At 39.0% G+C, this 138,488-nt stretch overlaps 2 protein-coding genes across 8 annotated transcripts in view; one reads left to right on the forward strand and one right to left on the reverse strand.

Moving 5' to 3' along the window:
• Positions 1 to 366, forward strand: part of LOC128699877 (coiled-coil domain-containing protein 134) — a 10,626-nt gene extending 10,260 nt beyond the window's left edge. For both annotated transcript variants that reach the window (XM_053792689.2, XM_053792692.2), the window contains exon 5: positions 1 to 366. This exon is cut by the window's left edge and continues 651 nt beyond it. The gene's annotated coding sequence lies outside the window, so the exon portion shown is untranslated.
• A 16,453-nt stretch (positions 367 to 16,819) lies between these two features.
• On the reverse strand, positions 16,820 to 103,627 carry LOC128699777 (uncharacterized). Of its 6 annotated transcripts, XM_070102290.1 has the most exons (9): positions 103,474 to 103,627; positions 80,983 to 81,124; positions 74,461 to 76,580; positions 61,580 to 61,776; positions 58,283 to 58,398; positions 43,854 to 43,981; positions 30,091 to 30,320; positions 26,880 to 29,910; positions 16,820 to 17,992 (listed from the first exon to the last, which is right to left on the reverse strand). In XM_070102290.1, the coding sequence occupies exons 2-9, from the start codon at positions 81,113 to 81,115 to the stop codon at positions 17,981 to 17,983; spliced, it is 5,967 nt and encodes a 1,988-aa protein (XP_069958391.1). In that variant the 5' UTR covers positions 81,116 to 81,124; positions 103,474 to 103,627; the 3' UTR covers positions 16,820 to 17,980. The 6 variants fall into 6 exon arrangements, with proteins under 6 accessions (XP_069958391.1, XP_069958385.1, XP_069958387.1 ...); XM_070102284.1 differs by having other exon boundaries at positions 16,820 to 29,910; XM_070102286.1 differs by lacking the exon at positions 103,474 to 103,627 and adding an exon at positions 95,232 to 95,313 and having other exon boundaries at positions 16,820 to 29,910.
• Positions 103,628 to 138,488: the final 34,861 nt, after the last annotated feature.

Raw genomic sequence — 138,488 nt, forward strand, 5'->3', positions numbered from 1 at the left:
CAACCTTTCCTGGGGATAACCCCTAGCCTCCCTTCCCTGCACCCTAGATTTATACTGTATACCTTCCTAGTCATCCTATTCTGCTCTATCCTCTTTAATTCCCAATCCCCGTCAGCAATGCTTCCTTAGCCCCCTGAATAAAGATTTTGGTATCCCCACACCTTCTAATCTCCAAGCTCTGAATTCTTTGCACAATTTTCACACCATACTGCATGCCCTGTATTATTTATACTCACAACTAAGAGTACTTTACTCTATTGCTAAGATTTTTTAAATATGAATATTAAATGTAAACTAAAAGCAATAATTTCTAATTCTCTACTGTATTACATAAAAATATTTTTTTATTAAAAATTATTATCTATAGTTCTTGTTTTCTTGAATAACCAAGGAATGTTATGATACAATAGGACTAGGACTAATCACTATGCCAGACAGGAAATGCAGTAATCTTGGTGTATACTTGTCCTCCTTGATCCTGGTAGGCTGCTCTTGATCTGAGGAATTGGACTTATCCTCCCCATTCTTGGGTCAAACCTGATTGCCTCCCATTTCTAGGCCCTGTGTGACCCCTACAGATTTAGCACTTTCCCTAAATATAATAATAATAATAATAATAATGATGAAGATATGTGTAAAGTTGTCCACCCCTCTAAACCTTGATCAGTATGATGGGCATGTTGAATTAGATGTAAGTCAAGAAGCAACATCAGCATACAAAATCATTGACAATTAGTCAGCTTGATGATGATGATTTACAGCTTGGTTCTTTGCCATATCCTCCCTCTTCTTTAGGAGGTATATGTAATGTTCCTTAAGAAATACCAGAAGCAAATGGCCTGGTGGCAAAAGCTCTCGCTTCACATGGTGAGGGATCCGGGTTTGATTCCCGGCAAAGGGGTGGAAACATTGGACGTGTTTCCTTACACCGTCTGTCTTTGTTCACCCATCGATAAAATGGGTACCTGGGTGTTAGTGGACTGGTGTGGGTCGCATCCTGGGGCAAAACCGACCTAATTTGCCCGAAATGCTCTGCATAACAAGGGGATTTCTATATAGTACTATGTCATTGATGTCAGCTATGGTCTATGTACTGTGTACAGCCATACATGTACTTGTACTGTAGTAAAATAAAGATATTATTATTATTATTATTATTATTATTATTATAACTACATTATCTGGGGTATGCAAATGCAAAACACCAATTCAAATTTTTTAAATAAAATTCAACAAACTAGTTTTAATTAAAATGTGTTAAATTGGTAAGTAAAAATCTAAACTAACAGAAGTAAACTGAATACTTACAGTCTGACAGTTAGTCTGACTGAAATGCTCAGGCATGCTAGTGACTTTCTTTGTGCTTAACAGTTTTTATAATGTAAACTCACATTGTATACTCAGAAAGAAATAAAGTTTTATTTGTATCTCATATTTAGTATCTCCATGGGGAAGTGGAACAGAATTCTTCCTCCGTAAGCCATGCGTGTTGTAAGAGGCGACTAAAATGCCGGGAGCAAGGGGCTAGTAACCCCTTCTCCTGTATAAATTACTAAATTTAAGAGAAACTTTCGTTTTTCTTTTTGGGCCACCCTGCCTTGGTGGGATACGGCCGGTGTGTTGAAAGAAAGAAATTTAGTATCATTTCGTGCAACTAACTTTATTATTATTATTTTTATTAGAATTTTTATTGTAACTTTTTAATTACCAAATACGTATTGTATTACCTAAGAATGCTTATTTTCTTGCCCAAAATGCTCTGCATATTAAGGGTTTTCAGCATGCACACCTAAAGGTAATTCACCTTTGTATAAACATTGCATCATGCAGAAATAAAGTATCTGTCTTTATGATGTCCTGGCTGACAGTAACTGTATGTCTGGAGGTGCTGGCCAGGTAGGCAGGAACTGTAAGGCTGGAGGTGCTGTCCTGGTAGACAGTAACTGTGAGGCTGGAGGTGCTGTCCTGGTAGACAGTAACTGTGAGGCTGGAGGTGCTATCCTGGTAGACAGTAACTGTGAGGCTGGAGGTGCTGTCCTGGTAGACAGTAACTGTGAGGCTGGAGGTGCTATCCTGGTAGACAGTAACTGTGAGGCTGGAGGTGCTGTCCTGGTAGACAGTAACTGTATGCATGGTGAAACTCATATTAGTGGCCTCGAGGGAGACAGGAGCTGTAGTGGGGAAACAAGTGTAGTCAAGGACAAGATAAAACCAATATTACAAACTAGTAATACCACAGGAGATAGCAAACAAGGAGACTCCACTAGTAATAGTGAGGATATATTACCAGAAACAACTGGTGAGAGCTCCATTGTTAGTACTAGTGAGGATAGGAATGAGACAGGAAAACATGCACCAACAGGAAATTCAGTCACAAAAATTCAAGACAAACGGAAACCAAGCCTGTGCACATATAATGCACTTGGTATCTGCAGGCATGGGAAATCTAGAAAAACAGATGGGACGTGCAACTTTGACCACCCTAGAAAATGCCGTGCCCATATGACAACAGGAAAATGCAAACTCCCTTCCTGTAAGCTTTTTCACCCTGAAATGTGTCCCTCTTCAGTACAGGAAAGGCAGTGCTATAACTTATATTGCCAGGCACACATCTAAAGGGGAAAAAAAAGATACAAAACATCCAGACCATGGGAAAACCTGGGTAGCCACAGCCACTCAAAAGGGAGAGGTTTTTTAGTGCCAGGAAGGAAAAAAAAACTGGCAGGAAATGGCAGAAATCGTACACCAAATCCAGTCATTTATGGAGTGGAATCACAGTTGATGGCCTCCACTAAAAACCAACAGATACAGATATTAATGCTGGAAAAAAAGTCCCCCCCTAGTACCACCAATACCACCAATCAGATGACATTCTTCTTTGCAAATATACAGGGTCTAAAGCCAGCAACGAACAACAAAATACTTTTCATCCGTGGACTGCTTGCAGAGGCAAATGCAATGTTTGTGGCCTTCACTGAGACCCACATAAAGGATAACTTGGACAATGAAATATGGATCCCAGGTTACAACCTATACAGATGCGACAGGGTGAACAGGCAAAAGTGGGGGGGTTGGCCTGTATATCGCAGAGTCACTTATTTGCACAGAACTGCTAAATGCCTCAAATGATGTAGTTGAAGTTTTAGCGGTGAAGATCGAGAACCAAAATCTAGTCATTGTGATAGTCTACAAGCCTCCGGATACAATGTCCCAACAATTCCAGGAATAACTGTTGAGAATTGACCACTGTCTGGAAAACCTTCCAGCTCCTGTCCCCAACATCTTGCTCCTGGGGGATTTCAACTTAAGGCACCTAAAATGAAGGAATATAACAAATAATGTTGTTGCAGTGATAACACCAGGAGGCAGCTCAGATGAGAACTCACACACACATGAGCTTTTAAATCTCTGCACAAAATTCAACTTAAACCAGCAAATAATAGAGCCTACTAGATTGGAGAATACACTAGACCTCATCTTCACTAACAATGATGATCTGATACGAAATGTCGCCATATCAAAAACAATATACTCGGATCACAACATAATCGAGGTTCAGACATGTATGCGCGGAGCCCCAGACCGACAAAATGGGATCAGTCACAAGGGAGCCTTCACCAAATTCAACTTCAATAACAAAAACATGAAGTGGGACCAGGTAAACCAAGTACTAAATGATATAAGCTGGGAAGGTAGACTAAGCAACACAGACCCCAACTTATGCCTAGAACAAATTAACTTTGTGGCACTCGATGTATGCTCAAGGCTTATTCCTTTAAGAAAAAGGAGGAGTAGATGTAAAATAGAAAGAGACAGGCGCTCCCTTTACAGGCTACGGAAAAGAATAACAGAGCGGCTAAAAGAGGCCAATATATCTGCAATGCGTAGGGAGATACTGGTCAGAGAAATAGCAAACATCGAACTTAAGCTAAAGGAATCTTATAGGAGTCAGGAATCGCGGGAAGAACTAAAAGCCATAAATGAAATCAAAAGAAACCCAAAGTATTTCTTTTCTTTTGCCAAATCAAAGTCGAGAACAACATCCAGTATTGGGCCCTTACTTAAACAAGATGGGTCTTACACAGATGACAGCAAGGAAATGAGTGAGCTACTCAAGTCCCAATATGACTCAGTTTTTAGCAAGCCGCTAACCAGACTGAGAGTAGAATATCTAAATGAATTTTTTATGAGAGAGCCACAGAATTTGGTAAACACAGGCCTATATGATGTTATCCTGATGCCAAATGACTTCGAACAGGCGATAAATGACATGCCCATGCACTCTGCCCCAGGGCCAGACTCATGGATCTCTGTGTTCATCAAGAACTGCAAGAAGCCCCTATCACGAGCTTTTACCATCCTATGGAGAGGGAGCATGGACACTGGGGTCATCCCACAGTTACTAAAAACAACAGACATAGCCCCACTCCACAAAGGGGGCAGTAAAGCAATAGCAAAGAACTACAGACTGATAGCGTTAACATCCCATTTCATAAAAATCTTTGAAAGGGTCCTAAGAAGCAAGATCGCCACCCACCTAGATGCCCATCATTTACACAACCCAGGGCAACAAGGGTTTAGAGCAGGTCGCTCCTGTCTGTCCCAACTACTGGACCACTATGACAAGGTCCCAGATGCACTAGAAGACAAAAAGAATGCAGATGTAATATACACAGACTTTGCAAAAGCCTTCAACAAGTGTGACCATGGCGTAATAGCACACAAAATGCATGCTAAAGGAATAACAGGAAAAGTTGGTAGGTGAATCTATAACTTCCTCACAAATAGAACACAAAGAGTAGTAGTAAACAGAGTCAAATCTGAGGCGGCTACGGTGAAAAGCTCTGTTCCGCAAGGCACAGCACTCGCTCCCATCTTGTTCCTCATCCTCATATCTGACATAGACAAGGATGTAAGCCACAGCACTGTGTCTTCCTTTGCAGATGACACCTGCATGACTGTGTCTTCCATTGCAGACACTGCAAGGCTCCAGGCGGACATCAACCAAATCTTTCAATGGGCTGATGAAAACAATATGAAGTTCAACGATGAGAAATTTCAATTACTACTCAGATATCGTAAACATGTGGAAATTAAAACTTCATCAGAGTATAAAACAAATTCTGGCCACAAAATAGAGCGAAAAACTAACGTCAAAGACCTGGGAGTGATCATGTCGGAGGATCTCACCTTCAAGGACCATAACTTTGTATCAATCGCATCTGCTAGAAAAATGACAGGATGGATAATGAGAACCTTCAAAACTAGGGAGGCCAAGCCCATGATGACACTCTTCAGGTCATTTGTTCTATCTAGGCTGGAATATTGCTGCACACTAACAGCACCTTTCAAGGCAGGTGAAATTGCTGACCTAGAAAATGTACAGAGAACCTTCATGGCAGGCATAACGGAGACTAAACACCTCAATTGCTGGGAGCTCTTAAAGTTCCTGAACCTATACTCCCTGGAACGCAGGCGGGAGAGATACATGATTATATACACCTGGAAAATCCTAGAGGGACTAGTACCAAACTTGCACACGAAAATCACTCTCTCCGAAAACAAAAGACTCGGCAATCGATGCAACATCCCCCCAATGAAAAGCAGGGGTGTCACTAGCACATTAAGAGACAATACAATAAGTGTCAGGGCCCAGAGACTGTTCAACTGCCTCCCAGCATACATAAGGGGGATTACCAATAGATCCCTGGCTGTCTTCAAGCAGGCACTGGATAGGCACCTAAAGTCAGTACCTGACTAGCCGGGCTGTTGCTTGTACATTGGATTGCGTGCAGCCAGCAGTAACAGCCTGGTTGATCAGGTCCTGTTCCACCATGAGGCCTGGTCACAGACCGGGCCGCGGGGGCGTTGACCCCCGGAACTCTCTCCAGGTACTTTGCTAGGATTATCTGTCCATATACACTGAGTCAATCTTTTTGAATTCTACTGTGATATACATACATGTAAAATACTACCTCATCATATTCTGTAATAATACAGATACGGTGGAACATCAGTTTTCGAATTCAATTTGTTCTGGATGTCGATTCGACAACCAAAGTTATTTTTCCCATAAAGAATAATGTAAATAGAATTAATCCATTCCAGACCCAAATGGCAATATATAATACATATTAATAATATACTAACTACTACATAAAACAGTGTAAAAAATTATACAGTATACAGGGAAACTGTAAAAATGAATACTAAATGAAAATTTAACTGAAATACTGTACAGTAAATGAAAATTTTTCTGCCCCTTACCTGTCAGAGGAGAGCTAATGTTGCTTCTCTTCTTTGTTTCTTTTTCACCATTAACACCCTGTTCTGACTCACTGGTTCGTTGTCTCACTAAAAACCTGTCCAGTGAGGTTTGTTTCAGGCTCTATTTTAACACTTGTCTAAACTGAGACATTACACTGTCATTGTACATGTTAGAGAGACAGATGGCCATTGCTTTGTCTGGATGGTATTTTTCAGCAAACTCCTGCACTTCATGCCATTTGGCACACATTTCCTTGACAAGTGCAGTGGACACATCATCCCTTCCCTCCTCTTCCTCTGATGACAGCTCCTCCACTGCAGTCTGTTGCTGCTCCATCTGAAGGTCTAGAAGTTCTTCTGTGGTGAGTTTGGTTCTAAGTTCCTCCACCAACTCCTCCACATCATCTTCAGTTGCCTCTAGGCCCAAGGTCTTCCCTAGGGACACAATATCCTCTACCAGCTCAGGCTCATCTTCAAAACCTTCAAAATCCCTGGTTGGCACAAAATCCTGTTGTCCCATTCCCTACAGGCAAAAACTTGTCTGTTAACAACGAAGAGAACGTACAAAAGCCAGGACTTTTTTTTCTCAAACACCTCATTCGAAAACTGATTTATTCAGCAAGTACATGCAATAGAGAACCGAGATTTGACTATAACTAGTTTCACTCTTATTGTAATTTTCATTAGAATTTTATTTTGAATTAACGGAATAATCTTAATATAGCATATGCTAAGTGTTCTTATTCCCATGTAAATTATTAAAATAAATCATTATTGTCTTGCATACATGTATGTAAAAAACTGTAGTCCTTCTAGATGTAAGTTAGGATTAAGCTTGCCTGAAATGCTCTGCATAACTAAGGGGCTTTCCATGTGAGAGATGTAATGTCATCCAATTTTGTACAAACGATGCATCATGTGGAAATAAATTGACTGAGCTACATTAACAGTATGTGTACGACTATGTAATATGCACCTGCAGTAGGTGAAAATTTATATGGACCACTGGAATGATTGCTGGGCACTGACACTGATACACAGCAACAGCTAGCAAAAATGTAAGTATCAACAGGAGATATATATATTGCATCTCTTACCAGGTGAGAGGATGAAGAACTAGCTAACACACTGGGAAGGACTGACTAGGGGTGCACTGTGGGGAGAGTGGGTAGCACTCACCACCCCACACCAGTTACCAAATATTTTATAATGACAAGTAAGACATGTGCAAGTTAAGTATCTTTATCCCAAAATGTTTCACCTACACAGTGGACTTCTTCAGTCAAATACAGAGGCAACAGAAGCAGTAGAGATGTAAGTGTCTATACGTACTTGATTGAAGAAGCCTACTCTATAGGAGAAATGTTTCGGAATAAAGATGCCTAACTGTTGCACGTCTTACTTATCAACTTGTTGGTATTGTATACCATTATCACATTCACAAATAATTTATACTGAATTACTTCACAAAAACTATACATGTAGAAAAATGCTACAATTTATATAATGACATACATATATGCAATAGTTACACTATATTTGTGAAGTGCTGTATGACCTTTTCAGGTTTAGTGCTTAATATGATTATACTATTGTCACTGTACTTCATTTACATTATATATTACCTAAATAAAAATTATTTTAACAGAGATTGTTCAGAAAGCAGTAATTGATACAGCAATTACTGCCACTCAAATTTTACTCTAAATTCAGTAACAATTTAAGTCTATTGTGTGAAAAAAGGGTGTTTGCAAGTCATAAATAGTTATCTTGGGTAGGTTACAGTAAAACCTCCATTTAATGGATTTTGAAAATAACAGACAAAATTTGCTAGGTACAGAATTGTTCATTAGTCTCTTCACATAGTTGTTGGTAAGCAGCAACTCAGTTTATTACCCAAGCATTCAGAGGAAGAAACTCATCATTCTCTTTCCACTTAACTTGGATTAACTGTGCTTCGTTTATCTTTATGTACTATGATGTACTGTACAGTGTATAGTACATTATGATTAGCCATAGCCACTAAGGCAAGTGCTGGTATTAAGAGAATGTGTGTGAATCTGACTTGTAATAAGAAACTTGAGCTGATAAGGAACTTAGAATCTGGTACATTATGGCCTGTGTGAGGATTGTGATGTACACACCATCACCATGTCTGATATCTATGAGAGGTGACTGATTTTCTTAAAGTACACTAATGTCTCAAACAAAAGATGTGCAGACCTTTTATCAACACTAGCACTTTTTGATTAATCGTCATAAGGGAGCAGCATCTAGGTACGTGCTACACAGTTGAAGATGGAAACTTTTTCCTGACTTGTTGCTGCTACTTTGTCTCCTTGAACCATCAACAAACAGGTCACTGTGTGATCACAGCAAAACAATCTCATCTATCCACTACAAAAGGTAAATAGAATTACTGTACTTTGTTTATTTATTTTCAATGTTTATAACAGTACTATATCCACGGGGAAGTGCTAAACCCATAGGAGTCATACAGCACCTGGGGAATGGGAGGTAATTAAGTTTGACCCAAGAAAAAGAAGGGTAGCTCCAATTCCTTAGATGAAGTGTTCATCAGCATCAAGGTATCCTTCCTCCTCCTTTCCTTGAAAGATTTGAAGTCAGTGTGAGCTGCAAGTGTCATCTGCAAATTCTGTATATGATTGCTGTTGAACCATCTTGTGAGAAAGGATACAAGCCTGCAGAATTAAGGTGGGTATGTTCAATATATTTATAGATGGGGTTGTAAGAGAAGTGAATGCTAAGGTCTTGGCAAGAGGTGTGGAGTTAAAAGGTAAAGAATCAAACACAAAGTGGGAGTTGTCACAGTTGCTCTTTGCTGATGACACTGTGCTTTTGGGAGATTCTGAAGAGAAGTTGCAGAGGTTGGTGGTTGAATTTGGTAGGGTATGTAAAATAAGAAAATTAAAAGTGAATATAGGAAAGAGTAAGGTTATGAGGATAACAAAAAGATTAGGTGATAAAAGATTGGATATCAGATTGGAGGGAGAGAGTATGGAGGAGGTGAATGTATTCAGATATTTTGGAGTGGACGTGTCAGCAGATGGGTCTATGAAGAATGAGGTGAATCATAGAATTGATGAGGGGGAAAGGGTGAGTGGTGCACTTAGGAGTCTGTGGAGACAAAGAGCTTTGTCCGTGGAAGCAAAGAGGGAATGTATGAGAGTATAGTTGTACCAACACTCTTGTATGGGTGTGAAGCATGGGTGATGAATGTTGCAACAAGGAGAAGGCTGGAGGCAGTGGAGATGTCATGTCTGAGGGCAATGTGTGGTGCGAACATAATGCAGAGAATTCGTGCTTTGGAAATAAGGAGGTGTGGGATTACCAAAACTATTATCCAGAGGGCTGAGGAGGGGTTGTTGAGGTGGTTCAGACATGTAGAGAGAATGGAACAAAACAGAAGACTTAAAGAGTGTATGAATCTGTAGTGGAGGGAAGGCGGGGTAGGGGTCGGCCTAGGAAGGGTTGGAGGGAAGGGTAAAGGCGGTATTGTGTGCGAGGGGCTTGGACTTCCAGCAAGCGTGCGTGAGCATATTTGATAGGAGTGAATGGAGACAAGTGGTTTTTAATACTTGACGTGCTGTTGGAGTGTGAGAAAAGTAACATTTATGAAGGGATTCAGGGAAACCGGCAGGCCGGACTTGAGTCCTGGAGATGGGAAGTACAGTGTCTACATTGTGAAGGACGGGTGTTAATGTTGCAGTTTTATAACTGTAGTGTAAAGCACCTCTCTGGCAAGACAGTGATGGAGTGAATGATGATGACCTGTACTTAACTCAGTGGTGACCTGTACTTAACTCAGTGGTGACCTGTACTTAACTCAGTGGTGATCTGTACTTAACTCTGTGAAGACATGTCTTGTGTGCTCCTTGTGGACTGAACCAAGATGCCCTCCATCAAGCAACTTTACAAGCAGCTTAAGGAGGAATTGAGAATAGCGAAGATAGAGATACGGCGACTGACAGGAAAACAATAGAATTTGTAGTAGTCCTCCTGTTGTGAGTCCTCAGGTCAAGAAGGGAACCTGGACAGTGACTGGACAGCATGGAACAAAGTTGATGATCAAGAAGACGAATGGAAAGGTAGAAACCATGAAGAAGAAAGAGACTGCTGTGGAAACTTGTGAAAACATCTAATACATTTTCCGTGCTACCTGACAAATGTGAGTCGACTACTTGCGTTACGACGAACGACACCAAGGTAAAAACTTTGTTGTTGTTGGAGATAGCCAGGTTAGGTACATGGATAGGGGCTTCTGCTTGAAGGATAGGAGTAGGAGACAGAGGGTTTGCTTTCCTGGGGCTGGGATGGAGGATACTGTTAGCCGGCTTGACAACATCATGAACGGTAATGGGGTCAATCCTATTATCTGCCTCAGTGCTGGAGGCAATGATGTAGGCAAGCGTAGAAGTGAGGATTTAGTTAGAAGGTACAGGACAGTAATAGACATAATTAGGAAGAAGGGGGGGCACCCTGTTATATGTGGCATTTTGCCAAGAAGGGGTGTTGGAAATGAATGGTTGTCCAGAGCAATTCGTATTAATTGTTGGCTAAACAAACACTGTAAGGATAATGCAGTATCATTCATCAACAACTGGGACCACTTCTTTGGCCGAAATGTCATGCATGCCAGGGATGGGGCTCAGTTAAGGGTGTTGTTAGGACTTTAAACTAGGATTTGTTAGAGGTATGGGTGTAGAAATGGAAAATAGTGTCGAAACATGGATTTAGGCTATGAAGTAGTGAAGATAGTAATAGGTATAGTGGAAGACCAGAAAGGAGCAGGAAGGGTAAAAAGAAAGGAGGGTCCTTAAATATATATTACACAAATAGTCGTAGTGCTAGGAATAAAATGGACGAGTTGAGATTAGTTGCTAGTGCAGGTAACATTGATGTATTTGTCTTAACTTTGAGACGTAGTTCAATATGAAAAATCGGGACATGCCTGCTGAATGTCACATAAAGGATTTTAAATTGTTCCAAGTAGACAGGGAAGGGAGGGTGGGGTAGCACTCTATGTCCGAGATCGCTTGAACTGTTGCATAAAAACGGGTATAAAATCTGAAATAACACATACAGTCTCTTTGGATAGAATTTTCAGAGCAGCATGAAAAATTGATTTTAGGTGTGATATACCATCACCCAAACTTAGATAGGGACCAAGGGAGACTACAATGGGAGGAAATTGTTAAGGCCACAAGGCACGATAACGTAGTAATTCTAGGGGACTTCAACTTTAGTCAGATTGATTAGAATTTCTTGACTGGGAATTTAGAATCAAACGATTTCTTTGAAGTAGTTCAGGATTGTTTTTTGAAGCGGTTTGTGACAGAACCTACAAGGGGAAATAGCATGCTTGATTTAGTTCTGGCAAACAATGAAACCCACGTTAATAATTTAGAAATTACAGAGGAACTTGGCGCAAGTGATCATAAATCAATTACCTTTAGCATTGAATGGAAGTATGATAGTAGGGATAGCTCACTAACAGTCCCAGATTTTTGCTTAGCAGAATACAATGGGCTTACAGAACACTTGTCATCTGTGGACTGGGGTAATGAAGAGAGCTATCAATATAAGAGTTTTCTGAACGCTATACATGCTGCCCAAAGAACATTTATCCCGTATAAAGAAATTAGATCGAATAGAAATGACCCAAAATGGATGAATAATAGGGTCAAATATCTTTTAGGGCAGAAGAAAGGCATTTATAGGCATATCAAAAGAGGTGAGGGACTTCTTATGAATCAGTATATGTATTGACATTAAGAGGGACGTTAAAAAGGGGATAAGAAAAGCTAAACTTTTTTTTTTTTCAACAAGTCAGCCATCTCCCACCGAGGCAGGGTGACCCAAAAAAGAAAGAAAATCCCCAAAAAGAAAACACTCATCATTCAACACTTTCACCTCACTCACACATAATCACTGTTTTTGCAGAGGTACTCAGAATACAACAGTTTAGAAGCATATACGTATAAAGGTACACAACATATCCCTCCAAACTGTCAATATCCCAAACCCCTCCTTTAAAGTGCAGGCATTGTACTTCCCATTTCCAGGACTCAAGTCCAGCTATATAAAAATAACCGGTTTCCCTGAATCCCTTCACTAAATATTACCCTGCTCACACTCCAACAGCTCGTCAGTTCCCAAATACCATTCGTCTCCATTCACTCGTATCTAACATGCTCATGCACACTTGCTGGAAGTCCAAGCCCCTCGCTTACAAAACTTCCTTTGCCCCCTCCCTCCAACCTTTTTGAGGACAACCTCTACCCCGCCTTCCTTCCCCTACAGATTTATACGTTCTCCATGTTATTCTACTTTGATCCATTCTCTCTAAATGACCAAACCACCTCAACAACCCCTCTTCAGCCCTCTGACTAATACTTTTATCAACTCCACACCTAATTTCCACGCTCCGAATTTTCTGCATAATATTCACACCACACATTGCCCTTAGACAGGACATCTCCACTGCCTCCAACCGCCTCCTCGCTGCAGCATTTACAACCCAAGCTTCACAACCATATAAGAGTGTTGGTACTACTATACTTTCATACATTCCCTTCTTTGCCTCCATAGATAATGTTTTTTGTCTTCAAATGTAACTCAATGCACCACTCACCTTTTTTCCTTCATCAATTCCATGATTAACCTCATCCTTCATAAATCCATCCGCTGACACGTCAACTCCCAAATATCTAAAACATTCACTTCTTCCATACTCCTCCTCCCCACTTTGATATCCAATTTTTCTTTATCTAAATCATTTGATACCCTCATCACCTTACTCTTTTCTGTGTTCACTTTCAACTTTCTACCTTTACACACACTCCCAAACTCGTCCACTAACCTTTGCAGTTTTTCTTTAGAATCTCCCATAAGCACAGTATCATCAGCAAAAAGTAACTGTGTCAATTCCCATTTTGTATTTGATTCCCCATAATTTAATCCCACCCCTCTCCTTAACACCCTAGCATTTACTTCTTTTACAACCCCATCTATAAATACATATGTTAAACAACCATGGTGACATTACACATCCCTAAGACCTACTTCTACCGGGAAATAGTCTCCCTCTCTTCTACACACCCTAACCTGAGCCTCACTGTCCTCATAAAAATCTAAACGGAACTATGAAATTAAAGTTGCTAGGGATTCAAAATCTAACCCTAAAAGTTTTTTCCAGGTGCATAGAATAAAAGTTAAGAGATAAGATAGGTCCCCTTAAAAATAACTATGGAGTTCTTACTGACAAAGAGAATGAAATGTGCTCTATTTTTAATAATTATTTTCTCTCAGTTTTTACTCAGGAAGACACTAATAATATCTCAGTAATTAGGTTTTTTAGTGGGCCTGAAGTAGATAAATTATGTAATATCACAGTCACTAGTGAAATGGTTATCAAAGAGATTGCCCATTGGAAGCAAAATAAATCACCTGGTGCTGATGAGTTTTTTTCAAGGGTTCTTAAGGAATGCAAAATGGGGCTCAGTGAACCTTTAACTAATATTTTTAATTCATCTCTTCAAACAGGTGTAGTGCCTGATATGTGGAAGATGGCTAATGTAATTCCTATTTTTAAAGCAGGGGACAAGTCGTTACCGTCAAATTACCGCCCAATAAGCCCAACCTCAATTGTAGGCAAATTACTAGTCAACTATAGCTGATAATATAAGAAGCCATCTCAAAAGGCATAATTTGATTAATGATACTAAACATGGATTCACCAGGGGCTGTTACTGCCTAACTAATTTATTAACCTTCTTCAGCAAAGCTTTTGAGGCCATTGCTCAGGATAAAGAATTCGATATTGTTTATTTAGATTTTAGTAAGGCCTTTGATAGAGTACCACATCAGAGACTGTTGAAGAAAGTGGCTGCTCATGGCATTGGGGGAAAAGTGTTGTCATGGATCGAGTCATGGCTCACTAATAGGAAGCAGAGAGTATGCATAAATGGGGTTAAATCTGAGTGGGGATCTGTAACAAGTGGCATTCCGCAGGGATCAGTTTTAGGCCCACTGTTGTTTATAATATATATAAATGACCATGACGAGGGAATTACTAGTGGCATAAGCAAATTTGCTGATGACACAAAGATAGGTAGGATAATCGATTCAGACGTTGATGTCTTGGAACTTCAGGAGGATTTAGACAAACTCAGTTCGTGGTCAGGAAAGTGGCAGATGCAGTTCAGTGTAGATAAATGTAAAGTTCTAAAGCTCGGAAATGTTCATAACCCTAGCACATACCAGCTTAATGATGTTGAACTTAGCCATATAGAATGTGAAAAGGATTTGCAGGTTATGGTAAACAGCAACCTTAAACCAAGACAGCGGTGCCTAAGCGTGCATAATAAGGCAACTAGATTGCTGTGATTTATATCAAGAAGTGTAAGCAACAGAAGTCCAGAGGTCATACTGCAGCTTTATACATCATTAGTAAGGCCTCATCTAGATTATGCAGCTCAGTTCTGGTCTCCATTTTACAGAATGGATATAAATTCATTAGAAAACATTCAGCGACGAATAACAAAATTAATTCATTGCATTAGAAATCTTCCGTATGAAGAGAGATTGAAGTCTCTTAAATTGTAAGATGAAGAATGAGGGGAGACATGATCGAAGTGTACAAGTGGAAGATGGGTATTAATAAAGGGGATATTAATAAGGTCTTGAGGATCTCTCTCCAAGAGAGAACCCGAAATAATGGATTCAAATTAGACAAGTTTAGATTTAGAAAGGACATAGGAAAGTATTGGTTTGGAAATAGGGTAGTTGATGAGTGGAACAGTCTACCTAGTAGGGTTATTGAGGCTAAGACCTTGAGTAGTTTCAAATTTAGGTTGGATAAATACATAAGTGAGAGGGGTTGGATTTGAGTGGGACTTGCACTCGAGTTAATAGAATTATCAAAGCTTGTTCCTTGGGTAAAATTGAAAATTGAGTTGGGCAAATATTGTTAAGTGGGATGGACTGTGAAGGACCTACCTAGTATGGGCTAACAGGCCTGCTGCAGTGCTCCTCCTTTCTTATGTTCTTAAGTTTTTCTTTTTCAGGCCACCATGCCTTGGTGGGAATCTGCCGATGTGTTAATAAAATAAAATAAAATAATGGCAGCAAGTTGTAAAAGGGTGTTAACTTCAATCTGCAGCTCTCATAGCTTGTTGGAATGGGAAGTCATGCACGCAGACAACTTGTATCTCATAGTATTATGTCGAGAACAAGATTTTTTGAGCCAATTGATATGGGGATTATTTGACTAATTTTGTTATAATCTAATATACCAATACTTTCAGTTACACTGGGGAGGAGTTTAAAATTATTTATCCACATCTCAGGTCTAAAGGCTTTATAAAGAGGGGCTGCAATCCAAGTGGAAGAACTTCTTGGATTATAATCAAAAGGAAGTGCTAAACGTACTAGGGTCAGAACTTCTTGGAATAACACAAGAGTTGACGAGACATATCAGAAACATTATGAAAGGTACAGTACTGTAGCTTGAATACGTAGCATTAGTAAACTGCATTGCATTATTACAATCAGGAGAGAGAAAGGAGTACTAAACCTGTAGGGGATGAAGAGCCCCTCTCACTGGCATTAAGGAAACTCATGAGGGTAAAATAAGGTAATAGTAACATTGACAGTAGCTTTACTGCTGGCCATTTTTTTTACAACAGTGCAGTAGCATTTTTGCAGTGGTAGTGGTAAATAACTGTTGATTAGTCATTTTTTGTATTATTACATTCATGGTAGGCTGTCAACCCTGAAGACTCATTCAGCATTGCATGCCATGGAAAGGAAGGGAAGTGAGTTGGTATTTGAAGGAAGGCCATTGGCAGAATGGATGGAGACCACATTGGTGTAGTAAGACAGTTGAGAAATAAACAAATTCTGCAGCTAAGGTGGGATAAAATTTTCCATAAAAGATCTATAATTGCATTATAGTTTACAAACATTACATAATACAGTACAGCACTACGATAAAGCTGCAGCAGTTTCATTGTCTCTAATGTTTGGATTTTTAGTAACAAGAAGTGGCCAGATGAGGATGAAGTGGGTGAAGGCATATTTAAAAAGTAAACTTCGTAAATGATATAGTATATGTGCTTGTATTCCCAACAGATATGAAGACAAAGCCACAAGTTGCAGAACAAGCTGGTACTGAGACATTGCACTGTATAGAGTTTTATCATGTCATGACTAGATAAATTTCTACTCCATCTCAATAAATGCTTGTTCTGCAACATGCATCTGTCTGTATAAACTGGGTGAGACCTATGAGACAACCTGTACACTAAGACAAAAATACACTGCAATGCATAAAATTACTAGTTTCTACCATTGTTTTTTTGGATTACTGTATATTGTCACAGTTATATACCCTGTACTGTATAACTATGTACATACTATACCATAATAGAAAATCTGGAGTTGAAGAACTAAACAGCACCTAGCTAGTAAGACCCAAGTGAAAATATTTTTTTATAAACATGAAACAAGGTAGGTACATACGCATATCAACGTTTTTCCTTTACCCCTTTATTGCCTCATTGGTTAAGGTTATCATTTGTACATTTTTATCAAAACAATCGTCAACGATATTCTGACATGCTATTAGCTGATAGTTTTGGATAAACATAAGATATATTTAAGTTTACCTGAAAGCATTTCACTTCTCCAAAAACACTATAATACAAATCGTACTTTTACAGTAATGTACTTCAATAGAAAATATACATATCTCACTTTATTACATAATGGAAGTCTGGTCATGATGCCTGTGGAGTAGGGAGACTGACCAAGATTCAAGTCATCTCTTATTATATTTGTGGGAAAGCGCTAAATCTTTATCATAGAGCACCACATACTTCATAAAACCACCAAGTGTGTACGTACTTTCAAAAAATCTGCTCTACAAAATGAAAAGCTTCCATTTAATGTGTTTTGCATTCCAAGAGCAAAATTTTGTACTTATAACTTGTTTATTGTAATTTGTAAAATCCTGCCTTTTCAGACCAGTCAAAGGTGCACAATAATTATTTATGTGAATGTTAGGATCAGTCTGCATGGATTCATCTGCAGTCCTTAAGAAAATTATTATATTCATGAGGTAGCACTAAACCTGTAGGGGTCTTAAAGTGCCTAAGGGATGGGTGGTAATCAGGTTTGATCCAAAGGAAGGGGAGAGTAACTATATTTGGAGCAAGAGCCCTTCACCAGTATCAAGGTACCCTTGTTAGTTATTAAGAAGAATATTACAGCAACATTACTTAGGTTTTTAGCTACTCATTATTATGTATTTTTTTAATAACTGGATTTCCAATAATTATCTACAGTAAAGTATGATTTTGTAATTACTACTAATTATATTAGAAAACAAATTCCAAAACCATACATGCCATATGACATAATGACCTAAGTACAGAATAGTGTATTTTATAAGCTGTTTATATGTTAGTCCTAAATTATGTGAAAAGGTAGATGCAATTAACGTTGAAAATATGTACGTAGAATTTTTCTTGGCAGTACTACAAAACAAAAAATTTAGTCAAGATTTATTTTAAAAAATTAACAAAATTAATAAATCAAATTACAGCATTTGCAATATTCTTCTGAGGGCAAGAACGGTCTAAGTTAGGAAGCAGTCTGGATTTTCTTGTACTACAAGGTGAAGGATGGCTTATTTGAGCTCCTGGAAAGAAAGGTCAAATACTCAAATAAATTTATAAGGGCAATGTAGAATAATAAATAGCATACTATCCTTAAAGCATTTGTATATGTACTAGCTAAAAATACACTAAGATAGTAATACAACAAGATTAAAAAACAAGTGGTATCTTAATATGCAATTTAGCCAATATGAGAGGGAATTAAAGTCAAGCACTTTTGTTAGCTCTCAGATGTATTGTCAAGAAACATCATTTCTTGAGAATGACTGACAGATCACAAAAGTGTCTGAAATTTAGTGCCCTTTCATAGTTAAATTTCATGAAGATGGTAATTCTAAAAAATAAATACCTTATAACACAATATTATAGGTAACTCTGCTGTAATATGACTGTTTTGCATAGGAAAAAGCTGCATGCAACTGGACAAATTATGAATAGTAAAATAGTTGTAGCAGCAAAATAAGTACAATAAAAAGCAATGACTATGGTAATGCACAACCGATATCATTAAAAATGCACTAAACCTGTATGGGTCATATAGTGCTGTAAATAGGGGTGTGCTGGGGGAGGGAAGGCCCAAAGTCAAGTTGGTGCAACATGTTTGTTTCCATCAAAAAAGTCAGAGAGTTTGCATTAAAGGTGGGACTTTCAACAGAGGTTGGAATACTGTAAATGTTGGAAGTGTACTGTATATGTCATCTGAGAAAGAACAGTCTATTAAGATACAGTCAACTGATAGTGCAACCTGGTATTTCTTACAGAGAGGTGCCAGGCATTTTTCCACGTGGTATCCTTGTGTAAGTCGTGTGTCCAAAAACCTAACTGTGGTTTGATTATTATTATAATCAAAAAGAAGCGCTAAGCCACAAGGGCTATACTGTGGTTTGAGTGAAAACAATTTGTTTGTGCTCTAACTCAGACCAATATTGTTTCAATATTGTTAAATAGTAGTGGAAAGCAATCAGAGAAAGGAGCACTCCTGATGGAGATTGTCACTTTGTGAATAGCTGACCAAGCGACTGTGTGTGTTCTTTGCCCTGAACGTTGGCATGTCTAAACTCAACAAAAAAATGACTACTGTGCTTGCTAGAAAAGTGATATGACTATTGCTGTATACAAAGGATGAAATAACAATGAATGACAAGGCAAACATGATTGCAATATGTATGATACTGATGAGTAGTGAATATAGCTCTGTGAAAATGATGGCCGATTCTAATAAATATTCTTAGATTATTCTTTATCTGGAATAACAGCTGAATACCCTACTCCATCTTGGGATTTAAAATCTCCTGTGTATATGTCTATAGCATGAGAATATGATAAAAGTGTTTCAAAAAAGTGCAGGTGTGTAGTAGAATGAGAACCTTGGGCAGAGAAAGGCAAAGGAGCACCTTGAGTAGTCAGAACCTCCCAAGGGAGGCAGAAGAAGAGTAATACAATAAAGGGAAAGTAAATTAAGACATGCTATTAGAATATGGAGGGTAAAGGGACATAAATGGGGCAAAGATTAAATGAATTAATCTTTCTAACACCTGTAAATGTTTTATATGTGGAAGGATTGTGAAAGTCATGAAGGCAGGCTAAATAGCAGAAACACGACATGTGATGGTTCTGCAAGAGGACATGTGCCTCTATGTGGGGGCTCCTGATTGCAGAAGATAAGAAAGCCCTGAATGTTTTTGGGAAGCCCTGAAAGCCCTAAACAAACATAAACCATGATGAATGTGATCAAGTTTAGAAAATAGCAGCAAAGGAAGCTTAGGAATACAGTTGGTGTCTGTAGTCCAGCCTAGATAAGATTAGGGCTGAATGCAGGCAAGAAAAGGTTATCTATCAGCTCCCCAGGAAAAATGAGCTAAAGTTTTAAGCAGGTTCAACAGACATGACAGGCAGTTTTTAGAAAGGTAGTAAGAGACTAACATGATTTTTGACAAAGAGGTCAAGAAATCTGTCATCTCATTCAGGGATAAGAGAAACATGTAGCTACAGAATGGAATGAGGGATAACAAAGTGTCAGGTGAAAATTATCCAGTTTGTCTTAGCAACAGAAAACTTAATTTAAAACCATTGGTGACATAGATAGCAATGCAGTCAATAGTGTCCTGGAGAGGTGGCTGTGAGTTGACATTCTGTGCTTGCAAAGGCAATAGTAAAACCTCTACACAGAGGAATGATCAGATACTTGAATATAGGCAAGTTCATTAACAAGAAGAAATAAGATAGTGATAAGAAAACAGCCTTGCAGTACACTTTCAACTTGCACAAAGCTAGGGGGAAAATGCAGTTACATATTTTCTCATAACACTGAAATGCCTCTGATAAGAAATCTTTAAGGAAAAGTGGTAGATTGCCTCTGAGGCAATATATTACAAGTAGTGTCATAAACTTCTAGATTGAAAAAGACCAATAACTGACTAGTTATCAGCAAATGCAGGTTAAGGGGTCAATGACAGAATGGCCCTTTCTAAAACCAAATTGATGAGGAAAGCACATTTTGGGGTTTAAGTACCAAGCATTTCAGCAACTTACAAATAGTGCTGGTAAGTTAATATTATTATTATAATCAAATTATTATTATTGTTATAATCAAAAAGAAGTGCTAAACCAATTATAATCAAAGAAAGTGCTAAATCAAAAAGGGTCATACACCACTGCAGGGTAGAAAATATTGCTGGGGCTATAAACAGCTAGGTGGAGTGGGAATCAGAGGTGAGGAGAAAAGGGGTAGAAGGGATGCTAAGAACTATGTGTCAAAGTTCATAAAGTAAATTATTATTATAATCAAGGGGGAAGCGCTAAACCCGGAGGATTATACAGCTCATAAAGTAAAGCAGTTGCTGACAAAAAGTCAAAAAGTAATTGTAAGTCAAAAGTAGGGCCATCTGCAAGAAGATAGGCAAGGTAGAAGTGGTAGGGTGGTGGCGGCAGCAGAGGTAAATCCTGCGAGCTCGCTGGTAAACCGGGCAATCTACAAGAAAGTGAAGAACCAAAAGAGAGACCCAACAAACCTCACAGGAAGAGGGTGTCGTTCCATTAGATACCCATGGGAAAGGCGAGTATGGCCAATGCAGAGACGGGAGAGCACAGTCTCCTGCTGGTATGAGAGACTGGTCTCCATGGGGAAGTGGAACAGAATTATTCTTCCTTAAGCCATGTGTGTTATAAGAGGTGACTAAAATGCTAGGAGCAAGGGGCTAGTAACCCCTTCTCCTGTATACATTACTGAAGTTAAGAGAAACTTTTTTTTTTCTTTTTGGGCTACCCTGCCTAGGTGACTGGTCTATAATAAGAAATATTTATTTATGGGGATCATTAAACTGTAGAGTCATACAGCGCCAAAGGGACTGGAATTATTATTATTATAATCAAAAAGAAGCACTAAGCCACAAGGGCTATACAGCGCAAAGGAACTGGAAGACATTCAGATTCATTCCATGGGGAAAGCAGAATGAGAACTGTTTTGGACTGAGGTATCTGGCTTTCAAAAAGGTAGCACTACCTCAGTTTTCCACTAGATATATAAAACCCCTTCAGACCAAATAAAATTGTAAAGGTGTAAAGTCACGAAAGCCAGCTGCTGTTGGCTGGCAACTTTACGAGGGTCCTTGGTTTAGTGCTTCTTTTTTATTATAATAATTTATGAGGGTCCACAATGTTTTCACCAGCAAGTGTATGAACAGAGACCGGGTCTTAAGAGTATTTGCCTGCTAACTTTCATAATTTTTCCAGACTGCACACATAGTGGACACATACTCATCAGCAAGTTCATTTAGCTACCCAAATTATTATTATCATCATCAAAAAGAAGCGCTAAGCCACAAGGGCTATACAGCATTAGCTACCCAAAGAACACAGTGTATGTGCTTTCACCTGTTTGTAAGTTAGGAACTTGTCTATAATTTGGATGTAATGGTAGTGGCTACATGTAGCACATTTCAAATGAACTGTGTGAGCACAGTCAGGAGACCACCAAAGGGTATTTTTTTCTAATCTTTACCCAAAGTCTGGAATTGCAAGTGTTGCTGCAGAGAGCAGAGGTAAGATTTGGAACAACTTAGCTGTAAAGAATCAATCAGGAGGAAAACCAAGAAAACAGGTATGGTGTGTATAAAGTGCTCAAACTACAACTGGAATTGATGGAGGTTTGGTGTAAAAATAGGAAGTAATGAGAAAAGGGAAATGATAGGTTGTAGACATCATTTACTACAGGCCAATCAAATCTGAGTGCTATGGATTAATATTATAATCAAAAGAAAGTGCTAAACCTACCAGGGTCAAACCGCACTGCAGGGTAGGAATTGATGCAGGATCTAAAGATAAATAAGGGTGGAGATGACAATAAAGGTAAAAGTTAGGAGGGGCTGTGAGGAGTGCTAAAGGAAGGATTATCAAAGTTTGTGTAATCAGTTGCTGTCAAAAAGTCAAAGAGGGAGTGTGTGTCAAAGGTGGGTCTGTCAGCAAGGAGGGAAAATAAAGTAAGGGCGTTAGAGCGGTGATGATGTAGGAAGAAAATTTTGCATGCTTGTTGACAGACAGGACAGTCCAATAGAATATGGAAAATTGAAACAGGAACTAGAGAGTTCTCACAAAGTGGAATAGGATCCTCTCCATAAGATACCCACGAGTTAGACAAGTGTGTCTTATGCAAAGACAAGATAGCGTTGTCTCCCAACCTCGGTATCGATGACTAGGAGGAGGCCAGAAACCCAAACTTGGTTTGATAGAATGTAATTTGTTAGAGTCATATCAGCCCAACGTTGTTGCCAATGGTTGCGAAGGTGGGTAGAGATTACAGCAAAACAGTCAGAGAATGGAATACCTCTATATGAAATTGGTAGGTAATGTACTGAAGATCATGCAGCAGTCTGCCTGCTCGGTGCCCTGAACATCAACATGACCAGGGACCCAACAGAAACCTATTTCTTTATTTTTGCTAGTAATGTGGCATAACCGAAGTTGTATACAAAGAAATAGGTGATGGGGTGAATCAAATTTTTAATAGCTTGCAAAGCACTAAAGGAGTCTGAGATGATTACAAATTTTGAAGTAGGCATAGATGCAATACGGATAATTGCAATGAGAATGGTATACAGTGGACCCCCGGTTAACGATATTTTTTCACTCCAGAAATATGTTCAGGTGCCAGTACTGACCGAATTTGTTCCCATAAGGAATATTGTGAAGTAGATTAGTCCATTTCAGACCCCCAAACATACACGTACAAACGCACTTACATAATTGGTCGCATTCGGAGGTGATCGTTATGCGGGGGTCCACTGTATAATTCAACTGTAAAAATGAGTGCTATGGAACAAGAGCAGATAGAGATATCTAGGTAGGAGAGAGAGAATGGATGCAGGAATCTGGATGTTTAAGAACACCAGTGTTTAAGGTATGCATATGTAGAGGGTTGAGAAAAGAGTGCTAGAGTAAATGATGAGTTAAAAATCACCCAATAAAAGGAGTGGTGTAAATAAGAATTTAGAGATTTCACATTCAAGACACTAAGAGGCACATACCACTTGTCTGAACAAACATGGGCTGCAGTAGCAGAATATGAATGGAAATTTGAGAATATCAGTGCACATGAAAAGTGTACTATCACATCATGTCTCATTAGGAAAAGGGGTGATCGCAAAAGTACATAGTAAGAGACAGGAATTCCAACTGCTATGTGGTTTTTGTAGTTAGGTAGCGTAATGCATGAAGTGAATAGGCAAACAGAGCAGAGAGGTAAGAAACATTGACAGCTGTCAAGATAGGAAGAGATTGTGAGAGGTTAGTTGACTCCTGAAATGGGAGAGGTCTGTGTAGGGTAACAAAAGGAATAGTGGCAGTATGTTGGGGTGAATCCTCCCGAGGGAAGAACCTTGATGCTGGCGAGAGGTTCTGTATAACCCTACATGTTGAGCACTTCCCCATGAATAAAATAAAATTAAATGTAAGGGTGAATATATTTCTGCAAATGTCACAGATGTGTCAATCGACAAGGTAAAGTGCAAGGAAAAGGCAAGTACATACAGTACTAAGATAGAATAACAGGTTGATATAGGGTTTTGGAAACTTTTTTTTTTTTTTTTAAATTTTTTGAGGTTGTTGTAAAAATTTGTAAGGAACAGCAAAAAAAAAAAAAAAAAAAAAAAAAAAAGACCAGGTAGAGATATACGGAAGATGGCAAAGGGTTAAAAAAAAAGATGTGTTGAGCAGATCTGGAGTATAATACCAGTGGTAATTTCCTTTAGAGACAATACTGGATCACCTCCATATTTTGTGTTGCTTTTTTCAGAAGAAAGTGGGGCACTAACAGGAGTGTGCAGCCTATGTTTTACTGCAGTAAAGAAAAGTAAGAGATTGGTCATAAAATGGATTATGATCAGCTTCTCCACAGACTAGATATTCTGCCAGTCACCTGCAATATTTTGCCTGGGTAACTTAAGTGTTGGGGGTGTTGGCTGGAGCTCCCTTACTTCTAAGCACTGTCTCACAACGAAGACCTAAGATGTGAGGTCCTGTTATCGAAGGTTGGTTTGGCTACAATTGCTCTGATAGTCTAATCTGTTGGCTGGACGGACGTTTCAACTTTGTAGCCCAAGTTGCTTGTAAATGTCTAGACTGCATTGGGTAAATTATTCTTGTATTATAGTGTGGGACAAGGACAGTTCTACAGCTGATATTAAGGATGACAATACACACCTCACTCCATAGGATATGGAAGGATAAGTTTTGGTCAATGGAGGTCATGAGTTCCTTGCTAATATGATGGCTGAAAGATAATCCTTTGGGTTTATTGGCTGGAGGAAGAAAATTTTGTATAGTTTTTCTAAATACCGTACTTCCTGTAGGGAAAGAGGTTTCCAGTGGACATGTTGCTTAGAATGTGAGCAAGAAGGTATGTGAGATACACTATCAGCAGTAATGTCTATTATACACTGAGGTCTTTCAAGCTATGAGTCCATCTGTCCTCATGTGAATAATCCAACAATCATCACTGCATTGTAGAATCTGTGTTCATGGACATGGTGAGGGGTCAGAAGTACCAGAGTGTAGGCAGAATGTTGGCATCAGGTTCAGACAACAAATGGTTGCCCAAAAGCAATTCTGGGTTCTTATGAAGGGTCCTAAGGCTGTGCTGGGGTTAATAAAGGGTGTTGCAGTCACTTGGGATATAGAAGATGTAGCCATTATCTCGTTGATCCTGTGGTAAAAACTGAAGGGGTAGGGGTAAGCTCTGAGAATGAAAACCACATATCCACCTTGAACCTTGGTCACCTCTACTGTGACAGTTAGTGCTGTTGTTTCCTGGAAACCACCTCTTACCCTCCCTGGTGCACAACAAAGGCAGTAGGTGAGCCAGAATGCCAATTCATGCACCTTCAGTCACTAACCCTGGATCCACAGACCTCCAGTAGTACTTCTGCCATCAGAAGCCCTGCCAGATGGCAGGGCTTCTCATCAGAAGGTCACCTGACACCCTGAGATAGTCCAATTTCTATCAGGTGGAGTGACCACCTCAGTGCTACCAAGAGAAGTCACAAAAGACCAGGGCTGATTGTAATTCCTTTTTTTTTTTTCCCTCTATCTAGGAGCTGGACTTCACAAAAGGAAAAAATCTCATCACTAATAATGCCAAAAAGGAGACAGAGGGGTTGTTAGTAATTAGATTCAATCCAAGGAAGGAAAGAATCCATTTTTTTGGACCAAGAGTTCCTTCACTATGGCCAGGGAGGATTTTCCTTGAAGGGTTGCATCTGATTACCAATATGTTTGTAAAACAGCCAGACGTGACTAGACACAAGAGACATAAAACCTAAAAACAGAACTTGCAACTAAGCGAGACAAAATAAGTGATAAAGCGTCAAAAGTATTGCTACCATTGCCTGCACTTCGTAATGAAAATAAAGTGCAAATGAGAATAAGACAAACATAAAATAAATGTATTATGTACAGTATTATTAAAATTGTATGATCTTTAATTTTCCAATGAATATTGCACCTATTTGTATATTCTTTTGACCTATAAAATATAATTTTTAAACAGCCAACAAATTATACTACAGTATCTTCAGATAAACATTCTATGTGGCAGAGGAAAAATAAAAATATCGTATACAGTATATAGAAAACACAGTACTTCAGAAATTTAAACTATGGTTTCAAATTAAAATTTTGTGTAACTTTATACTGTTTTGAGTTTCTCTGCTAAATATAAATTTGCCTAATTATGCCATAGCCTTGACAAACAAAATATTCATATTTTATTTAGTAAAAGACACACCGTAATATGTGAACACAGAGACTACAACTTTATAATTACTTGGACAGTTTTTATATAGAAACCATATGTATGGTGTCAAGTACCACTGGAAATTCCAGGTTTAATTATATCCTGCTGTAAACAGTAAGACATAATTCTTATGCATTATTTCATCATATTTATTATTAAAAAGTCAAAATAGCTTTAAAATAAAAATGACAATGTTGTGGTAAGTTAAATGGCTGGAAATTACTCATAAGAAATTTTGTACCTCATACAACTACAGTATACAGCCACAAAACATTAAATGAAATAACAATTAGAATTTTTAATCAAAACCACTTTCACTAGAATCAATCACATTTAACTGCAACATTGAGCACTGACTGATCCTTCAAACCTATAGAGTATTTGTATTATTAACCTGATTCTGAAACAGGACGTCTATCCTATTGATCAGGTTTGCCCAGACCGAGAGGTCTGGCTTTACGCCCTAGTTTGAGAAACGCCATACCGTGAGTTCTTAAGTGACTATACAGTTCGACTGGATTTACAAACTCCTCCTTGCAAACTACACATTGATTGTCAAATATATCATCATCTTCCTCCAAGCTTTTACCTAATAATGCTCTCTCTATTTTCCTTTTGCTTACCTCTTTTGCCCTTCTTTGTCTTGGTGTAACCTTCACCAGCTTTTTCTTTATCACTTTTTCTACTTTTTTCTTTGTTATGGCCTTTGCTTCTTTCTTTCTAATTATACCTTCAACTTTTATCTTTGTTCTTACTTCCAACTGCTTTTTAACTGCTTCTTTTTCAATTTTCTTTTTTGTCGTTATTCTCACCGTCTTTCTTTTGGTATTAATATCGTTCACATATTTTATAGTTGGTGGCTCTTTTTCTATTTGAATAACTTTCTCTTCTTTCATCTCATTAGTAGTTATTTCATTTTCTTTTTCTTTTATATTTTTTGGTTCTTTAACTAAAGTTTTTGTTCTTTGTAAATCACTAACAATGTTGTCATTGTCTTCATTTTCATCAGCACTAGATACATGAAGTTTCACTTTGTGAGCGAAAAACATGTGACGAGTAAGAGACGGCTCTACAACAAATGAAGCACCACATTCATGACAAACAAATCCATCAGATTCACCATCTTCCCCAAGTTCTTTATGCTTTAAGATGTGATTGTCGAACTTCTCTTTTGAATTGGTGCCAAAATTACAAATATTACACCTATGAGCTTTCTTTTTTTTCCTTTTTTTCACTTCTTTCTTCACATCACTCTCAGGGTCAATTTGTAAATCATCACTTAAGATCTTTCTTCTCTTTGACCTGGACTGCTCATCTAGAATGGAATCGGGAAACCTTTTAATCAACACTTTTGTTTTGTCTTTTAATCTTACATCCGATCTCTTTGCTGACACCTTTTTAAGAACCAGAGAAGAAACAGGCTTGTTGGGCGAACTTTTAACTGGTGATTCTTGTGAAGATACGTTGTTTGACTGCTTATTTAGTGATTCGTTTGTGGAAGAAGACTTGCCTGGTGAGCCTTTTGTTTTCTCCTTCTGAGCTTTGAAAAGCATGTTCTCTGAATCCGATTTACTTGCTGAGGAAATCCCTGGATTCTCTTTGCTACCAAGGGGTTTAGTGGGTATAAACTGTGACGTTGGCATAGTCCCTTGGCCACGTGTTCTGATCATGACCTTCTCATCCACTTGCTCTCGATCAAGTCCATGAACTGTCCGAAAGTGGTTCATGAGTGTTTCTTTCTTTACATGATCATAAGCTCTACAAATCCAACAGATGTACCGTCGTTTAGCATACTGGCATATCTTATGAACTATGTCTGTGTGACGCTGAAGCTGGTAAGTAAAGTTGAAATGCATATCACACTCAGCACAGTGTAAATTTCCAAAGCCATGTTCTTCTTTGAGGTGACTAAGTGCTGAGTCTGCATCTTGCATTACAAAGCTGCACATAGGGCAAGAATTTGGGTATGCCAAAGCAGCTGCATGTTCCTCTAAGTGATGCAAGAGGGCCATACTAGAAGGTAAAGTACGCCCATCACACAAACTGCACACCAACAACCCTTCCTCCAAGTGACAAACCAGATGGCGGCCAAACATTTCGGGCGTAAGAGCTTTAGTACACACTTGGCACTGCCGGCATCCAGCAGATGGAGTAGGCGTTGCTGTTCCAAGTGTACAACGTCCCAAATGAACACTTAAACCTCTTTCGCCGTGGAAACGACGACCACAACGGTCACACTCAAATTCTGAAGTGTCAAATGGAACATGAAGTGGATCATGCTCTTCATTTAGATGTGCTAAAGCTGTTGCCACGTCTGGTAATGAGGTACAACAAAATGCACAAATAGCTGGGTAAAAAAACTGCTCGTGCACATGTAGCTCAAAGTGCTGCTCCAAGTCACTAGAATTGTTGAACTGAGTGCCATTACAATATATACACAAGACAGCACCATCTTGTATATGACCAAGACAATGGCGTGCAAAGTCTTCACCAACAGCAGCCATACCACAAACCTGACAATGCCGCTCTGCAGACTCTCCTTCACATGTTCGTTTATGCCGTCTAAAGTCTTTATTGTCTGCATATTTATATCCACAACGGTAACAAACTTTTGGTCGTAACTTATCCAATTGATCCATGTCTTTCTTGGCTGGACTTTCTTTCCCTGAAGTATCCTTAGGATCGACTTCCTTTGGAGAACTTTTGTTTAAAACTTTATTTTTAATTTGTTTCTCAATTTTTCCAGTTTTTACGCTGTCTTGAAGAGTTAAGTCCGGAAACAGAGTTTTGTCAATGACACTACTAACAGTAGGAACATCCCTTATTCGTGCCTCATGCAATTCTTCAGCACTTAAAGCTACTGGCAATGTTACAAATGCATTCCTAGGCTCCTGTCCATTAAAATATTGATGTTGATAGCCTAAGACTTCATGATGTAAAGTGCAAGTTTTTGTGCGGTAGTGGTTGTCTCGACGATGCTCACGATCATGATGTGCTCTTAGCTCATCTTTAGAGCGAAAAGCATTTGTACAAAATTTAGATTTATAAACATAGTGAACTCGAGTTATTATGGTAGGATGAGCATCAGCTAAGTGAGCTCTGATCTTTGCATTTGTATCACGCTCTTCTTGTGCATGTAGTTGAACTGCAAGTGAGCAAAGAGGACACGTTAAAAGACAGCGGAATGTAGCCAAAACTTGTTGCCCTGGTGACGTGCATTTGTGAAACACTAAGCTCTCGAACGTGTTGCGACACACAACACATTCATAGGACTTAGCACAATGTTCGGCAATCCAGTGTGTCAAGAAATCATCTTGTGACTTAAAGAAACACACCTGACATTCTGTACATACAATGCCTGAGCGGCGAAACTGGTGCCCGCATGTATTAAGATGGTGTACAAATTCTCTTGGTCCATCACATCTGCTACCACACTCTGGGCACACAGACATATTGGAAGTATTAGCTGGTGGGTGTGTAAGGATATGAGCTTTAGCTGCACACACACTTGGCAAAACCAGCTGGCATTTCTTACACTCAACACGTTGGTCCGAGTATGGTTGATCTGTTCGCATATGGGCCATCAGTTCACGCACACTATGAAACATTCTCTCACAGAGATAACACCTTACAGTTCGTTTTCTTGTTGAAAGCCTGTAACAAATAAAATAAAGCATCAGACTGGTAATCCATGATCATATAATTTTAGACATCAGTACTGCATGGTATATACATTTCAATATACATATTACACTGTATACATAATTATACAAAGCATAATATGTTTATCCTCCAGAGATGAGCAAGAAACTTTTAAAACATTAAAACCATTACCTCTTCATGCCAGAAGGTATCTTATCTTGTAATTTCAGATGACTTCTTATATCTTCATCTCCAAAATCTGCAAACCCTTCACTTTCATCCTCCCCAAAATGATCCTCCAGGGAACCATTAAGATATTCGTCAGTGAGTTTGGTTGTTGATCTACCAATAAGTTTCAAAACAGGTAATTTGTTCACTGATCCACGACCTTTCAAACCTCTTCTAACTTTCTTGTTAGCCACCTGTAATTTGTTTTGCTCATCAGGTTCTTTAAGAATATCATTAATACATTTACAGCATATATATATTTATTTATTTATGAGCAAGGAGACTTTAGAGTGGGTAGGGGATGTGTAGATCAAGTGTTTACATTGAAACATATATGTGAACAGTATTTAGATAAAGGTAGGGAAGTTTTTATTGCATTTATGGATTTAGAAAAAGCATATGATAGAGTGGATAGGGGAGCAATGTGGCAGATGTTGCAAGTATATGGAATAGGTGGTAAGTTACTAAATGCTGTAAAGAGTTTTTATGAGGATAGTGAGGCTCAGGTTAGGGTGTGTAGAAGAGAGGGAGACAACTTCCCGGTAAAAGTAGGTCTTAGACAGGGATGTGTAATGTTTCCATGGTTGTTTAATATATTTATAGATGGGGTTGTAAAAGAAGTAAATGCTAGGGTGTTGGGGAGAGAGGTAGGATTAAATTATGGAGAATCAAATACAAAATGGGAATTGACACATTTACTTTTTGCTGATGATACTGTGCTTATGGGTGATTCTAGAGAAAAGTTGCAAAGTTAAGTGAACGAGTTTCAGAGGGTGTGTAAAGGTAAGAAGTTGAAAGAGAACATAGATAAGAGTAAGGTGATGAGGGTATCAAGTGATTTAGATAAAGAAAAATTGGATATCACATTGGAGAGAAGGAGTATGGAAGAAGTGAACGTTTTCAGATATTTGGGAGTTGATGTGTCAGCAGATGGATTTGTGAAGGATGAGGTTAACCATAGAATTGATGAGGGAAAAACATGTTATCAATAGAGGCAAAGAAGGGAATGTACAAAAGTATAGTGGTACCAACATTCTTATATGGGTGTGAAGCTTGGGTTGTAAATGCTGCAGCAAGGAGGTGGTTGGAGGCAGTGGAGATGTCCTAAGGGCAATGTGTAGTGTAAATATTATGCAGAGAAATTAGGAGAAGGTGTGGAGTTAATAAAAGTATTAGTCAGAGGGCTGAAGAGAGGTCGTTGAGGTGGTTTGGTCAATTAGAGAGAATGGATCAAAGTAGAATGACATGGAGAGCATATAAATCTGTAGGGAAAGGAAGGTGGGATAGGGGTCGTCCTCGAAAAGGTTGGAGGGACGGGGTAAAGGAGGTTTTGTGGGTGAGGGGCTTGGACTTCCAGCAAGCGTTAGATAGGAGTGAATGGAGAAGAATGGTTTTTGGGACCTGACGAGCTGTTGAAGTGTAAGCAGGGTAATATTTAGTGAAGGGATTCAGGGAAACCGGTAATTTTTATATAGCCGGACTTGAGTTCTGGAAATGGGAAGTACAATGCCTGCACTTTAAAGGAGGGGTTTGGAATATTGGCAGTTTGGAGGGATGTATAATAGGATGGTACATATATAATTGGGGCCCTGATATTATACATGTATTCTATATGGGGTTTCTTATATTATTTCAGGTCACTTTTTATATTGTATCTTTATATATGCTTCTATACTGCTGTATCTGGGCACTTCTGCAAAAACAGTGATTATGTATGAGTGAGGTGAAAGTGTTGAATGATGATGAAAGTATTTTTGTTTTGGGGATTTTCTTTCTTTTTGGCTCACCCTGCCCTTTCAGTGGCCATCATGTAGATCTATGTTACTGATACCAAGGTTCCTCATGTAGATCTACATTTTTGAGCACAGCTCCTCAAACTGCAAGCAGTAAATAAAAAAGATTCTGCCCCAAGTGGTACATGATGCAAAATGCAAAACTCTGAAATTATGTTTGGTTTAAAATAGTGACTTGGAGGTGTTTTCTAGGATAGCTTTATGGTTTTATTGGCTGTTTCTTGGTATTATTTAACAGAATGAGAGATATATGATTGAAATAGAGATAATTTTGGTTGGTTTGAAATCAAGCTAAACGTAGCAGAAACATTTTATTTTTATTGATTATCCTGAGGGCAGGGAAGGTCTCCCTTACAGCCCATGGTCTGTTTTCTTCTTCTTTCAAGAAACCAGCTGTATCCCACCGAAGCAGGGTGACCCAAAAGAAAAAACAAAAGTTTCTCCTTTTAAATTCAGTAATATATACAGGAGTTACTAGCCCCTTGCTCCTGGCATTTTAGTCGCCTCTTACAACATGCATGGCTTATGGAGGAAGAATTCTGTACTACTTCCCCATGGAGATGGTCTGTTTATGGGTTTTTAATAGTTCTGATTCAATTACTGGATGCCATAAAGCATGACCAATCATTCCTGGTTACATTATCCAAGAAATAGGGTAACTCTTCATTTTTCATTTTATGGGATGATGAACTCAAAATGAAGGGCAAATGTAATATGGGAGAGGAATGGGGATGTGAGTAATGAACAGAGGAAATGTTGTTTAAGTGCCTAGAATGTCTACAGTGTTTATTTTGGACATTTTTTTTTAACTGGAATATTTTTAATGTTGTATAAAATAGACCAAATTACCAAATTCTGTGAATTTTATAGGGTAGTTCTGATAGTTGAATGGTCAGTTTTTGTGCTCAGTTGATAGAACAGAAGATATATTAGTGAAATAGCTAAGAATTTGGTTAAATGGAGCACTGGAACTAGCTTACAATAGGACTCAAAGTGGGCAAAATAGCCAATGCATAAATTGCGCCCAGACCACAAACTTTGTGTCTGCACAATTCCATATGTTTTCCACCCAATTTTGTACTTTTGGTGTCATTAACTTCAGAAAAAATTCTCTAACATTTCAGAAATAAAATTAACTTTTTTTTTTAAATGCAGAAACAGACCAACATTAATTATGGAAGTCCAGACAGTGAAAGGGTCAAATGAATGTTTCTAAATCTCACTTTCCACTGTTCTGAATAACTTACATTAATGAGCAACCAAACAGGTTTGCAAATATTTACTTATGAAATGGCATATAAAGTGATTAGATACCCTATGTAAACCCCTCAGGGAAGGTGCCTTGATGCTAATGGTGGTGGTTGGAGGGCTCTTGATCAGAGGAATTGTACTTTTTCTGTATCAAACCTGATTACCTTCCAGTTCCCAAGGTGCTTCTGACCTCTATGGGTTAAAAGCTTCAAATGAATGCAGTAATAATATACCAGTGATAGTGTGAATGATGGTGAAAGTGTTTCTTTTGTGGGTCCCCTTTCCTCAGTGGGAGATAGCCAGCATGATAAAAAAAAACAAAAAATGTAAATGTTTAAAGCTTTGTTCTCTTGAGAACCTCCCAGTACATTTTTTCTTATACTGTTGTATTTCTCCAAAATTCTATTTTTTTTTTTTACACAGATCAGTTTCACAGGCTAAAAGTTATTATCCTACCTCAGCTCACTTCAAAGCCCAGCCCTACCTAAAGCTACCTAGTTTTACCTACCTTCATCCTTAATGTATCCTTCATAATAATTCTGATTAAATTACTGAATACCTTCAGCATAGTATAAACTAAATATTCTCATTCTCATGTACTATATGTCTTTCACTGTGTAATTAGTTTTAAGGCTGCCCAAAAATGCCTTGCATAACAAAGGCCTTTCTATAGTTTATACATGTCATACTGTACAGTAAGGCACTTTATAGAAATAAACTTGTTTATATACTACCACCCCTTGGGACGTGACCCACAACAGCCAACTAACATCCGGCTACCTACGTACTGCAAAGTGAACAGCAGCAGCAGATATAAGAAAACACGCCCAACGTTTCTACCCCTGCCAGGGATTCAACAACGGACTCTCAGTATGTTTCATTTACCAATGAAACAATGCATAAAACCCATTTACAATATAAATCTCATATTCATATTTTGGAAAAAATACAAAATAAATTTATTTCTACATTTAATGTACATAAATTGTGGAAATATTTTTTCCATCTGATAATTAGCAACATGATTCATAATGTGACTTTTCCCAGTGGGTGTAGGCATGGAATTTTGTTAGTATGTGAGGGCTGACCCTACAACATAATAAACTTGTAGTCCATTGTAAAAAAAAACTTTATACAGTGGAACCCCAGTTTTCAACCAGTTTGATTATCTTACAATTTAGTTTTTGACCACTTTTTTCAGTGAAATTTTCCCCGTTTTCATACAACCACTCGGAAATCATCTGTATCAGACACATCTGCCTGCCCGCGGGAAGCAGCGCTCATATGTTCCTGACTCAGTCTGCCTTTGTTACTCGTTCACTAAGAGTGTTCCTCTAGTCTCAACGCCATAGTAATAATACTAATACAGTGGGCCCTCCCTTTTCGTCGATCTCCATTATCACCGATTTTCGTTTTCGTCACCTTTTTTCATCGATATTTTGGTTTCGTTTTCATCGATTTCCTCCATTTTCGTCGCTGGTACGGAACCTGTCCAGTGTCCACCATGCAGACAAAGCCGCCGCCCACACGCATTCTCAAGCAGTGTTGCGTTGTTTCTCGGTGAGTGAACATATCCTGCCAGGTCATACGAAACATTTCATAATAATCCATTGTTTTTGGCACTTGTTATTGTGTGTGACTGCTAAATAAGCCACCATGGCTCCAAAAAAAGCTCCTAGTGCCAGTCCTTTGGTAAAGAAAGTGAGGAACACCATAGAAATGAAAAAAGAAATCACTCAAAAATATGAAAGTGGCATACGCATTGCTGAACTTGGCAGGACGTATGGGAAGGCGCCATCAATGATCAGCTCCACTGTGGCAAAGAGAAAAAAATCATGGAAGCTGATGTTTCGAAAGGAGTGAATGCAATAACCAAACAGAGATCCCAAACAAATGAAGAAGTGAAGAAATTGTTGTTGGTGTGGATCAGAGAGAAAGAGTTAGCAGAAGATAGTGTTGTGCAGTCAATAATTTGTGAAAAAGCAAGGCAGTTGCATGGTGATCTCGTAAAGAAACTGCCTGAAATGAGTTGGTGAATTTAAGGCCAGCAAAGGCTGGTTTGAAAAATTCAAAAAGCTAAGTGATATATACAGTGTTGTAAGGCATGGTGAGGGTTCTAGTTCTGACAAACAAGCGGCTGAAAAATTTGTGCGAGAATTCAAAGGTTATGTAGAGGTTGAAAAATTCCAACCCCAACAAGTGTTCAATTGTGACAAAACAGGCCTGTTTTGGAAGAAAATGCCAAAGAGGTCCTACATCACACAGGAGGAAAAGGCACACCCAGGGCACAAGCCTATGAAAGACAGGCTAACTCTCTTGTTGTGTGGTAATGCTAGTGGGGATTTCAAAGTGAAGCGTTTACTGGTGTATCACTCTGAAAATCCTAGTGTTCAAGAAAAAGTGTTGTCAAAAGTAAACTGTGTGTGATGTGGAAGGCTAACAGTAGGGCATGGGTCACTAGGGAAATTTTCCTGGAATGGTTCAATGAAGTGTTTGGCCCGACTGTGAAGAAATGCCTCCGGAATAATAAATTGCTACTCCCGTGCCTCCTGTTTATGGACAAAGCTCCTCCTCATCCTCCAGACTTGGAAGACCAATTGTCTATGGAATTCAGTTTTGTAACAGTGAAGTTCTTGCCTCCTAACACCACTCCTCTCATCCAGCCCATGAACCAGCAGATCATTGCAAACTTCAAAAAACTGTACACCAAAGCAATGTTTCAAAGGTGCTTTGACATAACCTCAAACTCTGAATTGGCCCTAAGAGAGTTCTGGTAGAATCACTTTAATATCTTCCACTGCATAAGCCTTATATATATAGATAAGGTTTGGCAGGGAGTGACTTCCAGGATGATGAATTCTGCTTGGGGAAAACTGTGGCCAGATTGTGTCCAAAAGAAGGATTTAGAAGGGTGTGAGGCTGACCCTGTCAACCCTACACCAGTTGTGCAATCAATTGTGGCATTGGGGAATTCCATGGGGTTGGATGTGAGTGACCAGAATGTGGAAGAGTTGGTGGAGGACCACAATGAAGAGCTAACCACCGATGAGCTGCAGCAACAGACCATACCTCAGGAAATTGCTTCAGAGGAGGAGGAAGAGAGATGGAAGAAGGTGCCTTCTTCAAAGATTAAGGAGATTTGTGCAATGTGAACTAAAGTGCATTCATTTGTGGAGGAACATCACCCTGAGAAAGCTGTTGCAATCCGTGCTGCAACTTTTAAAATGACAATGCCATGTCCCATTTTAGGCAAATCTTAGAGAGATGCCAGAAACAGACCTATCTGGACAAATATTTTGTGCGAGAGGGGTCCAGTGACTCTCAAGCTGGTCCTAGTGGCATTAAAAAACAAAGGAGGGAAGTGACCCCGGATAACGACTTGGTACCTAGAGTCCTTATGGAGGGGGATTTCCTTTCCAAAGAATAACCTCTTCCCTCTCCCCTCCTCCCTGTCTTCCATCCATCAACAATAACCATCAATAAAGGAAAGTGTCATGTTGAATGTTCATTCTTTTGTGCATGTAAATCTATCTTTTGTAGGTAGAAGGTTGGTAGACAGCAACCACCCAGGGGGGTACTACCATCCTGCCAAATGAGTGTGAAACGAAAGCCTATAATTGTTTTACGTGATGGTAGGATTGCTGGTGTCCTTTTTTCTGTCTCATAAACATGCAAGATTTCAGGTACGTCTTGCTACTTTTACTTACACTTAGGTCACACTATACATACATGTTTTTTTTTTTTTTCAAAAAGTCGGCCGTCTCCCACCGAGGCAGGGTGACCCAAAAAAGAAAGAAAATCCCCAAAAAGAAAATGCTTTCATCATCATTCAACACTTTCACCACACACACATTATCACTGTTTTTGCAGAGGTGCTCAGAATACAACAGTTTAGAAGCATACATATATAAAGATACACAACATATCCCTCCAAACTGCCAATATCCCAAACCCCTCCTTTAACCCTTTCAGGGTCCGTCCCGTAGATCTACGGCTTTACGTTCAGGGTCCAAACCGTAGATCTACGCTATGAGCTCAGCTCACTCTGATAAACTGTGAGTGGTACATTTGGGCCTAGATATGAGAGAATACATCTATGTGGTATGTGTGCACCACATAAAACAGATCCTGCAGCACACTGTGTATAATGAGAGAAAAAAAATGAAATCATGATTTTTCGATTAAAACAGCAACTTTGCAGTGTTTTTTCGTATGTTTTTTATAGTTGTATTTGCGATTTCTTGGTCTCATTTGATAGAATGGAAGACATATTACAGAAATAGAGATGATTTTGATTGGTTTTAGCACTGGAAATGGCTTGAAACTGAGCTCAAAGTAGCAGAAATGTTAAATTTTTGCCGATATTCAAGAGTAAACAAACGACCTCACACGTCTAATACACTTCAGCTGGTGGGTCTAATATACATTCACAAATATGGTGATGATATTTATACAATTATTACAGTATTGCATAACAGTAAATCTTCTATTTTTTGGTGTGAATAAAAATTCATTATGTGAATAAAAAATCAAAATGGAATTTATTTGTAAAGCCTCAAAACATAACTAATGAACAGAGGAAATGTTAGTTTAGTGCCAGGAATGCCTACATTGTTCATTCTGGACCCTATTTTGAAATTGAAATATTTTGAACTTTGTGTTAAATTGGCCAAATTAACAATTTCCGATCACTTTATTTTGTAGTTGAAACAGTTGACTTGGCGATTTCTTGTGCTCAATCGATAGAATAGAAGTAATACTAGTGAAATAGCTAAGAATTTGGTTGATTGGAATAATGTAATTGGCCTAAAATGGGAGTCAAAGTCGGCAAAATCGCCGATTCGTAAATATCGCTGACACATCAAAATTCGCGAGAGCATAATTTCGTCAATTTTTTACCAAATTTCGTACTTTTTGTTTTATTACCTTCACAAAAAGATTCTCTACGATTTCATAAGAAAAAATAACAAATTTTTTTTTTGGAAAATTCTTGGACACTGGTGCGTGACTCGAGATTTGGGCCTTGGACCCTGAAAGGGTTAAAGTGCAGGCATTGTACTTCCCATTTCCAGGACTCAAGTCTGACTATATGAAAATAACCGGTTTCCCTGAATCCCTTCACTAAATATTACCCTGCTCACACTCCAACAGATCGTCAGGTCCCAAGTACCATTCGTCTCCATTCACTCCTATCTAACACGCTCATGCACGCTTGCTGGAAGTCCAAGCCCCTTGCCCACAAAACCTCCTTTACCCCCTCTCTCCAACCCTTTTGAGGACGACCCCTACCCCTCCTTCCTTCCCCTATAGATTTATATACTTTCCATGTCATTCTACTTTGATCCATTCTCTCTAAATGACCAAACCACCTCAACAACCCCTCTTCTGCCCTCTGACTAATGCTTTTATTAACTCCACACCTTCTCCTAATTTCCACACTCCAAATTTTCTGCATAATATTTACACCACACATAGCCCTTAGACAGGACATCTCCACTGCCTCCAACCGTCTCCTCGCTGCTGCATTTACCACCCAAGCTTCACACCCATATAAGAGTGTTGGTACTACTATACTTTCATACATTCCCTTCTTTGCCTCCATAGATAACGTTTTTTGACTCCACATATACCTCAACGCACCACTCACCTTTTTTCCCTCATCAATTCTATGATTAACCTCATCCTTCATAAATCCATCCGCCGACACGTCAACTCCCAAGTATCTGAAAACATTCACTTCTTCCATACTCCTCCTCCCCAATTTGATATCCAATTTTTCTTTATCTAAATCATTTGATACCCTCATCACCTTACTCTTTTCTATGTTCACTTTCAACTTTCTACCTTTACACACATTCCCAAACTCATCCACTAACCTTTGCAATTTTTCTTTAGAATCTCCCATAAGCACAGTATCATCAGCAAAAAGTAACTGTGTCAATTCCCATTTTGAATTTGATTCCCCAAAATTTAATCCCACCCCTCTCCCGAACACCCTAGCATTTACTTCCTTTACAACCCCATCTATAAAAATATTAAACAACCATGGTGACATTACACATCCCTGTCTAAGACCTACTTTTACCGGGAAGTAGTCTCCCTCTCTTCTACACACCCTAACCTGAACCTCACTATCCTCATAAAAACTCTTTACAGCATTTAATAACTTACCACCTATTCCATATACTTGCAACATCTGCCACATTGCTCCTCTATCCACTCTATCATATGCCTTTTCTAAATCCATAAATGCAATAAAAACTTCCCAACCTTTATCTAAATACTGTTCACATATATGCTTCAATGTAAACACTTGATCTACACATCCCCTACCCACTCTGAAACCTCCTTGCTCATCCGCAATCCTACATTCTGTCTTACCTCTAATTCTTTCAATTATAACCCTACCGTACACTTTTCCTGGTATACTCAGTAAACTTATTCCTCTATAATTTTTACAGTCTCTTTTGTCCCCATTCCCTTTATATAAAGGGACTATACATGCTCTCTGCCAATCCCTAGGTACCTTCCCCTCTTTCATACATTTATTAAACAAAAGTACCAACCACTCCAACACTATATCCCTCCCTGCTTTTAACATTTCTGTCATGATCTCATCAGTTCCAGCTGCTTTACCCCCTTTCATTCTACGTAATGCCTCACGTACCTCCCCCACACTTACATTCTGCTCTTCTTCACTCCTAAAAGATGGTATACCTCCCTGACCAGTGCATGAAATTACTGCCTCTCTTTCTTCCTTAACATTTAAAAGTTCCTCAAAATATTCTCGCCATCTACCTAATACCTCCATCTCCCCATCTACTAACTCCCCTACTCTGTTTTTAACTGACAAATCCTTACTTTCCCTAGGCTTTCTTAACTTGTTTAACTCACTCCAAATTTTTTTCTTATTTTCATTAAAATTTCTTGACAGTGCCTCTCCCACTCTATCATCTGCTCTCCTTTTGCACTCTCTCACCACTCTCTTTACCTTTCTTTTACTCTCCATATACTCTGCTCTTCTTATAACACTTCTGCTTTGTAAAAACCTCTCATAAGCTACCTTTTTCTCTTTTATCACACCCTTTACTTCATCATTCCACCAATCACTCCTCTTTCCTCCTGCCCCCACCCTCCTATAACCACAAACTTCTGCCCCACATTCTAATACTGCATTTTTAAAACTATTCCAACCCTCTTCAATGCCCCCCCCACTACTCATCTCTGCACTAGCCCACCTTTCTGCCAATAGTCGCTTATATCTCACATATATACACTCCCCTCTGGGTTTTCTTCTATTTTCTTTCTAGTTCTTATTCTTGTTTATTTCCTCTTATCTCCATGGGGCAGTGGAACAGAATTCTTCCTCCGTAAGCCATGCGTGTTCTAAGAGGCTACTAAAATGTAGGGAGCAAGGGGCTAGTAACCTCTTCTCCTGTATATATTACTAAATGTAAAAGGATAAACTTTTGTTTTCCCTTTAGGGCCACCCTGCCTTGGTGGGATACGGCCGGTTTGTTGAAAGAAAGAAGAAATCTATCTTTAAGGTAAAAAAAAATTTTTTGTTAATACTTCTGGGTGTCTAGAACGGATTAATTGATTTACATTATTTTTTATGGGGAAAACGGTTTCCGTTTTTGCCGATCGCCCTGGAACAGATTAAACGTGAAAACCGAGGGTCCATTGTACGTAATAATGTTCACTCTTGGGCACATTAAATGTTTTATTTTACGTTAGTATAGACATTTTCATTAATCCATCTAGGATATTTTCTTCAAAATTATATAAGAAACGTATTACATAGGAGGGGTGGTAGTTGGGTGGAGGGAAAACATTATGTTTTCTCTGGTCCAACACCAAAGAAAACGTGTATGAATCTGCGTTGGCCCAGTCACCCCCCTTAACCCTTTCAGGGTCCAAGGCCCAAATCTGGAGTCACGCACCAGTGTCCAAGAATTTTCAAAAAAAAAATTTGTTATTTTTTCTTATGAAATCGTAGAGAATCTTTTTGTGAAGGTAATAAAACAAAAAGTACGAAATTTGGTGGAAAATTGACGAAATTATGCTCTCCAAATTCTTAGCTATTTCACTAGTATTACTTCTATTTTATCGATTGAGCACAAGAAATCGCCAAGTCAACTGTTTCAACTACAAAATAAAGTGATCGGAAATTGTTAATTTGGCCAATTTAACACAAAGTTCAAAATATTCCAATTTCAAAATAGGGTCCAGAATGAACAATGTAGGCATTCCTGGCACTAAACTAACATTTCCTCTGTTCATTAGTTATGTTTTGAGGCTTTACAAATAAATTCCATTTTGATTTTTTATTCACATAATGAATTTTTATTCACACCAAAAAATAGAAGATTTACTGTTATGCAATACTGTAATAATTGTATAAATATCATCACCATATTTGTGAATGTATATTAGACCCACCAGCTGACGTGTATTAGACGTGTGAGGTCGTTTGTTTACTCTTGAATATCGGCAAAAATTTAACATTTCTGCTACTTTGAGCTCAGTTTCAAGCCATTTCCAGTGCTAAAACCAATCAAAATCATCTCTATTTCTGTAATATGTCTTCCATTCTATCAAATGAGACCAAGAAATCGCAAATACAACTATAAAAAACATACGAAAAAACACTGCAAAGTTGCTGTTTTAATCGAAAAATCATGATTTCATTTTTTTCTCTCATTATACACAGTGTGCTGCAGGATCTGTTTTATGTGGTGCACACATACCACATAGATGTATTCTCTCATATCTAGGCCCAAATGTACCACTCACAGTTTATCAGAGTGAGCTGAGCTCATGGCGTAGATCTACGGTTTGGACCCTGAACGTAAAGCCGTAGATCTACGGGACGGACCCTGAAAGGGTTAATACATAATGCTTTTGTTTACAATTCTTGACATGAATTATTCATTACTTCACCCTTTGTTTATGATGGTATCTAAAGGTAGTTGTCAGAAACGATTAAACTCAGTGAACATGGTATGTCGATGGTAATAATATAGCTCTGGGCCTCATTAAATATCGTGTAGCTATGTAGGTAGGTGTAGATATGTAGCCCAGGTGGGCTACATCTACCGGCTACCAACACCTGACTTCCTACAAATTAGTACTACTCACCTCTTGCCCTACATTAAGACTACAAATATTTTAAGGTAAGTAATGAATGTACAGTGGACCCCCGCATAGCGAACTTAATCCGTGCAAGAGGGCTGGTCGTTATGCGAAATGTTCGCTATGCGAATTAATTTTCCCCATAAGAAATAATGGAAATAAAATTAATCCATGCAAGACACCCAAAAGTATGAAAAAAAATTTTTTTTACCACAAAAAAATGTTAATTTTAGTACACACAAACTGAAAAAGGCATGCACAATTACATGACACTTACTTTTATTGAAGATCTGGTGATGATTGATGGGATGGGAGGAGGGGAGAGAGAGTGTTAGTGTTTAGAAGGGGAATCCCCTTCCATTAACACTTGAGGAGGCAAGTCCTTTTCCGGGGTTACTTCCCTTCTTCTTTTAATGCCACTAGGACCAGCTTCAGAGTCACTGGACTTCTTTCTGTCCATAGAGCTCTGTACCTCCCGTTCCTTTACGATTTGTCTAAAATGGGCCATAACATTGTCATTGAAATAGTCACCAGCACGCCTTGCAACAGCTGTGTCAGGGTGATTTTCATCCATAAAGGTTTGCAGTTCAACCCACTGTGCACACATTTCCTTAATTTTTGAAGTAGGCACAATGGATTCCACAACTGGCATAGGCTTCTCAGGGTTAGCCCCAAACCCTTCAAAATCTTTCTTAATTTCCATACTAATTCTCACCCTTTTTACCACAGGGTTGGCACTAGAAGCTTTCTTGGGGCCCATGGTCACTTATTTTCAACAAACAGAACCGAAAACACTGTAATAATACGAAATATTCCGAGTGTATGCTTGAATGTTACCGCGGAGGCTAGCTGGTAAACAATGGGACAGGCGGCACATGTGAGGCTGGCTGAGGCCGCACATTGGACGCGTCTCGGACGAAGTTCGCTGAGCGGGTTTTTGTCTACTATGCGGGGCAAAATTTTAGCGATCAAAGCGTTCGCTATGCGGAATGTTCGCTATGCAAGGCGTTCGCTATGCGGGGGTCCACTGTACTGTGTATGTATTTTACTTTTTATTGTGTTTTTTAATGTCTAGTTCTATTACTAACTTAATTTAAGTTAGTGTAAACTTGAAAACCCTATGCCTGTTGTGGAATCTATTGTGGCTTTGGGGAAGTTCATGGGGTTGGATGTGAGTGGCCAGGATGTGGCAAAGTTGGTGGATGACTACACAGAAGAGCTAACTACTGAAGAGCTGCAACACTAAAGTTATTTTCTATAAAATTTATTTTTTGTTAATATTTTTGGGTGTCTGGAACAGATTAATTGTATTTACATTATTTCTTTTGGGAAATATTACTTCAGTTTTCGTACAAATTGGTTTTCGGCTGACCTTCTGGAACGGATTAAAGACAAAAACCAGGGTTCCACTGTAAATGTCTTGCATGTCTGTCACTCACAAATGAAATTACTGCATCAATTAAAATCGTAAAGCCAACAATATACAGTACAATTTAATGCAGGTGCCTTTTTTTAACTATTGCATCTATTATTACACTTCAAACCTACCCTTAGGGATTTTGGAACAGGTACGAGGATGGGCTGAAGGAGTCGCGTAAGCTGAAGTGGAAGAGATCGCACCTCCACAGTTTCTTCATCAACTTCCTCCCCTTGCATCAAGTGGTTACGTAGATGATCTATCAAGATATAACATATAAGTTTGAATGCATTCAGAATTCTACTTTGTCATTCATAAATGTTAACATTTTTTTAACACATAAGTTCTCTCTCACCAAGGTATAGGGTGACCCAAGAACAGAACAAAAATTGCAAACACTCATTCAATAGCTGCCTTGACAGAATTGTGCAAACATCACAATTCAAATAACCCTCTGAACTGGAGCATCCCCACCCTTCTTTCAGAATGCAAATGTTGTATTTCCCTCCTCTAGGACTCATATGAATTCCTTCATAAATGTTACCTTGCTCTCACATTAACAGCACATCAAGTCATAAAAACCATTTATCTCTATTCGCTCAAACAAACTCACACATGCCTGTTGGATGCTCAAAACCCTAGCACTCAAAACCTTCTTTACCCCCTTCCCTCCCTCCAACCCTTCTTGGATTGACCCTTACCCTTCCTTTCCTCACCCTCTTGATCATCCTGTCCCCTTAAAGGTGGCCTGTGGCCTGGTAGGCAACACTCGCTTCACACGCCGAGTGTCCAAAGTTCAATCCCCGGCAAGGGTGGAAACATTGGGTGCATTTCCTTACACCTGTTGTCCCATTCACCCAGCAAGGAAGTAGGTACCTGGGTATTAGGTGACAGGTGCAGGTCGCATCCTGGGGGACAAGCTTGAGGATCCCAATGGAAATAAGACGGAAGTCCCTCGATGATGCACTGCCTTTCTTGGGTTATCCTGGGTGGCTAACCCTCAAGGGGTTAAAAATCTGAACAAAACTTTATCTCTAACTCCATTCTCTCTAAATGCCTACACAACTTCAACACCACCACCTCAGCCTTCTAAATCATACCTTTGGTAACCCCACTCTGACTTTATTAACATGTTCCAACTTCTCTGAATAATATTCACACCGCACATTGCTCTCAAACATGACATCTCCACTACCTCTAGCCTCCTCTTTCCTGCAACATTTAAAGCCCATGCTTCACACCCATATAAAAGTGTTGACACTATGATATACAATGAAACCTCGGTACTTGAACAGCTCCCTACTCGAACAATTCGATGCTCGAACACTTTGTTCAGTAAAAAAAAAAATTGCTTGGAAGTTGACCGCTTGCTCAGCACTTAACCAAACAAACACGACCTGCCAGAACATGTGTCAGTCTCCCCACAGCTGTCGCTCAGTGCAAAACTCCGCTGAAATTTGCTGTAAACTATTTCGTGTCTCTTTGGATTTTATTTTTTCTATTATTTGTGTAAATAAGTCACCATGGGGCCTAAGACAATTACTGATAACAGCCAATCAAAAACAAAATAGGTTAGAGTCACAACAGAGATGAAAAAAAACTCATAGCAAAATATAATAGTGCCTGCGTGTCTGATCTTGCAACCTGTGTAAAACATTCATTTCAATCCATTCATTATTAACCCTTTCAGGGTCGAGAGGCCCTCTCTTAAACTCGTTCTCAGGGTTGAAAATTTTTCGGAAAAAAAAAAAAATTATTCTTTCTTGTGAAATGATAGAAAATCTTTTCCTGATCATATTGACACCAAAAGTATGAAATTTGATGGAAAACTTATGGAATTATGCTCTCGCGAAGTTAGCGGTCTTGACGATGTTTACGCATTGGCGATTTCGCCCATTCCTGTGTACTAATCAACAATAATCATATTTATTTCACTAGAACTCCATTTTTTCTATCGAATGAGTACAAGAAACCACCCATTTACCAATTTCAACTATCCAATAAAGTGGTTAGAAATTGGCAATTTTGCCAATTTCACACAAATTTCAGAAGATGCCAATTTCCAAATAGGATCCAGAATAAACAAGAAAGACATTCCTGGCACTAAAATAACATTTCCTCTGTTCGTTAGTCACGTCCCCAGGGCCCCTCTTACATTTCTTTTCCTTTCCACTTTGAATTTTTATTCTCACATAAAATAGGAGATTTACTGTTATGCAGACAACTGCATTAGTGTAGAAATGGTATAAATAATATCAGCACACTTGTGAAAGAATATTAGACTCAACAGTTGATGTGTACTGGACGCTTGGCATGATTTGTATACTTTTGAACTTTGGTAAAAATCGGACATTTCTGCTAATTTGAGCTCAATTTCAAGGTACTTTTCTTTGTGAAACCCATCAAAATCATCTCAATTTCTGTAATATGTCTTCCATTCTATAAAATGAGACCAGGAAAACTAGAATACAACCATAAATACCATACAAAAATACAGTGCAAAGTCGCTGTTTTAATCCAAAAATACGGTCAAAGTTTTTTTTTCTCATTACGCACTGTGTGCTGCAGGATTTTTTATACTGCGCACACTGACCACATAGACCCATTCTTTCATATGTAGGCCTACCAGCTTTCTCTCGCTAGATTTGAAGGCGCTAGAATTTAGGCGTTCTAATATGTCAATAACCCTGGTGTGTAAGCTGTACTAATACATCGGAAACCCTGAAAGGGTTAACAGTGCCACATCAAGAAATAGGTCAATATCTTACTTCTGAGATAATCCAGGAAAACGCACGCATAGCATAGGACCCAGGAAAAAATACAGTGGTACCTCAGGATACGAATTTATTTCGTTCCAGAAGGCTGTTCGAGTGCCGATACCGAACGAATTTGTTCCCATAAGGAATAATGTAAATTAGATTAATCCGTTTCAGACCCCCAAAAATAAAAGTGCAAAAGCACTTACATAAATACACTTGCATAATTGTTCGCAATTTGAGCTGTTCGTATCCTGAGGTACCACTGTATCAGGGAAAAATCGCACTATTTTTGAGCCTTTTGCTAAGATAAACGTGATCTAAGCGTATTTGCCCTGATGTAAACAATGCTTCCACCTCTCCAAACAATGACTATTAATTCTGGCATCTTTGTTGTGTTTCTAGGTTATTTATCATGTTTCTTATATCAAGTTGGAATAAATGTGATAGAGAGATAACCTTTATTACTTATGTTAGTGTATTTACAAAACGTATTCGCACCAAAACTAGTATCCAGCTATCAAGACAACTTATCAGATACTGAATGCTCCTTCTGCTGGCCTCTCCCTCTCTCTCCTACAGCTCCTCTCACTTTGGGCCCCTCTTATATTACACTTGCTTTCCATTTTGAATTTTTATTCACACAACAAATAGAAGATTTACTGTTATGCAGACTACTGCATTATTGTAAAAATGGTAAAGATATAATAACACAGCATTTGTAAAAGCATAATTACAGATAATACCACAGACCACTACCCTACTTTCCTCATAACAACTCTTGGTAAAATACCCCAAGACACTACTAAAGTCACCTTCAGACTTCACAATGAGGCAGCCATTAATAACTTCACAACAGCAGTAACAAACATTGACTGGCACACTGAGCTAGAAATCTATACAGATATTGACGAATGTTTTAATAATTTTCTAAAAAAGACCCAATACCTTTATAACAAGCACTGCCCTAAAAAAACTAAACAGATGTCAGCTAAGAGACTGAACAGTCCCTGGCTAACACCCAGTATTCTCAAATCCATAAATACAAAACACCGATATGAAAAACAGTACAGAATGGGTCACATAACCAGAGACCAAACAAAACGTTACTCGTCAATCCTAACCAGCCTGATAAGAAGGGCAAAAAAATTGTATTATGAGAACAGATTATCCAACTTACGAGGTGATATAAAAAAGACCTGGAAGACCCTATCAGAAATTCTGGGAACAAAAAAGATATCACGACATAGCGAAATAAAATTAGCAAAATCAGATGAACCCCAACTCCCACCAACAGAAACAGCAAACAGACTCAATGATTTCTTCTCCACTATAGGTCAAAACCTTGCCAATAATATCCCAAGCTCAGATACCCCACCAAATGACTACCTCACTGGCAACTACCCGAACACACTGTTCCTAGCTCCGACTAACCCATACGAAGTCTCCCTTATTATCAACGCACTGAAAAACAAGGCAGGAGATTTAAATACCTTACCACCCTTTATATACAAAAAAGCGTCACAAGTACTATCACCAATCATTGCAACACTCTTTAACAAATCCATTGAATCCTCCACCTTCCCTACAGTTCTCAAAATAGCAAGGGTCACCCCGATCCATAAAGGAGGAGACCAAACAGAGTTGAATAACTATAGGCCAATATCCAATTTACACCCTCTCTCAAAAATCTTCAAAAAATTAATTCATAAACGAATCCACTCCTACCTCATCTCCCATAACATTCTCAACCCCTGCCAATTTGGATTCAGGCCTAATAAAAATACTAATGATGCTATTATACACATGCTAGAACATATATACACTGCAACAGAGAAAAAAGAAGTCCCACTGGGGATCTTCATTGACTTACGTAAAGCTTTTGATACAGTTGACCACGACTTGCTCCACGTAAAATTGTCACACTATGGTATTAGAGGGCACTCCCTCAACTACCTCAAGTCTTACCTCAGCAACAGAAGCCAATATGTGTACGCAAATGGGGCAAGCTCTTCCGCACAACCAATTACAGTTGGTGTCCCACAGGGAAGTGTCCTTGGCCCTCTTCTCTTTCTCCTATACATAAATGACCTACCAAATGCTTCGCAATTACTCAAACCCACACTTTTTGCAGATGACACCACATACGTCTTCTCTCACCCGAGCCCAGTCACGCTAGCCAATACTGTAAACACCGAATTACAGAAAATATCTACCTGGATGAGGACTAACAAACTTACACTAAACATTGACAAAACCTACTTCATTCAGTTTGGTAGCAGAGCTACAGATGTACCTCTTAACATAACGATAAACGGATCACCTATCACAAAGCTAACAGAGGGAAAATTCTTAGGAATCCACCTCGATAATAGACTCAAATTTCATACACATATACAACAAATTTCTAAGAAAATTTCCAAGACTGTAGGCATACTATCGAAGATACGGTACTATGTTCCACAGTCCTTTATCACTCTCTTATTTACCCCTATCTCACCTATGGAATTTGTGCATGGGGCTCAACAACAACTAACCATCTCAGACCACTAATTACCCAACAAAAGGCTGCAGTTAGAATGATAACAAATTCTCACTACAGGCAGCACACTCCACCAATATTCAAAACACTCAACCTACTCACCATACAAAACATCCATACTTATTATTGCACTTATTTCATACATAGAACACTTAACTCTGATATTAACCCTCCCCTCAAACATCTCCTTGCCAACCTCAACAGAACACATGACCATAACACAAGGCACAGATCACTCTTTGATGTTCCTCGTGTCCATCTCACACTATGCAAAAACTCAATGCACATAAAAGGCCCTAAAATCTGGAATTCATTACCTGTAAATATAAAAGAAACACTACCTGTTTATAAATTCAAGTCTCTTCTCAAAGTTCACTTACTCACTCAAAACCAAATAAATACTGAATAACTGAACCATATAAATTGTATATCCTAAATGTTACTCACAATTATATCACACAAATGTTAAACCTAACTTTGTTATTTTTTTTAAATACACTACCTAACAGAATACTCCATTCTACTGAATGTACAGCAATGCATGCAACCATAGGACCTGTCTTTGTAATACTCATTTGTATTTTATAATTATCTGTTTACAATAATGTCTTATCACTGATTTCATCATTGCTTAGTTAATCTTAAGTTAATTTTAAGCCAGCCCGTAATGCTATGCATATATGTGGCTTTGGCATGCTGCTCTTACCTGTATTTTTTGTACCTCTGTTTGTATGCTAAAATTTCTAAATAAATAAATAAAATAAATACTAGACTCACCAGTTGATGTGTATTGGAGGCATGACATAATTTGTTTACTCTTGAACATCAGCAAAAATTGAACATTTCCACTATTTTGAGCTCAATTTCAAGATACTTTTAGTCAGTACACCATTAAAATTCATATCTATTTCTGTAATATATCTTTCATTCTATCAAATGAGGCCAAGAAAATGAGAATACAACCATAAATAGCATACAAAAATAAACCGTGAGCCACAGGTGTGCATAGAGTGTCAGCCGCCCTTTAACCCTTTGGGGGTTTCGGCCGTTCTAGTATGGCTTAGGACCCAGGGTTTTTGATGTACTAGTACGCCTAAATTCTAGCGCCCTCAAATCTAGTGAGAGACAGCTGGTGGGCCTACATATGAAAGAATGGGTCTATGTGGTCAGTGTGCGAAGTATAAAAAAAATCCTGCAGCACACAGTGCATAATGAGAAAAGAAAAACTTTGAAAGTGTTTTTGGAAAAACAGCGACTTTGCACTGTATTTTCGTATGGTGTTTATTGGTGTATTCTAGTTTCCTTAGTCTCATTTTATAGAGTGGAAGACATATTACAGAAATTGAGATGATTTTGACTGGTTTTACAATGAAAAGTACCTTGAAATTGAGCTCAAATTAGCAGAAATGTTCAATTTTTACCAAAGTTCAAAAGTAAACAAATCATGCCAAGCGTCCAATACACGTCAACTGGTGAGTCTGATATTCTTCCACAAGTGCGCTGATATTATTTATACCATTTCTACACTAATGCAGTAGTCTGCATAATAGTAAATCTTCTATTTTTTGTAAGAATAAAAATTGAAAGTGGAAAGACAAAAAAATATAAGAGGGGCCTGAGGATGTGACTATAGAACAGAGAACTTGTTATTTTAGTGCCAGGAATGTCTTTCTTGTTTATTCTGGACCCTATTCAGAAATTGGCATCTTTTGAAATTTGTGTGAAATTGGCAAAATTGCTAAATTCTGACCACTTTATTGGATAGTTGAAATTGGTAAATGGGTGGTTTCTTGTACTCATTCAATACAAAAAATAGAGTTCTAGCGAAAAAGTTTTGATTTTTGTCGACTAGTACATTGGAATTGGCCAAAAATAGAGCTCAAAGTGGGCAAAATCACCGATGCGTAAACATCGTCAAGACCGCTAACTTCGCGAGGGCATAATTCAGTAAGTTTTCCATCAAATTTCATACTTTTGGTGTCATTATGATCGGGAAAAGATTCTCTATCTTTTCATAAGAAAAAATAATTTTTTTTTTTGAAATTTGGCCGACCCTGAGAACAAGTCTCGGAGAGGGCCTGTCGACCCTCAAAGGGTTAAAAGTGAAGCCTTTGTTTGTTTATAGCTCGGATAGACAAGCATTGTGTTTAGTTTTTTTCTATTTTAGATTTATGCATGCAAGGCTTGTAAACTTTTTGTTACAATGCTTTGGTAAGCGTACTTATTTTTGGGGGTCTGAAATGGATTAATCTAATTTACATTATTCCTTAAGGGAAAAATTCGTTCAGTGCTCGAACAGATTGGCACTCGAACAGCCTTCTGGAACAAATTAAGTTCAAGTACCGAGGTTCCAATGTATTCCCATTTTTAGCCTCTCTAAATAGGCTTTTTTCTTTCCAAAGACACCTCAACACACCACCTACCAAATGTTTACCCCTCATCTATTCTATGCCTCGCCTTGTCTTTCATACACCTATCTGCTGAGTTCCTACATATAAATACAGGAGGACCCCACTTATTCAGCAGGTTTGGGGACAGCTATTGCTGTAAAGAAAAAATTGCTGTAAAGTGAAACACAGAACTTTTTACCCTTTCAAATTACAGTGGTCCCTCAATAATCGTCCGGCCTGAAAGTCGTCCATTTTGGAAATAGTCCTGTTTTTTCGTCAAAATATTGGCTCGCAAATGGTCCGGTAACTCGCTAATAGTCCTAATAGTCCTTCGTCCCGGACGCGTACTCACGCTCTGAGCCGCCTCGGCCTTTCCTTCCCAGCCAGTGTGCCATTGTTTACCAGTGAGTGACGGTCCCCTCACATGCTCCTACGAAATATTTCATGATATTCCATTGATTTTAGTGCTTGCAAGTGCTAAATAAGCTACCATGGCTCCAAATAAAGCTTCTAGTGCCAGCCCTTTGGTAAAGAATGTGAGAAACACATAATTTATGAAAAAGTTTGTAGAAAAATACAAAGATGGTGGTGGTAGAGTGGAAGCAGTTGTGATAGTGGTTGATGAACATAAGAAAGGAGGATCACTGCAGCAGGCCTGTTGGCCCATGCTCGGCAGGTCCTTTACAATTCATCCCACTAACGAAACATTTTCCCAACCCAGTCCTCAATGCTACCCAAGAAATAAGCTCTGATGACTCTATCTGCTCATTTGCAAGTCCCAAATGAGTGGATAGAGTTATCAGAGCTTATTTCTTGGGTAGCATTGAGGACTGAGTTGGGAAAATGTTTCGTTAGTGGGATGAATTGTAAAGGACTGCCGAGCATGGGCCAACAGGCCTGCTGCAGTGATCCTCCTTTATGTTCATCAACCACTATCACAACTGCTTCCACTCTACCACCACCATCTTTGTATTTTTCTACAAACTTTTTCATAAATTATGTGTTTCTCACATTCTTTACCAAAGGGCTGGCACTAGAGGCTTTCTTTGGTGGTAGTGATGGTGGTAGAAGGTAGTAGTGATGGTGGTAGAAGGTAGTAGTGATGGTGGTAGAAGGTAGTAGTGATGGTGGTAGAAGGTAGTGATGGTGGTAGAAGGTAGTAGTGATGGTGGTAGAAGGTAGTAGTGATGGTGGTAGAAGGTAGTAATGGTGGTAGAAGGTAGTAGTGATGGTGGTAGAAGGTAGTAGTGATGGTGGTAGACAGTAGTAGTGATGGTGGTAGAAGGTAGCAGTGATGGTGGTAACAGTTGTAATAGTGGTAGAAGGTCGTAGTGACGGTGGTAGTGGGTTCCTTCTTTAGTGATTCAGTGATTCTACCAACTCCTCCAATGTTGTTGGAGTTATATAGGGCTACAAAAACCACCGCCGACTCAGCTGCTGCTTCACCACCATTATGGATGGCTTACACTCAGTGGCCCTTATATACCCAACAACAACACAATACAACACCTCTCGTGACATACGTAATGACTTACTTTATTCATTCTAGAGTATATTCCATGTTTCTATGTTATTAATATTGTTTATTATGTCATATTAGTTGAATTGTGATAGATAAATAAGCCATAGAGTTGATATTAGTGTCATATTCTCCAACAATAAACTTGCCATCCCTCCCTCACACAAACAAATAGCCAATAAGAACATAACAATGTTGTTAGGCAAGACACATATGCAACAGTTAGGTATCTTTATTTCGAAACGTTTCGCCTACACTGTAGGCTTCTTCAGTCGAGTACAGAAAAGTTGATAGAAGCAGAAGAGACTTGAAGACGATGTAATCAGTCCAGGGTGATGGACTGATTACATCGTCTTCAAGTCTCTTCTGCTTCTATCAACTTTTCTGTACTCGACTGAAGAAGCCTACAGTGTAGGCGAAACGTTTCGAAATAAAGATACCTAACTGTTGCATATGTGTTACCTTGTCGGTACCTAACAGTAGACACTGCTTCTTCAGACCTGAAATCAACTTCGACAACCTACAGAAAGTAGGCAGGAACAGTAGAGATGTGAAGACGATGTAATCAGTCCATCACCCTTGAAGTCGTAGAATTTGAGGTTGTCAGTCCCTCAGCCTGGAGAAGTTCAGTTCCATAGTCAGGAACTATCTCTACGACTTCAAGGGTGATGGACTGATTACATCGTCTTCACATCTCTACTGTTCCTGCCTACTTTCTGTATTCGACTGAAGAAGCCTACTGTGCAGGTGAAACGTTTCAGAATAAAGTTGTCTAACTGGTGCATATGTGTCTTACCTAACAACCTGTCGGTATTGTATACCATTTTGATGTTCACCATAACAATGGAAGAACACTGCAGGTCTACTGGCCCATACAAGGCAGGTCCTTATCAAAATGACCTCCACCCAAAGCTACCCAAGAATTTACTCCCGTACCCAATGACACAAATCAAACTCAGCTCCTCCAACTTGTATGTTTGTCCAATCTCTTCTTAAAGCTACCCAAGGTCCTAGCCTCGATCACCCTACTGGTAAGTGTGATGCTAAATAAGAACTTAAGAAAGTAGGAACACTGCAACAGGCCTGCTGGCCCATACTAGGTTGGTCCTTCACAAATCCAACCCACTAACAGAACAAATGCTACCCAAGCAATAAGCTCAGGTGCAAGTCCGACTCAAATAAGAACATAAGAACATAAGAAAGGAGGAACACTGCAGCAGGCCTGTTGGCCCATACTAGGCAGGTCCTTTACAATTCATCCCACTAACAAACATTTGACCTACCCAATTTTCAATGCTACCCAAGAAATAAGCTCTGATGTGCAAGTCCCACTCAAATCCAACCCATCCCACTCATGTATTTATCCAACCTAAATTTGAAACTACCCAAAGTCCTAGCCTCAATAACCCAACTAGGTAGACTGTTCCACTCATCTACTACCCTATTTCCAAACCAATACTTTCCTATGTCCTTTCTAAATCTAAACTTATCTAATTTAAATCCATTACTGCGGGTTCTCTCTTGGAGAGATATCCTCAAGACCTTGTTAATATCCCCTTTATTAATACCTATCTTCCACTTATACACTTCGATCAGGTCTCCCCTCATTCTTCGTCTAACAAGTGAATGTAACTTAAGAGTCTTCAATCTTTCTTCATAAGGAAGATTTCTAATGCTATGTATTAATTTAGTCATCCTACGCTGAATGTTTTCTAACGAATTTATGTCCATTCTGTAATATGGAGACCAGAATTGAGCTGCATAATCTAGGTGAGGCCTTACTAATGATGTATAAAGCTGCAGTATGACCTCTGGACTTCTGTTGCTTACACTTCTTGATATAAATCCCAGTAATCTATTTGCCTTATTACGTACGCTTAGGCATTGCTGTCTTGGTTTAAGGTTGCTGCTTACCATAACCCCCAAGTCCTTTTCGCAATCTGTATGGTTAAGTTCTACATTATTTAACTTATAAGTGCTAGGGTTATGGACACTCCCGAGCTTCAGAACCTTGCATTTATCTACATTGAACTGCATCTGCCACTTTTCTGACCAAGAGTAGAGTTTGTCTAAATCCTCCTGAAGTTCCCTAACATCTACGTTTGAATCAATTATCCTACCTATCTTCGTGTCATCGGCGAATTTGCTCAAATCACTAGTAATTCCTTCATCAAGATCATTGATATATATTATAAACAACAACGGGCCCAAGACTGATCCCTGTGGAACGCCACTTGTTACTGATCCCCACTCGGATTTAACCCCATTTATGGACACTCTTTGCTTCCTGTCTGTGAGCCATGATTCGATCCACGAGAGCACCCTTCCCCCAATGCCATGAGCTGCTACTTTCTTCAACAGCCTTTGGTGCAGAACTCTATCAAATGCCTTACTAAAATCTAAGTAAATAATATCAAATTCTTTATCGTGGTCAACAGCCTCAAAAGCTTTACTGAAGAAAGTTAATAAATTAGTTAGACAAGACCGGCCTCTTGTGAATCCATGCTGAGTATCATTAATCAAGCTATGCTTATCGAGATGGCTTCTTATAATCTCAGCTATAATTGACTCTAGTAATTTGCCTACAATTGAGGTCAGGCTTATTGGGCGGTAATTTGACGGTAACGACTTGTCCCCTGTTTTAAAAATAGGAATTACATTAGCCATCTTCCACATATCAGACACTGCACCTGTTTGAAGAGATAAATTAAAAATATTAGTTAATGGTTCACAGACTTCCATTTTGCATTCCTTTAGAACCCTTGAAAAAACCTCATCAGGACCCGGTGACTTATTTTGCTTCAGTCTGTCTATCTGCTTCACAACCATTTCACTAGTGACTGTGATGTTACATAATTTATCTTCTGATCCACTATAAAAATTAATTACCGGAATATTATTAGTGTCTTCCTGTGTAAAAACCGAGAGAAAATAATTATTTAAAATCGAGCACATTTCATTCTCTTTGTCAGTGAGATGCCCAACCCCTCTCACTCGTGTATTTATCCAACCTAAATTTGAAACTACCCAAGCCATAGCTTTTAGAACATTGGAAAGGAGGAACACTGCAATAAGCCTGTTAGCCCATATTAGGCCGGTCCTTCACAAATCCAACCCACTAACAGAACAAATGCTACCCAAGCAATAAGCTCAGGTGCAAGTCCGACTCAAATCCAACCCCTCTCACTCGTGTATTTATCCAACCTAAATTTGAAACTACCCAATGTTTTAGCTTCGATCACCCTACTAGGCAGACCGTTCCACTCATCAACTACCCCTGTTACCAATGTTCATTTATACATTTAATTAGTGCCCTAGAGTCCTTATGGAGGGGGATTCCCCTTCCAAATAACCTCTCTTCCCTCTTTCCTCCTCCCTGTCTTCCATTCATCAACAACAGCCTTCAATAAAGGTAACTGTCATGTTGAATGTTCATTCTTTTGTGCATGTAAATCTATCTTTTAGGTAAAAAAAAAAAAATTTGTTGATACTTCTGGGTGTCTGGAACGAATTAATTGGATTTACATTATTTCTTATGGGGAAAATTGATTCGAAAATCGTCCATTTCGATAATAGTCCCACTTCCAGGAACGGATTATGGATGATTATTGAGGGACCACTGTAATATAAAAGCCTGATAATATGGTTACATTATCATAATTTAAGTATGCAATAGAGCTAGGCCTAAAAAATGCATATATAGTACATAAATTACTTACATAAAAAAAATTTCCTTAGCTAATAGTGAGTGGTTAATATTTTTATTGTAGGAAGTCTGAATTAATGAATAATGGGTATAACTTAAAACCATTGCATTAGCAAAACGCTGTAAAGCGGGGCCTACCTGTATTCATTTCCTCTATACGCCCTCCCTCCAGTCTGACATCCAGTCATTCATTTCCTGCAATTTTTTTTTTCTCTCCTTATCTTGTTCTTTTCAATGTTTACTTTTGATTTCCCTTTTTAACATACCTCTTCCAAATTCCTTCACCAGCCTTTGCAACTTATTTTCAGAATCTCCCACTAAAATTATGTCAGCAGCAAAGAGCAATTGTTATATCACCCACTATGTATCAGATTCATAATCTTTTAATTTACACCATCCCCAACACCCTAGAATTCACTTCTTTTACAATCCCATCTCTCCTAAATTCCCTACTGTTAGCCTCACTATCTACATAAAAACACTGTACTACTTTAACCCTTTCAGGGTCGCAACCCCTGCTCTCAAACTTGCTCTCAGGGTCACAAAATTTACAAAAAAAAAAAAACTTATGAAATGGTAGAGAATCTTTTTCTGAAGGTAATAAAACAAAACAAAAAATAAAAAATCTGATGGAAAACTGACAAAATTATACTTTCGTGAATTTTGCTATAACAGTGATATTTATGCATCAGAAATTTTGTCCACTTTGAGTCCTATTTTAGGCCAAATTCTTAGCTATTTCACTAGTATTTCCTCCAATTTATCAACTGAGCACAAGAAACCGCCCAATCATCTATTTCAACTACCAAATAAAATAATCAGAAATTGGTAATTTGGCCAATTTCACACAAATTTAAAATATTCCAATTTCATAACAGGGTCCAGAATAAACAATTGCAGGCATTCCTAGCACTAAAATAACATTTCCACTGTTTACTAGTTACACTCCCAGGTTTTACACATGAATTCCATTTTTATTTTTTATTCACACAAAGAATTTTTATTCACACAAAAAAATTGAAGATTTACCATTATGCAATATTGTAATAATTGTACAATATCAGGGCATTCATGAATGCATGCTAGATTAACCAGATGGACATGTATTGAACAAGTGACATGATTTGTTTACTCTTGAATATGAGCAAAAACAGAACATTTCTGCTAGATTGAGCTCAATTTCCAGCTATTTTCAGTCCTGAAACCAATTAAAATCATCACTATTTCTGTAATATATCTCTCATTCTATCAAACGAGACCAAGAAACCAAGAATAAAACCATTAAAACCATACGAAAATACACCACAAAGCTGATGTTTTAAACCAAATACACTGTCACAGTTTTTTCTCGTGCAATGCATGCTGCAGGATTTTTTTTACATGGTGCACACTAACTGCACAGATCCATTCTCTCATATCTAGGCCCATATTTACCGCTCACAGCTTATCTGAACGAGCTAAGCTCATGGCATAGTACACATACTATGGCACTGACAGTGACCAAACCCACAGTACTAAGGCACGGACAATGAGATATGGAATTTATCCAGCATTACTTGTTTACTTTATCAATAAAAGTTTTGAAAATCCATTTTTATTTGAACTTATGCACTTCTCTTCATAGTAAACCAAGAAAGTACATAGTACCTTTGAGGGCACAGCGGTTGTAAAATGTCAGCTTGGCATCACATGGTCCACACTCCAAACTGATCCACACACTGCGTCTTTCTCGATGCTGCACAAGTGAACTTTCAATGAAGAACCTAGTGAGAAAAAAAACGACAGTAACACAATGTAATCTGCTTACGCTAAAACCAATACAATTATCTTCCATTTTCTTCTTTCAACAAACTGGCCATATCCCACTGAGGCAAGGTGACCCATAAAAGAAAAACAAAAGTTTCTCTTTTTAACTTTATTAATGTATAAAGGATAAGGGGTTACTGGCCCCTTGCTCCCAGCACTTTAGTCGCCTCTTATGACATGCATGGCTTACAGAGGAAAAATTCTGTTCCACTTCCCCATGGAGATCAGAGGAAATACACAAGAACATGAACTAGTAAGAAAATAGAAGAAAACCCAGAGGGGTGTGTATATATATGCTTGTACATGCATGTGTAGTGTGACCTAAGTGTAAATAGAAGTAGCAAGATGTACCTGAAATCTTGCATGTTTATGAGACAGAAAAAAGACACCTGCAATCCTACCATCATATAAAACAATTACAGGCTTTCATTTTACATTCACTTGGCAGGACAGTAGTACCTCCTGGGCAGTTGCTGTCTACCAACCTACTACCTAGGAATTATTTTCCTACAGGTGTATAATAGAAAAAAGTACAGTACTAATAGTATGATCAGGGAAATGTTACAATCTACATCTACATTACACCTAACCTTTAAATAATTCCATAAAATGATCATTATTTACAATTAACACACAAATATATATTTATGCATATACTTATGTACTCATTTTTGTTCATGTAGTTCATTCTTGGGCCTCACCTTTTAACTAATTAATTAGTGTAAATCAGTATCTTGATTTATCAAATAGTATACACTTTCATTCATTGATATACAGTATTCAGCAACTACTACCATCCTTCCTAGTGTACTACACTTACCAACTGCCTTCACACTCAAGCTTATTACTGTACATTATTTTCACTCATTATGGATTTTTTAGCTTACATCTGTGTTCCTCTGCTCTGATAACACCCCTTCTGAACACTAAAATACTGTGCCTTACCTTGTTGCATCAGAGTATCTTCAATATAGTGACCCCATCACCTCTGTTCCTTAGAGCCTCCCATGTTGCTAGGTTTGGGTTTTAAAGACTGTCCTCATAACTCAGGTCCATAATCTCAGGCAATACATATGCTAGTGCTGTATAATCCAATATTGTTGTCAAGTCAGTGAGGTACAGCATATTTATCTTGAAGGAGTCCTTGATGAGGCTCCTCAAGGCTTTTTTTTTTTTTTTATTTTTTTTTTTTAAGTTTGCCAATGTTGTTTATGTCCCTCTCAAAATACATGAATCTTTAACCTTTTTAGCCAAAGTATCTCTTTCTGCTCATAAAACATCATTTGTAAATAACAACTACAGTAACTACAATTTTTTCTTCTATCATAGCCATGACATTCCTTCTCAGTCTAACCACAAGTCACACAACCTGACTTCCAATCAAAATTACAATTCGAAAAGTAATTTTTTTAACTCTTAACTAACCACAATAAAAATTAAAAGAACAGCCACCTCAAAAGTGAGACCACAACTATGTGGCTCATTTGTACTTTGAACAATCTTACATTATTCTTATTCATCACACACACACTGAAAAATATTCCATAGCCTCAAAATAAACTCAAAACCTTGGTGCCATTCACTTGTACAATCATATAGCCTCCCACCAATACTGCTTCCAACACCAAACATTTCACTGGATGTAAAAATTTACCCTTTGGACTATATAGACTGTGAACCTCCTCAAACCTTCAAATATTTTACCTTATTTTTATTTAAAATAAATTTAAAATGCTAACTTATTCCACAAACTATTAGCTGTTTTAGCACTCACCATGCAGTAGCAGCATTTTTCAATATAAAAATGTTGGTTGGCAATCACTTTAACCCTTAAACTGTCCAAGCAGATTTACGTTCATATGTGTAGTGCTCCAAAAGTAGATCTACTTTTTTTATATATTTTCAAATGAAAAAAAAAAAAAAAACGTAGTTCGAAGTTTTTTTTACATTTTTTCAAATGTAATAAAAAAAAAATCTACTTTTTTTACATACTTTCAAATGTTGAAAAAACGTAGATTTACGTTTGGACAGTATACGTTTGGCTAACTATATCCACATAGGAAGAACTTCACATGCATTTATGCCAGATAAACACCAGTGACTGCTCAAAAAATTGATCTTACATAAACAGACTTGTCCTATTTTTCTCTTTGATTTGACTTAAGACATAACAAAGAAACAACACTGCAGCAGGCCTACTGGCCCATGTGAGGCAGCTCCAAGTCTCCTACCTGCTTAAGCCAATGACCCAACCTAGTCAGGTCAGGTCGCATCCACTTAAGGAAGGAGCATGGCATCAAACCTATTAACACAAGCCAATCAGGTCCAACTCACATCCACCCACACCCACTCATGTATTTATCTAACCTATTTTTAAAACCTCACGACGTTTTAGTTTCTATGACGGTACTCGGGACTTTGTTCCACTCATCCACAGTGCTTTCCTAAATCCTTCCTGAATCTGAACTTTTCCAGACTAAAACCGTTGCTGCGAGCCCTGTCTTGGCTAGATATTTTTAGCACGCTATTTACATTCCCTTCATTTACTCCTGTTTTTCATTTATACACTTCAATCATGTCCCCCCTAATTCTACGCCTTTCTAGAGAGTGCAGATTCAGGGTCCTCAGTATATCCTCATAGCAAACATTTCTGATACACAGGATCAACTTTGTCATCCTCCTTTGTATGTTTTCCAGCGCATTTATATCTATTCTGTAATACGGTGACCAAAACTGAGCAGCTTATTTTCCTATGCAATGTTTAGAACTTTGCATTTGTCTACAATAAACTGCACTTGCCACTGCATCAGTCTATTCAAATCTTCCTGGAGTGCTCTAATGTCTTTGTCAGAATGAATTTGACAGCCTATTTTGGTGTCATGGGCAAACTTGCTCATGTCGCTATTTATTCCCTCACTTATGTCGTTTATGTAGATTGTGAGCATAATACCACATTCATTACCATGATCTACCTCCTCAAACACCTTAGTGAAAAAAGTTAAAAAATTCATAATGATAATGTCCAAGATGAACTGAATCCCAAAAAGTTTCCTGTCCAAAGTGTGAGTTAGTTATGAATTGTGGCCTGTTACATAATTTAGTAATTAATTAAAACTATGCCCCAAGTTGATTACTCACGTGTCTCCACAAGACTGACAGCGATAACCTTCAGCAGGTATTGTGAGACGCAGCCATGAAGGTGGAGCCACATTGGGAGTGAATGGGGGTAAGTGTACACCATCCAGCTGCCACTGAGTGAGGTCACTGCCATCTGATGGTAGGATGTTATTAGAGGAGGGGTATTCAACTACTTCACCCTCACCCCCACCATTTACCTGCAGTAAGAGAAAAAATATTATGGAAAAAATTAACATACCGAGATGATCACACAAGGATAACTGAGAAGTATACCAGTTCTGCCACAGTATAAGTACTGTACATCTCATAAACCTTCGTGAAAAAACTTTAATTCCATAAAAAAAAGCAAAAACTATTCATTTTTTAACTTCCACAAAAATCCAAGCAGTAACATATATAGTAGTGTGATACAGCACCAGGTATTTACCACAAAAAAATACACGTATGTTTGCATGAAGGTTAAAAGTTAAACAAATTGTGACCATCATCATCAAACTAGTACTGGCAAAGTAACATGATAGATTTTCAGGAAAATATATGTGAATAACCAAGGGTCAGTGCTCCCTGATATTGTAAAAGACATGTTATCATCCAAGTACTGTAGATTCCTTAGTTAAATTACATGGTGGTTTACCAAGAGTAATGACTTATTGAAATTAGTTATTTCCTACTGACATTAGTCTGCTATTGTCAAAAATACATAATAGACAATACAAATTTGTTTATACACATACTCACCAGATGATGATGTGCCCTTCAAATTCTACTAGGTAATTGTAATATATACTATTGTAATAACAACAAAGTGATGGGTTATGCAAAAGATACTGTATAAGTAATTTATGAAAATATTTTAAAAACAAACTCGCACATGAATTTATCTGGACAAAATAATTCTCAACCAAGAAACTGAACTTGTATTCATTAAACAGTGGCAGCAATGTCTTTCAAACTGGCTGAGAAACACTGCACCAAGACTCTCCAACTACCTCTTCACACATAGCTTCAAACGTAGCTCAGTTGGTAGCATACTCAGCTCACACACTGAGGTCCATGGTTCAATCTGGTACGGGTGGAAACATTTGGGCATGTTTTCTTAAGACAATGGCTGTCCCTGTTCACCTAGCAGTAAGTAGGTACGTACGTACCTGGGTGTTAGCTGACTGGTGTGGGTCACATCCTGTGAACAAAATTAATCTAAGTTGCCCAAAATGCTCTGCATAATCTGGGGCTTTCTATATAGTATGGCACTTACGTCAGCTAGGTCTGTGTAAGTTGTATCATGTACTCGTAAAAATAATTATTATTATTTACACCAGACCCCTATCAGTCATCAAGAGGAAACTTGCTAAGTTCCAATAGTTAGTTCTTGATCAGCCAGGCTGTGGTATGTACACTAGACTGCATGCACTAACAACATGGTTGATCAGGTGATCCACCAATAGGCCTGATATGTGACTGGATCTCAGGGGCTCTGGCTTCCAAATCATCTTCAGGTAAACAAACCATATAGGTACAGTACCACTGTTTTGAAAAATAAATCCTGGGTTATTCCTGTAACACTTTATGTTCATTTATTACTTACCTGGGTGAGGGTGATAATATCAGAGGATCTCATTTTCAAAGACCACAACATTGTATCAATCGCATTTGCTAGAAAAATGACAGGATGGATAATGAGAACCTTCAAAACTAGGGATGCCAAGCCCATTATGACCCTCTTCGGGTCGCTTATTCTATTTAGGCTGGAATATTGCTGTACACTAACAGCGCCTTTCAGGGCAGGTGAAATTGGTGGCCTAGAAAATATACAGAAAACCTTCACTGCACACACAAATTATGATAAAACACCTAAATTATTGGGGAACCGTTGAAGTTCCTCGACCTGTACTCCCTGGAATGCAGGTGGGAGAGATATATGATTATATACCCTGCCTCGGTGGAAGACGGCCGACTTGTTGAAAAAAAAAAAAAATACACTTGGAAAATTCTAGAGGGATTAGTACCAAATCTGCACATGAAAATCACTCCCTATGAAAGCAAAAGACTTGGCAGGCAATGTAATATCCCCCCAATGAAAAACAGGGGTGACACTAGCACGATAAGAGACAACACAATGTGTGTCAGGGGCTCAGGACTGTTCAACTGCCTCCCAGCATACATAAGGGGGATTACCAATAGAACCCTGGCTGTCTTCAAGAAGGCTTTGGACAGGCACCTAAAGTCAGTACCTGATCAGCCAGGCTGTGGTTCATACATCAGTTTATGTGCTGCCAACAGTAACAGCCTGGTTGATCAGGTCCTGATCCACCATGAGGCCTGGTCACAGACTGGGCCACGGGGGCACTGTCCCCTGAAATCTTCTCCAGGTATACTGTACTTGAAAAGCTATTATATAAGCATCAGAACAACACAGAATGATCAAAATAACAGCAATTAAAAACTACAGTAAAGAGGCATTACTTAGTTAATTTCAAAAGTAATTATTCTTTAGTGACAAACTGCACAGAAGCAAGAAAGACACACACATGCAACAGTTAGGTATGTTTGTTCCAAAACATTTCACTCACAAAGTAGGCTTCTACAGTCAAATACAGAAGAGGCAGCAGAAGCAGTAGAGAAGTAAAGGTGATGTAATCAGTCTATCACCCTCGGAGAGTTAGTTTTAAGGTGGTCAGTCCCTCATCCTGGAGAAGAGTTCTGCTCCATAGCCTGGAACAATATTTGAAACCATGAAGCAGAACTTTCCTCCAGAATGAGGGACTGACCACCTCAAAACTAAGTCTTTGAGGGCAATGCACTGATTACACCGTCTTTACATCTCCACTGCATCTACTGCCTCCTATGCTTTCGACTGAAGAAGCCTACTGTGTAAGCAAAACGTTTCAGAATAAAGGTGGCCCGGTAGCCCGGTGGCTCAAGCTCCCGCTTCACGCACGGAGGATCTGGGTTCGATTCCCAGCGGGTGGAAACATTTCGACACGTTTCCTTACACCTGTTGTCCTGTTCACCTAGCAGCAAATAGGTACCTGAGTGTTAGTCAACTGGAGTGGGTCGCATCCTGGGGGACAAGATTAAGGACCCCAATGGAAATAAGTTAGACAGTCCTCGATGACGCACTGACTTTTTTGGGTTATCCTGGGTGGCTAACCCTCCGGGGTTAAAAATCCGAACGAAATCTTATCTCATCTCTTATCTTATCTTATATCTAACTGTTGCGCATTTGTCTTTCTTATTAGTTTGTCAGTATTATGTATCATTATTTTATTCTGCACAGAGGTCAACGAAGCCAGGAAAGAATTCCAAATTATTTTCCCTATCATTGGACTGTGCCATCTTTGATGATATTCCACCAGCTAGATGTGCTTTGGTTGATGTGCAACCTGATAAAGGAATCCCCACATCCCATAAGCCCATCCTCTTCTTCTTTAATACATGCCAAAGAAAAAGAACAGATTGTGGCTTCTGCAGTGACTATCTGAAGCCAATAAAAAGATGAATTCATAAGTAATCCCATGAATACTAATTTCCCAATTTTTTCAATAAAAATGGCAAATTGAAAATTTGCCATTCTCTATTTATCACACAGAAACTAATGCCCCAAATTTGAAGATGTCCAAAAGTTGCATTCTCAAGTTAGTGGGGTTGACAGCTTGAAGCTGATCGAATGAGGCTTCACAAATTGGTACCCAGCTTGAAGCTGATCGAATGAGGCTTCACAAATTGGTACCCAGCTTGAAGCTGATCAAATGAGGCTTCACAAATTGGTACCAACACATCCCAAAATCAATTCAAACTTTTCTCTAGGATACACTAGATGTATGACACAGTACGCTTAAGATAGTAAACTATTTAAATCTGTGCTATATAGCATTTGCCCCATCATTATCAAATATCACCAGTTTTTGGTCTGTCAGTATGCCGAGTGTTATTTCTAAAATCACAGAGATACCAATATGTATATATATATTCTCAAGTAGAAAAGTGCTTAAATAAAAATTAAATTTCGCAGGAATGGTAATGTGACTTACAAAAGGAATTCAACACACTGAATAATAAAATGTATAAAAAACTGCAAAGTGCAAGTTGACAGCAAAAAATGTCAATAGAAAATAAATTGGAAAAACTAGTAACACCATCATTCTGCCAAATATTATGTGAAGGAATGTTTTTTCAGATTATTAACTTGGAGGATAATAAATAAGGAAAATCAATGAAAGCCACAATGTCTAGATTATTTCTATTAGGGGTCCTTGATCCTCTTCCGCAGAATATGACCCACAACAGTTGGCTTACACCCGGGCACCCATTTACTACTTGGTCAACAGAGGCAAAAGGTGTAAGGAAACATGCCAAACATTTCCATTTGTGCCAAGATGAAACTTATCCTTCAGATGTAAGGTGAAGGCACTATATAAGATTCATTCAAGTCACTGACATAAACAAACTCAAATAGTATACTGATGACAGTGCTTTCTTGGTATCATGTTAATTAAAAGAATACAGCTAATGTGTCAATTGACAAAGTCATGAAGATAATTGTTAACAGACAATAAAACTGTCTGCATCTCAGGAGAAATCAAGTAATGAAACTGAAAAGAGTACCAGTATATAACTTTACTATAATGCATAATGAAGAACCTATTTTGTGAGAACCTTCAACAGAGTATACATGAATACATACAGTACAATTTAATTCTTCCTATCAAATGATTATTATTATATTTATGAGGGCACAAACCCCATAGGGGTCATGCAGAGCCTGGGGAATGGAAGGGATTCAGCACTGATTCATTGGACCTGTGCTCCAATTCCTTAGATCAAGAGTCCCTTACCAGCATCACAAAACCTTCCCTGAGGGGCTTGCCTACTTAATATAGTAAAAACAAAAGCAATATGTGAATATAGTAAAAACAAAAACAAATGTCAGGACAGGGCAGGCAGAGGTCTTACTAAGGTATCCAAGACACTATGTCTGGCTGTCAACAAATTTTTTTTTTCTAACATGCTCTCTGTTTCCCACCAAGGCAGAGTAACACGATAAAGAAACACTTTCACCATCATTCACACAATAGCTTAAGATTATTTCTGCTTGCCATGGTTCCCTATTTTAAAAACAAAATGAAGGCTACTGAAGATAAGAGATGCAGGGAAACATCCAAGTTTAGAATAAATACAACAATGAGAGATGCTAAAAGCAAGAGAGTGACACAGCTGAAACAAAATCATGTCAACAAAATTACTAAGAAACTGTGTCTACACAATCTTATAAATTTTGAAATCATAGAAAACTATATCAACAAGGTCCCAGGAAGTTAACATAATTCTGCATCTGTCAATGTATGACAGCTATAAGAAAGTGGAATGAATTGCCTGATCATGTCAAGCCCAGCAACTGCACAGTAAATGAATTTAAGACTAAAGCAAAATGCATAATAAATGAAGCAACAGAAAGGGAAGAAAAATACTTTCCATATATTTTTTTTTACATAATGCTACACAAGGAATAGTCAATTTGCAAAAAAAAAAAAAAAAAAAAAAAAAAAAAAAAAAAAAAAAAAAAAAAAAAAAAAAAAAAAAAAAAAAAAAAAAAAAAAAAAAAAAAAAAAAAAAAAAAGCTATGTCCTTAATTTGATTTAGAGTACTAAATATCAGAATTATTGTCCTAGATTTGATTTTTGAGTATAGTATTGTATGTCAGAATTATTGTCATACATTTATAATAATATGATAATAATATCTTTATTTCTTCTAGGTAGTAGGCTGGTAGACAGCAACCGCCCAGGGAGGTACTACCATCCTGCCAAGTGAGTGTAAAACGAAAGCCTGTAATTGTTTTACATGATGGTAGGACTGCTGGTGTCTTTTTTTTCTGTCTCATGAACATGCAAGATTTCAGGTACGTCTTGCTACTTCTACTTACACTTAGGTCACACTACACATACATGTACAAGCATATATACACACACCCCTCTGGATTTTCTGCTATTTTCTTTCTAGTTCTTGTTCTAGTTTATTTCCTCTTATCTCCATGGGGAAGTGGAACAGAATTCTTCCTCCGTAAGCCATGCGTGTTGTAAGATGCGACTAAAATGCCGGGAGCAAGGGGCTAGTAACCCCGTCTCCTGTATAAATTACTAAATTTGAAAAGAGAAACTTTTGTTTTTCTTTTTGGGCCACTCTGCCTCGGTGGGATACGGCCAGTTTGTTGAAAGAAGATCTTTATTTCTACAAGTGCATGTACAAGGTATACAGGCCTAGCTGACATCAATGACATACTACTATGTAGAAAGCTGCTTGTTATGCAGAGCATTTCGGGCAAATTAGGTCAGTTTTGTCCCAGAATGCGAAGCACACCAGTCCACTAACTCCCAGGTACCCATTTTACTGATGAGGAACACAGAAAACTGGTGTAAAGAAACACTCCCAATGTTTCTACCCTCGCCGTGAATTGAACCTGGACCCTCGCCATGTGAAACGAGAGCTTTAGCCACCAGGCCACGGGGCCTGGTGGCTAATTTCTGTGTCTTGTAACTTTAAATTTTTACAGCATGTTTGAATTACCTACAACATTATTTGTCAGAAGTAAAGACAACATGCATGTGTGCCTACAATGAAGATAAAAACAAAGGGCATCCAATGAAAATAAGTTATTCAATCATCACTGCCTACAATACAATAATACATGTACTGTGTTACTAGTGCAGCCTATGTAACAAGATAATTACTGCTAATTCATAATCAAGTTGTGGAATATATAATATTTCCTAATATTTCCCAGTCTATTTGTAGTAATTTCCATCAGTATGATGTTCAGGTGGGTTTGAAATGTAAATTAGGGTAACAAATCAATATTTGGCGCAGGATAATCTTATTCCGAGCATCACCTCATCTCGCGTATCAACATGGCCATGGCATCCCCTAATCTTCCCTGTCCAGATCAGGCATAATAAATTATATTCCCACTGTCTGATCATATCAACATCATCAACTCTTCCTTGCTAGCGCATGCCAATCAGGGAAGTAAACAAGGGTACTAGGTATACACCCCACTAGTCTAAATAGTAACCGTCTCATGCTAGAAGATAAAGAAAAGTTTAATGAATCATAATATATATGAGCTGCACTGGCTCCAAATCAAGTTTAGAACTGAATTTAAACTCTGTTTATTAACATTTAATGCTGATATGCTTGCAGATTTTACATCAGGCTTAGGAATGTTTCTGTTTATTGTTGCAAAGCCTTGTGGACTAAGTGAGCCTCGTGCTGTTGGGGAGAAATCATTTGTATTAAGTCTTTTCTTATGTAACTCCCAGACTGTACTGCAGGTTACCAGTAACTGTTAAGTCAGGAATCCATTTGTGCTTTTAAGTTTCAGTTGAGAGCACATTACTGCGGTGAGATGAGTTGAAGCAGGAGGAGGCGGGATCTTAGTGGGACCTGCCACTAATGTAAGTAGGTCATCGTCCAAATGTTTCGGCAAGCGTTGAAGTCTTTGTACCAAGATTCCATGATGTTGCAGTGTCTGACAGATGTGATGAATGGTTTTGAAAACCGACAAGTTGAAAACCGACATGGCTTGATGTGCAAGCCCATGCAACTTTTTTGAAAGAACAGTTGCTACAGAATTATAAAATCCCAATTTATTATTATTATTATTATTACTGGGATATTAAGTACATACTGCAAAAAGTACTTTGCTATTATACTAAAAAATTTCATATATAAATTCACATATCCTGCAATGTGGTACATGGCTTATCTTATGCATATGGCATAGGCAGCCCCAGGACAGGACAGAAGGATACAAGGAGTCTAAGTATCCTAAGTATCTACCACCTTGCAAGCTATTCTCTTAAACTGAGAAATGTCCAACAAAACTGGACTCTTAATGCATTAAATTAGTGCTACACAGTAGAGTAGCTAGACATTAATAGTGTTTGCGTGGTCCCGAAAGATGGCAGGATTTACATAACCACAGAACCAGGAAGCTGAAGAGTAGCAACTACTAGCAATCATATGCCTTCTATTTTTTTAACACACTTCCTCCCCTTGTTCACCAGGGAAGTCTCTCCCATGATACACCTGGGCAGACCACCAGAAAAACCACTAAGTTAAATGGCATCAACTAGCAGGTGCTGGTAAGAATGAATCACATCATATAATCTGGTGTGACAAAGTGGGATAATCCCTTGGTCACAGTTACTGTTTTATACCATCATATTTAATTAATTCAACAGCCACTGGCTGTATGGACATCTCAAGAGGCATACAAGGGCAATAAATGGAATGGCTGTGTTTATCAGTAAGCCTTGCTTAGATAGAGCCTGCAAGTTACTGGTTTTCTCAGTTAAATTCCCCACACAAGTGCTAAATCCAGAGATCATATATACAGCATCTAAGAAATAGGGATAATCAAGTTTGATCCTAGGAACTTGAAAACTAGCACCAATCCCTTTGATTAATACCCCCTTCACCAATGTCGAAGCACTTTCTCTGAAGGGTGTAATGAGATAAAAAAAATTATTGCAACTGGATATGTGCTAAGTGTATCAGTATCAACTGATTTTGATGGTACAGGTATCAGTCTAAAACAGTACTGGTATAGGTTAATTTTTGATGGTATCAGTATCAGTGCTAGTACTGGCTAATTTTGATTCTACTGGTATTGGTCTAAAATTTAGTATCAGTAATGGTATCGACAAAAATTTTAGTATCATCCCATCCCTAAGTGCAATTACCAAAAAGCTATATGTACAGTATAGACATCATTAACCCGTAAACGGTCCAAACGTGTATATACGTTTTTTCAACATTTGAAAGTAGTATGTAAAAAAAGTATATCTTCTTTTTGTTTTTCTGCATTTGAAAATGTGTAAAACAACTTTGATCTACTTTTTTTTTGTTATATTTGAAAATATGTAAAAAAAAAGAGGAAGGTGGCAACAACAAGTAAGAGGGAGGTGAAAGTGTATAAACTAAGGGAGGAGGAAGTTCGGGCGAGATATAAGCAACTATTGGCAGAAAGGTGGGCTAGTGCAAAGATGAGTAGTGGGGGGGTTGAAGAGGGTTGGAATAGTTTTAAAAAGGCAGTATTAGAATGTGGGGCAGAAGTTTGTGGTTATAGGAGGGTGGGGGCAGGAGGAAAGAGGAGTGATTGGTGGAATGATGAAGTAAAGGGTGTGATAAAAGAGAAAAAGGTAGCTTACGAGAGGTTTTTACAAAGCAGAAGTGTTATAAGAAGAGCAGAGTATATGGAGAGTAAAAGAAAGGTGAAGAGAGTGGTGAGAGAGTGCAAAAGGAGAGCAGATGAAAGAGTGGGAGAGGCACTGTCAAGAAATTTTAATGAAAATAAGAAAAAATTTTGGAGTTAAACAAGTTAAGAAAGCCTAGGGAAAGTATGGATTTGTCAGTTAAAAACAGAGTAGGGGAGTTAGTAGATGGGGAGAGGGAGGTATTAGGTAGATGGCGAGAATATTTTGAGGAACTTTTAAATGTTGAGGAAGAAAGGGAGGCGGTAATTTCATGCACTGGCCAGGGAGGTATACCATCTTTTAGGAGTGAAGAAGAGCAGAATGTAAGTGTGGTGGAGGTACGTGAGGCATTACGTAGAATGAAAGGGAGTAAAGCAGCTGGAACTGATGGGATCATGACAGAAATGTTAAAAGCAGGGGGAGATATAGTGTTGGAGTGGTTGGTACTTTTGTTTAATAAATGTATGAATGAGGGGAAGGTACCTAGGGATTGGCAGAGAGCATGTATAGTCCCTTTATATAAAGGGAAAGGGGACAAAAGAGATTGTAAAAATTATAGAGGAATAAGTTTACCGAGTATACCAGGAAAAGTATACGGTAGGGTTATAATTGAAAGAATTAGAGGTAAGACAGAATGTAGAATTGCGGATGAGCAAGGAGGCTTCAGAGTGGGTAGGGGATGTGTAGATCAAGTGTTTACATTGAAGCATATATGTGAACAGTATTTAGATAAAGGTAGGGAAGTTTTTATTGCATTTATGGATTTAGAAAAGGCATATGATAGAGTGGATAGAGGAGCAATGTGGCAGATGTTGCAAGTTTATGGAATAGGTGGTAAGTTACTAAATGCTGTAAAGAGCTTTTATGAGGATAGTGAGGCTCAGGTTAGGGTGTGAAGAAGAGAGGGAGAATACTTCCCGGTAAAAGTAGGTCTTAGACAGGGATGTGTAATGTCACCATGGTTGTTTAATATATTTATAGATGGGGTTGTAAAAGAAGTAAATGCTAGGGTGTTCGGGAGAGGGGTGGGATTAAATTATGGGAAATCAAATTCAAAATGGGAATTGGCACAGTTACTTTTTGCTGATGATACTGTGCTTATGGGAGATTCTAAGAAAAATTGCAAAGGTTAGTGGATGAGTTTGAGAATGTGTGTAAAGGTAGAAAGTTGAAAGTGAATATAGAAAAGAGTAAGGTGATGAGGGTATCAAATGATTTAGATAAAGAAAAATTGGATATCAAATTGGGGAGGAGGAGTATGGAAGAAGTGAATGTTTTCAGATACTTGGGAGTTGACGTGTCGGCGGATGGATTTATGAAGGATGAGGTTAATCATCTAACTGATGAGGGAAAAAAGGTGAGTGGTGCGTTGAGGTATATGTGGAGTCAAAAAACGTTATCTATGGAGGCAAAGAAGGGAATGTATGAAAGTATAGTAGTACCAACACTCTTATATGGATGTGAAGCTTGGGTGGTAAATGCAGCAGCGAGGAGACGGTTGGAGGCAGTGGAGATGTCCTGTCTAAGGGCAATGTGTGGTTTAAATATTATGCAGAAAATTCGGAGTGTGGAAATTAGGAGAAGGTGTGGAGTTAATAAAAGCATTAGTCAGAGGGCAGAAGAGGGGTTGTTGAGGTGGTTTGGTCATTTAGAGAGAATGGATCAAAGTAGAATGACATGGAAAGCATATAAATCTATAGGGGAAGGAAAGAGGGGTAGGGGTCATCCTCGAAAGGGTTGGAAAGAGGGGGTAAAGGAGGTTTTGTGGGCGAGGGGCTTGGACTTCCAGCAAGCGTGCATGAGCGTGTTAGATAGGAGTGAATGGAGACGAATGATACTTGGGACCTGACGATCTGTTGGAGTGTGAGCAGGGTAATATTTAGTGAAGGGATTCAGGGAAACCGGTTATTTTCATATAGTCGGACTTGAGTCCTGGAAATGGGAAGTACAATGCCTGCACTTTAAGGGAGGGGTTTGGGATATTGGCAGTTTGGAGGGATATGTTGTGTATCTTTATACGTATATGCTTCTAAACTGTTGTATTCTGAGCACCTCTGCAAAAGCAGTGATAATATGTGAGTGTGGTGAAAGTGTTGAATGATGATGAAAGTATTTTCTTTTTGGGGATCTTCTTTCTTTTTTGGGTCACCCTGCCTCGGTGGGAGACGGCCGACTTGTTGAAAAAAAAATGTAAAAAAACTTAGATCTACTTTTGTAGCACTACACATGTGAACATAGATCTGCTTGGACCGTTTATGGGTTAAATTTAACCTCAATACAATTATCAAACTAACTTATAACCAAAAATTAAGATAGAGCTAATAATAATAAATTTATGATTTACTGACCAAAAATAATACCAATATATACATGAAGCCTTAACCTTTTCACTGGTGTGACCCCCAGAATTAAAAATGCTGACAGTGTCATGGTAGATAATCCTTTTCTGAAAGTAATAAACACTAAAAATGCAAAATTTGATGGAAAACTTATGGAATTGCAGACACAAAGTTTGTGGTCTGGGCGCAATTTATGCCTTGCAGTTTTGTCCACTTTAAGTCACAGCTCAATTCAACCCAATTCCTAGCTACTTCACCAGTATGCCTTTCCTTCTACTGAATGAGTGCAAGAAAGTACCCATTCAACTATCGTAAGTCAATAATTTTGCCAGTTTTACACAAAATTCACAAAATTCCAATTTAAAAACAAGAGTCCAAAATAAACACTGTAGGAATTCCAGCCACTAAGTCAACCTTTCCTCTCTTCATTAACCCTTAAACTGTCCAAACGTAGATCTACATTGATGTGTGTAGTGCTCCGAACGCAGATCTACGTCCGATTTTACATGCTTTCAAATGGAGAAAATCAAGGTCGGAGCGCTATGTACGTCAACGTAGATCTACGTTTGGACAGTTTAAGGGTTAATCACAGTCCCAGGCCTTTCCTCTGTAACACTTGTGCCCCATTTTGAATTATCATACAAAAAAAAATCAGTTTTATTCTATTTCTTAGACAAAATAAAACAAAGAATGGTTGGTCATGGTTTAGGCCATTCCAATGAATGAAGCAGGACAAGTAAAACCCAATAAAACAGACTAGAGAGGGGAGGGGGGATGGAAGGCCCAACCTTTCTTAGTAAAACTGCCAGGAATCAAACATTTCTGCCACTGAGGCCTATTTCAAGCCAGTCTGAAACCAACCATCATCATCTCTATTTCACCAGGTCTTCCATTCCATCAACACATGCCAATAAACCCACAAAAACTACCCTGTAAACACTTCAAATTTTCTACTGTCAGTCAAACACAAGGTCAGAGGTTTACTTTTCCCCATCATGCACTGTAAGGGGGTAGGATTTTTTTTACATTCTACATGCCTGCCACATACTCATTTTATCATATTTATGCCAAAATTTACAGCTCCTAGCAGATCTGATGGTGCTGTGCTTAAAAACAAAGACCTACATGAATGACACTAGCATCAATCTATGTGGGAGATAGTGTAAGGGCTAACAGACTTTCTTTGGGTTATTAATCCTACATATCCCAAGAATGACATGCAGTGGCTTATTTCCATCATTAAAAGATTCAAAAGAACAGGATAACAATAATATCTTGTTTAACTTACAAAGCTCTTAAGATATGCCATAAGCTCAATGTTTTCCTTTTCTGACTGATCAAGAATTTCATGACTCTTCTTACACCAGCTGACATCATTCTCTGCAGCACTCCTATCAAAGCTCTCATACTCGATGCCACTTTCACTTCCTTCAGACATAACCACTTCAGCTTGAATTGGTATAGGAAATGTGTCATCAATTTCAGACTCAATTTTGTCTTCTTCTACTATTGCTTCATCTAAACTGTTTTGATTCAAGCAATCAGTATCATCCTCCCTGCTGTCTTTTGTGTATTCATCTTGCTGAAGTGATTTTTCTGAAAAACCTCTCATCTGATTTGCCTGTATTGTTGAAAGTTGCTGAGCAAATGCAACTGCAACTTGCTGTACTAAATCCACCTCACTGATCTTTTTATTTGGCTTTGTGAAATTAGTTTTTCGTCTTGCTTTGGGAGTATTTCTGGTTAGAGTCACTTTATTTTCACTTAGCTGTACACAGCTGTTTTTATTACCATTCACAATTTTATCACTTTTTTGGTGATTGCTATTTTCAGTGCTTTCGGTTTTTATTTCCTCTTGTTCATTAGTTTTCTGGGTATCGATATTTTTTTCAAAATCATTTTTTATTGGGGCAGCATCAGTTTCTGTTTTATCCATTAAATTGCTAGGTTTACTTTCAGAGCCTTTTGGATCAATATTTATTTCTTTTTTAACACTCAAGCACTTATCACTATTATCATTTGTATTACTAGTTTCTTTTTTAATATCTGATATTAGTTTTACATCCTTACAATTAACTTCAATAGGTTTATTGTCCATTTCTTTGCTGTTGAACTTCTCTTCTGTTTTACAAGGATTAAATTTACTGTCTTTTACTTTATTAAAAGAAACTGCATTCTGATTCTGAAAGCTATCAACAATCACTAACTTTTCATTCACTTTATTTTCTAGCTTTTCTGTCTTTTCATTATTTTTAATATTTTCAAGCTGCTTTTCTGTATTTTCAAGCCGCTTTTCGGATTTTTCCGTACTCTTAGAATCAGTGTCTGAGTCACTATCAGAATCAGAACCATCGGAAGAGGAATCTGATGATGAAGAATCACTGCCACTACTACTGGAACTACTAGTATCGGAAGTACTTTCTGAATCGGAATCACTGTCTGTATCAGACCCATCACTATTAATACCAACACGCACAGTTTTACTATCTATACTGTTTCCTTCCTTAGGCTTGATTACATCACCTGTACTTTGCAATTCTGTTTTCAAGCGGCTCTCACATTCTTCCATTTGCTTCCTATTAATTTCAACACCTTCCACATTTTGGCTCTTTTCTTTTCCTATTTTAATAGCACCTTTCATTTGCTCAAAAGTTTGACTGGGTTTTATCTCTTTCTCATGACGATTTATAAAACCATGGAAAATTTCACCAGTCACTAATTCTTTGTGAGCCTCAGGTTTATTTCTATTTTCAGTGGCAATAATTTTTGAACAAATGTTGCCATTTGCTCCAAGAGATGCTTCCTTTTTAGTCACACATGATCCTGAGGTAGTATCGCACAGTCTCACAGTGCTACTGCCACATGTCTTTGTAACAGGCAGTGATACCGAGGTTACAGTTACTTCTTTCAAGGAGCCTTGTAATTTTTCTTGCCCATGTGTGAGCTGTGAATGAGAATGTAATTCATCAAAAATACTACCGGACTCTCTAGCATACATATTGTGATCATCATTTACTGAAAGTTTTGGAATAATTTCTTTCCTCCTTCCTTCAGTCACTTGAACAAATTCTTTTAACTGCTTAACACCATCATCTGAATCATGATTATTAGCCAGTGAGTCAAACGTGCTTGATGGATTTATTTCCTTTGCTTCAGACACATTAAACTTTTGTGACACATTAGGTTGAGATGTGCAAAGAGTCACTTGCATGTCTGTTGCTTCCTTTTCACTAGTACTCTCGACATGCACTGCTAAGGGCTCTCTTGACACACCTATACAATTATCCATTAGATGTAGCTCTGCAGGAACTGATTCCACATTATACAATCCAAGCATCTCTTTCCTGGATTCAATCTTTTCTGAGTAATCCTCTGGCCCTGATTCCATGATGAAATCCTCTTCATAACCTGCCAAAAAAAGTCTGCAATTAAAATGATTTACCAATAAGAAATATTTTTCATATGTATACACTACTATATAGAGAATAGTCTTCAGAAAACTCACTGTTGAACAAAGAGAAAGTAATAACTCCCATATCTTATAAATTTCATAATACAGTACTGAATTGTCATTCTTAACATCTAAATACCAAATTTTCTCTTGTATTTTGGGTTGCTTCTTAGACCTACTTTTGTACAGTACAACAGTCTATAATACAATTTGTAACTATGGAGATTGTGGTGTGCCATCTTCAGGACCTATTTGTTAAACAATTCTCATGCTCTAATAAACATTGTCCAAATTTTCTGAGAGAGGTCCCCATTCAATGATATATACTTTTACAATGAAACAGTTGGTGATACCAGTATTTTAAACAATATGGAATAAAAAGACCAAACAAAAGGGTTAGTAAAAGCTCTACAACACGATTCTTTCTGCTTATCTGTTAAGATATATATCTGACACGTACTGTTTCCCACCAATGCAGGGTGGCCCGAAAAAGAAAAACTTTCACCATCATTCACTCCATCACTGTCTTGCCAGAAGGATGCCTACACTACAGTTATAAACCTGCAACATTAACACCCCTCCTTCATAGTGCAGACACTGTACTTTCCATCTCCAGGACTCAAGTCCAGCCTGCCAGTTTCCCTGAATCCCCTCATAAATGTTACCTTGCTTGTGCTCCAACAGCACATCAAGTCCTAAAAACCATTTGTCTCCCTTCGCTCCTGTTTAACACACTCACACAAGCTTGCTGGAAGTCCCCTCCCTCCAACCTTTCCTAAGCCGATCCCTACCCTGCCTTCCCTCCACTACATATTTGTATACTCTCGAAGTCATTCTATTTCGTTTCATCCTCTCTACATGTCCAAACCATCTCAATAACCCGACCTCAGCCCTCTGGATAATAGTTTTGGTAATCCCACACCTCCTAATCTCTATACTATGGATTCTCTGCATTATATTCACACCACACATTGCCCTCAGACATGACATCTCCACTGCCTCCAGACTTCTCCTTGTTGCCACATTCACAACCCATGCCTCACACCCATACAAGAGCACTGGTATAACTACACTCTCATACTTTCCCCTCTTTGCTTTCATGGATAAAGTTCTTTGCCTCCACAGACTCTTCAGTGCACCATTCACCTTTTTTCCCTCGTCAATTCTAAGATCACCTCATCCTTCATGGACCCATCTGCTGACATGTCCACTTATAAATATCTAAACACATTCACCTCCTCCATACTCTCTCCCTCCAATCTGATGTCCAATCCATTAACTAATTTTTTTGTTATCCTCATCACATTACTCTTTCCTATATTCACTTTTAACTTCCTTCTTTTACTTACCCTACCAAACTCATGAACCAACCTCTGCCACTTCTCTTCAGAATCTCCCAAAAGCACAGTGTCATTAGCAAAGAGCAACTGTGACAACTCCCACTTTGTGTTAGATTCTTTATCTTTTAACCCTTTGAGGGTTTCCGTCGTACTAGTACGTCTTACGCGTAGGGGTTTTTGACGTACTAGTACTCATAAATTCTAGCGGCCTCAAATCTAGTGGGAGAAAGCTGGTAGGCCTTCATATGAAAGAATAGGTCTATGTGGTCAGTGTGCACAGTCTAAAAAAAATCCTGCAGCACACAGTGCATAATGAGAAAAAAAAAACTTTGACCATTTTTTTTGAATAAATCAGCGACTTTGCAGTGTATTTTCGTATGGTATTTATTGTTGTATTCTAGTTTTCTTGGTCTCATTTTATAGAATGGAAGACATATTACAGAAATTGAGATGATTTTGACTGGTTTTACAAAGAAAGGTGCCTTGAAATTGAGCTCAAAGTAGCAGAAATGTTCGATTTTTACCAAACTTCAAAAGTAAACAAATCGTGCCAAGCGTGCAATACACGTCAACTAGTGAGTCTAATATTCTTTCACAAGTGCACCAATAATATTTATACCATTTTTTACACTAATGCAGTAGTCTGCATAACAGTAAATCTTATATTTTTTGTGAAAATAAAAATTCAAAGTGGAAAGCAAAAGAATATAAGAGGGGCCTTGAGACATGACTAATGACTAAAGGAAATGTCATTTTAGTGCCAGGAATGTCTTTCTTGTTTATTCTGGACCCTATTCGGAAATTGGCATCTTTTGAAATTTGTGTGAAATTGGCAAAATTGCTAAATTCTGACCACTGTACTGGATAGTTGGATTTCATAAATGAGTGGTTTCTTGCACCCATTCGATAGAAAAAATGGAGTTCTAGCGAAATATTCATGTTTTTTGTCGACTAGTACAGTGAAATTGGCCGAAAATGGGGCTCAAAGTGGGCAAAATCGCCGATGCGTAAACATCGCCGAGACCGCTAACTTTGCGAGAGCATAATTCCGTAAGTTTTCTATCAAATTTCAAACTTTTGGTGTCTTTATGATCGGGAAAAGATTCTCTATCTTTTCATAAGAGAAAATAATTTTTTTTTTTTTTAAATTTGGCCGACCCTGAGAACGAGTTTCGGAGAGGGCCTCTCGACCCTCAAAGGGTTAACCCCACAATTCTTGCCAACACCTGACCATTCACTTCTCTTACTACTCCATCATAAATATGTTTAACAACCATGGTGACATCACACATCCCTGTCTAAGGCCTACTTTTACTGGGAAAAAATCCCCCTCTCGCCTACATACTCTAACCTGAGCCTCACTATCCTCATAAAAACTTTTCACCACTTTCAATAACCTACCTCCTATTCCATACATTTGCAACATCTGCCATATTGCCCCTCTATCCACGCTTTGCAAATCCATAAATGCCATAAAAACCTCTTTACCCTTATCTGAATACTGTTCACATATGTGTTTCACTGCAAACACTTGGTCTACACACCCCCTACCTTTCTTAAAGCCTCCTTATTCATCTGCTACCCTGCTCTCCATCTTACTCATAATTCTATCAATAATAACTCTAGCATACACTTTACCAGGTATACTAAACAGTTTTATTCCCCTATAATTTTTACACTCTCTTTTGTCCCCTTTGCCTTTATATAAAGGAACTATGCAAAGGAACTACTGTATTTTCTGGCACATAAAGCATGTTTTCCCCATAAAAGTCCCAGAAAATCATCCTGAAAGGAACAATAGTAGACTTTGGGCTACTGGGAAGTAGCAGTTTCAGTGCTGCAGTACCAACAAATTGAATTCCAAACAACCCCCTACAAAACTCTTTCCCATATTATTTAAAGAGTAATTAGTAACTATTATAAATTATAATTTACATATTACTAGTACCATCTGTAGACAACAGGTAGCCATGCTTATTTTGGTGGGTGGTAACAGAGGAACAGATGACAGGTTGTGCAAGCAGGGGCTTGTTGGATAAGGCAAATTTTCTCTATAAAACTCTAATTTGCAATGGAATATTTGTTTCAATAAGAGTAGCATGAAGTAACATACAACACAGTATTCATGTGTGTCTAAGGATGAATGATTACTGATTTACCACCATCATTAGAAGTGATCAGGCATGTGTTAGTGGTGTTGGTTTACCACTATCAACACACTGCTCATCTTCAACTCACTAGGCCTATCATGTACTACATTCCTACATCCCCCTCTCCCAGAATATGCCTGCCAAAATTGGGGTGAGAGTTATATGCTCATGTGCCTTATGTGCAGGAAAATATGGAACATAACTTTCCTCTGAAAAATACATGTCAGAGACAGTGATGCTGACAATGACGATGACAATTTAGCGCTACATGATACACAGTTTTCACTTTAATAATAGTAATATCATGAGGTGGTGTAAAACTTGTAAGGGTCAGACAGTGTCTAGAAAATAGGAGAAAGTCAAGTTCAATTTAAGGATGGGAAACTTCAATTCCTTGGATCACTGATTGACTGCAAGACTTACAATCTTACAAAGTACAGTAAGCCCTCGATATAATGGACCTCTATATAGCTAACTTCAGATACAGAACAAAAGTCATCAATTCAATCGATTTGGAAGCAACAAAGGTCATTGGTTACAAACAATGCATTACATTCATGAGGGGAAGTAAGGGTGAAGAGCACAATAACCAATAGGAGTCATAAAGCAACTGAGGAAATAGAAGGAATTCAGGCTCAAGTCAAGGAATTGAAGCACAGGTCCAATTCCTGAGATCAAGAGCCCCTCATTAGCATCAACGAACCTCCTTTATGAGGTGTTGCTTACAAAAATGTCTGTTATTGTTACTATCATGGCAAAATCACCTGTGCTCTATCCACCACATGTGCCATTACCAGCTACCCACTCCCTCCTACTGGTCAGATATGTCAAGGGTTTAGTTTATATGTAAACCTGTGAATGTTAGATACCTGTGTGGTGTGTATAATCTGTTGGTGAGGTGAGAGCAAGGAGTGCCTCCACAGCTGTCCTCGCCTCCATATCACCCTCTTCATCATCTCCATCTTCCTCTTCTGGCTGATGATGCTCCTCATGAGACATCATCTTTTTACTCTGAAATTTCAAAATAATTTAGTTTTTTGCTAGTTTATCCCATGGCAGAGGTATCACAAACCACCATGGCCACTTAGTCTATGACCTTTACCAATTTATTTTACGATAAAAGTAAAACTCAAAATGAATATAAGAATACTAAATGAAAACATTGACCCATTAAAAGTTAAATTACTGCATCTTATTAGGAACTGTTAATGGACTGAACAATAGTTATTATTTAAAATGGCAGGGTAAAAATACTGTAGTTAGAACTAAATCATGTTAAAAACTTAAAATCTGAAGAATCAAAATTAATATGGTATAACAGGGAAGGCAAGGTGACTAAAAATGCCAGGAAGAAGGGGCCAGTAACCCCTTCTCCTGTATAAATTACACTTAGGTCACACTACACATACATGTACACGTTTATTTATACACACTCATCTGAGTTTTCTTTGATTTTATCTTAACAGTTCTTGGTCTTATTACTTTTCCTTTTATATCCATGGGGAAGTGGAATAAGAATCTTTCCTCCGTAAGCCATGCGTGTTGTAAAAGTCAACTAAAATGCCGGGAACAATGGGCTAGTAACCCCTTTTCCTGTAAAGATTACTAAAAAGAATAAGAAGAAGAAAATTGTCAAAGTGGGAAGTCTGAATGTGCGTGGATGTTGTGCAAATGATAAGAAAGAGATGATTGTGGATGTTATGAATGAGACGAAACTGGATGTCCTGGCTTTAATTAAGTGAAACAAAGCTGAAAGGGGTGGGAGAGTTTCAATGGAGAGGAATAAATGGGATTAGGTCAGGGGTTTCAAAGAGAGTTAGAGCTAAAGAAGGAGTAGCAATAATGTTGAAGGATAAGCTATGGCAGGAAAAGAGGGACTACAAATGCATAAATTCAAGGATTATGTGGAGTAAAATAAAGATTGGATGTGAAAAGTGGGTTATAGTAAGCGTGTATGCACCTGGAGAAGAGAGAAGTGTAGAGGAGAGAGAGAGATTCTGGGAAATGTTGAGTGAATGCATGGGGAGTTTTGAATCAAGTGTGAGAGTAATGGTGGTTGGGGATTTCAATGCTGAAGTGGGTAAAAATGTTATGGAGGGAGTAGTAGGTAAATTTGGGGTGCCAGGGGTAAATGTAAATGGGGAGCCTTTAATTGAGCTATGTGTAGAAAGAAATTTGGTAATAAGTAATACATATTTCATGAAAAAGAGGATAAATAAATATACAAGGTATGATGTAGCACGTAATGAAAGTAGTTTGTTAGATTATGTATTGGTGGATAAAAGGTTGATGGGTAGGCTCCAGGATGTACATGTTTATAGAGGGGCAACTGATATATCAGATCATTATTTAGTTGTAGCTACAGTTAGAGTAAGAGGTAGATGGGAAAAGAGGAAGGTGGCAACAACAAGTAAGAGGGAGATGAAAGTGTATAAACTAAGGGAGGAGGAAGTTCGGGCGAGATATAAGCGACTATCGGCAGAAAGGTGGGCTAGTGCGAAGATGAGTAGTGGGGGGGTTGAAGAGGGTTGGAATTTTAAAAATGCAGTATTAGAATGTGGGGCAGAAGTTTGTGGTTATAGGAGGGTGGGGGCAGGAGGAAAGAGGAGTGATTGGTGGAATGATGAAGTAAAGGGTGTGATAAAAGAGAAAAAGGTAGCTTACGAGAGGTTTTTACAAAGCAGAAGTGTTATAAGAAGAGCAGAGTATATGGAGAGTAAAAGAAAGGTGAAGAGAGTGGTGAGAGAGTGCAAAAGGAGAGCAGATGAAAGAGTGGGAGAGGCACTGTCAAGAAATTTTAATGAAAATAAGAAAAAATTTTGGAGTTAAACAAGTTAAGAAAGCCTAGGGAAAGTATGGATTTGTCAGTTAAAAACAGAGTAGGGGAGTTAGTAGATGGGGAGAGGGAGGTATTAGGTAGATGGCGAGAATATTTTGAGGAACTTTTAAATGTTGAGGAAGAAAGGGAGGCGGTAATTTCAAGCACTGGCCAGGGAGGTATAACATCTTTTAGGAGTGAAGAAGAGCAGAATGCAAGTGTGGTGGAGGTACGTGAGGCATTACGTAGAATGAAAGGGGGTAAAGCAGCTGGAACTGATGGGATCATGACAGAAATGTTAAAAGCAGGGGGGGATATAGTGTTGGAGTGGTTGGTACTTTTGTTTAATAAATGTATGAAAGAAGGGAAGGTACCTAGGGATTGGCGGAGAGCATGTATAGTCCCTTTATATAAAGGCAAAGGGGACAAAAGAGATTGTAAAAATTATAGAGGAATAAGTTTACTGAGTATACCAGGAAAAGTATACGGTAGGGTTATAATTGAAAGAATTAGAGGTAAGACAGAATGTAGAATTGCGGATGAGCAAGGAGGCTTCAGGGTGGGTAGGGGATGTGTAGATCAAGTGTTTACATTGAAGCATATATGTGAACAGTATTTAGATAAAGGTAGGGAAGTTTTTATTGCATTTATGGATTTAGAAAAGGCATATGATAGAGTGGATAGAGGAGCAATGTGGCAGATGTTGCAAGTTTATGGAATAGGTGGTAAGTTACTAAATGCTGTAAAGAGCTTTTATGAGGATAGTGAGGCTCAGGTTAGGGTGTGAAGAAGAGAGGGAGAATACTTCCCGGTAAAAGTAGGTCTTAGACAGGGATGTGTAATGTCACCATGGTTGTTTAATATATTTATAGATGGGGTTGTAAAAGAAGTAAATGCTAGGGTGTTCGGGAGAGGGGTGGGATTAAATTATGGGGAATCAAATTCAAAATGGGAATTGACACAGTTACTTTTTGCTGATGATACTGTGCTTATGGGAGATTCTAAAGAAAAATTGCAAAGGTTAGTGGATGAGTTTGAGAATGTGTGTAAAGGTAGAAAGTTGAAAGTGAACATAGAAAAGAGTAAGGTGATGAGGGTATCAAATGATTTAGATAAAGAAAAATTGGATATCAAATTGGGGAGGAGGAGTATGGAAGAAGTGAATGTTTTCAGATACTTGGGAGTTGACGTGTCGGCGGATGGATTTATGAAGGATGAGGTTAATCATAGAATTGATGAGGGAAAAAAGGTGAGTGGTGCGTTGAGGTATATGTGGAGTCAAAAAACGTTATCTATGGAGGCAAAGAAGGGAATGTATGAAAGTATAGTAGTACCAACAGTCTTATATGGATGTGAAGCTTGGGTGGTAAATGCAGCAGCGAGGAGACGGTTGGAGGCAGTGGAGATGTCCTGTCTAAGGGCAATGTGTGGTGTAAATATTATGCAGAAAATTCGGAGTGTGGAAATTAGGAGAAGGTGTGGAGTTAATAAAAGCATTAGTCAGAGGGCAGAAGAGGGGTTGTTGAGGTGGTTTGGTCATTTAGAGAGAATGGATCAAAGTAGAATGACATGGAAAGCATATAAATCTATAGGGGAAGGAAAGAGGGGTAGGGGTCGTCCTTGAAAGGGTTGGAAAGAGGGGGTAAAGGAGGTTTTGTGGGCGAGGGGCTTGGACTTCCAGCAAGCGTGCATGAGCGTGTTAGATAGGAGTGAATGGAGACGAATGATACTTGGGACCTGACGATCTGTTGGAGTGTGAGCAGGGTAATATTTAGTGAAGGGATTCAGGGAAACCGGTTATTTTCATATAGTCGGACTTGAGTCCTGGAAATGGGAAGTACAATGCCTGCACTTAAAAGGAGTGGTTTGGGATATTGGCAGTTTGGAGGGATATGTTGTGTATCTTTATACGTATATGCTTCTAAACTGTTGTATTCTGAGCACCTCTGCAAAAGCAGTGATAATGTGTGAGTGTGGTGAAAGTGTTGAATGATGATGAAAGTATTTTCTTTTTGGGGATTTTCTTTCTTTTTTGGGTCACCCTGCCTCGGTGGGAGACGACCGACTTGTTGAAAATAAAAAAAAAAAAAACTTTTGCTATGAAGAAAAACTTGATTTTTACTTCACAGCTCACCCTGCCTTGGTGGGAGACAACTACGGAGTGCATTTACAAAAAAAAAAAAAATGGGGGAAGGTGAAAACAACTTTGCAAGGCCTAATACATGAAGCTGGGCAACAGAGGCCTGGAAGGGCTAGAAAAAATAGCCTTACCATGTTATACACACTAGTGGCATCAACCAGGTCAAAGCTCAAGACAGAATCTAGCAGGTAAAGCTGCAGGAAAGGAAGGAGAATGACTGTATTTCTAACCTAATACTATATCCCAGGTCAGCAATGTGTAATGATGAACTTGCTATCAGTAAAACTTGTGTATCAGACTTGTAATAAATGAATTCATATCAGATATTGTAAGCTATATTCAAAATTAATACTATTGTAGTTTGCCAAGTTTCTTAAGGATACTGAATATACATTAACTATGTAATATTGTAAACTTGATAACTCATGTTAGCAAACATGTCAGCTCTTTATATTTGTTATAAAAAGTATTTACGGTGGAACCTCGGTTTTCATATGCCCTAGTTTTCATAGGATTCGGTTTTCGACGACTTTTTTCGTCAAAATTTTGTCCCAGTTTTTGTACATCCGTTCGGTTTTCGTAGAGTTAAAATGTATTTGCTTTTTGCAACAATAATGCTTATGCCTCACGTCTATAAGCATAATATAAAAGCATACTGGTCCACAGATCGGCTAATTTGTACCCCATCCTTCAGTGAAATAATACCAGTGAACAGGTTTATCTTACTCTTACGTATGTTGCACTTCTCTGACAAAACCAGTGACAGAAGTGACAGGTTATACAAGATTAGAAATGTTTTCATGTATCTCAAACAAAAGTTCAGGATATACTTTTATCCATTCAAGTAGACTGTCATTCAAGCAGTATATACCGAGCAAGAGGAACCGCTTTGGTATAAAATTGTTTGTACTCTGTGATTGTGACAGTGGCCTGGTGTTGGATATTGTTGTATACCGGGTAGTAAAACATTGAAAGATACCAAGGTGACGTAGTGAGAAACATCACCTTATCTTGGTAAGGGCCATACATTATATACCAATAACTGGTACACAAGCCCATTACTCAGTGACATGCGAGTGAACAAGACAGATGTGTGTGGCTGCCTAATCGTAAACATATGCCCAGGCTCAACGCAGGTGTTCGTGGTGATGACGTGCAGGTGTTTACTGCAATGACATCATGGCTTACGGTGGCATGAGTGTCACATTGTTGACACCATTCACCGTAAGCATGGCAAAGTTGATCGAGTGACTATGAACGTATTCGTGACAGTGATAGTCAAGTGTGACATGCAGATTTGTTTCTCGTTGATTCCCGCGCATTCATCCAAAACATCTTGTAATAATTCATTGTTTTTCGTGCTTGTTTATTGAGAGTAACTGCTAAATAAGCCACCATTGGGCCAAAGAAAGTTCCAAGTACTAGCCCTTTGATAAAGAAGGCGAGAAACGATACAATTCAAGAAAGAACGCGTAACAAAGTACGAAAGTGGTGTACGTGTGGCCGATCTTGCCAGGATGTACGGGAAGTCTGCATCAACGATCAGTTCCATCCTGGCAAAGAAAAAAGAAATCAAGGAAGCTGATGTTGCGAAAGGGGTAAATGTGCTAACAAAACAGAGATTGCAAACAATCAAAGATGTTGAGAAGTTGTTGTTGGTGTGGATCAATGAAAAACAGTTAGCGGGAGATAGTGTTTTGGAGGTGATAATTTGCGAAAAGGCAAGGCAGTTGCATGCGGATTTCGCAAAGAAAATACCTGGAATGAGTGCTTCCATTAGTGAATTTAAGGCCAATAGAAGCTGGTTCAACAAATTCAAGAAGTGAACTGGCATACACAGTGTGTTAAGGTATGGCGAGGATGCAAGTTTGGACAAACGTGGGGGCCAAAGAATTCGTTGAGGAATTCAAGGAGTATGTAGAGGCTGAAGGCTTCCTCCTCCAACAAGTCTTCAATTGTGACAAAACAGGCCTCTTTTGGAAGAAAATGCAAAAGAGAACCTACATCACACAGGAGGAAAAGGCACTGCCAGGACACAAGCCTATGAAAGATAGGCTAACTCTTTTGTTTTGTGGTAATGCTAGTGGGTATATCACTCTGAAAATCCCTGAGTGTTCAAGAAAAACAATGTCGTCAAGAGTAAATTTTGTGTGATGTGGAAGGCTAACAATAAGGCATGGGTCACGAGGCAAATTTTCATTGAGTGGGTCAATGAAGTGTTTGGCCTGAGTGTGAAGAAACACCTTCTGTAAAATCAATTGCCATTCAAGTGCCTCCTGGTAATGGGCAATGCTCCTGCTCATCCTCCAGGCTCAAAAGACCAATTGTTGGAGAAGTTTAGTTTCATCACAGTGCAGTTCTTGCCCCCTAATACCACTCACCTCATCCAGCCCATGGACCAGCAGGTCATTTGAAACTTCAAAAAACTCTACACCAAAGCACTGTTTCAAAGGTACTTTGAAGTGACCTTGAACACTGCATTGATACTAAGAGAGTTCTGGAGGAATCACTTCAATACCTACAACTGCATAAGCCTTATAGATAAGGCTTGGCCAGGAGTGATTTCCAAGACTATGAAATCTGCTTGGAGAAATTTGTGGCCAGAACGTGTCCTTGAGATGGATTTTGAAGGGTTTGAGGCTGACCCTGACGACGCTACGCCTGTTGTGGAATCTATCATTTCTTTGGGGAAGTCCATGAGGTTGGATTTGAGTGGCCAGGATGTGGAAGAGTTGGTGGATGACCACAGGGAAGAGCTAACTACTGAAGAGCTGTAAGACCTTCAACTGGAAAAACAACAGACTGCAGCTGAGGAAACTGCTTCAGAGGAAGAAGAGAGAGGGAAGAATGTGTCTTCTTCAGTGATTAACCCTTAAACTGTCCAAACAAATTTACGTTCACATGTATAGTGCTCCAAAAGTGGATCTACATTTTTTTACATATTTTCAAATACTATAACAAAAAAAAGTAGATCAAAGTTTTTTACACGTTTTCAAATGTAAAAAAAGAAAAGAAGATCTACGTTTTCTACATACTTTCAAATGTTGAAGAAATGTAGATCTACGTTTGGACAGTTTAAGGGTTAAGGACATGTGTGCAAAGTGGAGCGAATTGCAAAGTTTTGTGGAGAAATATCACCCTAACAAAGCTGTTGCAAGCCGTGTCTGCAACATGTTCAATGACAATGCCTTGTCCCATTTTAGGCAAATCTTAAAAAAGACGCCAGAAACACACCTCTCTGGACAGATTTTTTGTGCGACAGGAGTCCAGTGACTCTCAAGCTGGTCCTACCTGGAGTTTACCTGGAGAGGGTTTTGGGGGGGTCACTGCCCCCGCAGCCCGGTCTGAGACCAGGACTCATGGTGGATCAGGGTCTGATCAACCAGGCTGTTACTGCTGGCCACACGTAAGCTGATGTACGAACCACAGCCTGGTTGGTCAGGTACTGTCTTTAGGTGCCTGTCCAGTGCCTTCTTGAAGACAGCCAGGGGTCTACTGGTAATCCCCCTTATTTATGCTAGGAGGCAATTAAACAATCTTGGGCCCCAGACACTTATTGTGTTGTCTCTCAATGTACTAGTGGCACCCCTGCTTCTCATCAGGGGAATGTTGCATCTCCTGCCGAGTCTTTTGCTTTCATGGGGAGTGATTTTCATGTGCAGGTTTGGTGCCAATCCCTCCAGGACCTTCCAAGTGTATATTATCATGTATCTCTCACCTGCGTTCGAGGGAATACAGATCAAAAATCTTCAACCGCTCCCAGTAATTTAGGTGCCTTATCGTACTTATGTGTGCCATGAAAGTTCTTTGTACACTCTCCAGGTCTGCAATGTCGCCAGCCTTGAAAGGGGCCGTTAGTGTACAGCATTATTCCAGCCTAGAGCCAATAAAATACAAAGAAGAGAAATAACCCCGGATAGGGCCTTGATACATAAATTCCTTATGGATGGGGATGCCCCTTCCAAACAATAACCTCTCCTCCTCCCTCTCCCATCCTCGCCGTCTTCCATACGCCAACAAGAGTCTTTAATAAAGGTAAAAGTGATGTTAAATGTTCATTTATCATTTCATTAGTCATTTATATTTATTTTTCATTGTTTTCTGTATGTAAAACTATAGTTATTCTCAATACAATAAATTTTTGGTTAATATTTTTGGGTGTCTGGAATGGATTAATTGGATTTACATTATTTCTCATTGGGAATATTGCTTCATTTTTCGTACAATTCAGTTTTCGTCAGACTTTTTTTGAATGGATTAATCACAAAAACCAAGGTTTCACTGTACTAGTAAATATTACCTGTGGTTGTTAATTTGTATTATTATATTCACAGGAAGCACTAAACTTGTAGGGACCCTTCAAGGGAGATGCCTGGACACTGATCAAGGGTTCCTGATCTTGGGAATTGGACTGAATCTCCACTGCCTTCGATCAAACCTGATGGCCTTCCTTTCCCAGATGTACTGTATGATTTCTGTGGGTTTAGTGCCTCACCATAAATATAATAACAAACCTGTAAGGGTCAAATAGTGCCTTCAAAATGGAAGGTTAATGATAATAATAATAACAGATGACAACTACATTAATAGTACATATGGAAAGCCTGAAGTTAATTATGTAGAGCACTTTGTTAAGCTAAAAATACAACATGAGTCTAAGAATGTTTGTTTGATTAATGTTAAACACTAAACCCACGTAGGTCATTCAGCGCAAGATGTATTGGAGGCTTGATCCTCCGTCCGCTGAGCACAAGAGAGATGCGCTTCCTATTTTGCACTCACCTAGATGTCATGAGTTTAAGAGAGCATAATAAATATAATACATATATGTATATCTAGGCATTAAAGATAGTATAAAGACAATGTAAAGAAATTCTAATAAATATAACAAATATATACGTAAACAGGTAGGTGTGATCCAAGGAAGGGAAAGGTAGCCCAAATTCATTGGATCAAGAAACTTTTACCAGCATCAAGGCCCCCCCTTCAATATATACCATATAACCTACATGAGAAACAACATAAGAGTCCTCAATGGAAATACTGTATAGTACTCTTTTTAAAGAACTGAAGACTTTCCCAAGGTTAAGTCATCATAACATATCACATATGCATATCAGTGATGATTATATGCAATATGATACAAATAAGCAGAGCACATAAAATATGTACTGTGAAGATGACTTAAAGGAATAAACTGCCTTAAAGTTTTTTTTTTTTAACCTGTAAGACAGGACGTGCTTTATTCAGGTTACCTACATACAGTTTTAGACACTATTACAGATTTATACACTGGTTACAATAAGTAGATTACTGTTACAGGCATACATTAGCAGTAGATTATGTAGAGTTCACTCAGGACAACCTAACAAAGCCAAAAAGTGTATTAATAATGTTTTAAGATGCAGAGGTTGACTGAAATGAGATTTCAAGTTGAGATGTTTAATTTGTGTGAAATTCACAGTTGTTCTGATTGATGCAATATCAGTAAATTACCTCAGCTTCTTGTGGAATACCTTATTTCAGTTCAACTCATCAAAAATAAATTGTGAAACCCAAAACTGCACTATAATTTAAAAAATATAAAGAATTATAACAAAATATTGGATACCAGGAACACCCTCCAGGTATAACACGGACACTTCTAAAAATGTGTACTGCAAATATGTACACGTATAAAAATAACCCTAAAGAAACATAGTCACATTCTTCAACTTTATCGGTTTATCTTTAGTTAAAGCTTCACAATGCAGCATATATGTGCCCATAATGCCTGTGCACTCTCTAAGCTACTTTAACCCTTTCAGGGTCCGTCCCGTAGATCTACGGCTGGTCGGTGAGTGTCCAAACCGTAGATCTACGCCAAAATTCTAGCGCCGTCAAATTTAGCGCGAAAGCGCTCATAGGCCTACATATGAGAGAATGGGTCTGCGCGGTGGGTGTGCGCCATAAACAAAAAATCTAGGCGCCTGCATAGCATTGTGGGAACGCCGGCTCAGTCACCCTTGTTCACCATGTCTCGTCGCAAGTCAGCTCTCACTCCCCGGAAAATTGGGACTCTCCTCTTCCTGTCTGATAGTTCTGACACTGATGGAAGTGGAAATGAAGACGAATTCTACGGCTTTGATGAGTTAGTGACCGAAAATAATGACCAGGATATCGATAATAGTGCAGAAAACCCCGACGATCCTCGACCTTCTACCTCTGGTGTGGGCACTCGTGACTCACGGTCGGTTGTTCCTAAACGTAAGAGAAAACTAATATTTTCCCGTGGTCTGGCCTCTGACTTCAGTAATGACGATGATTCTGACGTGGATTGTGATTTTATTGCGCTCGACGATCATTCGAGTAGTGATAGTGAGGAAACATATTCACCAGTGAAGCGTCGGTATGTGCGCCGCCGCATGCGCTCGGGTAGTGTACCCTATGCTATGCCCAGGGGACGGAGTACATCCCGTAGTACATCCCGGAGTACATCCCGTGGCCCTACACCCGTTTTAGGTAGTGATAGTGAGGATGATGTGGCTACACTTGGCATGGATGGGCCACAGACATCAGTGGATGGTGTTAGTGGGGCTGGTGGTGGTAGTGGCACCGCCATGCGTGACTCGCTGTGCCACGCGGGAACCCACGCTGCTGACTCGTCAGTTCAAGGACAAAGCGGAGCGTCACCCACCAGCCCGCCACAACCACCCGTACAACCAGCCTATGATGTCCAGTATCCACCAGCAAACCGTATCTGGGATTGGCAGCAAAATCCCAATTTTGTTCCCAGCCCTCACCACTTTGATGACTCGCAAAGTGGAATTCTACCTACCTGTCCCCTTGGAACCACGGCCAATGAACTGGAATTCTTTGAATTATTCTTTGACCAGCCATTGATGGAAACTATTGTCAGGGAAAGTAATAAGTATTTTCAGTACACCATGGCAAATACGATCTTATCACCACAGTCAAGACTACACAGGTGGAAAGAGACGACTGTTGCAGAAATGTATTTGCTTTTTGCAACAATAATGCTTATGCCTCACGTCTATAAGCATAATATAAAAGCATACTGGTCCACAGATCGGCTAATTTGTACCCCATCCTTCAGTGAAATAATACCAGTGAACAGGTTTATCTTACTCTTACGTATGTTGCACTTCTCTGACAAACTTATGCATGAAACCTAAATAGAAAACTTATACACGAGAAATTTTCATGAATAAAAAAAAGTTGCAGGATATACTATTATCCATTCAAGAATCTTGTAATTGACGAGTCTTTGATTTTGTTCAAAGGTAGACTGTCATTCAAGCAGTATATACCGAGCAAGAGGAACCGCTTTGGTATAAAATTGTTTGTACTCTGTGATTGTGACAGTGGCCTGGTGTTGGATATTGTTGTATACACGGGTAGTAAAACATTGAAAGATACCAAGATGTTATTGGGTATATCAGGTGACGTAGTGAGAAACATGATGGCACCTTATTATTATAACTGTATTACAGTATATTCATGAGGAAGGTTAAACCCACTGGAGTCAAATTATGTTAGTGGTTCTGGGGACTGTCATCCCCACAGCCTGATCTCAGATCAGGCCTCCTAGGTTAGAAGAAAAATATTACAGATTAAAATCTATTATCGCAAAAAAATTATCATTACAATTATAGGGAAGTGCTAAACTCATCAGGGTTATGGGAGGCATTCAGGTTCGATTAAAGGAAAATAAAGCCAGATCATTTAATTTACTCGGTTTTTGCATGTTTATTGTAATAAACAACAGTGGTAAACAATAATATGATAATAACTTTAACTTCAGATTTTGGCCTTGGACCCTGAAAGGGTTAAGGATTTAAACTTATGCATGAAACCTAAATAGAAAACTTAAACACGAGACATTTTCCTGAATAAAAAAAATTGCAACCAAACTATTCACCTTATTATTATAACTGTATTACAGTATATTCATGAGGAAGGTTAAACCCACTGGAGTCAAATTATGTTAGTGGTTCTGGGGACTGTCATCCCCACAGCCTGATCTCAGATCAGGCCTCCTAGGTTAGAAGAAAAATATTACAGATTAAAATCTATTATCGCAAAAAAATTATCATTACAATTATAGGGAAGTGCTAAACTCATCAGGGTTATGGGAGGCATTCAGGTTCGATTAAAGGAAAATAAAGCCAGATCATTTAATTTACTCGGTTTTTTATTCCTACTGATTTTTTTAATGCTACTTATTTTCATGCATTTGATTTCCTGTTTAGTTTAGTTTTATTATATTTTTATTATTATAATCGTGACTGATTTTACCGTATCTAATAGTTAAGCTGCTATTTCGTAAGTTTATTTAGGTACAGGTATACAACATAAATACAGTTACACAATTATCATACATACATAGTAATACATGTATATATGTGTAAATTAAGCTGGATAACCCCAAAAGAAAAAGTTAGACAAAATGATAAAGGACAAAGACAAAGATTTTATTTCTTTGCAAGGTTACAATGTGTATTTACAATTTTGATTTGTTAAGTACTACATACAAAGAAAGTCACTATCATGCCGGGGCATTTTGGGAAGACTAATCTAGTACATAATAACTATACTTAAGTCTAGACAAGATAAGAGTGGTTAACTTTTTAATAAATCTTTGCTTTATCTTAATACTAATGCGAGGCAGTCAAGGTGGAGGTTTATAAGAGCAATAATCTTGAAGTTGCACATAATAAAAACAGTATTACAATTAATGGTTCAAACAATAACATTTCATGGACTGGCAGATGTAATAGACTCAAGGTCATATAATATATTTAGGAGTTGCTTCAAACTCATTGAAAGTTGTTTTAGTTGGTTTGGTTTGTAATGAGACGATTTTTAAGCATAGCCCTCAAACTGGAAATAAGTCAAGTTGACTTTTTTGGGGTTATCCTAGTAATTTACACGTTACTATGCAAGACAATTCTAATTTCCCAAAACTCGTATAATTATACTTCGTGTGGCCCGGTGGCCTTGTGGCTAAAGCTCCCGCTTCACAAACGGAGGGCTTGGGTTCGATTCCCAGCGGGTGGAAACATTTCAACACGTTTCCTTACACCTGTTGCCCTGTTCACCTAGTGGCAAATAGGTACCTGAGTGTTAGTCAACTGATGTGGGTCGCATCCTGGGGGACAAGATTGAGGACCCCAATGGAAGTAAGTTAGACAGTCCTTGATGATGCACTGACATTCTTGGGCTATCCTGGGTGGCTAACCCTCAGGGGGGTTAAAAATCCGAATGAAATCTTATCTTATCTTAACCTAATAAACATGCTTAGCACCTCCGCAACATAAAGCAACCTCACTGAAGAGAGAACAGGAGAGTTAAGGTAATACTAAATGCATGAAGAAATTTGCAAAATTCACCTACCATACTACATGTTCATGAGACAGAAAAAGATCATCAATCCTGCCAGAAAACAGTGCAAAACAAAATTTAACAGGTTTCCAATAACATTTCAATGGAAATACAGGGACCCGTATGGAAATAAGCCACTTTTCGGTGTTATCCTAGGTAATTTACACACGTTACTATGCATGATAATTGTACTTATGTGCACCTGTACCTAAATAAACTTAATTACTTACAAGTTTGACAGGTGGTTAACACCTCCCTGGATTGTTGCTGTCTACTAACCTAATAACTTTATTAAGGTACAGTTATATATAAGTTCGGTTCTGCAGGTTTAGGTGATTACAATTATATATATATATATATATATATATATATATATATATATATATATATATATACATATATATAGATATATATAATATATATTATATATATATATAAATATATATACATATATATATTATATATAATATATATATATATATTATATAATATATATTATATATTATATAATATATATATATATATATTATATAATATATATATATTATATAATATATATAAATAAATAACTAAGGATAACCCTCAAAATATCAGACTATTTCCATTAGGGTCATTGTAACGTACCACCTGTCATACAGAACCTAGAGATTGGGAAGTAATCAATGTCAATCCACGGAGGTGGAGAATACCCCCAATTCCTCGGCTCAAGAGCCGTTCAGCAGCATCAAGGTACCTTCCAGTGGTCCACCATAAAAATGTCAAGATAATACACGCACCTTCCCAGCACCGTAAACAAACTAGTGTTGGCGTATATCACATTTGACAAGTTTCCAGAGGTCTACTCTAGCAACTATGTACTTATTGCGGTTTGCGTAAAAAACATATATATAATTTACTTAGTTGTATAATAATAATAATAATAATAATAATAATAATAATAATAATAATAATAATAATAATAATAATAATAAATTATTTCTTTCAGAGGCTGAATAAATGGTTGATTGCCTTATCAGCTAGATTGTTGCTGCTTGTGGTAATGTAGTATAAATACCTTTTTACAACAGGTTTATTTAAAGTTTGCCTGAAATGCATTGCATATATTTATAATTATAATCATGGGGAGCGTTAAACCCGTAGAATTATACAGCGCATGTGGGAGAGGATGGAAAGTATTCAGGCTCAATTTAGGGAACTGGAGCACAGATCCAATTCCCTTGATCAAGAGCCCCTCACCAACGTCAAGGAACCTTCCTTGAGGGAAATGCGTTCCATAACTATGGACTTCAGTGAACAATAGAAACACATCTAATGGCATGGATAATAAATTTTAAGTTAGGTTCCTCTGCTACCCCATCCACCTACTGGTCAGAAAGTTTATTTAGGTACAGGTATACATAAACAGTTACACAAATTATCATAGAGTAACATGTATAAATTACCTAGGATAACCCAAAAAAGCCTGACAGTGACTTTTCCCCATTGGTCGAAACTGACTGACCAACTGGTTTGATATAGTTTTTTTTTTTTTTATTCGCCGGTATTCTCCCGGCCCGGGTCTTTTCCAAGTAGTGGTGACCCGGCCTTGGCTCCCTATCTGGGGAGAGTCTCGAGACTTAAGTCTCCCATGGGAGGAGGTACAAGTACCTCCTCATCTTTGGGACCAAGTGTCCCCAGGCCTAGCCACATTCCCCGCCCTCACGGGGCTCGTAGGGAGAAGCTAGGCCTCTGGTCTGCCATCTACCCCGCCTCAAAGGGGCTCGTGGGGATGGCAGTCTTATGAGCTGCAGATGGTAGCAAGCTCAGGCCCCTCTTTTTTTTTTGATATACAGTATTTGGTGAACATGGTTTCATTTTGGTATGCACTGGCAGATTTTGGTGTTCGTGGGCGGTGGTTTAATGTTGGGAAGGATGGTATTTTCACAGTATTCCATGTATAGACTAGTGAGTAGTATAAAACAACCATCCTTTCCAGCATTAACCACCAGACATGATCTGGTACATAAACGTTGATGTCTTTATACATGGAACGACAGCTGGAACAGTTTTTGACACAGTCTTTGATAATCTTAATGGGAAACAATCAACTACCATTCCTCGATGTCCTCATCACCACAAATAAGGATCAGGATCAATTCTCATTTTATAGGAAGCCCACTCACACTTCCAACTATGTTCATTTCTGCACCCACCATTCAATGAAGATTAAAAAGAGCACAAGTTCAAGCCTGATTTTACGTACACTCAGGATATGCAGCCCCTCGAAGTTGGACTAAGAAAAAAGAAATCCCCAGAACAAAATTCTCCAAATTAGGATACCTTGATTGGTCTATAAAACAAAGAGAAAAGAATGCAAGTAATTATTACAAAACCTCCGTTCACAAAAACTCTATCAAGCAAATCTCAAACTCATGTTACCCCACCACCAAGGCACAATCAATCGTCTTAACAAAGTGACCAACATAATTACTTTCCATCCTAACATACTGGAGAATCTTCCAAGAAACAGAAGCATTCACTTACACAAGACACACCAGGAGTCTACCAAAGATTGCAACCAAGTATACATCGGGTTGACAGGCAGAATGCTATCTGTATGATGATCACCGAACACCCGAGGGCAATACGTAATGGACAGAAGAATTCGGCGTTTTTCAACATGTTTCCAAAAATAATCACAATATTCACTGGGAAACTGCCACCATCACACAAATTACACTGCAGCTACAAAAGCAAAATCACAGAAACTGCACTCATATGTACCACTCTTAATTTTAACATATCATAGGGACAATGGAAAACAGATGCCATCTCAAAATTTGCCCTTAAGTACATAACAGCCTACTACAGAACGTCAGCACAAGATCAGGAACTACATAACACAGAGGAACTTCCTACCCAAATTTTAAGCTTTACTTCAAAACGTCTTCACAACCACGCACTCCCTGACCTGTCTTCCCACGCTCTGACCTGACACTCCATGCTCACCTGCACGGGTGAGTCGCAACCTTTCTATGAATTCATGATCTCCTTTCACTTGTGTATCTGTTGAAGAGGACCGCAGCAGTGGGGGTCGAAATGTACACACCAATTAATTTTCTGAGTTTGTCTCCATGTGGTTATTACTGAGCAGGGAAAAGTGTGCATTACACTGTGTGTGTGTGTGTGTGTGTGTGTGTGTGTGTGTGTGTGTGTGTGTGTGTGTGTGTGTGTGTGTGTGTGTGGTGTGTGTGGTGTGTGTGTGTGTGTGTGTGTGTGTGTGTGTGTGGTGTGTGGTGTGTGTGTGTGTGTGTGTGTGTGTGTGTGTGTGTGTGTGTGTGTGTGTGTGTGTGTGTGTGTGTGTGTGTGTGTGTGTGTGTGTGTGTGTGTGTGTGTGTGGTGAGTGTGTGTGGTGTGTGTGTGTGGTGAGTGTGTGTGGTGTGTGTGTGTGGGTGGGTGGTGTGTGTGTGTGTGTGTATGTGTGTGTGTGTGTGTGTGTGTGTGTGTGTGTGTGTGTGTGTGTGTGTGTGTGTGTGTGAGTGTGTGTGTGTGTGTGTGTGTGTGTGTGTGTGTGTGTGTGTGTGTGTGTGTGTGTGGTGTGTGTGTGTGGTGTGTGTGTGTGTGTGTGTGTGTGTGGTGTGTGTGTGTGTGGTGTGTGTGTGGTGTGTGTGTGTGGTGTGTGTGTGTGGTGTGTGTGTGGTGTGTGTGTGTGGTGTGTGTGTGTGGTGTGTGTGTGTGTGGTGTGTGTGTGTGTGTGTGTGTGTGTGTGTGTGTGTGTGTGTGTGTGTGTGGTGTGTGTGTGGTGTGTGTGTGTGTGTGTGTGTGTGTGTGTGTGTGTGTGTGTGTGTGTGTGTGTGTGTGTGTGTGTGTGTGTGTGTGTGTGTGTGTGTGTGTGTGTGGTGTGTGTGTGGTGTGTGTGTGGTGTGTGTGTGTGTGTGTGTGTGTGTGTGTGTGTGTGTGTGTGTGTGTGTGGGTGTGTGTGGTTGTGTGTGTGTGTGTGTGTGTGTGTGTGTGTGTGTGTGGTGTGTGTGTGTGGTGTGTGTGTGTGTGTGTGTGTGTGTGTGTGTGTGTGTGTGTGTGTGTGTGTGTGTGTGTGTGGTGTGTTTGTGTGTGGTGTGTTTGTGTGTGGTGTGTGTGTGGTGTGTGTGTGGTGTGTGTGTGTGGTGTGTGTGTGTGGTGTGTGTGTGTGGTGTGTGTGTGGTGTGTGTGTGTGTTATGAGTGTGTGTGGTGAGTGTGTGTGGTGTGTGTGGTGAGTGTGTGTGGTGAGTGTGTGTGGTGAGTGTGTGTGTGTGTGTGTGTGTGGTGTGTGTGTGTGTGTGTGTGTGTGTGTGTGTGTGTGTGTGTGTGCGTGTGTTTGTGTGGTGTGCGTGTGGTGTGTGTGTGGTGTGTGTGTGTGGTGTGTGGTGTGGTGTGTGTGTGTGGTGTGTGTGTGTGTGGTGTGTGTGTGTGTGGTGTGTGTGTGTGTGGTGTGTGTGTGTGGTGTGTGTGGTGTGTGTGTGGGGTGTGTGTGGTGTGTGTGTGGGGTGTGTGTGTGTGTGTGTGGTGTGTGTGTGGTGTGTGTGGTGTGTGTGTGGTGTGTGTGTGGTGTGTGTGTGGTGTGTGTGTGTGGTGTGTGTGTGGTGTGTGTGTGGTGTGTGTGTGTGTGTGTGTGTGTGTGGTGTGTGTGGTGTGTGTGGTGTGTGTGTGTGTGGTGTGTGTGGTGTGTGTGGTGTGTGTGTGGTGTGTGTGGTGTGTGTGGTGTGTGTGGTGTGTGTGGTGTGTGTGTGTGGTGTGTGTGGTGTGTGTGTGTGTGTGTGGTGTGTGTGGTGTGTGTACTCACCTAGTTACTCACCTAGTTGAGGTTGCAGGGGTCGAGTCCAAGCTCCTGGCCCCTCCTCTTCACTGGTCTCTACTAGGTCACTCTCCCTGAACCATAAGCTTTATCGTACCTCTGCTTAAAGCTATGTATGGATCCTGCCTCCACTACATCACTTCCCAAACTATTCCACTTCCTGACTACTCTGTGGCTGAAGAAATACTTCCTAACATCCCTTTGATTCATCTGTGTCTTCAGCTTCCAACTGTGTCCCCGTGTTGCTGTGTCCAGTCTCTGGAACATCCTGTCTTTGTCCACCTTGTCAATTCCTCTCAGTGTTTTGTATGTCGTTATCATGTCCCCCCTATCTCTCCTGTCCTCCAGTGTCGTCAGGTTGATTTCCCTTAACCTCTCCTCGTAGGACATACCTCTTAGCTCTGGGACTAGTCCTGTTGCAAACCTTCGCACTTTCTCTAGTTTCTTGACGTGCTTGGCTAGGTGTGGGTTCCAGACTGGTGCTGCATACTCCAATATGGGCCTAACGTACACGGTGTACAGGGTCCTGAACGATTCCTTCTTGTGTGTGTGTGTGTGTGTGTGTGTGTGTGTGTGTGTGTGTGTGTGTGTGTGTGTGTGTGTGTGTGTGTGTGTGTGTGTGTGTGTGTGTGTGTGGGCGCGAGCGCGCGAGCGCCTAATTCATCTGTGGTTGCAGGGGTCGAGACTCAGCTCCTGGCCCCGCCTCTTCACTGGTCACTACTAGGTCACTCTTCCTGCTCCATGAGCTTTATCATACCTCTTCTTAAAGCTATGTATGGATCCTGCCTCCACTACATCCCAGACCATTCCACTTCCTAACAACTCTGTGACTAAAGAAATACTTCCTAACATCCCTGTGATTCATCAGTCTTCAACTTCCAATTGTGACCCCTTGTTCCTGTGTCCCATCTCTGGAACATCCTGTCTCTGTCCACCCTGTCAATTCCTCTCAGTATTTTAAATGTCGTTATCATATTCCTCTATCTCTCCTGTCCTCTAGTGTCGTCAGGTTGATTTCCGGGACTAGTCTTGTTGCAAACATTTCCATTTTCTCTAATTTCCTTACATGCCTTGCTAGGTGTGGGTTCCAAACTGGTGCTGCATACTCCAATATAGGCCTAACATACACGGTGTACAGGATCTTGAAAGATTCCTTATTAAGTAAGATGTCGGAATGCTATTCTTAGGTTTGAGTGTGTGTGCTCACCTAGTTGTGGTTGCAGGGGTCGAATCACAGCTCCTGGCACCTCTTCAACTGGCCGCTACTCAGTCACTCTTCCCGCTCCGTGAGCTTTATCATACCTCTTCTTAAAGCTATGTATGGATCCTGCCTCCACTACATCCCTACCCAGGTTATTCCACTTTCTAACAACTCTGTGACTGAATACTTCCTAACATCCCTGTGATTCATCTGAATCTTCAATTTCCAACTGCCACCCCTTGTTGCTGTGTCCCATCTCTGGAACATCCTGTCTCGAACCACCTTGTCTATACCTCAGTATTTTATATGTCGTTATCATATCCCCCTATATCTCCTGTCTTTCAGTGTCGTCTTCGTGTGTGTGTGTGTGTGTGTGTGTGTGTGTGTGTGTGTGTGTGTGTGTGTGTGTGTGTGTGTGTGTGTGTGTGTGTGTGTGTGTGTATGTGTGTATGTGTGTATGTGTGTATGTGTGTATGTGTGTATGTGTGTGTGTGTGTATGTGTGTATGTACTCACCTATTTGTACTCACCTATTTGTGGTTGCAGGGGTCGAGTCCTAGCTCCTGGCCCCGCCTCTTCACCGGTTGCTACTAGACCCTCTCTCTCCCCGCTCCATGAGCTTTATCAAACCTCGTCTTAAAACTGTGTATGGTTCCTGCCTCCACTACGTCATTTTCTAGGTTATTCCACTGCCTTACAACTCTATGACTGAAGAAATACTTCCTACTATCTCTCTGACTCATTTGTGTCTTCAACTTCCAATTGTGGCCTCTTGTTTCTGTGTCCCCTCCCTGGAACATCCTGTCCTTGTCCACCTTGTCTATTCCACGCAGTATTTTATATGTCGTTATCATGTCTCCCCTGACCCTCCTGTCCTCCAGTGTCGTCATGTGTGTATGTGTGTGTGTGTGTGTGTGTGTGTGTGTGTGTGTGTGTGTGTGTGTGTGTGTGTGCTCACCTATTTGTACTCACCTATTTGTGGTTGCAGGGGTCGATTCATAGCTCCTGGCCCCGCCTCTTCACTGATTTCTACTAGGTCCTCTCTCTCCCTGTGTGTGTGTGTGTGTGTGTGTGTGTGTATATATGTGTGTGTGTGTGTGTGTGTGTGTGTGTGTGTGTGTGTGTGTGTGTGTGTGTGTGTGTGTGTGTGTGTGTGTGTGTGTGTGTGTGTGTGTGTGTGTGTGCGCCTGTCTGTACTCAATGGTGGTTGCAAGGGTCGAGTCACTGCTCCTGGCCCCGCTTCTTCACTGGTTGCTACTAGGTCACTCTCCCTGCTCCATGAGTTTTATCAACCTCTATGTGTGTGTCTGTCTGCGTGTCTCTGTGTACACTCACCTACATGTGGTTGCAGGGGTCGATTCACAGTTCCTGGCACCACCTCTTCGCTGGTCGCTACTAGGTCCATTCTCTCCCTGTTCCATGAGTTGTACTCACCTATTTGTGGTAGCAGGGGTCGAGTCTTAGCTCCTGGCCCCGTGTGTGTGTGTGTGTACTCACCTATTTGTGGTATCACATTCATGAGGGAAGCGCTAAAACCGTAAGGGTTATGCAGCACCTGGGGAGCAAGAGGTGATCAAGTTTAATCCAATGAAATGGAGGGTAACTCCAATTCCTTGGATCAACAGCCATTCACCGGCATCCAGGGACATCCCCCACCCCATCTATGATGGACTCGCTAGTATTATAATAATCTCAAAGCGCTAAACCTATTATTGTTATAGTCACATTAAAGCGGTAAACCTGAATGGGTCATACACCACTGTGCTAAATCTGTGCATGCGATCATGTTTTTTCTTAATAATTTTAAATTTATTGAGCTCTAAACACTTGTCATTTAACACCTGGGAGAACGAAGCAATCAGGTTTGATGCAAGATCACTTCTAATTCCTTGGATCAAGACCCCTGCATCGGTATTTGGGATTTGCTGTATAGGTCTACTCATCCATTTGTAAGAGATCAACCTCACCTCTACACTGATTTCTCAGAGTGCCCTCATGCCGGGAAAGGGCTCTTAATTCCAGGAACTGGAGCTGCCCTTCCCTAGGTTAAACATAACCTTCCATGGAGAGAATTATATAATAACCATGGGGGAGCGCTAAACCCGTAGGATTATACAGCGCATGAGGGGGGGGATGGAAGGTATTCAGGCTCAAATCACGGAACTGGAGCCCAGATCTAATTCCCTAGATCAAGAGCCCCTCACCAACGTCAAGGAACCTCCCTTGAGAGGTCCATGGAGAGAGAAAAGATATCAAATACAGACGACGGGAAGACATCATGCAATATAATGTGCAACGTTGTGGGGGAAACGTTGTCTCCATACCTTCCATCCCCAGGCGCTTTATGATTCCTTACGGGTTTAAGGCTCTCCAGAAAAATGACATGTTAATGAGAATATTAATTATACATCGTTTGTGTCTTTTCCAGTATAATGGTAGATTTTCGCGTATATATTTATTAAAATTTGTGCGCATTTTGGGAACTGGTAGTCGCCAGTGTTAATAAATTATTTACAAGAATATTCCAAATTTGACATTTGGAACTGGCTTTGTTATTTAACTTGGCACACAAAACATACCACTATTTTCATGAATTTGGAAAGGAAAAACTTATAGAAAGGAAAATAACTTAAAAAATTTTATATGTAATGCTTAGAAGACAGAGGGATATTATATGTGCTTTGTGGCCCGAGTAATGCTTAGTAACCCGCCCACCCTCTACTACATCGTATAACCTCACTCAACTAATACATATCATTTACCTTAAGAAGTAATGTCACGAGATTATGCCTAAGCAATCGATGACATTGTAAAATTGTTGTTATTAGGCCTGGGGAGGCATGGGAGGGTGTAAAATACTTGTGTGTGGCAACGGCGCTTGACACCCCAAACCCAGCAGCGTCTCTACCAGCGGTGTGTCCGGCTCTTCACTCACCTCTTACATCATTATCTACACTTACCTCCTCCACTTACACTCTCGGGCGGGAGCACTAGCACTCACACTTACCTTATGTGTGGCTACAAACGACGAACATGACGGGAAATGAAAGAAATGGAAGGGAAGTTGAGAGGCCAGAGTGTACTCCTGCAGGGGAGAGGAACCCACCGTGATCACGTGACCCCAGGGGTGGCGGAGGTGCGGGGCGACGCTGCCACGTCTTGCCTACACTCACCTCTTATTGTGTGTGCACTCACCTACACACAGTGTACTGGGTGTAAAACACATCGCACTATATACCCTACACTACACTCATCACTTGTGTACACACTACACTCAGCTGATCACTGGTAAACAACACTACACTCAGCTGATCACTGGTAAACAACACTACACTCAGCTGATCACTGGTAAACAACACTACACTCAGCTGATCACTGGTAAACAACACTACACTCAGCTGATCGCTGGTAAACAACACTACACTCAGCTGATCACTGGTAAACAACACTACACTCAGCTGATCACTGGTAAACAACACTACACTCAGCTGATCACTGGTAAACAACACTACACTCAGCTGATCACTGGTAAACAACACTACACTCAGCTGATCACTGATAAACACTACACTCAGCTGATCACTGGTAAACAACACTACACTCAGCTGATCACTGATAAACAACACTACACTCAGCTGATCACTGGTAAACAACACTACACTCAGCTGATCACTGGTAAACAACACTACACTCAGCTGATCACTGATAAACAACACTACACTCAGCTGATCACTGATAAACAACACTACACTCAGCTGATCACTGATAAACAACACTACACTCAGCTGATCACTGGTAAACAACACTACACAGCTGATCACTGGTAAACAACACTACACTCAGCTGATCACTGGTAAACAACACTACACTCAGCTGATCACTGGTAAACAACACTACACAGCTGATCACTGGTAAACAACACTACACTCAGCTGATCACTGGTAAACAACACTACACTCAGCTGATCACTGATAAACACTACACTCAGCTGATCACTGGTAAACAACACTACACTCAGCTGATCACTTATAAACAACACTACACTCAGCTGATCACTGATAAACAATACTACACTCAGCTGATCACTGGTAAACAACACTACACGGCTGATCACTGGTAAACAACACTACACTCAGCTGATCACTGATAAACACACTACACTCAGCTGATCACTTATAAAGAACACTACACTCAGCTGATCACTGATAAACAATACTACACTCAGCTGATCACTGGTAAACAACACTCAGCTCATCACTGGTAAACAACATTACACTCAGCTCATTACTGGTAAACACTACACTGGTAAACAACGCTCAGCTGATCACTGGTAAACAATTAGCTCATCACTGGTAAACAACACTGCACTCAGCTCATCACTGGTACACAACACTATACTCAGCTCATCATTGATAAACAGCACTACACTCAGCTCATCACTAGTAAACAACACTACACTCAGCTTATCACTGGTAAACAACACTCAGCTCATCCTTGGTAAACAACTTAGCTCATCCCTGGTAAACAATACTCAGCTCATCCCTGGTAAACAACACTCACCTCATCCCTGGTAAACAACACTACACTCAGCTCTTCACTGGTAAACAACTCAGCTGATCACTAGTAAACAACTCTCAGCTGATCACTAGTAAACAACTCAGCTGATCACTAGTAAACAACTCTCAGTTGATCACTAGTAAACAACTCTCAGCTGATCACTGGTAAAGAACACTGTGCTCAGCTCATCACATCTAAACACCATATACTCTCTGCCAGCCACTTTTAAACACAGCTTAGCTGTTCACTTGTAAAAAGTACATTCAGCTGATCACTTCCAAATATCACACTCAGCTGGTCACATGTAAATACACAGGTGGTCACTTGCAAACAATACTTTCAAATGGTCACTTATAAACACTGCACTCACTTGGTTACCTGCAAACATCATATTCTCTTCTGATCACTTACAAATACTTCATTCTCATGTCACTTGTAAACACTACATTCAGCTGGTTACTTGTAAACATTATACTTAGCTGGTCACTTGCAAACATCACTCAACTGGTCACTCAAACACTACTCAGCTGGACACTTGTATACTTGCACTCTCAGCTGGTCACATGTAAATGCTACTACACTCTTGGTAGGTCACCTGTACACAATGCACTCAGCTAGTCAGTGGTAAACACTACACTCAGCTAGTCACTTGTACATACCACTCACTTGGTCACTTGTAAACAATACTCACTGGTCACATATAAACACTCAGTACTCTCATCTGATTACCTGTACAAACTAGACTCAGCTGGTCACTTGTAACCCCTCAAGGAAGGTTCCTTGATGTTGGTGAGGGGCTCTTGATTTAGGGAATTGGATCTGTGCTCCAGTTCCCCGAATTAAGCCTGAATGCCTTCCACATCCCCCCCCCCCCAGGCGCTGTATAATCCTCCGGGTTTAGCGCTTCCCCCTTGATTATAATAATAATAATGGTCGCTTGTAAACACTGCTTTCAGCTGATCACTTGTACAAACTAGACTCAGCTGGTCACCTATAAACACTAAGCTCTGCTGAGCACTTGTGAGCAGTGCACTCTCAGCTGGTCACTTGTGAACAGTGCACTCTCAGCTGGTCACTTGTGAACAGTGCACTCTCAGCTGGTCACTTGTGAACCATACACTCAGCTGATCATTTGTGAATAAACTCAGCTGGTCACTTGTGAACCATACACTCAGCTGATCATTTGTGAATAAACTCAGCTGGTCACTTGTAAATGATGTACTCTCAGCTGATTTATAAAGATTACACAGCTGGTCACTTGAACAATACACTAGGCTAGTCACTTGTAAATACTCAACTGATCACTTGTGAATACTCAACTGATCACTTGTGAATACACACTTAGCTGGTCACTTGTGAATATACACTTACCTGGTCACTTGTGATATTTATTTATTGATAAGTGCTAAACCGATAGGGGTCATATAGTGCCTGGGATTAAGGGGTAAATTAGGTTTGATCCAAAGGAATGGGTAGCTCCAGTTCTTTAGATCAAAAACCCTTTACCATCAAGGCACCCTACTTTCAGGGATTACATAGCTGATCACTTTTAACCTTACTCTCAACAGATCACCTGTAAACACATCCAACACAGCTGATCATTTGTAAACACATGCTCTCATTTGTAAACACATCAAACACACCTGATCATTTGTAAACATTCGACAGCTCATGTGTTAACACAACCAACACATCTGATCACTTAAACATGACACTCAGCTAATCACTTTCATGCATCAACACTCAGCTAATTGCTTGTAAATATACTCTGCTCTCAGCTTATTACTCTAAACACAATACACATAGCTTAACACATATACACACCCAACACTTAGTAGATCACTTGTCAATAGTACCATCTTAGCAGATCACTTTTAAACAATACGCCATTTTATATATGGGACTTGAGTATCCGCAGCTTTTGGTATCCATGGATGGGAGGATCATGGAACCAATCCCTTGCTGATACTGAAGGACAACTGTATATGCCAGATGATATGTATACATATTCTACACAGCTGCTCTTTAAATACATAACACAAACAGTTATCACCAGTAAATACACCAGATCACATGTAAAACTGCTCCCAGTTAATCACTAGCTAATGTAAATCCATGCACAACCTAGGCTTCTATAACATGCATCACTTTTTATCATTATCAGGTCAAACCTAACTCAAGAGTCAGTTATTTTTCATGCCACAATTTTGTTGGGTTCTCCATGGGGAAGTGGAATAGAATTCTTCCTCTGTAAGCCATGCATGTTGTAAGAGGCAACTAACATGCTGGGAGCAAGGGGCTAGTAACCCCCTTTCCTGTATACATTACTAAAATTAGAGAGAAACTTTAGTTTTTCTTTTTAGGCCACCCTGCTTCGGTGGGATATGACCGGTTTGTTGAAAGAAAGAATTTTGTTGGGTGTTTATGCTATCAGATCCAGCTAAGATGGCCTCCAAATCAATTCCCAAGCAAGTTAAACGTCTATTTAATGTTTATGGAAGGCAGATCCAATCTATATTTTCTACAATAATGGCAAATGTAGTGTTGCCAAGGATATAATAATTTTTAGATATAATTATATTTGTATATTTTTGTAAATACCAGTTAGCTGGACTTGAGTCCTGAAGGTCGAAAGTACAATACTTGCACTTTAAAGGAAGGGTTTGGGATATTTGCTGTTTGGAGTGACATCTGAACTGTCATATGTGTGTGCCCTTGCAAAGACAGTGATTGTGTGTGAATGATGGTTTACATGTTGAATGATGGTTTAAGTGCTGAATGATGGTGAAAGTGCTTCTTTCTTTCTTGGGCTACCCTGTCTTGGTGGGAGATGGCTAGTGTTGAAAATTTTTTTTTGTAAAATTAGTCTATCATAATTAATGCCAGCTGATGTGGTTGGGGGATCAAACACTCAGCATTTGTTAGGAAGGACTATGGTTCATTACCCAAGAGTGACATTCCATAATTTCACATAATAAAATAGAAAAAAGAATTATTTGTTGGACATTAGGCCAATCAACTACACTTGGATCATAAAGACAGCAATTCACCTGTACACTTAACATCAATATACTGCACACAAATAACCCGCACATAGGAGAATGAAACTTAGGATGACGTTTTGGTCTGACTTGGACCATTAACTTTGCAGCATTTTAATCCCTAAAATGGGAAATAAAGTAAAATCTCCTAAAAGTAAGTCTAATAAAAATATAGCATCTCCAAAATAAGCAATTGTTGTACTTTTAAAAAGCATTTCATAAGCTCATTCCTTCCAAATGTTACTCAGTCCTAAACCAGGTGATGTGTTTTGGAAGTTTTTTTTCTTTAAATCTTTCTTTAAATCTTCATCAGAGTACAAAACAAATTCTGGCCACAAAATAGAGCGAAACACCAACGTCAAAGACCTGGGAGTGATCATGTCGGAGGATCTCACCTTCAAGGACCATAACATTGTATCAATCGCATCTGCTAGAAAAATGACAGGATGGATAATGAGAACCTTCAAAACTAGGGAGGCCAAGCCCATGATGACACTCTTCAGGTCACTTGTTCTATCTAGGCTGGAATATTGCTGCACACTAACAGCACCTTTCAAGGCAGGTGAAATTGCTGACCTAGAAAATGTACAGAGAACCTTCACGGCGCGCATAACGGAGATAAAACACCTCAATTACTGGGAGCGCTTGAGGTTTCTAAACCTGTATTCCCTGGAACGCAGGAGGGAGAGATACATGATTATATACACCTGGAAAATCCTAGAGGGACTAGTACTGAACTTGCACACGAAAATCACTCACTACGAAAGCAAAAGACTTGGCAGACGATGCACCATCCCCCCAATGAAAAGCAGGGGTGTCACTAGCACGTTAAGAGACCATACAATAAGTGTCAGGGGCCCGAGACTGTTCAACTGCCTCCCAGCACACATAAGGGGGATTACCAACAGACCCCTGGCAGTCTTCAAGCTGGCACTGGACAAGCACCTAAAGTCAGTTCCTGACCAGCCGGGCTGTGGCTCGTACGTTGGTTTGCGTGCAGCCAGCAGTAACAGCCTGGTTGATCAGGCTCTGATCCACCAGGAGGCCTGGTCACAGACCGGGCCGCGGGGGCGTTGACCCCCGTAACTCTCTCCAGGTAAACTCCAGGTAAACACTGGCCATTTTCCACCGAGGCAAAGTAACCCAAAAAAGGAGAAAGGAAAGTGTTTCATCTTTTTACATTTAGTAATTTATACAGGAGAAGGGGTTACTAGCCTCTTGTTGGAAGTACATATGTGCATCAAAAGAAAAATGAGCAACTCGTGAATATATGTAGATGTTTGATTGTATTGTACCCAATAATAGTTACAAAGTCAAACAAGTTCTCGGTCAATGATCATAAAGAATAGTTTCCTAAAGTTATTTGATAGGAGTCAAGCAAGTCCTGAAAGGAATGCTCAATCCAACCATTGTAGAGGTTCTAAACAGCCTTCAAGTAATATTCAATGGTTACATGTCATGAATTGGGAGGTGGTACTTGAAGATACAAAAATTCTTTGACATATATAAAAAGTTTCATCTCCATCTCTCCCTACTACAAAATCAAGTAAGGAAAGGTTCTCAGCCCCCAGAGTTAAAGGAGAGATATACCAGAAGCCATTCCACATTGTTTTGTAACAACTATGGGACAAAAAAGGATGCATGCCCTCCAGTGCTTGCTTAATGAAAATTATCCTAATTGCTTCACCACTGGAGCAACACAGACCCATACATTTTACTTCTATACTCCCACAAAAATTGTATGGGCCATTCAGCACTTTCTTCAAGGATTGGCTCAATATGCAGGCGAGAGTAAATGGAGAGTTATTAGTTTCCATGCAAAACAAAACACATCGATGTAGCTCCTTTTTTTTTTTTCAACAAGTCGGCCGTCTCCCACCGAGGCAGGGTGACCCAAAAAAGAAAGAAAATCCCCAAAAAGAAAATACTTTCATCATCATTCAACACTTACAGTAATTTAATTCAACACTATAGTAATTTAAATACTGTAACCAAAAGCCAAGTTTATGAAGAAGGTTGTAAAGCTAATGATACTAGTCACCATCTTTAACATAACAAGTGGCCCGGTGGCTAAAGCTCCCACTTCACACACGGAGGGCCCGGGTTCGATTCCCGGTGGGTGGAAACATTTCGACACGTTTCCTTACACCTGTTGTCCTGTTCACCTAGCAGCAAATAGGTACCTGGGTGTTAGTCGACTGGTGTGGGTCGCATCCTGGGGGACAAGATTAAGGACCCCAATGGAAATAAGTTAGACAGTCCTCGATGACGCACTGACTTTCTTGGGTTATCCTGGGTGGCTAACCCTCCGGGGTTAAAAATCCGAACGAAATCTTATCTTATCTTATCTTATAATATTGTACTCAATTTTAAGCAATTAAGGTGATGAACACTTAAATGTATATTTTTATAAATTTATTGTTTACCATTATAAGAATACAGCTATAAAGATATGAGAAATAAATGCAGGTACTAACTATAATTCATACAATATTTGGTTAAGAGGTATTCAAGTAAGGTTCCTCGTGTATCACCAAGAACAAACATGACAAATATATATTTCTGAGTTACACACATGAATGCCTACTTCTATACACAATTCCACATAAACATCAAACATAAAAAGCTAATGCATGAAAAATGTTGATTCTCACTACTGGAAAATTAACACAGCATGACTTTTCCATATAACTATTTGTTTAACAAAATTCACTATGTATATAAAATTCTAATACTGAAAAATACCTATTAGATTTGGTTCTCCATATTGTAATTCTTGAGTGTTTAACCTCATTATGCTTCCACTTCCTCAAACAAATTCTTCTTCTACAAATGCCTACATCAATAACAATATCTGGAGTCAAAAGCATACAGGTATAGTTATAGAAAACCTTTGCTGAATATACAGAAAACAAATCATTACAACCATTTCTATCTGTTGTATTTAGGAGCTGCAACATCCAGCATAAAATATAGTGACTTATTCAGCAAAGAACTAATGAATGCAACACATTTATACCTTCACAAGACACTATGACTATTAGTCTCATCTATGAAACATTAACAGGTTTATACAATACTGTACTGCTCTTTGGCACAAAAATTCATATTGGTCACAGAAGATTTAACGGTACAGCACATATAAAATTTATTTACAGTCGTTATGTATATACACATTCAGTATGTCTAAAACAGGAAATATCATACAAACTATTTGATCATAATTCCTTCTAAACTACTAACCACATAAAAGTTGTGCATTCTATCTACAAAGATGTTAATGTCAGGATATCCAGAGATCTTAAATTTTAACTTTCATTTATTCATGAAAAAAAAATTAAAATCCAAGACATTATACATCACTAAATTAGGAGTGCATTTTTTGTAGAAAAAAAAAGGTGTGCAAAGAAAGACTGGTACCATAAATACAGAAAAAATATTCATGAAATACATTTAACTTGCGAGGGTTAGTCAGCACTGCACACTAGAGGAGGCAATTATCTAATGCAAAAGAGCAGAAGTAGGATAAAGAAGGCCATTAGAAATTAAGGAAAAGCAGCACAATCATAAGGTATTCAAAATCAGTATAACAAATCAACTGTAGATAAAAACTACAAATCAGTTTTAAATTAAAAATGGCATTTCAAAGAGGAGAGCATTAAAGGCAAGCACTGTGAATAAGGTTGAGAATAAAGTCAACATATTCTTTAAAAGAGTGACTATCAAAAGATGTTGAAGAGTTAGCATAATTTATCAACTATCAAAAAGTTTAGCAAAGGGAGGCACCCTTCCATGAGAGGACCATCAGGAGTGCTAGAATTCAATATGCGCCTTGACTAAACCGAGTACTTTATTCATCAATGCAGACCTGGCCAAATAAATGAGATTACTGGCAAATAACCAGAAGGTGTGAAGCAAAATATCCAGTAACAGGGAGAAGATGCCATAATTTAAAATTAAGGAAAATGCAGAAAACATAACAGAACAGTACTGCACTAATGCTTCTTTTATGTACGTAAATGAAAATCTAAAAAAATATGCATGGTACAATAAGTTACTTAAAGAAGCAAGAGGATCATAAGCATAAGTCTACTCCTGTAGTTACAAACAAGTACAGTAATTACACATATATATGGCACTCAGAGGTGAAGCTTGACCTCTACATTACTCATAAGAACATAAGAAACATAAGAAAGGAGGAACACTGCAGGAGGCCTGTTGGCCCATACTAGGCAGGTCCTTTACAATTCATCCCACTATACATGATAATCACAGTAGATTATCAATTATCCAGAGATCAGCTAGTCTACATTTAACATTAAACAATGGTCTTGTTTGATCAGGCAATGTTACAAGGAATGTGCAGTAAAAAAAAAGAGACCATAAAAAGATAATGTAATCATTTGGTACAGTTGAAATGCTCTAGTAAAAGATACTGTATTCTAAATTCTATTCACAAAAACAATTACAAAATCATTTATGCTGTCAGTCACTATATGTTTACACATTAAAGGGGTAAAAATAACCCCATTATCCAAAATCATATATTTGAGCATCATGAGTAACATCAAAATAAGAAAAGGTTCAAAGACAACTTTCCAGAATAAAATAGTATTTAATTCTACATAATATACTGTAATTTATGTGTTCCTTAAATTCCTTTGTCATATAACCTTTAAATAATTAATGAAAAATAATTTACATAGCTATAAAATCTGTCAATAAACACTGATCATTATTTCCTCTACAGATTATGAAAAAATAGGTACCTGAAAACACACAGTATTATTTTTTTTTTATTATCACACTGGCCGATTCCCACCAAGGCAGGGTGGCCCAAAAAAGAAAAACTTTCACCATCATTCACTCCATCACTGTCTTGCCAGAAGGGTGCTTTACACTACAGTTTTTAAACTGCAACATTTACACCCCTCCTTCAGAGTGCAGGCACTGTACTTCCCATCTCCAGGACTCAAGTCCGGCCTGCCGGTTTCCCTGAACCCCTTCATAAAGGTTACTTTGCTCACACTCCAACAGCACGTCAAGTATTAAAAATCATTTGTCTCCATTCACTCCTATCAAACACGCTCACGCATGCCTGCTGGAAGTCCAAGCCCCTCGCACACAAAACCTCCTTTACCCCCTCCCTCCAACCTTTCCTAGGCCGACCCCTACCCCGCCTTCCTTCCACTACAGACTGATACACTCTTGAAGTCATTCTGTTTCGCTCCATTCTCTCTACATGTCCGAACCACCTCAACAACCCTTCCTCAGCCCTCTGGACAACAGTTTTGGTAATCCCGCACCTCCTCCTAACTTCCAAACTACGAATTCTCTGCATTATATTCACACCACACATTGCCCTCAGACATGACATCTCCACTGCCTCCAGCCTTCTCCTCGCTGCAACATTCATCACCCATGCTTCACACCCATATAAGAGCGTTGGTAAAACTATACTCTCATACATTCCCCTCTTTGCCTCCAAGGACAAAGTTCTTTGTCTCCACAGACTCCTAAGTGCACCACTCACTCTTTTTCCCTCATCAATTCTATGATTCACCTCATCTTTCATAGACCCATCCGCTGATACGTCCACTCCCAAATATCTGAATACATTCACCTCCTCCATACTCTCTCCCTCCAATCTGATATTCAATCTTTCATCACCTAATCTTTTTGTTATCCTCATAACCTTACTCTTTCCTGTATTCACCTTTAATTTTCTTCTTTTGCACACCCTACCAAATTCATCCACCAATCTCTGCAACTTCTCTTCAGAATCTCCCAAGAGCACAGTGTCATCAGCAAAGAGCAACTGTGACAACTCCCACTTTGTGTGTGATTCTTTATCTTTTAACTCCACGCCTCTTGTCAAGACCCTCGCATTTACTTCTCTTACAACCCCATCTATAAATATATTAAACAACCACGGTGACATCACACATCCTTGTCTAAGGCCTACTTTTACTGGGAAATAATTTCCCTCTTTCCTACATACTCTAACTTGAGCCTCACTATCCTCGTAAAAACTCTTCACTGCTTTCAGTAACCTACATCCTACACCATACACCTGCAACATCATCATATTCAAGAGCAAGCACTAAACCTGTGTGGATCACACAGATCACTGTTGATAGAGGGGATGTATTCATTAGTTGGTTTGGGGAATGGAGGATTAATTCAGATATGAAGTGTGAATCACAGTTAGGGCATTATATGATTTTCGCTAAGAAATCCATGTCTATACTGAAGAAGGGACTTTCAAGAAGAGTAGCAGATAGCGACAACATAGCAAGTCTTCAGTGTGTGTGTGTGTGTGTGTGTGTGTGTGTGTGTGTGTGTGTGTGTGTGTGTGTGTGTGTGTGTGTGTGTGTGTGTGTGTGTGTGTGTGTGTGTATTTATTTTATTATCACACTGGCCGATTCCCACCAAGGCAGGGTGGCCCGAAAAAGAAAAACTTTCACCATCATTCACTCCATCACTGTCTTGCCAGAAGGGTGCTTTACACTACAGTTTTTAAACTGCAACATTAACACCCCTCCTTCAGAGTGCAGGCACTGTACTTCCCATCTCCAGGACTCAAGTCCGGCCTGCCGGTTTCCCTGAACCCTTTCATAAATGTTACTTTGCTCACACTCCAACAGCACGTCAAGTATTAAAAACCATTTGTCTCCATTCACTCCTATCAAACACGCTCACGCATACCTGCTGGAAGTCCAAGCCCCTCGCACACAAAACCTCCTTTACCCCCTCTCTCCAACCTTTCCTAGGCCGACCCCTAACCCGCCTTCCTTCCGCTACAGACTGATACACTCTTGAAGTCATTCTGTTTCGCTCCATTCTCTCTACATGTCCGAACCACCTCAACAACCCTTCCTCAGCCTTCTGGACAACAGTTTTGGTAATCCCGCACCTCCTCCTAACTTCCAAACTACGAATTCTCTGCATTATATTCACACCACACATTGCCCTCAGACATGACATCTCCACTGCCTCCAGCCTTCTCCTCGCTGCAACATTCATCACCCATGCTTCACACCCATATAAGAGCGTTGGTAAAACTATACTCTCATACATTCCTCTCTTTGCCTCCAAGGACAAAGTTCTTTGTCTCCACAGACTCCTAAGTGCACCACTCACTCTTTTTCCCTCATCAATTCTATGATTCACCTCATCTTTCATAGACCCATCCGCTGACACGTCCACTCCCAAATATCTGAATACATTCACCTCCTCCATACTCTCTCCCTCCAATCTGATATTCAATCTTTCATCACCTAATCTTTTTGTTATCCTCATAACCTTACTCTTTCCTGTATTCACCTTTAATTTTCTTCTTTTGCAGACCCTACCAAATTCATCCACCAATCTCTGCAACTTCTCTTCAGAATCTCCCAAGAGCACAGTGTCATCAGCAAAGAGCAACTGTGACAACTCCCACTTTGTGTGTGATTCTTTATCTTTTAACTCCACGCCTCTTGTCAAGACCCTCGCATTTACTTCTCTTACAACCCCATCTATAAATATATTAAACAACCACGGTGACATCACACATCCTTGTCTAAGGCCTACTTTTACTGGGAAATAATTTCCCTCTTTCCTACATACTCTAACTTGAGCCTCACTATCCTCGTAAAAACTCTTCACTGCTTTCAGTAACCTACCTCCTACACCATACACTTGCAACATCTGCCACATTGCCCCCCTATCCACCCTGTCATATGCCTTTTCCAAATCCATAAATGCCACAAAGACCTCTTTAGCCTTATCTAAATACTGTTCACTTATATGTTTCACTGTAAACACCTGGTCCACACACCCCCTACCTTTCCTAAAGCCTCCTTGTTCATCTGCTATCCTATTCTCCGTCTTACTCTTAATTCTTTCAATAATAACTCTACCATACACTTTACCAGGTATACTCAGCAGACTTATCCCCCTATAATTTTTGCACTCTCTTTTATCCCCTTTGCCTTTATACAAAGGAACTATGCATGCTCTCTGCCAATCCCTAGGTACCTTACCCTCTTCCATACATTTATTAAATAATTGCACCAACCACTCCAAAACTATATCCCCACCTGCTTTTAACATTTCTATCTTTATCCCATCAATCCCGGCTGCCTTACCCCCTTTCATTTTACCTACTGCCTCACGAACTTCCCCCCCACTCACAACTGGCTCTTCCTCACTCCTACAAGATGTTATTCCTCCTTGTCCTATACACGAAATCACAGCTTCCCTATCTTCATCAACATTTAACAATTCCTCAAAATATTCCCTCCATTTTCCCAATACCTCTAACTCTCCATTTAATAACTCTCCTCTCCTATTTTTAACTGACAAATCCATTTGTTCTCTAGGCTTTCTTAACTTGTTAATCTCACTCCAAAACTTTTTCTTATTTTCAACAAAATTTGTTGATAACATCTCACCCACTCTCTCATTTGCTCTCTTTTTACATTGCTTCACCACTCTCTTAACCTCTCTCTTTTTCTCCATATACTCTTCCCTCCTTGCATCACTTCTACTTTGTAATAACTTCTCATATGCTAACTTTTTCTCCCTTACTACTCTCTTTACATCATCATTCCACCAATCGCTCCTCTTCCCTCCCGCACCCACTTTCCTGTAACCACAAACTTCTGCTGAACACTCTAACACTACATTTTTAAACCTACCCCATACCTCTTCGACCCCATTGCCTATGCTCTCATTAGCCCATCTATCCTCCAATAGCTGTTTATATCTTACCCTAACTGCCTCCTCTTTTAGTTTATAAACCTTCACCTCTCTCTTCCCTGATGCTTCTATTCTCCTTGTGTGTGTGTGTGTGTATATATATATATATATATATATATATATATATATATATATATATATATATATATATATATATATATATATATATATATATATATATATCCTCCATGGGGAAGTGGAACAGAATTCTTCCTCCGTAAGCCATGCGTGTTGTAAGAGGCGACTAAAATGCCGGGAGCAAGGAGCTAGTAACCCCTTCTCCTGTATATATTACTAAATGTAAAAGGAGAAACTTTCGTTTTTCCTTTTGGGCCACCCCGCCTCGGTGGGATACGGCCGGTGTGTTGAAAGAAAGAAAGAAAGATATATATATAAATAAATATATATATATATATATTTTTTTTTTTTTTTTTTTTTTTTCAACAAGTCGGCCGTCTCCCACCGAGGCAGGGTGACCCAAAAAAAAGAAAGAAAATCCCCAAAAAGAAAATACTTTCATCATCATTCAACACTTTCACCACACTCACACATTATCACTGCTTTTGCAGAGGTGCTCAGAATACAACAGTTTAGAAGCATATATGTATAGAGATACACAACATATCCCTCCAAACTACCAATATCCCAAACCCCTCCTTTAAAGTGCAGGCATTGTACTTCCCATTTCCAGGACTCAAGTCCGACTATATGAAAATAACCGGTTTCCCTGAATCCCTTCACTAAATATTACCCTGCTCACACTCCAACAGATCGTCAGGTCCCAAGTATCATTCGTCTCCATTCACTCCTATCTAACACGCTCACGCACGCTTGCTGGAAGTCCAAGCCCCTCACCCACAAAACCTCCTTTACCCCCTCTTTCCAACCCTTTCGAGGACGACCCCTACCCCTCTTTCCTTCCCCTATAGATTTATATGCTTTCCATGTCATTCTACTTTGATCCATTCTCTCTAAATGACCAAACCACCTCAACAACCCCTCTTCTGCCCTCTGACTAATGCTTTTATTAACTCCACACCTTCTCCTAATTTCCACACTCCGAATTTTCTGCATAATATTTACACCACACATTGCCCTTAGACAGGACATCTCCACTGCCTCCAACCGTCTCCTCGCTGCTGCATTTACCACCCAAGCTTCACATCCATATAAGAGTGTTGGTACTACTATACTTTCATACATTCCCCTCTTTGCCTCCATAGATAACGTTTTTTGACTCCACATATACCTCAACGCACCACTCACCTTTTTTCCCTCATCAATTCTATGATTAACCTCATCCTTCATAAATCCATCCGCCGACACGTCAACTCCCAAGTATCTGAAAACATTCACTTCTTCCATACTCCTCCTCCCCAATTTGATATCCAATTTTTCTTTATCTAAATCATTTGATACCCTCATCACCTTACTCTTTTCTATGTTCACTTTCAACTTTCTACCTTTACACACATTCTCAAACTCATCCACTAACCTTTGTAATTTTTCTTTAGAATCTCCCATAAGCACAGTATCATCAGCAAAAAGTAACTGTGTCAATTCCCATTTTGAATTTGATTCCCCATAATTTAATCCCACCCCTCTCCCGAACACCCTAGCATTTACTTCTTTTACAACCCCATCTATAAATATATTAAACAACCATGGTGACATTACACATCCCTGTCTAAGACCTACTTTTACCGGGAAGTATTCTCCCTCTCTTCTACACACCCTAACCTGAGCCTCACTATCCTCATAAAAGCTCTTTACAGCATTTAGTAACTTACCACCTATTCCATATACTTGCAACATCTGCCACATTGCTCCTCTATCCACTCTATCATATGCCTTTTCTAAATCCATAAATGCAATAAAAACTTCCCTACCTTTATCTAAATACTGTTCACATATATGTTTCAATGTAAACACTTGATCTACACATCCCCTACCCACTCTGAAGCCTCCTTGCTCGTCCGCAATTCTACATTCTGTCTTACCTCTAATTCTTTCAATAATAACCCTACCGTATACTTTTCCTGGTATACTCAGTAAACTTATTCCTCTATAATTTTTACAATCTCTTTTGTCCCCTTTCCCTTTATATAAAGGGACTATACATGCTCTCCGCCAATCCCTAGGTACCTTCCCCTCTTTCATACATTTATTAAACAAAAGTACCAACCACTCCAACACTATATCCCCCCCTGCTTTTAACATTTCTGTCATGATCCCATCAGTTCCAGCTGCTTTACCCCCTTTCATTCTACGTAATGCCTCACGTACCTCCACCACCCTTACATTCTGCTCTTCTTCACTCCTAAAAGATGGTATACCTCCCTGGCCAGTGCATGAAATTACCGCCTCCCTTTCTTCCTTAACATTTAAAAGTTCCTCAAAATATTCTCGCCATCTACCTAATACCTCCCTCTCCCCATCTACTAACTCCCCAACTCTGTTTTTAACTGACAAATCCATACTTTCCCTAGGCTTTCTTAACTTGTTTAACTCACTCCAAAATTTTTTCTTATTTTCATAAAAATTTCTTGACAGTGCCTCTCCCACTCTTTCATCTGCTCTCCTTTTGCACTCTCTCACCACTCTCTTCACCTTTCTTTTACTCTCCATATACTCTGCTCTTCTTATAACACTTCTGCTTTGTAAAAAGCTCTCGTAAGCTACCTTTTTCTCTTTTATCACACCCTTTACTTCATCATTCCACCAATCATTCCACCAATATATATATATATATATATTTATATATATATATATATATATATATATATATATATATATATATATATATATATTTTCTACAGGAATCTCAGGCTTGACAAGTTCAACTAGTGTAATTTTAAAGAACAAAAAGGCACAATATCATGACTAGAACATTACACAAATAACCCACACATAGGAGAAAGAAACTTATGAAGACAATTCAGTCCGACTTGGACCATTAATGTGCGACTAGTTAATGATCAATGTTGGATTGAAACATCATAAGTCTCTCCCTCCTATGTGTGGGTTATCTGTGTAGTGTAATTCTGCTTTGTTACACTGGATACATTACGGTATGTACAATCTTTTTCCTCCTTCCTCTCACGTAATATGTCATACCAACTCATTACAATCTTAAATACTGTATATAAAAGCAAAAAACAAAATCAATGACTCTGATAAAAAAAAAAAATCTAACTTAAACATTTTCTCTAATTTTCTCATATCTCTGGTTAACCTGATTAACTCCCTCCATCTGTAAGTTCTACATTAACACCTTCATGTACAAGCCTCCTCAAGGGAGATTCCTTAATGCTGGTGAGGGTCATCTGACTCATGGAATCGGACTCGTCTTTCCCATCCTTGAGCTGAACCTGATTGCCTCCCATTCCCCAGGCACTATATGACCCTCCCCCATTGGGTTTAACACAAAAAAAATGCATTAAGGGCAGAGTATGTCATGTAAACAAAAAACACTGAACTAGCCTGATGCTGGTCGAGACACAGGGTGCCAGTCAGTACTTTAAAACCACACAGACCACCAAAAGTAATGATAACATCACCCCATGGGTCAGGTGATGTCAGCCAAGCTGACATCACCTGACTCACATCACACTAACAAGTACGATGACATCAACCAACCAAGAGACTCCACTTTCTGCCATGTTCACATCACCTGTACCCCCAAATTCCACTTCTTGCCACACTGACATCACCCCACCCATGCCACCCACACCAGGCTTACATCAAGTTAGTAAAAGTAAACTGCACTAGCTTTTAAGTTACTTTTAGTAATGAACTGCTTAACTCATTCTATAAGTGATTAATAAAACAAATGGATGAAGCAAGAAATACTCCAAGAAACACACCTTTAATCCACAATGAACAAAATGCACAATAATAAGGCCTCAAATGCAGACTAAGCCACCACAATATTTTAAGAGACTGGACAATCAGACAAGAATGAGGAAGTAGCACCTCACACCATGCCCCTCTAAGAACTCCAATTCCAGCAAAAGAAATTATCGACAGTAGAGAAATGAAACAAAGAACTGAGGAGCACTCCCTCTCTGCCTTCCAATACCTGGCTTCTTCTTGGGAACCTCATGAAGAGGGGAAAAGTGGCTGATGCCTTCTTCACCCTCTACACTGCCACTTCCGATAGTTTAACTAGCCTGGTTATCTCACAATTATTGTCCTTTTCTTGCCAGGGTCAAAACAGAAGCCTTATCTTCCATACCAGGCAGGGGCAAAACAGAAGCCTTGTCTTCCATACCAGGCTTACATTAATATTATAATCATAGCTAAATGTTAAACCCACAAGAGTCACTAGACTTACAAGGCCCTATTACAATCACCAGGAGGTGAACCCTACAGCAACTCCAGCAAGGAAACCGAGGGCGAGTGATGAGTGCAAGTCCCTGCTACGTTACATATAAGCTGCCTGATGTATGATCAGCTTCACTAACATTGTCCATTGGTTGTTTAGTGCAAGATAGAATAACGAAACTTTGAAATTCTTTGATTTCCCATCAAAGCTTGACAATTTAGATTTTGTGGCCACTATACTGTATTATGACATTTGTGAGGAAACACTACACCCATATGGGTTATATAGCATCTGGGGAATAGGAGGGTTGCTTCAATTGCTAAATCAAGAGCCCTTCACCAGCATCAAGGAATTCCCTTGAAGAGCCCATTGGGACTAATACCAAGCTTTATGAAGGGAAACCTGGAGTCATCAACAATAAACAGAGCCATACTGTACTCACAAACCAAAAACTGCTGTATGACACACAAAGGTTTAGTGCATGTTTTGTGAATACTGTATAATAATAATGCTGTACTGTAGCAGTAGTAGTAGTAGTAATAATAATAATTACAATAATAATAATAATAACTAGAGCTGTACCATGCAGGCAGACACATCTGTACTATAATTATACATGGAATTTTACATTACTGGATATAAATGTAAAAAAATACATTTAATCAATATTATAAATATTTAACACATTATCTATAAAACAATATCCATTGTCTCAACAGCTTTTTGTCAATAATTTCTGCATTACAAGATTAAAATACCAGTAATTTACATGAAACTTTAATGATAAATTATGAAATTATAAAGAGCTAGAATATTTTATTTAATAACAAACTGGTCATTTCCAAACACTGCAGAGTGACTCAAAGAAGCAAGCACATTCACTCCTTGGCTGTCTTTCTAGAAGTGTACAAACACCACACTGAAATAACCTATTGAACTGCAGCATCCTCACCTAGTTCTTAAAGTGCAATCACTGTACTTCCCACCTCCATGATTCATATTCAATTAACCAGTTGTAATGATATGAAGGACACACATACAGTTATGACATTTATTAAAATGAAACATTTCACCACAAATGGCTTCTTCAGTCCATATACATAGACAAATAATAAGTGAGCACATAGTGAGTGGAGACAGATGACAAGAAGTGAGACGGTCATCAGATGTAAGTGGGCCACATGACAAAGTGGGTATTGCATGATTGACTCACTCACGTGCATGCATGTGTAGAGGGGGGATGGGGATTAGTGTCACCTAATATCTGTGTCCAGGCTGGGCAACAATTTAAATCTCCAAATGCTTGGAGATGCTGAAACTGTCCAACTTCTGTGGGATGGTGTTAGGGATTGCTATTAGGGAGGCATCTCAGCCTTTCCAATTGCTCAGGTCATTTTTATGGATGACTAGTTTAGCATCAAATTGCATGAAGTGTCCCTTGCTGTTTCTGTATTATACGCAAGTTTTGCTTAGTTTGTCATGGCTGGAGGTGTATTTGAGTTTTTGAATCCTCAGTTCAAGGTACCATGCCATCTTGCCTACATACCTCTTAAGACATTCCTCACCAGTGAATGGATCTGTTCTCTGCTTTTTATGCACTAAGTTTTTTTGCTCTACATTTGTTCAGTTACAGAAAATGGGCAACACACATCCTTGGTATACTGTCCAACATATTTATTAATATTACCCACAACCATCTCAACATAGCTACAAACTCTTCCACCTTTAGCAAAGATTTAGTATGTAAAAAGCAGAGAACAGACCCATCCACCAGTGCAAAGTCTGTCATATCCTGTGGGGAATGTGACAAGAAGTATGTGGTTGAAACAGCAAGGTCTTTCGAACTAAGGACTCAACACCAATATGTCTGCATATAGTATAATAATCTAAGAAACACCAGTGGTCACAGACCCAACAAAGAACACCTCAATGATATTAAGCTGGTTATCCATGAAAATGACTTGCACAGAAAGAAATGCCATTATGGTAATCTCTAAGGCTGTCCTACAGAAGTCAAGCGGCTTTGTTGTCTCCAAGGATGTGGCAATTAAATCATTGCCCAGCCTGGAAACAGCCATCAGGTAACACCAATCAACTCTCACAGTCACATGATCTATGCTCAGTTGACTACCGCCTAGCTTTGTGTCACCTGTTTCCACTCACTAAATATGCTCCCTCTCCCTTTTTTTCTCTCAATTAGAAATGAAGAAGCCACTCATGACAAGACATTTCCATTAATAAATGCCTCTGAATGTATGAATCTTCTTCCACATCTTGTCAGTATCACCATACCTTGTACAACCAGTTGTACCAAATCACTCTGTAGATATCACTGTACGTGTACTCCACCAGTCTGTTTAATTCTAAATGTGCAAAACTTATGGCTCTCTTCTGCACCTAATAATGTTTTATTACATGTAAACTACATTATTTTTATACTTTGGACATGTAGATTGAATGGAACGAAACAGAATGACTTCGAGAGTGTATAAATCTGTAATGGAGGGAAGGTGGGGTAGGGGTCAGCCTAGGAAAGGTTGGAGGGAGGGGGTAAAGGAGGTTTTGTGTGCAAAGGGCTTGGACTTCCAGCAAGCATGCATCAGCGTATTTGATAGGAGTGAATGGAGACAAATGGTTTTTAATACTTGACATGCTGTTGGAGTGTGAGCAAAGTAACATTTACGAAGGGATTCAGGGAAACCGGAAGGCCTGATTTAAGTCCTGGAGATGGGAAGTACAGTGTCTGCACTCTGAAGGAGAGGTGTTAATGTTGCAGTTTTATAAACTGCAGTGTAAAGCACCCCTCTGGCAAGACAGTGATGGAGTGAATGATGATGAAAGTTTTTCTTTTTTGGGCCACCCTGCCTTGGTGGGAATCGGCTGATGTATAAATAAAAAAAAATTGAATAGGCAAAAGTATTTTAGCCCATTCTCCCTGGGAAAACTGGAAAAGAATAGCTAACAAAAAATATAAAAAATAAGAATATTTGTTATTTAAATATTTGTTATCCATGGAGGCAAAGAAGGGAATGTATGAAAGTATAGTGGTACCAACACTCTTATATGGGGGTGAAGCTTGGTTGCAGATGCTGCAGCGAGGAGGCGGTTGGAGGCAGTGGAAATTCCCTATCTAAGGGCAACGTGTGGTGCAAATATTATGCAGAGAATTCAGTGTTGAAATTAAGAGGAGGTGTGGAGTTACTAAAAGTATTAGTCAGAGGGTTGAAGAAGGGTTGTTGAGGTGGCTTGGTCATTTAGAGAGAATGGATCAAAGTAGAATGACTTGGAGAGAGTATAAATCTGTAGGGAAAGGAAGGCGGGGTAGGGGTCGTCCTCAAAAAGGTTGGAGGGAGGGGGTAAAGGAGGTTTTGTGGGTGAATGGCTTGGACTTCCAGCAAGCATGTGTGAGCATGTTAGATAGGAGTGAATGGAGACAAATGGTTTTTGGGACCTGATGAGCTGTTGGAGTGTGAGCAGGGTAATACTTTGCGAAGGGATTCAGGGAAACTGGTTAGCCAGACATGAGTCCTGGAACTGGGAAGTACAATGCCCGCACTTTAAAGGAGGGGTTTGGGATATTGGCAGTTTGGAGGGACTTCTGAACTGTCGTATCTAAGCGCCTCTGCAAAGACAGTGGTTATGTACGAGTGAGGTGAAAGTGTTGAATGATGATGAAAGTATTTTCTTTTTAGGGATTTTTTCTTTCTTTTTGGGTCACCCTGCCTCGGTGGGAGATGACCCATGTGTTAAAAAAAAAAAAAAATTATAACTAGTCTTGAAAAATAAAAATAAATATGAATGTGCCAATAAATTTTATATGCAGTATCTATTACATAATAACATAAGAAAGAAGGAACACTGAAGCAGGCCTACTGGCCCATGCGAGGCAGGTCCAATTCTCCCACCAGCTTAAGCCACTGTCAATGGCCAAAATGCCAGGGGTAAAGGACTGGTCTTCACTGTCAATTAACTAATATGAAAGAAATTAATGTTTTCTCTGGGTCACCCTGCATTAATGGATAACACCTTATAAGTTTAAGAAAAATATTGTAATACTTTGATCATTTGTGTTTTTTCCTAGCCAAAGTGAATCCATCTAGTCAGGAATGCATAAAAATAAATGTTCACTATATTTTATGTAATTTTATAAAAGTTGCAATATAAGTAGACTATATGAACATCCAACAACAAACAAAGATTTTTAAAATAATACTGATGGGCTACAATAACATCATTTATTCATTATTTATTTGTAGTCATGAAATTTTATTAAACACTCTTGTGAGAACCTCTCCAATGGTGAGACAACAGAAATGTTTCAAGTTAGCTTCATCTCCAATATAACCTGGCTTCAACTGCATTAGTTTAATAAAACACTGGTCAATGGTAAAAACAATCCAAAGGGACAAAATAAAACCAAAGGTAAGAGGAGTACAGTATTGTATATTTTTAGCTTTACACCAAGGCCAAAATATTTTCAGTCTGCTGATAAGGATCTCAAAGTCTGAGATATACAGTACTCCTCTTATGTTCTAATTTTCTTTGCATGGGTTTGTTTGTACCATAATGTATCTTCCATTCCCTCTCGTCCATCAAGTGACCTTTCTCAAGCAATACTCCATTATCCTTTTCCATCACAAAAGTTATCTACCCAACATTCCATTCTTAGTTATTTTCCTTACAAGTTTTTCCATTATCTGATCCAAATGTTCAGACCAATTTAATATTTATTTTGGTCCACCTTAGTGCTCACACCCAGTGTTGTCATCCTGTCAGGCTTAAATAACAATGCTAGAAAAGCCTCTGCATATTTTGTCAAAAATTTAATTATGCATACAGTATACCTTATGCTGTATTTCATTTTTTTAATATTTATTAAAAGGTTTACAAAAATGCAAATTTTTATAAACCTTTATGCAAAGCGATAAACCCATGTGGGTATTTCAGCACTGTGAGGACTGGCAAAGACTCGATCTTACATCTGCTAACTGCAAGAGACAATACCAAACTGTACTTGCAAATAAGCTTCTCATAAGGCATTCAGATCTAACTGCATATGAATGTCCAACCGAATTAAGATGTAAGATTCGCCCCGCATGGGCAGTGCTCTAGGTCAGCTTTTTATCTTGTCAAATATTTTCATTAAAGTGTTAACGTAATTTCAGAAATATTGTGAACAGCGTAAGTCAACTGTCTCCAATTAAATAACAAAGACAAGTTATTAAAACATAATCTGATAAAAATAACATCCAAAATTTAAGGATTGTCAAACACTGAAGATTCAAACAACTATTATATCTAATAACTTAAAATTTTCCTTATAATGCTGAGGATTAGTTTCTCTTATAAGTCAGGTTAGTGTCAGTAATATAATATACATAAAGATACAATGCTATCGAAGATTTACTCCTATTCCATGTTTTAACTTTTGTGAAAGTAACAATTAATACACAAAACATTCAGTGTTTGTAGCTTCATAATTATAAAGATACAAAATACTCAAAATATACAATTCAGATATATTCCCAAATATAGTAGCAAACTGTAGGAATATTTAAATTGCTTCCTGAAACTACAAACACTGATTACATCATGCATCATAAACATGTATTAATGTTGGTAGAATTACCGACAAGATGTTAAGTAAAAGGACACAAGTACAACTAAGCTGTAATAGCTTGACAAAGTTCCTGGACAGCAAAACATTGCCACAATAAAATGTCACATTGCGTGCACCTGTGTCCTTTAATCTAACCTCCTAACCATCTTTACTTTTATGAAGTTAACCGAGTAACTAGGAACTTTTTAAGTGTAGCTTCATAACAGTAGAACAGAACTTGGCTTTCTTGACATCAGACCCAAAACTCAACAGTAGTGAAAACACGTCAGTTTCTTACCATGTTAAAATAAGGTCCTATGTTTACAAATGTTCCAGAGTTATAGAGGAAGATGGCTTTTTAAATGTGGAAAATGTAGTAGTAGTGATCCTTAGTAATGACCAAGAACTAGAGCTCACCTCAGCAAACCCAAATAGGAAATTACACTTAATTTTACCATCAGTATACTCTTCCTCACTGCTTTAATGTTGCCTCTGGCAGAGCAGAATATTTTATACTGGGCATAAGTGGGGTAAATTACTAACAGTTTTTTAGGACAAAATGCATATTGTAGCTTAAGGATTAGATAAAAAAGACAAATATTCAACTCAACTGCCATCTTCTACCAAGGTAGGTTGACCCAAAGAAGAAAATGCAAACATCATTAATCATTCAATCACTGCCCTTCCAATCAGCATCACAATCAGATTACCATCAACCTCCAGCATCCACATTTCATTAAAAAAACTATAGTGATCAGGATGTGAACAAACAGTATTTGAAATAATATTTCCTCATGATAGTGGTGAAAGTAATTTATGGTTGTTGAACAATTGTTTTCAATACTAATTACATCACTTATATTGTAAGTGTCTTTGATTTATATAGCAAAATTACTGAGAACTAGAAAGCACAATATTTGAGAAAATTACTGGTACATTACCACCAGTCTTCTCTGATCACAGAAAAACAACTGAAAATCTGACAATAGCAAATTATTAATAACTTAATTTCAAGATCATGACCATTTTCTTTTAACATGCCAGTCATATCCCACCAAGGCAGGGTGACCTAAAAAAGAAAAATGAAAGTTTTTTCTTTTTAAATTTAGTATTTATACAGGAGAAGGGGTTACTAGTTTCTTGCTCCAGGCATTTTAGTTGCCTCTTACGACAAGCATGGCTGATGGAGGACGACTTCTTTTCCACTTCCCCATGGAGATCATGACCATTTATCTTTCTTTATGTAAACAGTATCAATATAAATATTGTCATCACCCACATCGTTTTAACTTTGCAAAAGAGAAACCATGAACATTTAATTATGCAATCATCCCTGCCAGCAAAGGAGATAGTGAATGAATAAAAATGGATGAGTTTCTTTCTTTGGGTCACCCTATTTTGGTGGGAAATAGCCAAAATGGTAAAAAACAAATAAAAAATCACAGGTACAATTCTTATAAGGAATGCAATAGGGAAAATATCCAAAATTAAAATAACGAGTAGGCAATTTACAAAAAATTCACACTTGTGAAAAAAAGTTCAAGACAATATTTTGGTGTGTACTAGACCATTGTCAGTTGTGACTTGACAATATTGGTCCAGGATGGACCAAAACCTCATCTTAACTTCCATAAGTGTGTGTTTTTTACTAATTGTTACAACCATGCTACTGCAAGTTATTTTCTTCTGTGCAGAGTAGGCAAGCAGAAAATACAGTATACATACACATTTTTCAATTGTCAATGGATTCAGTGAAGAAATAAGGTCCCCCAACTTATCAACATGTTGTGTTTAAAGAGTTTCAACTTATGAACAAAGACAAAGGATACAAATTATATTTAACATATGTTCAACATGCAGTTCAACTGTTGTAAAACTGATTCCTTAATACTCAGTTTTTAAATACAGAAGTGTAATTTAATGAGTCTGCAAGTTCAAAACCTTTTGTATTGGTGCACTGAGGAGTCTATGGAGACAAAGAACTTTATCCATGAAAGCAAAGAGGGGAATGTATGAGAGTATAGTTATACCAACGCTCTTGTATGGGTGTGAGGCACGGGTGGTGAATGTTGCAACAAGGAGAAGGCTGGAGGTAGTGGAGATGTCGTGCCTGAGGGCAATGTGTGGTGTGCATATAATGCAGAGAATCCATAGTTTGGAGATTAGGAGGAGGTGTGGGATTACCAAAACTATTATCCAGAGGGCTGAGGAGGGGTTACTGAGATGGTTTGGACATTTAGACAGGCTGGAACAAAACAGAATGATTTCGAGAGAGTATAAATCTGTAGTGGAGGGAAGGCAGGGTAGGGATCAGCCTAGGTAAGGTTAGAGGGAGGAGGATAAAGGAGGTTTTGTGTGCGAGGGGCTTGGATTTCCAGCAAGCACGTGTGAGTGTGTTAGACAGGAGTAAATGGAGACAAATGATTTTTAGGACTTGACATGCTGTTGGAGTGTAAGCAAGGTAACATTTATGAAGAGATTCAGGGAAGCCGGCAGGCCGGACTTGATTCCTGGAGATGAGAAGTACAGTGCCAGCACTCTGAAGGAGGGGTGTTAATGTTGCAGTTTTATAACTGTAGTGTAAGCATGCCTCTGGCAAGACAGTGATGGAGTGAATGATGATGAAGTTTTTTTCTTTTTCAGGCCACCCTGCCTTGGTGGAAAATGGCTGGTGTGTTAATAAAGGCAGGGTGACCCAAAAAAGAAACACTTTTATCACGATTCACTCCATCACTGTCTTGCCAGAGGCATGCTGACACTGCAATTAAAAACCTGTAATATATACCCCTCCTTCAGAGCAGAGGCACCTTACCTCCCACCTCCAGGACTCAAGTCTGGCTAATAGGTTCCCCTGACTCCCTTCATAAATGTTACCTTGCTCACACTCCAACAGCATGTCAAGTTATAAAAACCATTTGCCTCCACTCTCTATCTAACATATTCATGCATGCCTGCTGGAAGTCTAAGCCCCTCGCACATAAAACCTCCTTTACCCATTCCCTCCAATCCTTCCTAGGATGACCCCTTCCCCACCTTCCTTCCAGTATAGATTTATACACCCTCCAAATCATTCTATTTTGCTCCATCCTCTCTAAATGTCTGAAGCATCTCAACCCCTCCTCAACCTTCTGGATAATACTTTTAGAAACCCCACACCTTCTCATTTCCAAGCTATGGATTCTCTGAATAATATCCACACCAGACATTGCCCTCAGACATCTCCACTGCCTCCAGCCTTCTCCTTGTTGCAACATTTTCCATCCATGCTTCACACTCATAAAGAGTGTTGGTACCACTATACTCTCATACACTACCCTCTTTGCTTCCATGGATAACATTCTTTGTCTCCAGAGACTCCTCAGTGCACCACACCTTTTTAAGCCTCATCAACTCTATGGTTTACCCCATTTTTCACAGACCCATCAGCTGACAACTCGTCCCAAATATCTGAAAATATTCAATTCATACTCCCTCTAATCTGATATCCAATCTTTCATTACCTAAATTTTTTATCCTCATCACCTTACTCTTTCTCATGTTCACTTTTAATTTCCTTCTGTTATATACACTCCAAAATTCATCCACTAACTTCTGCAACATCTCTTCAGAATCTCCCAAAAGCACAGTGTCATCAGCAAAAAGCAACTGTGACAACTCCTACTTTATGTTAGATTCTTTATCTTTTAATCCCACACCTCTTCCCAACACCTATAAATATACTGAACAAACATGGAGACATCATGCACTCCTGTCTAAGGCTTACTTTAATGGGAAATAATCTCTATCTCAATATCTCTATCTCAGTATCTCTATCTATATCTATATCTATCTATCTATATCTATCTATATCTATATCTAAATCTATATCTATCTATATCTATATCTATCTATATCTATCTATATCCATATCTCTCTTTCTCTCTCTCTCCCCTACATACTCTAACCTGAGCCTCACTATCCTCATAAAGACTCTTAACTGATTTCAGTAACCTACCACCTATTCCATACACTTGCAACATCTGCCACATTGCTTCCCTATCCACCTTGGTTTAGAAAGACACATAAGCAAACACTATGACATATTTATTAGAAAATGTTTCAGTCCTGGGACTTTGATCACTTCTAACATAGAGGCAGAAAGACATTGTATATATAGGCGGAGAGTGAGGTGTGAATGACACATGGTGACCTGAAGAATGTCATGTTGGGATGAGGACGGGTAGACGATGAAATCATGTGACTCCTGTGTTGTTGGGTTGGTGGTGCTTAAGTATCATGCATGCCAATGTTTTTGAATTTTTGTGGTTTCCAGTGTTACGTTCTATAGTGTCGGTGACGGCGATTAGTGAGGCTTCTAGGCACCATCGGCGTCTGAGGTCTGGTTCGGTGAGAACGAGTTGTGCCTCATTCCAGTTCATCAAATGCCCCGTGGAGTCTCTGTGGAAGACACAGGCGTACCTTACATTGTCTCTGTTAGAGGCATTTCGATGCTCATTCAGGTGGACTGCAAGATCTCTGCCTGTCTTGCCTACATATTTCTTGGGACAGAATCCACAGGGTATAGTGTAGATGCCTGGCATCTACACTATCCCCTGTGGATTCTGTGGATTCTATTCCCTGTCACTAATCGCCGTCACCGACACTATAGAATGTAACACTGGAAACCACAAAATTTCAAAAACATTAGCATGCATGATACTTAAGCACCACCAACCCAACAACACAGGAGTCACATGATTTCATCGTCTACCCGTCCTCATCCCAACATGACATTCTTCAGGTCACCATGCGTCACTCACACCTCACTCTCCGCCTATATATATAATGTCTTTCTACCTCTGTATGTTAAAAGTGATGAAGGTCCCAGGACCGAAATGTTTTCTAATAAATATGTCATAGTGTTTGCTTACGTGTCTTTCTAGACCAACTTGTCGGTATTTATTACCAAGGTTTATACCACCTATCCACCTTATATGCCTTTTCCAAATTCATAAAAGCAACAAAAACCTCTTTACCCTTATCTAAATGCTGTTAACTTACATGCTTCACTGTAAATTCTTGGTCTAAACATCCCCTTCCCTTCCTAAAGTCTCCCTGTTCATCTATAATAAATAACACACACCCAAAACGAGTGTAAGCGTGAATGAGAGAGAGAGAGAGAGAGAGAGAGAGAGAGAGCAAGAGCAAGAGCAAGAGCAAGAGAGAGAGAGAGAGAGAGAGAGAGAGAGAGAGAGAGAGAGAGAGAGAGAGAGAGAGAGAGAGAGAGAGCGAGAGCGAGAGAGCGAGAGAGAGAGAGAGAGTGAGAGTGAGAGAGTGTGAGAGAGTGAGAGAGAGTGAGAGAGAGTGAGAGAGAGTGAGAGAGAGTGAGAGAGTGAGAGTGAGAGAGAGTGAGAGAGAGGAGGAGAGGGGGGTGTGAGAGGGAGAGGTGAGGTGTGGGAGAGGGAGGGGTGAGGGGGTGTGAGAGGGGAGGTGAGAGGGGGAAGGAGAGGGAGGGGTGGAGAGGTGAGAGTGGAGGTGAGAGTGTAGGGGAGAGTTTGGGGTGTGAGAGGAGTGTGAGAGTGAGAGGGAGGGGGAGTGGGGGTGAGGGGTGAGGGGGTGAGAGGTGTGAGTGGAGAGGTGTGGAGGTGAGAGGGAGAGGGAGGGGTGAGGTGAGAGCGTGAGGGAGAGTGAGGGAGAGGAGGTGAGGTGGGGGAGTGGGAGAGTGAGGTGAGAGTGAGGGAGGAGTGGGAGGGGGAGTGTGAGAGTGGGGGGAGAGGAGTGTGGGGGGAGGTGAGGGGGAGTGGAGAGGAGTGTGAGAGTGGGGTGTGAGAGTGGGTGAGAGTGTGTGAGAGGGGAGGAGGAGGTGAGGTGGGGAGGGGGAGTGTGTGAGTGTGAGAGTGTGAGTGGAGGTGGAGGTTCTGGGGGGACTTCATTAGGGGAAAACCTTTAAAATTTGCTTTTGATGGGCATCTATTGCCAATCACATGGCACCACCTCAGTGCCTAAAAGCATGCAGATATAGCCAACAGGTACAACTGTTGTTCAGACCAAACATCAGAATGGCAAAGAAATGTGATCCAAGTGATTCTGATCACGAAATGATTGTTGGTACCAGACAAGGTGATCAGAGTATCTCAGAAACTGCTGATCTCCTGGGATTCTCAAGCAAAACAGTCTCTAAGAGAAGAGAATGGTGTGAAAAACACAAAAATATCCACCTTGTTATTGAGAGAGGTCAGAGGAAAATGGCCAGATGAGTTCAAGCCGATAGAAGGATGACAGTAACTCAAATAACCACATGTTTTAACAGTGGTATGCAGAAGAGCATCTCTAAATGCACAACACATCAAACTTTGATGGTTTACAGCAGCAGTAGACCACACCGGGTTCCACTCATGTCAACTAAAAACAGGGAACCGAGGCCACAGTGTGCACATGCTTACCAAAACTCGACTAATGAACTGGAAAAAACATAGCCTAGAATTACTGATTGTGATTTCTGCTGCTACATGTAGATGGTAGGGTCAGAATTTGGTGTAAACCTTTGAGATGTGATGGAACAAGAGATTCACAGCATGAATGTGTAACCAATAAATCTGCAGCAACTGCACGATACTATCATGTCAACATGGACCAGAATCTCAAAGGAATGGTTCCAGCACTTTGTTGAATCCATGCAATGAATAATTCAGGCTGTTCTGAGGGCAAAGGATGGGGCCTACCCAGTACTAGAAGGGTGTAACTAATAAAGAGGCCACCAAGTGTATTAATACCATATCTTAATTTATATAATTTAAAACAATGGAAAATTGTGTATGGCTGTATTAAAATTAACTTTATGAATTATTTTTCCAGACTACAATTTTGTCTTAGAATACTTAGTCCATAGACCATGTAGGTACTTAATACATGTCAACCGAATCTGGACTATTATCTTTCTATTACCTACTCTGGTTCATCTTCAAATAATCACCAAAACATGACTAAAAAAAGAAAACAGTAATTATATATCTTTATCACTCAAATTTATGAGAACAGCCTAAATTTAAAAAGCAGTCTTTACAATTGGTAATCTACATTTTAAGTTCTTATTCATATTCCCATTCACACTACAAATATAAATAATCCAAAAAATATATAAAATATATAGAAAAAATGTTTAAAAACACAATAAAGAAGAGAAAATTTTACTATGTATACACCACACACAATTCTGTTAATGTTTATTTAACTCCTTAACTGTCCAAACATAGATCTATCGCCTTATCGCTTTGCACCCAAATGAGATCAACGCTATTTTTCCTGCCTAAATTTTAGATGATTGGCCTGAGATGCCTGGGGCCGGAAAAGAATGGGCCCCACCCCCAGTGTGTGCAGTAAAAAAACTCTGGGACCACTTAGTACCTTTGGGAGCAACCCGTTTCCCGAGCATCAGCTAGAGCAAAAGGGGGGCAGACCCCAGATATTCACTGATGTCATGTCATATTAACACTCCTTTTTAAAACAAAAAAAAGATTTGGGGGCCGGGTTTTGTGGGGCTGAGATGGGGTGTGGGGACAAGTGGTCAAGGAAATATAAAAAACCCTTTATAATAATCCCATGCAAAAATTTACAACATCCTTTCAAATTTTATACCATTTGTGATTAATTTATATGTATAATCCACTTAATATTATACTCTGGGTTTCTTTAATATTAGCTAAATTAAATATTCCACTAGTTTATAATATTATCTGGTTTAGGAATATACCCGGGTATGATGTGTATATATATATATATATATATCTTGAGTAATGTGTAGATAACAAGGTATGTCCATTGGTGGGTAGTTTGCACCGCTCTACCCTCTCCCCCTATTGACGAGTTGATGCCAAGAAGGGATTCACTGTCTGTGGCAGTTCACTCTCTCTGCTGACTGGGTGAACAACGTCTTGGCAGACCTTCTAGTATGGTTCTCTCCTGGTATCTTGGAGTATCTAGTTGAGAAACTCCTGAACTGGCTCGAGTTGAAAATTCTCTGGTGGAGTCGGCAGAAGTCATATCCAGATATCTTCAGTATACGAGGTGTCAAAAAGTGTCATGTGTAGAAGTCACAAGTGATATTGACCTTACTCAGTGAAGGAGTTCCTTTTGATGGACATACTCATTAAAGCCATGTTATTATAGAGGAAATAGTTCTACTCCTCTGAATATTTTCGAGTGTAGTGTCCGTATAGACATTGAAAGTGCTAATTAACTGTTGAAACCTGTATTATTGTATACCTACAATGTAGGACTTTTAATTTATTGAAAGAATCTCATTAATTAATATTTAACAGATATTTACGAATATCCAAGGAAAATATTTTAATAAAAAGCCTGCAAAATGCTGAGTAATCCTCATTTGTGCCTTATATTTCCAATATTGGAAGTTCCTATGTGTTCTTGGAAGTGATTTTGTTACGGTGGGCACTAAACCTGGCAAACGACTAATATTCGAACCGTAACAGTGCACAATCGTCAAGTGTCACTCCACTGCTGCATTGTCAGCAATGGAGTGACACCATGCTTCAAGGAGTTTCATATATACTCCAGCCTGTCTAAAACATTACTGGGACCTATAAATACTATGTATATATTTCTAGAACATAGTAGGTGACCAAGGCAGGTGAAAATGTTCACCTGTCAATGTGTTTTTGACAATCTGAGTACCTAATATTAGTGTCAGAACAAACATTGGCTATGAAATCACAAGAACTACTATAAATTATCAGAACATAAAAAATATATAAATTAAAAAAAAAAATGAGAAATAAGGTATATTGGTAACACTTCTGCAAGCAGCAGTATGCCATGTTGCCATCAGGTGAGCATCTAGCACCAACTTGGTAAGTACTGACCCTAACTTTTTTTATGGTCTTATTACACACGGAAAATTGCCCACTTTAATTTAAAAAAGTTTTTTTTTTTTTCAAAATATTCGGAGCGGTGGGCGAGAGAACGTAGATCTATGTTTGGACAGTTAACAGGTTAAACTTCTGGTTCAATAATTAAGAATTTGATTATAGAGTATCAAAATTTTTAACAAAAAACAGGTACAGTATCTGTAGCTTAACTGTAACAATAGCAATAACTTGGTTTATGTAGATAAAGAGCCAATCAATAAAATTCAAGAGCTCCAAGGTAACATCTGGTAAACAAATCATTACATGAGCACAATTCACCAGAATTATTCTAAAAAAAAAAAATTTTCTCGCTCCTTAACTGGAAACTTTCCATAATTGTCCCTGAGTTGTATTTTCTACCTTGTTGGACTAGCATTAGTCCCAATACTTTATTTTCCTCTTATTCTATTTCTACCCACAGTATTAATATAATTTTAAATCTTATTTCCTCTAGGAATTTCCTTTTTATATAGGATTAGCCCTGTCTAATATCTTAACCATACATTTCATATACCTTCTAGTGACAGACTTTTGAAGGAACACCTGAATTTTTTTAATAGATTTTAACAATAGTGTCTGACTAACTTAATGTTTATATACTCAAGTCACCACTTGCTTGCACTCAGAACCAAGAATGTACTGAAATAATTATGACTATATCAGCAAGCAAACACAGGAAGAGAAAAGAAAAGAAACAAGATAAGAGATGGAATTAAATCTTCTTTCAACAAACTGGCCATATCCCACTGAAAGTTTTCTTTTTAAATTTACAGTAGTTATATGCAGAAGGAGTTACTAGCCTTTTGCTCCCAGCATTTTAATTGCATCTTACAACACAAAAGGCTTATGGTGGAAGAATTCTGTCCCACTTTCCCATGGAGATGGAATTAAATACAGTACCATAAATTAAGAATATTCAAATGGCATTTGTTGAACAGGGGTAAATTGTCTGATGATTCTACATGTCTGATGGTTCTACACTTGTCAGTGCTCAATAATAACCCACACAGAGACAGAAACTCAAGAGATTGACTGAAGAAGGGTGTCAAAATATACAGATCAGACAATCTCCTGAGTTTGTCTCCATGTGGGTTATTACTGAGCATTAGGAGAAATAGTACTCTCTCTTACTGCCCCAATACTATCATTAGTAACATCAAGCCCACCAGCCTACTCCCTCTGAGATTATTTTTACATATTCTACCACAGCACTCTCACTTAACCCTTTGACTGTCGCAAGCTCCTTTCTGAAACTGTCATTCTAAGTTGAAAATTTTTTGAAAAAAAAAAAAAAAATTCTTATGAAATGACAGAGAATCTTTTCCCGATGGTAATAACACCAAAAGTACGAAATTTGGTCGAAAACTCACGGAATTACGCTCCTGCAAAGTTAGCGGTCTCGGCGACATATACGCATTGGCGATTTCGCCGACTTTGAGCCCTATTTTTGGCCAATTCCATTGTTCCAGTTGACAAAACTCAAAGCTATTTCTTTAGAACTCCATTTTTCCTATCAATTGAGTACAAGAAACTGCCCATTTACTGACTTGAACGACCCAATAAAGTGGTCAGAAATTGGTAATTTGGCTAATTTCATGCAAATTAAAAAAGATGCCAATTTCAAAATAGGGTCCAGAATAAACAATGTAGACATTCTTGGCACTAAAATAATATATCTTCTGTTCATTAGTCATGTCTCTAGGCCCCTCTTATATTACTATTGCTTTCTATTTTGATTTTTTATTCATACAAAAAATAGAAGATTTACTGTTATGCAGACTACTGCATTATTGTAAAAATCATACAAATAATATCAGCGCACTAGTGAAAGAATATCAGACTCCCCAGTTGACATGTATTGGACATGTGGTGTGATTTGCTTACTCTTGAACATTGGTAAAAATCGAACATTTCCTCTACTTTGAGCTCAATTTCGTTTTCATCGTGAAACTAATCAAAATCATCTCCATTTCTGTAATACGTTTTCCATTCTATCAAATGAGACCATGAAAACGAGAATACAACCATAAATACTAAGAAAATATACCTCAAAGTCGGTGTTTTAATCCAAAAAGAGGTTAGAGTTTTTTTTCCTCATTATGCACTGCGTGCTGCAGGATTTTTTTATATGGTGCACACTGACCACACAGACCCATTCTCTCACATGTGGGCCTACCAGCTTTCTCCTGCTTGATTTGAAGCCGCTAGAATTATTGAGTATATATACGTCCGAAACATTGGCTTGTAAAACGTATATATACAACCAAAACAGTCAAAGGGTTAAGTAGAGGATGATAACTAAAATCTTGTAGAAGTAGGAATTTATGACCATACTTCAACAGCATAAACTGATATGCCATTATCTATATTTCTGAATATTTATTAATAGTTCATCTTATCTCTAAAATACTGGCTATTTATAGGTATTAAAAATTTGTTGATAAAACTATTGTTGAGGTGGTTCGGACATGTAGAGAGAATGGAGCGAAACAGAATGACTTCAAGAGTGTATCAGTCTGTAGTGGAAGGAAGGCAGGGTAGGGGTCGGCCTAGGAAAGGTTGGAGGGAGGGGGTAAAGGAGGTTTTGTGTGCGAGGGGCTTGGACTTCCAGCAGGCATGCGTGAGCGTGTTTGATAGGAGTGAATGGAGACAAATGGTTTTTAATACTTGACGTGCTGTTGGAGTGTGAGCAAAGTAACATTTATGAAGGGATTCAGGGAAACCGGCAGGCCGGACTTGAGTCCTGGAGATGGGAAGTACAGTGCCTGCACTCTGAAGGAGGGGTGTTAATGTTGCAGTTTAAAAACTGTAGTGTAAAGCACCCTTCTGGCAAGACAGTGATGGAGTGAA

Source organism: Cherax quadricarinatus, chromosome 81, assembly GCF_038502225.1.
Source record: "Cherax quadricarinatus isolate ZL_2023a chromosome 81, ASM3850222v1, whole genome shotgun sequence".
Lineage (NCBI taxonomy): Eukaryota > Metazoa > Arthropoda > Malacostraca > Decapoda > Parastacidae > Cherax > Cherax quadricarinatus.

Bases quoted from the DNA above. Each gene is read 5' to 3' on its own strand.
- LOC128699777 (XM_070102284.1), bottom strand. From the start codon at position 81,115: ATGATGTCTCATGAGGAGCATCATCAGCCAGAAGAGGAAGATGGAGAT. The intron at 76,581-80,982 runs GTATCTAACATT...TTTTTTTGGCAG, and splicing joins AGATTATACACACCACACAG to GTTATGAAGAGGATTTCATC. The intron at 29,911-30,090 runs GTAATGGTTTTA...TATTTGTTACAG, and splicing joins ATACCTTCTGGCATGAAGAG to GCTTTCAACAAGAAAACGAA.